The sequence below is a fragment of the Monodelphis domestica genome, chromosome 4 (assembly GCF_027887165.1).
Source record: "Monodelphis domestica isolate mMonDom1 chromosome 4, mMonDom1.pri, whole genome shotgun sequence".
Lineage (NCBI taxonomy): Eukaryota > Metazoa > Chordata > Mammalia > Didelphimorphia > Didelphidae > Monodelphis > Monodelphis domestica.
The window spans coordinates 449,997,702-450,141,186 of NC_077230.1; the positions used below are offsets into that span (position 1 = coordinate 449,997,702).

The 143,485-nt window shown below is 41.3% G+C and overlaps 4 protein-coding genes across 12 annotated transcripts in view; 1 reads left to right on the forward strand and 3 right to left on the reverse strand.

The window, feature by feature from the left end:
• Nucleotides 1-10,836: 10,836 nt before the first annotated feature.
• Nucleotides 10,837-35,117, reverse strand: LOC100618010 (zinc finger protein ZFP2-like). Of its 5 annotated transcripts, XM_056796900.1 has the most exons (8): nt 31,925-32,203; nt 30,558-30,854; nt 29,038-29,235; nt 25,401-28,172; nt 23,615-23,706; nt 21,528-21,654; nt 19,792-19,887; nt 10,837-14,894 (listed from the first exon to the last, which is right to left on the reverse strand). In XM_056796900.1, the coding sequence occupies exons 5-8, from the start codon at nt 23,645-23,647 to the stop codon at nt 12,409-12,411; spliced, it is 2,742 nt and encodes a 913-aa protein (XP_056652878.1). In that variant the 5' UTR covers nt 23,648-23,706; nt 25,401-28,172; nt 29,038-29,235; nt 30,558-30,854; nt 31,925-32,203; the 3' UTR covers nt 10,837-12,408. The 5 variants fall into 5 exon arrangements, with proteins under 5 accessions (XP_056652878.1, XP_056652877.1, XP_056652875.1 ...); XM_056796899.1 differs by lacking the exon at nt 25,401-28,172; XM_056796897.1 differs by lacking the exons at nt 25,401-28,172; nt 29,038-29,235; nt 31,925-32,203 and adding an exon at nt 32,845-35,117.
• A 4,025-nt stretch (nt 35,118-39,142) lies between these two features.
• LOC100617966 (zinc finger protein 345-like) lies at nt 39,143-67,523 on the reverse strand. The gene is made up of 5 exons (XM_007492229.3): nt 63,187-67,523; nt 62,695-62,771; nt 62,240-62,348; nt 61,841-61,936; nt 39,143-44,858 (listed from the first exon to the last, which is right to left on the reverse strand). Exons 3-5 carry the CDS (start codon nt 62,317-62,319, stop codon nt 43,010-43,012), a joined length of 2,025 nt encoding a protein of 674 aa, XP_007492291.2. The 5' UTR covers nt 62,320-62,348; nt 62,695-62,771; nt 63,187-67,523; the 3' UTR covers nt 39,143-43,009.
• A 1,120-nt stretch (nt 67,524-68,643) lies between these two features.
• On the reverse strand, nt 68,644-92,952 carry LOC130454048 (zinc finger protein OZF-like). Of its 3 annotated transcripts, XM_056796920.1 has the most exons (5): nt 92,809-92,952; nt 92,268-92,342; nt 78,306-78,432; nt 77,926-78,021; nt 68,644-72,327 (listed from the first exon to the last, which is right to left on the reverse strand). In XM_056796920.1, exons 2-5 carry the CDS (start codon nt 92,298-92,300, stop codon nt 71,030-71,032), a joined length of 1,554 nt encoding a protein of 517 aa, XP_056652898.1. In that variant the 5' UTR covers nt 92,301-92,342; nt 92,809-92,952; the 3' UTR covers nt 68,644-71,029. The 3 variants fall into 3 exon arrangements, 1 of the variants encoding a protein (XP_056652898.1); XR_008911720.1 differs by lacking the exons at nt 68,644-72,327; nt 77,926-78,021; nt 78,306-78,432 and adding exons at nt 80,542-85,668; nt 87,915-88,045 and having other exon boundaries at nt 92,809-92,890; XR_008911719.1 differs by lacking the exons at nt 68,644-72,327; nt 77,926-78,021; nt 78,306-78,432 and adding an exon at nt 80,542-88,045 and having other exon boundaries at nt 92,809-92,914.
• A 23,888-nt stretch (nt 92,953-116,840) lies between these two features.
• Nucleotides 116,841-143,485, forward strand: part of LOC103103461 (zinc finger protein 345-like) — a 26,885-nt gene continuing 240 nt past the window's right edge. Inside the window, exons 1-4 of one of the 3 annotated variants that reach the window (XM_016422331.2) lie at nt 116,841-116,957; nt 130,293-130,419; nt 131,265-131,360; nt 139,919-143,485. The exon at nt 139,919-143,485 is cut by the window's right edge and continues 240 nt beyond it. In XM_016422331.2, the coding sequence (XP_016277817.1) occupies nt 130,386-130,419; nt 131,265-131,360; nt 139,919-142,227 (2,439 nt within the window). In that variant the 5' untranslated portion in view covers nt 116,841-116,957; nt 130,293-130,385 and the 3' untranslated portion in view covers nt 142,228-143,485. Of the gene's footprint in view, nt 116,958-125,903; nt 126,200-126,241; nt 126,955-130,292; nt 130,420-131,264; nt 131,361-139,918 lie in introns of those variants that run through there. The other 2 variants (XM_007492217.3, XM_056796910.1) reach the window with 2 other exon arrangements.

Genomic DNA, 143,485 nt, shown 5'->3' on the forward strand with positions numbered 1-143,485 from the left:
TTATTATCTCTTTGGGGTACAAGCCCAGTAGTGCTATGGCTGGATCAAAGGGAAGACAGTCTTTTATCGCCCTTTGGGCATAGTTCCAACTTGCCCTCCAGAATTGTTGAACCAATTCACAACTCCACCAGCTATGCATTAGTGTCCCAACTTTGCCACATCTCCTCCAGCATTCATTACTTTCCATTGCTGTCATGTTATCTAATCTGCTATGTGTGAAGTGATACCTCAGAGTTGTTTTGATTTGCATTTCTCTGATTATAAGAGATTTAGAGCACTTTTTCCTGTGCTTATTAATAGTTTTGATTTCTTTAACTGAAAATTACCTATTCATGTCCCTTGTCCATTTATCGATTGGAGAATGGCTTGTTTTTTTGTACAATTGGTACAGCTCTTAGACACTATTCTTTTAAGAGTTCACACCCTCAGAAACTGTTCAATCAGGAAACTGTGAACCTTTTTGATGAGAAATTGATCTTCAGAAGGTGAGAAGTAGATCCCACAGACATTGCCCCCTGGGCAATGCTAGACAATTTAGAAACTGATTGGCCCCTGTGAAGAAGTGAAGAGATAAGAAAAGCAAGCCCAAACTTCCTCAGAGCAGATGGTCTTTGAGAAGATAGTCTGAAGAGATTGTCTTCTGGAGACAGTCTTCTGACTGGGGAGAGTCTTTGAGGGAGCTTCCCTGGAGACTGCAGTTTGGATCTTGGGCTTGGAACTCAGCTTCAACTTAAGACTCTGACTCCTGGACTTCTTCATTGGTTGAGCGAAAGGCTGATTCCTTTCCTAGTTTCCTAAGAGAATAGCTTCCATCTTGGAGGAGGCCACGTGTTACCTCCAACCTTCCTGGTTGAGATAGGATAGATAACTTCTCTATCCCCCTCACATTTCTCTTCTTTATTGTTTCCTCTCTATTTATAAATACTTGTAAATAATTTCTGACTCGAGATATAATAAATATTGGCTACCACATAAGTTCATAAAATTATTATCCAACCACTAATTGTTACCTTTATATTTATTTATTATTTCTTTGGGATACAGACCCAGTAGTGGTATTGCTGGGTCAAAAGATATGCAGTTTTTGATCCCAGATTCAAATATAAAATCTTTCTTCTTTAACTTTTAAAGTCCTTCAAAATCTGGCCTCTTCCTATTTCCAGTCTTCTTACACATTACTTCTCTACTTATTTGGGGATCCTGTGACATTGACCTCCCTGCTGTTCCTTGCAAATAACACTCCACCTCTTTGCTCCAGGCATTTTTGCTGGTTTTGCCAAACCTAGAATTGTCTTTTTTCAATACTCCCAACTCCCCATTCTAACTTTTTTTCAATTTTGTCCAGTCTCAGCTCAAGTTTCACTTTCTTCAAGATAACTTTAGAGGAGTAGGAGATGGCTCAGAGGATTGAGAGCCAGGCCTAGAAATGGAGGTCCTGGGTTCAAATCTGGACTTAGACACTTCCTAGTTGTGTGACCCTGGGCAAGTCACTTAACTCCCATTGCCTAGCCCTTCTTGCTCTTTCAATATACTCTCAGTTTATCCTGTACATATGTCATTTGTACATAGTTGTTTGCATGTTGCCTCCCCAATTAGACTGTGAGCTACTTGAGATTACAGATCACTTTAAAAAAAAATCCTTACCTTCCATTTTAGCATAAATACTGGTGTATTGGTCCCAAGGCAGAAGAGTGATAAGGGTTTGGCAGTGGGAGTCAAGTGATTTGCCCAGGGTCACACAGCTAGACAGTGTCTGAGGCCAGATTTGAACTTGGGACCCTGGTCTCTGGCCTGGATCTGAGCCACCTGGCTGCCCAGAAGAGGCTGGTTTTTGCCTTTCTATAATTAGTGCTTAGCCCCAGGAATAACTCATATATAATAGGTGCTTAATAAATGCGAATTAATATACTGACTAAACTAACCAGAAGATGTTCATGCTCATGTAGAAGAGAAACTGGGAAAAGGGAAGGGTTTGGGGGGAAATGGAATGAATTTTCTTCTTATACTATTATTATTTCTTTTAAAACAAAATATACTCCAGTAAGTATTTAGCAGGTTTCAAATTTCTATTTTTATCACATTCTTTTAAAAGCTTAATTTACAATCTACTGGTATCTAAATTTTTAAAAAATTCTCTTTTTAACAGCATTTCTTTTTTTTTTAAACCCTTTACCTTCTATCTTAGACTCAATACTGTGTGTTGGTTCTAAGGCAGAAGAGTAGTAAGGGCTAGACAATGGGAGTTAAGTGACTTGCCCAGGGTCACACAGCTTAGAAGTATCTAAGTCCAGATTTGAACCCAGGACCTCCCCTCTCTAGGGAATCTCAAGCCACCGAGCCACCCAGTTGCCCCTTTTAACAGCATTTTGGACACAATGGTTTCTCAGAGCAATTCACAATAGAAGAAAATTGAGAAGCACAATAATAACCTATACAATGTCATATGTTCAAAACATGAAACAAAACTTATTACCAGTCAGATGTCATCAACTCAGCCCAATGCATTTCCAAATTATCCTACATAGAAATCACTCATCTTATAATCTTTAAGTAATTTTATACCAACCACCTCAAAAATCCAGTATAAATTGATCAAGTATAGAGTAATTATATTCAATTAAAGAAACAAGAATAACAGCTATAACAGTTAAAATTTAGGGGAGACGGGGAGACTGAGGCAGGTAGGAATTAGTTTCTCTCTGCAAGGAGTATTATATTTTTAGAGGTTTATTGAAGATTAAGGATTAAAGAAAATACAGGATAAGAAACACGTGTTCAGGCCATAGAGAGGCCTAGACACAACCTCACCTACATTATGCCTGCCCCAAAGCGGAAGTCCAAGAGCCCCAAAAGCCTTTGAATCAGCTTAAATACCTTCTCGATCTCGGCCCACCTCAGAATTCCCGTGAGATTACAAAGCATTTTGGGGAAGTGGAGCAAAGGCTTGTGGGGATTGTAGTCCTGTATTCGAGTCTATTATTTACACATCGGAGAGCATTTCTCTAGTTTACTATATGCCAATCACTTCCCAATTACTGTATCATTTGATCCTCACACCAGCCCTTGGAGGTGGGTATCATTATTCTTTTCTTCTTTAAAGGTCAGAAAACAGGCAAACCAAGATAAGATGACTTGCTTAAGATCACACATCTAATAGGCTTTTGAGTCTAGACTGTAATTCAAGTTTCCCTATATTTTCCCAGGACTTTTCCCCTCCAACACCTTTATTTGGGAACCTGATCTAAGATGAGAGGGGTTTACAGGGTCAGAGAGAGAGGAGTTTTGAAGTGGGGGAGTGGGGAGGATCACCGGGGGTCTCTGATTTAAAACAAGCTTTTTTTCCCTTCTCACAGTCAAGGAAGAATTAAGTACCAGGTACATTTAAAGGGCTAACTGCATCCCTCCCTCCCCCCACCACTCTGTATACCTATTTTTTTTCCATTGTGGGATTACTTCCAAGCTTTCCTTCTTTACACTAAAACAACGAAGAGGTTATGATTAAAATTCTCTGTATAAATGCAGATGAAAATATATGATTTATGTATAATTGAAAATCTGTTACCCTAAAAAAGAACTACATTTCCTGGGAGCCCACTGACTTCCTGTCATTATGTACTTCCTGTAGATGGGGGATAAATATCGAGTGGGCGGTTCTGCCTCCTCCTCCCCTTCTTGGGCTTGCAGCCAGCATGGTGGTGGTGGTAAGCTAAGTGTGGGGATTTTAAATGGGCTAATCAGCCATGGGCACGTGGTCTTTATTTTGTGTCTTCTTTATTCCTTGATTTCTAATGATCCTTTAATAAACCTCCTAAAATATAATATTTTATTATTGAGATTTAATTTTAATTTTTACATTTATCACTTGTTTATTTGGGTATATGATTTAGGGTTTGGGTTTTATAAGATTGTTTACTTACAAAAATGAATAATATGGAAATATGTTGTGAGTGATAATACACGTACAACCCAACTTGAATTGCCTGTCAATTCTGGGAGTTGGGAAGGGAAGAAGGGAGGGAGACAATATGAATTATATCAATTTGGAAAATTTATGTGGAAATTTATTATTAAGATAAAAGCTAAAAAATAATTTTTGCTGATAGCATATTAATTAATATTTATTAAAATTACAATGAATATATAATAAAATTATAAACATAACTGATTATAATTATTTATTAAATGATTTAATTTTGAAATTAAAATTTTTATTTAAGTAAATAATATTTAATAAATAAATAAAATTTAAATTATTTATTAAATTGTGAAAGTGGGTTAGAGAGAGAAAAGGCACATAATCAAACTACTGGTCACCTAGCTAAACTGAGCTTTACCACATGGAGCTCACCACATGGCCCCATTCTCTTCTGCTGCTTCCTAGCAAAGAAGTGACAAACTTCCCTGGTCCATAAATTATAGCCCCAGTGATGTCACTTTTTCTTTTTTAATTTTTAAATATTTTTTCATGTTTTCATGATTCATTTTCTTTCCCTCCCTCCCCCCCTCTCAGAGACAACAAGCAATTCCACTGGGTTTGAGGTCACTTTTTCTGAGTCTCCCTGGTGGACAGACTTGACCTTGGGAAGGGTCAGAGGTCAGCCTTTTGGATGCCAGAAGTCTAGACTAGAGACAAATGTCCTTCTTATACAGATAAGCCTCAGGCCTTGTCCTTAACCCATTCAGAAGAGGAAGGGTGTGGGGTGAAACCAAATTGGATGTAAAAACTTTCCTTTTAGAAAAGAGAGGTGCAGATTTATTTTAAATTCACACAGGCAATTAATGATAGTGGCTGAGTGCTTTTTGCCTCTCATTTACAGAATTCAGTCTTCCAAACCTCAGTGATTAATCTCCAAACCTCCAAAATCTCCTATCAGTAGATAATCAGAAAAATATTTATTAAATATAGTCCAACATCCTCTATTTATAGAGAAGTAATTTAGAGATGTAACGACGCAGGGTTATACAAGGTTGTACCCACAGTATTTGGAAAATGTTAGCAAGCCCATCTTAAACTCTTCTCGTGATTTGTGGAAACCTTCCCTTTGGGTACGCTAATAGGGCGGATTCTGAGTTTTAGCTTCTTTTCACCAGGATCCAGGAGGAATGGTTTCCTATGAAGTCCCGGTGAAGAAAAGCCACGTTTGAAGGATCAGCTCCCTTCTCTTTTCTAAGATTATTGCACTATTTCTGTAATAAAACTCTTTGGCTGCTGCGGTTTAGCAGTATTTTTGGCTGGCTACGTTTTCCCTTTTAGGAATCTCTCAAGGTAACAAAATCTACCAAAAACATGAAACATGAAACAAGACAAAGAGATTTCCTATGTTTTATACTTGACAAAGAAGCAAAACAGATCAAACGATAAGATATACTTAACTCTTTTCCATTTTCAATAATGAAAAAGAAAACTAAATTAGAACCAAAATAAATGATCAGTTAAATCTCTTGCAGATTTATATTAGATATCAGAATTACAATTATAAGCATCCCACAGAGGCAGCGTGGTGGCTCAGTGGATGGAGAGCCAGGCCCAGAGATGGAAGGTCCTGGGTTCAAATTTGGTATCAGATGCTTCCTAGTGTGTGACCCTGGGCAAGTCACTTAACCCCCATTGCCTAGCCCTTACAGCTCTTCTGCCTCAGAACCAACACCCAGTATGGATTCAAAGCAGAAGGTAAGGGGTTTGTTTGTTTTTTTAATCTGGTATATACACATTTAGAAAGGGAAGTAGTGATTATGAAAAGCAAGCGAGGCTTCCTCAAAGATCATTTCATCTTTTTTGATGGGATTTCTCAACCAGTAGATGAAAGGGTTGCTGTGGAGCTAGTTTTCCTTAAAGTATCTTAAACTATTCTTGTGAAGGAGACAGAGATATAGATGGATTTCACAAGAATACACCATACTGGTTCAATAATACAGTATTACATAAAAATACAATTCAACAATGAGATGGATTTATAACTGGTTGTGTGGCTAGATTCTCCAGTGGAGTATTCGGAACACATTATCAGTGTCTTGGATAAAGGCATAGATGGTATGCTCAGCAGTTGCTGATGACTCCACGCTTTGAACTTTACATTACTCCACCCTACTTAGTCTAACAAAATCAGGAATGTCTAACCCCTACTTAAGGATTAAGTATTTAGGAGGATGGCCTATGACAGACATGTGCTAGCAAATGACAAATCAGAAACAGCTGGCAGACCCCTGGGCTGTCCTAAGTCAAGCTTAAGCTACCATTGGTACATGTGAGATACAGGAAAGTGATGTAAAAACCACCTATATATTTCACGTCACTTCCTCTCTCTGGCCTCTTTCTGTGGAGAGGTGGCTCTGGCGGCAGCTTGCTGAGCTTATTGAGTTTTGGTATCTTGGCATGGTGGAAGGTATTGTCCAGGTTTGGTGGTGAGTTTTCCTTGATACTATACTGGGAGAAGCTCATTAGTCTAGTTTAGGTGAGGCATTTTCACTGAGCTCTCTCAGAGTTTAGGCTGATTCTTTTCTCCTTTACCTTCCAAACACTATCCTCTTAGAAAAACCTCTAATCTTCTTCAAAGACCTCATGGTGGAAGTCTTTGAACTCCCCCTGGCACAGTCCAGGCAGGAGAAATCCTAGTCCCACTTCCTCTCTCTTCTCCTTAATTCCTTCCCTCTATGTTAATTAAAATCACCATAAATTTCCAAACTGATTTGGGTATTTTATTTGGGGTTTTCTCTGGTGACCAAATTAATTTAGATTAGGTCACAACCCTAAATTATCCTTACAATGCTGGGAGCCATAGTTAATATGCTGAATAGCAGTCAAAATTTAGAAGGATCATGGCAGGCTAGCAAATTGAGCTGAATCTAGTAAGATGAAATTCAATAGGGAGAAATATAAACTCTTGCACTCGGGTTCCAATAAATCAGCTTCATATGATGGAAGCCTAGTTAGGCAGCAGTGGTCCCTTAAAAGATCCATGGGCTTTAGTGGATTGCAAGTCTAAGCGGTGTGATGTGGTACCCAAAATAGCAAATGTAAATCTTGGGCTGCATTGGGAGGGGTGCACCCTCTAGGAATATGGAGACTGGCCCACTGTACCTTGTTGGCATCAGGTCTCTATGGGAGTACTGTATTCATTTTGGGGTACCACAATTTACAGAGGAAGTTGGAGATAAACTAAAGGAGGGTAAATCAGTACTGTGGAAGGGCTTGAGTTCAGGTCACATTAGAAATGGCTGAAGTTACTGGGAATGTTTAGCCTGGAGAAGATTCAGGGAGGACATGATAACTGTCAAGTGTCTAAAGGGCTGTCATAGGGGGAAGCAATTCAATTTAGCACCAGAAGGCAGAACCAAGAGAAACAAGTAGAGGGTTCAAAAAAGCAGATTTAGGTTTGACATCATGAACATTTCAATAAGTTTTTCTAAAGTGGAATAAGCACCCTACAAAGGTGGTTAGTTCTCATTTTGACTTCTTCAAGCAAAGGCTGAATTACTTCTTTTCTAGTTATGTTGTGTGGGGGCTCCCTCCGGCACCACGTAGGTGGTAGCTCATCTTTTCCATGCCTCCCTCTCACTGATCTAACACCAGGCACCCCCAGCAAAACGTTTGGAGACCTTCCTCTAGATGTGGACACTGTTGAGGTACCAAAGGTGAATGTGGGCCATCCATGGAATGTCCCTTCCTCTACGTGATCAGTCATGTTACTTTGGATTATAGAATTCTTGGACATTCTTTATGTATTTATTCCTGCACAATTCCTGGTTTTGTAAAGATTAAAATTTAGGGGAGACGGGGAGACTGAGGCATCTGAGGCAGGTAGAAATTAAGTTTCTCTCTGCAAGGAGTATTATATTTTTTAGAGGTTTATTAAAGGTTAAAGATTAAAGAATATACAAGTAAGAAACATGTGCCTAGGCCAGAGGCCTAGACAAAATAACCTCACATCATGCAAGAGACCGCCTGCTCCAAAACGGAATTCCAAAAAGAGCCAAGAGAGCGAGCCCCTCAAAAGCCTTTGAATCAGCTTAAATACCTTCTCGATCACGGCCCAGGTGAGATTACAAGGCATTCTGGGGAAGTGGAGCAAAGGCTTGTGGGGATTGTAGTCCTGTATTTGAGTCTATTTTTTACAGTTTGCACTGGTGAGCCTATTACCTTGCAACTTTAATTCTTTGGAGGAGATGGTATTCCATGACTTAAAGCCCTAAGCATTATCCCCTGAAGGATCTTGGTGTTGAAGAGATGGATCTTCATTTCAATTATTTATTTAATTTAGACTATTTTCCCATGGGTCCATGATTCATGTTCTTTCCCTGCCCCTTCCCATAGCCAACAAGCAATTCCACTGGGTTTTATATGGATCATTGATCAGGGTCTTCATTTGAGAGAAAAGCTTAAGAGTCATTAAAAGAATTATGCAACTTTACACAAGTAATCCAGCCCATTTCCCCCTACTATTCATTTTTATTGGTGCGGGGAGTAAATATTGCATGTAATCTTTTTTTTTTTAAGCTAGTGTGTATTGGGTCTGTAGCCCAAAGAGGTTAAAAAAAAAAAAGGTATACCTGTATAAAAGTATTTATAGCAGTCTGTAGCGGCAAAGAATCGGCAATTGAAGGGATGTCCGTCCACTGGGGAATGACTGAACAAATTGTGGTACGTGTTGGTGATGGAATACTGTCGTACTTTAAGAGAAAAAGCTGGAAAGATCTACGGGAACGGATGCAGAGCGAACTGAGCAGAACTGGCTGAACACTGTATACAATACTCGAGACACATATAGCCATCCACTTGCTGTTGGAGTGTATACAATAACAGCAATACTGGATGATGGTTATCCGTGAAGCTTGACTACCCTCAGCAAGGAGCACTACTCGGTCCTGAAAGATTTGAGGAGGAATGTGATCCTGCCTCCAGAGAAAGACCTGATGGAATCACCTTTCCCATCAGTGTATTTTTGGTTTTGTATGAGGGCGCTCTTACAACAGTGACTAATATGGAATGTGTTTTGCATGACAATAAATAAAAGTTGGTGTGGGGGCAGCGAGGTGGCTCAATGGATAGAGAGCCAGGCGTGGAGATGGGAGGTTCTGGGTTCAAATCTCTATTCAGATACTTTACAGCTGTGTGAACCTGAACAAGTTACCGGATCGCAGTTGCCTAATCCTTACTGCTCTTCTGCCTTGGAACTGATACTTGGTATGGACTCCAAGTCAGAAGATAAGGGTTTTGTTTGTTTGTTTTTAAATACATGGTGTGTGGACTAAAGACAGGGAGTAGTCAACAGCCAGTAGTAAAACTGACAAAACAAACAAATGTAATTGCAAAGAAATGTATTATGAATAAACGTGAAAAGAAAAGGAAGGAAATGAAGAGGGTAATGAGATAAGCCATTGGGATGGAGATGAAAATGCACAGGGAGGGATGAGGCTATGGGTACCCAGGCAGAAGGAAGAAATGAAATGAGCTATATTGAAGGCAAAGGGAAGTTACAAGAAGAATGAGGAAGAAGAAAATATAGTATGAGAAGGGATAGTGTTAATAGCAGATTATTAAAATGGATCGTTAATTCTATTTTGTTCTAATTCACCATTTGCTCTGCAGGGCCCCAGAACAGACTGACTTCTCTTGGTTTACAACAGCCGACTTCCCACTTATTTTCTTACTGCTTTGTAATTGCTTTAAGGAGTTTCAAGTAATATCCACTATATCATGTCCTCCTTATGGATAGCTATATATCTATATCTATACTATATTTATATCCTTATCTCAAGTAAAAAAAATTATATTTCAACACATATTCTTTTTTTTAATTTTTCTAATGGGTGATATAGATTTACTTTAGCAAGTGCACCTTTCATATAACCAGCTGCTTTGAAGCATGGACCCATGTCTGCGGTAAAGAATGATTGCTATATAGCTGACTTGTGAGAGACACATATACCCATCCACTTGCTGTTGGAGTGTCTCACTCTGAATTAAGCTGCAATAATGCCCCTTTCTCTGGAGGGTTCCTGGTCATTTGGGAGTGGCTCATGAACAAATTCAGCAGAAGAAAACTTGTGTAATAATAGTGAGATTTCAACACAAAAGGCCAAAAAAAAAGTAAATGTATAAGAAGAACCAGGCAGGGACAACCTACTAAAGGCAAAATTGAATTCCAAATAGAAGAAAAGTTTGGGCTGAGGAAGAAAAATGATGCTGAGGATAGAAAGATGAAATTAAAGTTCATGGCTATAAAGAGCTTCCATTCTTCTGGAACATGTGGGTTCCTGGGCAGTGCAAAGGGCTAAAGAATGCCATAAAGGAATATGGTGGCATCCCGCTTTAATGCGTAGGTATAGGACTGCTAAAAAACCTGTTGGAAGAAAGACCCTCCTCTCCCCATGCCTTTCCATCTTTGAATATGGCCTAACAGCTAATACATTATAGGCAGAAAATCTTAAAAGATAAACTATCTACTTCCCATAAAGCTCCCTTCCAGGTCAGTTAAAGACTATAATCAACAGCATGGTCCATTAGCTTAATAAAAGCACTTGGCACCCATCATGTCCATATCACATAGAAGAGGACTGTAGAGATGGTTACCTCTATTCATTCTTATTAGCTGTATGCTGGACTCCATAGGTCTCTTGTTATGGATTCAGACTAATTTAACAAATATTCCAATAATTATGCCAGATGTGGATAGTGAAAATAGGCATACAACAAAACCTTCCAATCAAATTCACATGGAGAGATAAGATCTCAATTTGGGCCAATAATATCGATCACTTCAAGGGGAAGGAAGACATCTATTGCTTGTGATTAGGCAGAAATTTTGGATCATAATGTATCATAATAAAAGACAAAACTAGACCAAAAGGTTTATTTGTGTATCTGGAGTGTATATAAGTAGAGCAAACGATTATGATTTATCACAATAATTCACATATCTTATTTGGCGAAGCATTTTACATACATAACCTCATTTAAGCCCCACAACCCCAGGAACTGGGAGTGTAGATATTCTCCCACTTTAAAGATAAGCAAAAAACAGGGTTTGAAAGGTTGAATGACATGCCCATGATCAAATAGCTAGGAAGTGTTGAGCTCAGGTATTTCTTGCTCCAAGTCTAGCACACTGTTGACTACACAACGTAGAGGAAAGGTGGCTTTAGAGAGGGAGTAATTTTCAGGGAGTACAGTAGGAAAAAGCACAAGATTTGAAGTCATAACATTTGGGTCTGAACCTTACTTCTGCCACTTACAAATTGTATTATCTTTGGCAAGTCATTTCCCCTTTCTAGACCTAAGCTTTCATAACTCTAAAGTGAGAGGTTTGGAAAATAAGGTGTTTTTCCCAACTATAATTAATATTTAATTTTAACTTATAGAGAAGTAAGAAGGGTACCTAAGGGCTAGTAAAGGCTTCGCTTCAACATCTGGAATTGTATCTTCCATTACCTTGATATCTCTAGGTTGATGTGTTGACAACCTAAAATCTCTATGGACCAATGAAGACTCAAACTTGGTAGTCCTTTTATGCCACAATCTAGTAAGGCTAGTCACAACCACATGGAAAGGCAGTCACACAATCTTAAGACATTGCCCTTCCCATCCGTATTATGCCAAGTCAGCTCTCTCCAAGGGGTCTTTGCTGCCCCCACCCCCAGTTTGAATTGTTCTAGAATTTCTCATGTACCCTTGCAAGAAGAAACTAAACTTTACAAAATGGAATTTTGTCTTTATTCTCCTTTCCCTGACCTATATTATTCCCTTCCACAAAGTAGCTAAGTAGGATTGAATTATTTTGGAAGGCCTTTGAGCCTTCCAACATTCTATAATTCTACCCAAGACCAAAATACAAAATAGCTATAAATTGGACCCATTTACATCCAAGGTAAATTAATATAAATCTTAGAGAAACTTCCAGATTGAGATATTTCAAATGTCATTTTCATATCTCAGGCAAAAAGTTATCTTAGACAATTTTTACATTTTCTTTCAATCCTTTATTCTAAAGGTATTCAAATTAAAGTTTTTTCCCCCCTAAATAACACCTTAGTGCTCACCTTAAAGAGATCCTTTTGGAAATCTTATAGTTTAAGCCTTAGTTTGGAACCAGCAAAGTTGCTGTATTGACTAACACTATGTTACTGCTCCCTGATGACAGTTAACATGTAATACTGGATGCACAAAAGAAAACAAAGTTATATCGATCTCTCAAAGCACCAAACAACTTTGTACCTAGTGACAAACTGTCATGTTGACTCTCCAGCACTTAGCAATGAGAAGTCTTTGACAAATTTTCCCTTAATCATTACATCCTTAATGTCCAGCATAAAATGTCTGATAAATTCTGAAGCACTTGCCAGCATTATCTCTTCATCAGCCTAATTATAGGTATTTCTCTTTCAATTTTCAAATAAATGATGACTAATGCTTTAAAGTTTAGAAAGATGCTTACAAAGATGTTTCCTCAGAGTCGAGCTGGTGCTAAAGGCTTTCCCACATTCCTTACATTCAAAGGGTTTCTTTCCAGTATGGATTCTTCTGTGTTCAGCAAGGTGTCCCCTCTGACGGAAAGCTTTTCCACATTCATTACACTCAAAGGGCTTTTCTCCAGTATGTATTCTTTCATGATCCCTGAGGACTGAATTACTTCTGAAGGTTTTTCCACATTCGTTGCATTCATAGGGTTTCTCTCCAGTATGAATTCTGTGATGATTAATGAAAGATGTTTTATGGCTGAAGTGTTTCCCACATTCATTACACTCAAAGGGTTTCTCCCCAGTATGAATTTTTTGATGTTCAGTAAGGTGTCCCCTCTGACTGAAGGCTTTCCCACACTCGTTGCATTCAAAGGGTTTCTCTCCAGTATGAATTCTATGATGATTCCAAAGACTTGAGTTATTGCTGAAAGCTTTTCCACATTCATTGCATTCATAGGGTTTCTCTCCAGAATGAATCTTCTGATGATTGATAAAGGAAGTCCTATGACTAAAGCTCTTCCTACACACACTGCATTCAAAGAGCTTCTCTCCAGTATGGATTCTCTTGTGTTCAGTAAGATGACCCTTCTGGCTGAAATCTTTCCCACATATATTACACTGAAAGGTTTTCTGTCCTGTATGAATTCTCTGATGTTCAATCAAGTGGAAACTTTTGCTGAAATTTTTACCACACTCATTACACTCAAAGAGTTTCTCTGCAGTATGGCTCTTCTGATGTTCAATAAGGTGACCCCTCTGGAATAATACTTTCCCAGATTCATTATGTTCAAAAGGTTTCTCCCCAGTATCAATTATTGGATGGAGAGTAATGTTTGAATTCTGGTTAACAATGTTCCCACATTCATTAAATTCAAAGGGTTTCTCACCAGCATGAATTCTTTGCAGAGCAAGTCTGGCCTTTTGGCTTAGAGGCTTCCCTCTTTCTAAACGTTTTAAAAATTTTTCTCCAGTATGAACTCTCTGATGGTCAGTAAGGTGCCTCTTCTGTTTGAATGCTTTCTCACAATGATTACAGTTATAGGGTTTTTCTCCAGTATGAATCCTCTGATGATTCTTAAGGATTGAATTATTGCTGAAGGCTTTTCCACATTCATTACAGATGTAGGGTTTCTCTCCAGTATGAACTCTCTGGTGCTCGGTATGATGTCCCCTCTGGCTAAAGGTTTTTCCACATTCATTACACTTATAGGGTTTCTCTCCAGTATGAGTTCTCTGATGTAAGGTAAGGTATACCCTATGACTGAAAGCTTTTCCACACTCAGTACATGCAAAAGGTTTCTCACCAGTATGAATTCTCTGATGCTGAATAAGGTGTCTTGTCTGGTTAAAGGTTTTTCCACATTCATCACATTTATAAGGTCTCTCACCAGAATGAATTCTTTGATGATTCCGAAGAATTGAGTTGTTGCTGAAGGCTTTCCCACATTCATTACAGATGTAGGGCTTCTCTCCAGTATGAATTCTCTGATGTTCAGTAAGATGACCCCTCTGGCTGAAGGCCTTCCCACATTCATTACATTTATATGGTTTTTCTCCAGTATGAATTCTCTGATGTAGAGTAAGATATACTCTATGACTGAAAGCTTTCCCACATTCAGCACATTCAAAAGGTTTTTCTCCCGTATGAATTCTCTGATGTTCATTAAGGTGGCCCCTCTGGTTGAATGTTTTCCCACATTCGTTACATTTGTAGGGTTTCTCTCCAGTATGAATTCTCTGATGACTCCTAAGTATTGAATTGTTACTGAAGGCTTTCCCACATTCACTACAGATGTAAGGTTTCTCTCCAGTATGAATTCTCTGATGTTCAGTAAGGTGACCTCTCTGGTTGAAGGCTTTACCACATTCATTACAATTATAAGGTTTCTCTCCCGTGTGAATTCTCTGATGGTTTCTAAGGATTGAATTGTTGGTGAAGGATTTTCCACATTCGTTACATTCATATGGTCTCTCTACAGTATGTATTCTATGATACTGAATAAGGTCCGAGTGGTAAGTGAAGGGCTTCCTGCATTTACCATACTTACAAACAGAATAGGGAATTCTATTATTTTTATTAAGTTCTGAAAACTGTTTGAAGTTCTTATTAAGTATATCATATTTATGGAGAACTTTTCCTATTGGAATTCTCTGTGATGGAACAATAATTGATGCCAGACTAAACCTCCTTCCAAATGTATTATATTCATTAATATTTAACTCATCATCAGTTTTTCTATGAAATATTGTTACTTCCTTGGATGGTCTATTCCAGTTGTCCCTCTGTTTCTCTAGTCTGACATATTCCCATGCTTCTCCAAAGCTGGAAGCCCAGAGATCATTCTTTCTGATTATTTCTTTTGATGACTCTCCCAGAGAAATGTTGTGCTTTGGAATCCAATCCAAGTTTTCACACCTTCTCTTATCAATAATGGAGTCTGAAAGAAACAAAAATAGCATCAAAACCCATTGTTCGTTATATTGTAAGAAAGGAAATTGTTTATATTAAGCTCTTGATTATAACTCCTGAATAAGCAAAAATGATTACCAATTTTAAAGGAGAATAAATAATATTACAGAGAACTGAAGCCCAAGATATATGAGGAACTAGAAAAAGAGCTTCCAGGGGCTAAATGATTTAAATTAAAGAGTAATGAAAGAGAAATTCAAAAGTAATGAAAGATGCATTCAGAGAACAACCATTAGTAATAAGGGGAGAAATGCTTACATGTTCAAAAAAGAGAAACAAAATGATCATGGAAATTCCAAACTGTTAAGCCTGATGCCAATCTCTGCAAAATTCAGGAAACTATTAAATAATACTTGGAGAGATCTTTAAAAATAAAACTACTAAGGGATCAGTATGGGCATATTACTCGGGATAGTAATTTGACCGAAATTTGGCTTGTGATTTCATTCTTACAGGGAATTGCTATTAATGCAAGTCAGACAAATTAGGAAGGCCAAAGATTAGCTGACTTACCCAGGGTCACTTAACCAATGTGTGAAAGGCACAATGAGAGACCAGATTTATTTATTCACAAGGTTTCTAGACTAGATGAGTAGTAAACATATAACAGCATTTGTACTTCTATAGGGTATACCAATCTTAAGCTTTAATAGCTCAAAGTATGCAAAGGGCTTTATTTACATTCTCTCGTTTTGAGCTTTGCAACCATAATATTAGGTAAGACTATAGGTATTATTACCCTATCTTAGGGTGGGTAAACTGAGGTTCAGAGATGTGAAGTGATTTGGTGGTACCAAAAGATTTCAGAAAAGCCAAAGGAAGCATGTGACTTCAGATTTTCCTGACTTCCAGGCCAATATTTTAAGCACTATGTCTTGCTGTCTCTCTAGGGAGTGTGATGATGGGATTAACTCTTCCCTGCCCATTTTTAGATTTAACCACAAGAAGTGTATACACCCCACTTATCCTTAAGTATGGGGAGGTCTGTGACTCACGTGTTTGAGAGTGGGTCAGAATCAACTGACTGCCCCCTAGGCAGTCCAAAGCAAAGTTAAAAGCTGTAATTGGTCCATGTAAAGTGGAAGGAAGGCACAGGAAGTGATGAAAGGAAAGGTCTTTAAAAGTGGCAAGAACTTCCTGTGAGGAGGTCTTTCACCTTGGCACTTGAAGAGGTCTTTTACCCTGGAACTTGAGGAAGTCTTTTGCCTTGGAACTTGAAAGGCCTCCTCAGAAGTGTATACACTTCTGGTGATTAAATCTATAAATGGGTAGAGAAGAGTTAATCCTATCTTCATAGGAGGTCTCTCTAGGACAGCAGATATCTTAATAAGAAAAAAGAATTTGATCATCTCTCAAATAATCACTAAGGACATGATAAATGCACGTGATTTGGATGTCAGTTTTCTATGAAATGAATTCATAGATGCATTAATGACCTTAACCAGAAAGTATTTTGGTTAACAGATATCAATGGGTAGGAAAATCCTTCATTATTCCATATAATTTCACCCTATCCTATTTACCTTCTTATTCAACACTTATGAGAACATAGAAAACAGAGGCACTCTTATCAGTGTTGCTGATGACACACAGGTGAGGGCAACAGTTAATACTGTAAAAAATTAATATTGAATGACAATAATTTTCATAAAAAACTTTTCTTAAACCTTGGGTTTAAAAGGTCACCCAGTTTCCAAGTTAAATCAATTTACTTTCAGACTGTAGGCATCTTACTGGTTAGCTTTTGTTGGAGGCAAAGTACAGACCTATTCCTTGGTTATCTGTAAAAAAGAACTCTCTTGAGTGATCAAATCAACAAGTTTTAGCCCCTGTGTACTAGTGTGAATTTCAAAACTATTCCACCCTAATCAGACCATTCTTTAGAAGATCTGATCTAGCTATTTCCTGATCAATAATAGATATACTTGGAATAACAGAATCAGGTCTTGGAAACTACATTTCTCCTCCCTTCTTAGTTTAGCAAGATTAGGAACGTCTGCATTAAACTCAAGATTTAATTATCTGAGAAAATGGCCTTCAACAGACATGTGCAAAAAAAGGACAGACCTCTGGGCTGTTCTAAGTCAAGCTTGAGCCACCATTGGCACACGTGAGATGCAGGAAGTGAGGTAGAGAACAGCCTCTAGAGTTCTCGTGACTTCCTGTGGAGAGGGCTAGAGTTCAGTTCGATCCTAAAGCTTGAGCTTGGAGGAGCCCCGCAGACAACTTTCCTTCAGACCAGTCACGTGAGTGATAAGGACTAACCCCTTTCTCTGCCTTGGCTCTCCAAGGCCTTAATGCCTGCTTTGGCTCAGCCTGAGCCAGAGTGGTTCTGAGTTAAACTCCTTTCCTTCTCTCCCTCTTTCCTTCTCTCCCTCCCTCTCATATTTTCTTCCTTCTGTTGTAATTAAATCACCATAAAATTTGGCAGCTGACTTGGGTATTTTATTATTTGGGATTCATCCTTTACACTAGGCACCTACGTTTTGGACTGCAGTGACCCAGTTATGTGGCAGAATGTGTTGGCATCCTTAGGCCACCTGCCTCTTCCTTTGATGAAGAAATGGGGAGGTGGGGTTTGAGGTCTTCTAGTACTATTTGTTGTGTGACTATTTTCCAATGAAAGATGTCCTCGGGAGGATCACAAGGGATATAAAAGGCATGTACCAAAGGAAGTTGCTCTGTTTTGTCCTTCTCTTCTAGCCACCCTGGTTCTCTAGTCCAACTCTCCTTGCCTAACTGCTCAAATTCTCTGGCACCTGTTTGGACTATGGAAGGAGTCCACTGGCTAGATTTTCTTGAGCAGATGATTAATAAATTCAATATAAGCAACCATCAGAGAATTTCATCATTACAATATACTAGAGGCTGAAACAAGAGTTGAACAAATTGTTCTAAATGCCAACTTTTGGGGGCAGCTGGGTGGCTCAGTGGATTGAGAGCCAGGCCTAGAGATGGGAGGTCCTAGGTTCAAATCTGGCCTCAGATACTTCCCAGCTGTGTGTCCCTGGGCAAGTCACTTAACCCCCATCGCCTAGGACTGTAAGGATAATTTTAGGATTGTTACCTAAACTAAATTAATTTTGGTCGCCAGGGGATATCCCAAATAAAATACCCATGCCAGCTGGAAATTTATGGTGATTTTAATTAATATAGAGGAAAGAAATTAAGGAGAAGGGAGAGGGAAAAGGTATAGGATTTCTTCCACCTGGCCCCTGCCAGGGGGAATTCAAATTAGTGGCTTTTTAAGAGGTTAGTGTTAGAAGGTAAAGGAGAAAGGAATCAGTTTAAACTCCAAGAGAGCTCAGCTAAGATGCCTCACCAGAACTGGCTACTCAGCTTCTCCCAGTATAGTATCAAGGAAAACTCACTGCCAAACCTGGACAATAGCTTCCACCACACCAAGATACCAAAACGCTCAGCAAGCTGCCGCCAGAGCCACCTCTCCACAGAAAGAGGCCAGAGAGAGGAAGTGACGTGAAATATATAGGTGTTTTTTATATCATTTTCCTGCATCTCACATGTACCAATGGTAGCTTAAGCTTGACTTAGGACAGCCCAGGGATCTGCCAGCTGTTTCTGATTTGTCATTTGCTAGCACATGTCTGTCATAGGCCATCCTCCTAAATACTTAATCCTTAAGTATGGGTGTAGACATTCCTGATTTTGTTAGACTAAGTAGGGTGGAGTAATTTAAAGTTCACAGCCCTTACCATTCTTCTACCTTAGAACCAATACACAGTATTAATTCCAAGACAGAAGGTAAGGTAAGGGTTATGAACAACAACAACAAAAAAAAAAGCCAACTGTACCAGTAGAAGATTGGGGAAAGTTGGCTAGAGAGCAGGACTTGTTCAAAAGATGTGAAAGTTTTAGTTGACTACAAAATTGATGCAAACCAACAGTTACAATGTGGTCACTGAAAAATCTGTCACCATTTTGAGCTCCATTTCTAGATGGAAAGTGACCAGACCAAAGAAAATAATGTTCTCCCTATACCACACATCATTCAGAACACATTTTGAGTCTAACATTCAGTTCTGGGCACATTTTGAGGGGAGCAGTATAAAGAGTAGTGCAATCACAGGAATGCCACTGGAACAGGAGTCTAGAAATAATATCCTATGAGTAATGGGTGCAAAAAAACCTGGGAGGTTAACAAAAGGAACAAAAAGATTCAAAAGATTTCTCCCTAACATGCTCCAAAATTAGAGATGCCAACATTAATCTGGGAAGCATCCAAAGTCCTTTATGATCACACCCCATGCTACCTATGTTGCTATATCTTCTGCTCAACTAGAAGTACCATCAGCTCTAGAAAAGCTAGTCTGCTTAGCCTCTTCCTTACCCTCAAATACACATAACTGTTCATTCTCATATCTCTATTCTTTGTCATTTTGTGTCTCTTGCTAAGAATGCTTTACTCATCTATCCCCAACATTTTGAGCAGTAGACTTATTGTGTATTGCTAAATAATTGTTATATGGGCTCCAGGCCTTATTTTCAGAAGGAGAATGTGAAAATGTCTCAAATTTAAGTCTTATTCTCAGGGTGTGGTCTAGTGCAAAACTCCCGCAAGGCAGTAAAATAATGGCAACTAACCAATAAACAAAAAATAAACATTTAAAGTAGCAGCTATATGCCAAGCAGGATTTGAGGCACTAAATGATTTTGGGTGAATTAATTATGACTTTCCAAAACAAGGGCATATAGAAGAAGAATCTTCTTTATTAGGTAGTCTCAGTTCCTTTTTCTCCCCCAAAATAGGGGCTTTTGAGAAGAAATCTAGACCATTTCAAAGGTGCTCTACTGAGCAGCTCAGCTGTTTGGAATGTCTAATATATGTTTGGTCTTCACTTACATACCTGGACAAATGACTTGTGGAACTTCTGTTTCTGATGTCCATGGTCCTTCCCCTCGCTCCAGCTGGGATATCACATCTGGTTTAAAAACTGGAAACCCTGATCGTATAAAAAGACATGGAAATCATTACAAACACAGACCCTGTTTAGAATTCTGATCAGAATCACACTTTCAAGAGTTGGAAAGGGGGCAGCTGGGTAGCTCAGTGGATTGAGAGCCAGGCCTAGACTGGAGGTCCTGGGTTCAAATCTGGCCTCAGACACTTCCCAGAGGTGTGACCCTGGGCAAGTCACTTGACCCCCATTGCCTAGCCCTTACCACTCTTCTGCCTTGGAGCCAATACATAGTATTAACTCCAAGGCGGAAGGTAAGGGTTTTAATAAAAAAAAAAAAAAGAGTTGAAAAGGACCACAGAGACCATCTAATCTAAATCATATCAAATCGCACCTACATCATACCAATAAGTGGTCACTGAATGTTGTGTGAATTTCTAGGAAGCTTTCGTTGTTAGAGGACATTTTCCTTTATCTTTAGCCCAACTCTAACTCTACAGCTCCCCTCACCCCTACCTCCCCGCAACGATTCTAGTTTTCCCCTGTGCAGTAAGTGGGAAAATTCTAACCTTTCTCCATAGGAAATCCATTCAAATATTAGAAGGTGGCCATCACAACATCCCACCCTCCCATTTCCCGACTCCTCTTTTCTCACTATACATACCCAGGGACATCAACCAACTTGGGTGACATGAATCTCTTTACTATCCAGGATGCTTTCCTCTGGATGCTTAATCTTAGATTTATTTCTTAAAACAAGAGCAACTTAAAACAATATTCTAGACAAAGTATGACCAGAGCAGAGTAGCACAGGGCTATCACTTCCTAGATTCCAACCTAAGTTTCTCTTGAAGAAGCCAAAGACAGATTTTGCCATGTCACATTATTGACTTTTATAAAGCTCTTTTTCAAATAAACAGCTCTCCAATGTGTCTTTCTCCACCTTGATCTTGGGTGGCGGACATTTTTGAAACCAGGCATAAGATTTACTTTTATCTGTTACATATCTATTAGCTTTGCCCAACATTCTGGGCTGTTAAGATCTTTCTGAATGTGTACTCTTGTCATTCACCAGGTTAGTTACCTATGTACCTCTTCTAACCTGACTGGGTTTGTGTTATTAGAAAGTCTGACATTTAAGCCTTTACCTAAATCATCAAAAAAATGTTGACATCAAAGGTGCCTGGGGCATTCCATTATGGACCTTCTGCTAAGATGACAACAATTAATGATGGGCGATATATCGTTTGGGTCCAGCTATTCAGAATATACTTGGTTATCTACTACACATCTCTGCATCTTGTCCCTGAGGATAGCAAGCAAAATTTCTGTCAAAACCAAGAGCCTAGGCAAACCATGTTTTCAGTCTCACCCTTGCCAAAAGAAGAAAGTGCAGTTCCTCAAGAAGCTCTATTCTTGATGAAGTCATGCTAATTCTTTGTGACCACTACTGTTTTTTTAGATGCATACCACGCATTTTTTAAAGACTGTATTCTGAAATCTTTCTAGGAATTGATATCAGGCTCACTGATGGACAACTTGGACTTTCCCCCTTCCAAGTTTTTTGAAAATCTGGACAACAGAAATAACTTACGCACTCCAGAAACACCATGATTCTTAACAAAAGACAATACACAGATACCCCAGTAAGCATATTCTGAATTAGAGAAGAATAGTGTCCTTACCCAAGGAGACGAAGTTCTTATAATTCTCTAGCATCACATCTCTATATAGGTCTCTCTGTGCTGGGTCCAATTGTTGCCATTCTTCTTGAGTAAAGTCCACAGCCACATCCTTAAAGGTTACTGATTCCTGAAACATTACAACAGATCTCTGTTCCTCCTTCTTTCATATGGACCAAGTGGAGAGATGGGAAGGTGGTGGAATATAAAAGAATTGGCTCTCAATATTGACGGGTCAGTGCGTTCTATCAAAGATCTGTGGAGAAGCTATTTACTCTGCCAGACTTTGTATTAGATGTGTACAGTTTTACAGTATTATTCAAGTTCACCCATGGTAGGCTTTTCTTAACCTCTGGTGTCAGAGATCCCCTTTGGGCAGTCTATAGAAACTGATGGACTCCTTCTCAAAATCATATCTTTAAATAAGTGAAGGAAATGCTTAAATTCTAAATTTAGTTAGAAACGAAGATGTGGATTTTTTTTCTCATCCAAGTGCCAAGACCTCTCGAGATTTATTCATGGACTCTTTAAGGAGTGGTGGTCCCCAATTTAAGAACTTATTATGCTTACAAAACTACCTACCCAGAGAGAGCCCAATCTAGCAGAGAGAGAGAATTCAAGGCAGAGTCGAAGTACCAGACACACTCATTCCAGAAAGATACAGAGATCTGTGCTTTACAAACCATAAAGCACTAGATAAATATCAGCTATCATCATCATCATCATCATCATCATCATCATTATTTTTACAGAGAAGTCACTCTAAAGACTCATCAAAGAGGGGGAACTTTGGCAGCTAAAAGGAGACCTAGTGAGAGAATAAGAAGAGCCAATCCTGGTCAAAGAGTTGAGCTCCAAAGAGCAACGTCTCTGGGAACCCAGCTGAACAACCTCCCCCAGGAAGGAAGCTGTCTGAGGAGCACGGCGAAGACGTCGCTGGGGGAGAAAGGTGCCTGAAGTTCTTCGCTGCCGGAGTTATCAGCTGCTTGGGTCACACGGGGTCTCTACATGTGACTCGCCAGCTCTGCACTCATATTTAAACTGACCCTTCTCACAGATGTGGTGTGTACTGGTGGAAGACTTGTACGGTGGCTACTTTTCCCAAGATGCCATTGTGGGAAATGCCTGGTGACTAATTGTCTCTGACTGACTGCTCATCCATGGGAAACCCACCAGTGAAGGCTCTAGCATCCAAAGAAGGTGCCAGTTCCTCTCTGGTGAGGGATCCCAGAGTGGGTGTTAATGAGAGCGCATTTCAAATTTAATAGTCCAACTCTTCTGCTTGTCAGTCACTTTCTGTTCTCTTCTGAGTAGATTTTTCTTCATTTTCTTTATTTCTGAGGGGTAAATTCATAACTCTCCAGCCCCCCCCCCCCCAAAGCTCTCCTCCTTAACCACTGCAATGAAAAAGCAAAATCAGTCCTCCCACTGGCCATGTCTAAAAATGAGTGTTTCATTCTGATTCTCTATTCTGGCACCCATCTACCAAGAGGAATTCATGACTGGTCTTTGTGCTTATCACAGCCCTTAAGGATTTCAGAGTTATTTTCCTTGGTAGTGTTTTTTTTAAACCCTTACCTTCATCAATACTGTGCATTGGTTCCAAGGCAGAAGAGTGGTAAGGACTAGGCAATGGGGGTCAAGTGACTTGCCCAGGGTCATACAGCTAGGAAGTGGCTGAGGTCAGATTGGAACCCAGGACCTCCTGTCTCTAGGCCTGGTTCTCAATCCACTGAGCTACCCAGCCGCCCCCTAGAAAGTATTTCTTGAGCACTTCCTCTGTACGAGGCCTCGTGGTGAACACGGGGGAATGTAAATAAAAGCAGAAACCAAGAGGCCCCCCGCTCGAGGAGAGCCAGGCGTGCTGGGAGTGTGTGACCCTGGGCAAGTCACTTGACCCCCCTTGCCTAGCCCTGGAGCCAATGCACAGTATGGATGCTAAGAGGGAAGGTGAGGGTTAAAAAAAATGAGGAGGCCAGTGAAGATTTGTAAGCGTCCATCAATGCCAAGCACAGTCTGCAGAGCCAGAAAACCAACACATGCACTCCTAACAGCGTACACAGCGCCGACCAGCACAGAAACGCACTCACCTGGGCTCTCTCTGACAGGACGGCAAAGGCCATTCCTTCTTCCTGCTCGGGGCTCCTTTCCTGGGGAAGGGCCGGCTCTTGGCGAGGCAGAGCTGAGGACAAAAAAGGCGCCAGGAGGACGATCAAGCTTGAGGAGCAACGTTCAGCATTCCCAGAGAACCGCTGGGGGCCACCACCGTGATCCCTACACAAGGAGAGTCGAAGGGGCCCCGGAGCCACCCCGGCCCTGGCGGGAACGGCGGCCGAGCGGACCGTGAGGCCTGAGGCCCGCGGCTCGGAGGGCAGCACGAAGGCCTGAACTGGGGCGACCCCCAGCGCTGCCCCTGGATGTGACGGAGCGTGGCCTTCCCCATATAAACATCCTCCAAATCTCTCATTAGCACTTGCAGAGAGCAGAGCTCAAACATCAGCTCGCCGCATGGCCGCCGCCACCCTGCAGACAGGCACAATGCGACCGCCCCGCTACAGCCCAGGAAACGGAGGCGATCATGACTTTCCCGGCGTTAACCGGCCCCCAAAGCCAGATCTTCGCGGTGCCCCCAACTTACCGGGACTCAAACATCCCGGTGCTCCCCGCGGCTCGGGGGGGGGGGCAGCAGAATCCATTTCGGAGTTCTCAGACAAAGCCTGTGCATTCTGGGAGGCCCTGGGTCTAAATTCGGCTCTGGCCTAAGCTTCTCACTTGGTTTCTAGGATCTCAATGGGGAGAAAAACGACCCCTGACCTTACGCCCCATCGTAGATTCATATAGGAACAAAATGACCTACTTGCAGGGGGCCCTTTACAAGTAGCACCACCTGCCAGACTTCTGCAAGCACAGCAAAGCCTTCTGAAGGGAAGCGCTCAGGAGGGCTTTGGTGACCGTCACCCCCGTCCCGTCCCAGGCAAGCAGCAGAACATCAGCTTCCTGCCACGATTTCTCAGGGCGTGTTTCCTGTCTGGCAGAAGGGACAACAAAAAGGAGGCCGAGAAGGGCCGTGGCAGGGGCTCCCTGCAGCGCTTAAGGTCAGGCAGGCCATCCTCTATTACAGGGTTTTTCATCGGGGGTTTACTGAACCCCACGGCGTCCACCAATAGATTTCAGGGGATCCAGGAACTCATGTCTTTATCTTCATGAACCTCCAACTGAAATTTAGCATTTCCTTCCTTAAAAAACACTGTACTGTAAGAAGGGGTGGCAGAGAGCCTGTGACACAAAAAGGGGTCCTATGGGCTGGGGCCTCACAAAGCGGGAGAAGGCCCTGAGCTCTTTGGGGTGGCACAGACCTGTGGCAATTTGGCAAAAAGTCTTCTCAGCGTGATCTTTATAAGAGCATGAAACAGAATACCCAGAATTACACAACAGGCCATTATACCGAAATAGTTACCAAGAGAAGTTCTAGAAGGAGCAGAGAGTATGGCTGTGATTGGCGTGTCAAAAGTCAATCAACAAGCCAAAACTTGAGCTGCTTACGTATCGGGATATTAGGGAAAAGGTGAGCACGTGTTTGTGGGGCATGTGATGGCGGTGCTGAGCACCCAGGCCCCCCTGGCCTACTGACAGTCGACAAATTCATCCAACAGTCATCGCGACCCTGAATGGACTCTCGGATCTTCTCCGTTTTCCACATCCAAGAATTCCCAGCGCACACGTGGCAAGTCACCACTTTGGAGACTCTCAGAGGGAGCGAGCTTGGAGCCAAAGTTACAGGCCGGCGCCTTGAGCTCTAGACTGAGAGATCTTGAAGATAGGTCAGGGCTTTGTGCAGTCCTACTCTGTACCCAAGTGCCTGTCATTTGTACTTACTAGAGTCTTTGGACCACTCTTCCTGGCCAACTTCATCAATCTCACATAGATCTCAGGCCATCTCAGAGAGGTCAGCGGTCAGTATTTATCATCTTGGTCCGCCTCTAAGTGGTCAGTGGTCACATGGGATCTAATTGGAGAAAAACTCTAGAAATGCTGATCTAAATGTCTTGATATTTGTCAACCTAAATGGCCAACCTATATCATTTCTACTGAAAGGGCTGCCTATGATATGGTTTCTTTGATCACGAAACTTTACAAAATTGAAACGGTCAAATAAAGGATCACTTCTCAAAAGATACTGGTTTATCTGAACAGACCCTGAAGTTTACAACTTTTGTCAAATGGTTAAAAATAATTAAAAAAATATATAATGAAAGAAAAACCCCACCTTTACCCTTGTTTTACTGGCAACCCTGCAGAAAAAGACTAGAAACACTTCTGCTGAAATTCCAAAGCTTTCAAAAAACACAGTCTCATCTCTGTGTTCCTATTTCCAGTCAGGTTGGGAATGCAGAGAGAAACAAACAAGAGGAAAGAAATCCTTTCCTCATGTGCAGAATTTATAACATTATAGGGGGCAGCTGGATGGCTTAGTGGATGGAGAGCCAGGCCTAGAGACCGGAGGTCCTAGGTTCAAATCTGGTCTCAGCCACTTCCTAGCTATGTGACCCTAGGCAAGTCACTTAACTCCCATTGCCTAGTCCTTACTATTCTTCTGCCTTGGAACCAATAGGCAGTATTGATTCTAAGATGGAAGGTAAGGGTTTAAAAAAAGAATTTATGCCATTACAAACAAATTAGCCTAAATCTGTCAACCTGAAATGAAACTTTACTTTGAATTTCCAAATTATGATAAAAATGTGGTTTTTAAATAAAGAAAACATTTTTTAAAGTTTGGTTTGATTTTTTTACAAATGATGAAATATCCTAGTGGGTCTCTTTGGGGCTGCAGCTTCCTGGGACTTTTAAAAATTGAAATTTTGAAAAGTGAAAAATAATCCTCAGAACCTTCTACCACTACTCTGCTTTCCCTAGAGAGTGACAGATTTACTCTTTTCGTGTGGGGTCCAAGGTGATTTCATGAACTAGAGAATGTTCATTCCTAAACAGAACTAAAGGAAGTTTAAAATTTTTATCTCTAATAATTTCAAAAGCCAAAAAAAAAAAAACTCAAGCAGTTTTGCAGTCTAAAGTTTTACACTGTGTGAGCAACTATTCATAGTAAATAGTTTGTTTAAGCCAGAAAACAATTCATTCAAAATAGGTATAATTTAATTTTAGGAGGATGTTTTATTTGACCACTTTTTCTATCAATAGTCACTATCAATAGTCATGAATAGTAGAACCTGATTGCCTAGGTAAATTAGATTTAAAATCATCTAAAATAAATTAAAACAGACTACACATTTGTAGGTTCTTAAACAATCAAATTGGAAACAGCTTACACAGAGAAAAACGAGAAAATATAAACGCTGACATTTTCATTAGGGAAAAGCTTAAGTTTTGAAACCAATTAAGAAAATGTGATCATTTGCAGGGAGGAGATCCAATGGAGTGAAGGAAGCTAGTTCTGTAGCCTGGGAGATGAACAGGAAATAGACATGAGGGATTAAGAAAGCAGAGAAAGAAAGTGAATGACTGGAGGGTAAGAAGAGAAGCACAGTTTTGAGGTTTGCATGGCTTTAACCAATGTCCACAAGAAGAAAGGGAAGGAAAGCTAAGGGAAATTTTGAATCTCATTGACATAGGAGAACAGGAAGACTTCTGTCTCCAAAACCGTGGCCTTTACTTGGAGAAATAATTACTTCTACCTAAAAAAAAGAATAACATGGAAATGGGTTTTGAATGATAACACATGTATAACCCAGAGGAACTGCCTGTCAACTGCAGGAGGGAGGAGGGAAGAGGAGAGAGAGACAACATGAATCATGTAACCATGGGAAAAATTTTTAAATAAAAATACCTAAAAAAAGAAAACTGGGTACCAACCACTTCATTGACGCTGCGTGAATATAAAGTTCAATTAATAGGCAGTATGGGAGCAGGTAGGTAGAAAATGACTAGAGTACTAGGCATGGATTCAGGAGGTTCTGGGTTCAGATTTGTCCAGGGATACTTCCTAGCCGGGTAATCCTGGGCAAGTCACTTACTCCTGTTTGCCTAGCCCTTGCCACCCTTCTGTCTTAGAGCTGACACTAAGTCAGAAGGTGGGGTTTTTTTAAAGTATGAATTTGGATGTCTTGGAGAGCTGGTGATTCTTTTTAATGCCCAAATTGATGGATGATTGATGCTCCCCCTTTTTTCCCTTTTTGCTTTCTGACTTTGGGAAACCATCATACAAAAAATACCGCTCACCTGAGAAAAGATACCCTGAGTGAGATATATTTGCATCACTTGGGGACCATCTAAATGCTGTGAGGTTAGGCTTGGAAGGACCACTGATCAGGTATCGCTTTTATCCGTATGCTGAAGAAACTGTCAAGTATTTGCCCGGGTACCTTGTTGTTCGTTCATCTCAGTTACGTCGGTGACCCGTTAGGGGTTTTCTAGGCAGAGCCTGGAGTGGTTTGCCATCTCCTTCTGCAGCTCATTTTACAGAGGAGGAAACTGAGGCAAAGCGTTACGTGGCCTGCCCAGCATCCCACACCCCCAAGTGTCTGAGGGCACATCTGCACGCAGGCTGCACTCGGCCTGTCTGCCAGGCCTGCCATTTTACCGCACCGCTGCTTCCCGTGCTTCAAAATGAAGAATTACAATGACACGCAGTGTCTAGAAAAAGTACAGAAGACCTTGTAAAGTCTCGTTATCTGTGATTTTCTTTGGGGACGGGCCAAGCCCTCAGGCTCTCCGGCCTTGGCAAGGCCACCCAATTTTATCAGCTCTGTGAAAGGAGGACTTGCAGGACCGGAGCTGACTAAGGAGAGCCTTTTCGATTCTAAGACAATCCGTGGGGCCCCGCCTGATGCCCTCTCGTCGTCTAACACTCACGACCCAAAGGGAGGTTGGCCTACGCGTCTGCTTACAATACAGAAGCGATTTAGACATGGATTATCTGAGTGCTGCTGATGAGAATCATGAAAAACCAAACCGGATAAAATTGCAATGTAGGCAGCAAAGTGGCACAGTGAATAGAGTGCCAGGGCTGGAGTTAGGAAAACCTGAGACCAAATCCAGCCTCAGACAATAACGAGCTGAGAGACCCTGGACAAGGGGCCTGGCACATAGGAAGCACCTTGCAAATGTGGCTGTTATGATGATCATTACTATTATCATTACTTGGAATAGTCTCATTTAGAGCGACATCTTTGAACCAAATGATTTGTTTTCAAGATTTCATTTTGGCCTCAGATGGAGATATCCAGACACTCAGGCTAACAGAAGCCAGTGTCATTCTGAAATTTCAGTAAATGATCATAATTTGTTTTGTGTAAAATCCAAGAATCTGGTTCTTTCATTAATCTTTCATAATTAATTTTTCCATCAAGATCGCTGAACATGTTGTATGTATATACATATGTATATATCATTTTTGTGACTGTATTTGTATGCGTGTGTGAATGAAAGAAAAAAAGTTGTTTGTTTTCTCAGGACTTTGTATTTAATGAGGTTTTTTGTTTGTTTTTTTAACCCTTACCTTCTGTCTCAGAATTGACACTGAGTATTGGTTCCCAGGCTGAACAGTAGGGGCAACCGAGATTAAATGACTTGCCCAGAGTCACACAGCTAGGAACTATCTGATCCAGATTTGAATCCAGGACCTCCCATCTCCAGGCCTGGCACACTATCCACTGAGCCACTTAGTTGCCCCTCGATGAGGTTCTTAAATTGAGATCTGAAAACCAAAAGAGTGTCTATGGGTAGATTTCAGGGACTTTATTTTTTATTAACTTCTAAGTAAAATTTAATGTTTCCTGCAATGGTGATTTTTTAAAAAATTGTTCCGGTAAGGGATCCACAGGCTTCACCAGACTGCCAAAGAGTCTGTGACCCAAAACAGGATGAGAAGCCCGGCTCCAATGCATAGTCTGTGTGAGTGTAATAAGGACAGCGGGATCCTGTGGGTCGGGAGATGGGAGGAGAAGCTGGGGCCTGACCAGTGACAGAAGCAGGACTCCTAGAGTAGGAGGTCTTGAGTTCTGGGGGGTGACAGAGCCCCCCCCCAATCTGGCAGAAACTCTTTTCAGAATCCTGTTTTTAAATGTATAAAACAGAATGCCCCGGATCACAAATAGAAACCATTCTATTGTTAGCTACAGAAATATTCCAGGAATGAAGTTCCTGGAGCCCAGAATAGGACCCTCTGAACCAGAAGGCCGAGGCTATAACTGGTGTGTCAATGATGCACGTGAGAATCTGGAGGACACCAGGCTGCCCACTTCTATCGGGCCCGGATGACGTGTCCTATGGGTAAATGCCTTTGGTAGACAGACACACGCCTGTCATTATAGCTAACATTTATGCAGTGCTTTCACGTTTGCAAAATGCTCCACGTGTATTATTTAATTTGATCCTCACAACCCCCATGGGAAAGTAGGTGCTATTATGAGGACAGTTTTACAGATGAGGAAACTGAGGCAGAAGTGAAGTGACTTTTCCACAGTCATATAGCTGGGCTGTGTTCAGGGCTGGATCAAACACCAGGTCCATCCGCCTATCTGTCGGCTGCCTCTTTATATATCTATGGATGTATAGATGGTTGGGGCAGGGGGAGTAAGCCATACAGATAAAGACAGATTACTATAGAAACAGACGGGCTGCGTTCTTAGATCTAGAGCAACTCTCTATCCCTTCGATGGACATAAAGCCATCTTTCTGCCCCTCGAGCCAGGCTGGGCTCTTCAGGATGAACAGAGCAGATGAAATACCACATGGAAAGTGCTCTGCAAACCTTCGGGAGAGCTGCAGCGCTGCAGCACCCGCCCCGGACTCCGGGCACCCGAGAAGTGGCTAAAACCTGGTGCATGGGCACAGCTGACCTTGAGGGCGCACCGAGACGTCTCGATGGAACCTCACCACAAACCCGGGTGAGCTGGGAGAAGAGGGACGTTTCTCCTGGAGTCCGGACATGAGCAAACTTTAGCTCAGCCGGGGGAGGAGCCCTGGCCAGGGCCACAAGAGGAACCCAGGCCACCTGCCCACTGCTGTAATCCTCACCTCTCTCACACACTCGGGCGAAGGTCTCCATGATCACCTCCGCTGCTGTTCCTGGATGCTTGGACTCTACTCCAGCAGGAGTCACCCCGGGATCTGCCCGTCTCGGGGCAGCTGGCTCCTCCTGTTAGGGGCTCCTAAGGCCCAAGGAGACTGCCTTTCCTTGGTCACTGTCAGGCTCCTTCCCCTTCCTAGAGAAGAGGAGCCCAGCAACCCAGGCCGCATCACCACATGAGTGTGTCTCCCCAGCGCGAGTCAGTCCTCGACCTCATTCCAGGCTCCAGAAGACGGTCCCATGCCCTGGGGACACAAAGGAATACATGATGAGCTTCATCAGCCATGAGAGTCAAGTACCTCTGGTAGAAGCAACAGGGCCGGGCTTGAGCCTGGAAGCCTTGGGCCTCCGCTCTCCACGAGCTGGGTGAGCACCAGCAAGCCATTTGCCTTTTTTCCAATCCAAATAAGACTAAGAATTTCGTATACGTGGCTAATCTGTTTTGGTGGAGGGACTTGCCAAGGGCTGGAGTCTCAGCACCCCGAATAAAAACACGGTCATCGTAAATAAGGGCTTGTGCACAACGGTGAAAGGGGGAAAGTCGACTCCTTTAGGGCAGGGACCCTCAGGAAGGGAATCACAATACTGCGGGCTATCTCCCCACCCCATTTCTGCCTTTATTTCAGTTCTCTGATTAGCAATGGACCTGGCATATAAACACAGCTTCAAACTGCTTGCTGACTTGGTCTAGTCCCTGCTTTATGCTGGTAGCCTCCTAAATGCTCCCTGAAATGGAACAGGCCGATGACCAAGAGCAGAGACTGAGCTCATGGTTATCTCTGTGGCCTTGGGCAAATCCTGTCCGGGGTCAGGGCCCCTGCAGGGCCTCACCGCTCTGCCTGTTGGGAGATTCCCGTGAAATCAGGGCTCCAAAGCCCAGCAAACCTTAATGCTTAGAATCTAGTTCAGGAGCCCTTTACGTGAACGTTATTGGCTTTCTGGGCCAAAACAAATCAATCAGTCAGCCCATAAAGTCCTTGAGATGAACTTCAGGAATCCAAAGGAGTCGCTATGATTGGTCCACTGAAGTGGCGGGCCCTGATGAGGCTGGAGCTCACAAAGGATGGAGAAAAGGAGGAAGAGGCGATGGAGGGGCTTTTAGGGAACGAGAGGAAAACAACAGGGCACTGGAATAAACCCAGTTCCCAGGGATGGGGAGGCGATGTCCGAGGGCGGTGAGGACTCCCCGCTGGGTCCTATCCCGGGGCTCCCCCCTTCTTCCCTTCCTTCACAATCCTCTCACCAGATCTTTGCCCTTCTCATGCCCACCCTGGCGCTCGGGAGTTCCCTAGTTCCTCTCCTGCCCAGTTCTCACCTCGTCTCTTCCTCCAGTTGATGGCTAAGATCTAGACCCGCCAGCGTTCCGGACACCCCGCACTTGACCTCCACCTCCTCTTCTACCTCGTCTCCTAACCTCTCAGAGGGATCATTGGTTCCCCCCCAAGTCAATACCAAGGTAGAGGAGGGGCGGGGCCACCCAGCCCCTCCCCTATCCGTGTCAATACCCAGCCAGAGAGGGGGCGGGGCCACCCAGTTCCTCCCCAACCCTGTGACAACGCCAGGCTGGAGGAGGGGCAGGGGTCACCACAGCCCCTCCCCCTTTAGCACCCCACTTTTGTATAACTAAACGCAGTTGTTTTTCCTAAACGGTGGGAAGACATGTGACTCTTCTAAGAGGCATGTTCTACTGTGACAAAAGAGGAATCGCTCCCCCATCCCCCACGGCCACCATCAGGGAGGTTCAGGGTCCTGGAGGGGCGCCCTGAACTCGTGGGAGCGGTGGATTCGGACAGACACCCCACGGAGTGACCCCCAGGAGACACAGCGAGGCTGGGCCTAGCTTCAAGTCCGGAAGGCCCCTGCAGTGTGGCTGTCCACAAAGGGCTCAGGCGTGGGCAAGCTCTCCCCGTGACCCGCCCCTCCTCCCCCAGGTCCTCTCTCGGTCTTCAACGACGGGAAGGATTGGAGGGGCGTTCAGCCGTGCAGGAGAGAGGGAACACGGAGCTCAGGCCTCCTCGCACTCAGATCCCGACCCCCGCCCTGCCCCAACATCTCGGCGGCCAGGCGGCCCCCCCACAGGCCTTCCCCCGCTCCCCACGCCACACTCGGTGGCACTCAGGCACGTACACACACCCCGTTTACACTCTCACACTGCCACAACCCCCGACCCCCACGCAAGGTCACACTCAAACAAACTGGCACACAGCCGCCCCCTCCCCCCAAGGGAGTACTTACACACTCACTGACAACGGCACACAGCTAAGAACTCGAGGAAGCAGGATGACTACACCGCGTACCGTCCCAGGCCCGGCCCCCCAGGCCTTGCGCACGCGCACGCTTACTCGTAGACCGGCCGACTGACGCTCAGACTACTTGCTCTACAACCGCCTCTCCCCTCCCTTTTTTTCCTCCCCGGCTCGGCAGAGCGGACCCGCGAACAAAGGCCCGAAGGAAGTCCGGGCCCCTCGGAGGATTGCGGCTGCGCGTCTCAAGCCCCGAAACTAAAACTCCCAGAATTCCACTGGATCTAGCGTATTGTGGGCCTGCAAACACCGGGGCTGTCTGCGATCCCGTCGTCTTCTGGGAAATGGAGTCTTCATTGCCGTCGTGTCCGAGGAAGAGCTGGGGTCGCCGGCTCCCCGGACACCTTTTCCCAAGGGGTGAAGTGGCGCTTGTGTGACCTTAGTCCTGGGTGGGGGATGGATGGGGGACGCTCCGGCACGGTTACTGGTAGCCGGTGGGGTACGACACTGAGAATGACAGTGTGTGACAGGCAGAAACGGAAGGGCAGGAGGAGGGGGGACAGAGACCGAAAGAGACACCGTGACCCTCACCCCCTGGAAGACTGGGACATCTCCCCCCTCCCGCGTTCCCGGGATAGCAGCTGGTGAAGCCCGGGACCGTGGTTTTTCCAAACCGCCCAGGGTCCAGGCCGGACTTCACGGGTCTTTCCCACCCGCGCCAGCCTGGTCCTGCGCATCCCGCCCATCGTGGCCAGGCTCCCCTCCTCCGACATCCTCGCCCCCCAAAGCGTCTCCCGCTGTCCTGCTGGTGCAGGCCGGGAGCGCAATCATTCGCCTTGAAGGGGCTGCCAGCGTTGGACTGACTGTTGTTTTCTAACAGCAGCCCTGGGTAAGGTGGTGAGGAAGAAAGGAAGAGAATACTGCAAAGCGCTGGCAAACACCTTGAAGCGCTTCTTGAATGCTGACTTCTGCTGTCTTGGGTTTCGTGCCACTGAGATCCCCACAGCCCCCTTTGGTTTGGTTGGTTTGTTACACATTATTCTCCTCGTCCTCTATAGCCCAGCCATCTTTTTTTTTTAACCCTCACCTTCTATCTTGGAATCAATACTGTGTATTGGTTCTAAGACGGAAGGGTGGTAAGGGCTAGGCAATGGGGGTTAAGTGACTTGCCCAGGGTCACACAGCTGGGAAGTGTCTGAGGCCAGATTTGAACCCAGGACCTCCCTTCTCTAGGCCTGGCTCTCAGGACACGGAGCCACCCAGCTGCCCCCTAGCCCAGCCATCTTGCTATCCCTCACCCATGACATTCCAACTTCAGCCTCTTTGCCTTTGCTCAGGTTGCCCCCCCCCTTCCCCCCACACTCTGGCCTTCCTCCTCATCTCTGCCTTTTCGAATCCTCTGGCCTCCTTCCAAGCTGGGGTCAAAATCTATCTTCTGCGGGGGGAGGGGAGTCTTTCCTGATGGCCTCAATTCCAGCCTCCCTTCCTGCCACCCATTCATTTGAGTTTCCCTTATACATCTTGAGTATCTCCTCGTGCATGTGTTTAAGAGGCGCCTGCCATGTGTGTACTGTTTTTGCCCATATAGGCTATATATAGCCCATGTGAGTCTGTAGATGCTGAAGGCAGGGAATGTACGACAACCCCCTTCCCATCAAATGCCAGTTTCACAATGAAAACTAGCAAAGAGCCCCATTTATCGAAGTTGATAGCCCCAACATCTGTAAAGCTGGACATTTGTTCAGTCCGCAATAAAAGAACTGAGGCAGAGCCCCAAACAATAACTATTTATTCCAGGGACCTAGTTCCCTCCAACAATTGGGATCCCAGACCTTTCTCTCAGTCTGAGTCCCTCGCCTTCTTCAGAGTACAGCTTTTATTCCCTTCAGCACCCATCGCTGCCCTTCAGTCAGTCCAGGCATCAATGAGTGATGAATGAAACCCTTGGTATGGCCCCTGGTTACACTGCTCAAAACAATAGATGGGCTTATTGTATTTAGCTCATCCACCCCATCTTGGGGCCACCCACTTTGCCATCAGGCCTGTTTAATCAACACAGACCCACTTTAGAGTCTTGCCCGGGTAGCCGGGATTGCTTAATAAGGGTCACAGGGAGGCTTTTTTCCATTTTAAATATATCAAGGGATTTCCACTGAGGCTTGTGACATCTGGGGGAGGCTCCCCTTCTAGTCATGTCGATTAAGTTAAAGTCTAAACTCTTCAGGAAAAGACTCTTGTTTCTAATAGTTATTAAACCATGAACTAGAACTACGACTGGAACTTCTGATGACTTTGTTAATACCTATCCCTATGAAATCACATTAAACTAGATATACTGATTAGAACTAATCATAGGGGTGAAATTGCTTTAAGATGGGTTTACCAAAATGGGTAGGGATCAAATTATTTCTCACACATCTCTACCCCCCACCATTCTCCAAGGGACACTTTGGTTCCTGCCAGGAGAGGACAGAGGAGGTTGGGGTTAAAGACCTGTAATGATTAAAATTCTCTAGAAACTTATATTCATTTATCATTATTTATTACTAAAAGTTAGAGAGAAAGCAAAGACTGCATGATCACCAAAGACTGCTCCATGCTTCCCCAGCTCAAGCTCCTCCAAGTGGCTGCTGGCTGGTCTGAGATAAGACAGTGTCTGCCAAGTGTTAAACACTCCAAAGAAGGGGGAGAGAGCCAGTGCTTCCCCTCTCCATTCACTTATACAGTCCATTTCTGCCACTCCCCCTGGAACTCTCTGATCAGACAGGCTAAAACCTCAGTCGGGTCCAGAGTCCTGACTTCTGAACCTGTGACAAGGGGACTTCCACCAGTCCCACACCAGGAAGCCATACCACATAGCCACATGTGTGTGGCCAGTCAAAGGGTGGAGCTGGTATCAATCAGTTTTCAGGGGGCAGCTGGGTAGCTCAGTGGAGGGAGAGCCAGGCCTAGAGAGGAGAGATACTCGGTTCAAATTTGGCCTCAGGCACTTCCTAGCTGTGTGACCCTGGGCAAGTCATTTAACCCCCATTACCTAGCCCTTATCACTCTTCTGCCTTGGAACCAATACTATACACAGTATTGATTCTAAGATGGAAAGTAAAGGTTTTATTTTAAAAAAGAAAAAATTGGTTTTCAAACAGAGTAAGTGGGTACAATTTATATTAAATTCACACAGGCCAGCCTCTCTGATCTCAAAGAAAGGGGATCCTGTGCTAGAATTGTATCTGTCGTCTTCCTTAAATACTGTTAGTCATTGGGAAGTAATTTTTAGGTTCAAGCTAAGCTAAACTCCTGTTCTTTATTTCTTAATGAGGAAGGAGGACTCCAAGTTTATTATTTGAGACAACTCCCTTCCCACCAAAGGCAGCTTACCAATAAAAAATAGTAAAGAACAGCATTGGATTGGATATGAGGTGTGAGAGAGAATATGTAATTGAAGTTAACACCTACTTTGTGTGAGAAGGGAATTTGTATTTTTGATTTGATCAATCAGAGATTTAGACTTTCTTTCCATTTGTTTTGAATTTAGGTCAATCAGCAACTAGGGAATTGATTCCACAGGCACTGTCCCCCTGGGTGGTGCCAGGCTAATTGAGGAATTGTGATTGGTTCCTGGGGAGTGATGTAAGAGATGTAAGAGAACTAGTGGGGTGTATGGGGTGCTCAGGGAGGGGTAGTATCTCTGGTATGGAGGGCTTGTTGTGCCCTCTTAAGGCAGCTCTCCAGCCTCTGACACCCAGCTCTCACTTGTGGCTCCCAGTAGCTGCTAGCATGCAGCAGCGGCCACACCCCGGGCAACGGCTTTGACAGGCCGGCTAAACCTTGTGAGGGTAGCCATCCGGTCATAGACCCCTGGTAAACCAAGGCTTTGCTCATCCAGCATGTGAAGACTGCTTCGACTGAACAGACGGAAGAAACCAACAACAAGGTTCAACGGCTGAGAGGGCGACGCAGCAAGGCACTGTGGAGTGCTTAGGGCATGTTGGAGCACAAAGGACAACATGGCCATCCAATGCAGCTGAGGAAGTCTCCAGGTGTAACGATTTTTTGTGCCACTGGACCCAGGCTTCCAACGCCGAGAGAGTGGGACTGTCTCTGTGCAACGACGCACAAAGATAATCGTCATCCATTTTCATCTATGGAGGATAGATGAGTGTGCACAAAGACACTTGTACGTGAAGGAGACTTAAGTGGAAAAGTCGTTGCATTTTCTTGTCCTTAGGAATTTCAAGGAATGACTTTCTTTTTAACTGAATTTTGTTAATAAATGAAAGAGACAAGGGTTCTTTTCCTGTAAACTCATTTATCCTGATGTCTGTATGGGGAGGGTTGGATAATTTGATAGATCACCTCTTAATTAGCTATCCACAAATTAAGAATGTCTTGGGATGTTTAAGGGAGGGGCTGAATAATGAGTCCCTAAAACTATTAAGCTACCTGGCCCAATTTCTGTGTCAGTGGTCATTCAAGAGGGCCATAGACCTCTATGTTACTTTGTTATGATGCTGTCCTAACCAATAAACAGATATATATTCAATCAACTGATATTTCTTACTCCTAATCAGTCTCTTGAGATAATTTTAACCAACAGACTATTAATTGGTAATATAGGGCTGAAGTTCAGGAGAAAATCTTGGGTTGGATATAGAGATTTGTGAATTATTATCTGCATAGGGGTGATAATAAACCTAAAGGAATGAATGAGATTACCAAGAGAAGGAACATAGAGGGAGAAGACCCCAGACAGAATCTTGCGGAACACCTACATTTAGTTGGTAACCTCATCCATTCCTGTTGGGGGGGCACTAAATATAGCAAGTAGTAAAAGGTGAATTTAATAACGTCAACTACTCCTGGCTCTTTTTTCCTAAATTTCTGTTGATAGGAAGAAAATCCCAACTCTATGGTCCATTCCATTACTTAGCTAACTGAGATGAGAAGTATGCTCTTTAGCCACTGGATAGTGCTCCAATGACCCATGAATAAGCTTCTCCCTCATCCCAAGTCAACATGTAATAGCAATCCACTGAGCCACCTAGCTGCCCCTGACCTAAAAGAATTTTTACATTTACCTTAATTGCTATGGGCTGGGCCAAGTGATCTCCCTACCAATTAATCTCTTTTGTTGTTGTTCAGTCATTTTTCAATCCTCTCCAACTCTTTATAATCCCAATTGGGGTTTTCTTGGCAGAGATACTGGAGCAGTTTGCCATTTATTTTTAAACCCTTACCTTCCATTTTAGAAAAAATGCTGTGTATTGGTTGCAAGACAGAAGAGCGGTAAGGGCTAGGCAATGGGGGTCAAGTGACTTGCCCAGGGTCATACAGCTAGGAAGTGTCTGAGGCCAGATTTGAACCTAGGCCCTCCCACCTCTAGGATTGGCTCTCAATCCACTGAGTCATCCAGCTGCCTCCTGACCATTTTTTGACTGGTGAATGCTTTGTATTCTTATAAATTCTATATTTTTGAGAAATGAGGCTTTTGTCAGAGACACTGGCTATAAATTTTTTCCCCCAAATTTGTTGTTTCTCTTCTAGTCTTGGTTGAACTGGCTTTTATGCAAAATCTTTTAAGTTTAAGGTAATACAATTATTTATTTCATTTTTTCATCATGTCTTCTGTGTTTTATTTGGTTATAAATTCTTCCTTTATCTAGAAGCCTGGCAGGTAAACTTTTCCATGTTCCCCTAATTCATTTATGGTGCCACTCGTTATTTCTAGATCAAGTATCCATTTTGACTCTTTCCTGGTATATGGGATAAGATTTTGGTCCATGCCTAGTCTCTGTCATACTGCTTTCCAGTTTTTTAGCAGTTTTGTCAAATAGTGAGTTCTTTCCCCCAAAGCATGGATCTTTGGGTTTTCTTTGGGTTTATCAAACACTAAGTTGCTAACGGCATTAACTACCACGAGCACACACTATTTCTTACAGCACAGTAGCATTCCATTCCATTCGTGTACCACGGCTGGTTTAGCCATTCCCCAGTTGATAGACATGCCCTTTGTTCCAAATTCTTTGCTGTCACAAAGCATGTTGCTATAAATATTTTGGTGGATGTGAGAATTTTCTTCTTATCAGTGGCTTCCTTGGAGTCTCTAGAGGGTATGGAGGTACCTCAAAAGGTATGGAGGTTCTAGTCACTTTATTTGCATAATTCCAAATTGCTCTCCAAAATGGTTATGCCATTTCAAAGCTCCACCAAACATGTATTTGTGTGTTTGTTACATATTCTACCTACCTATTATGGCAGATGAATTTTAACAAAAAAGTAAACTGAGGCAATTCTCTGAGCAAGATAACATTTATTAACAGTAATGTGTACAGTTGTGAATAAACGAATCATTGGCTTGATTCCATTTATGCTGGAGACTCTAAGCAAAAGGACAGTCCCTTTTTATAGGTTCTGGGGAGTACAGAACAAAGAACAGATCAGGGTAGATGATATCTTTGGATTGAAGACAACACAGTTACAGAACTGAAGTTCAGGAACAAGCTGATTGCTTGGAAGTTTGGTAATAGCAACTAGGAACAACTCCCTCCCTTTCCCCATGCCTAAGAAGGGCTCATTGTTTGAGTCCAGAATCAAGATAACAAACCAGAAGATGGCTTGGTGTTGTAAAGATAGTGGAGCCAACTCCCTGGGGTTCACAGGAATCCCCCTGAGGTCAGCTGAATTCCTGGAAGCAGGAATAGATCACTGGTTGGCAGGAGAGCTGGACTTTTAAACTTAACCCATTACAAACCAGCTGAATTCCATACCAGCTTCAGACAGAGCCCCATGACGTACCATTATAGAACAAAAGCAGTTAATTGTTCATAGGATCAATAAGAAAATGATACAGAATTCATTCAATCCCATGTGTAATATACACATATCTGTGTGTCATTTCTATATCTTGGCTGCCAAAGCCTTGTCAGACAAATGTGATAGGTTTGGGGGTTTTTCCATTTCCCTTCTTATCCTGGGTGCATTTTGTCTATGCAGAAGCTTCTGAGTTTCCTGTTTAATCAGCTATCCATTTTTCCTGTCATTGCCTTTATCTCTCATTTAAGAATGTATCTCCTAGAAGGCTGTACACAGTAACAGCAACATTGTATGATGAACAATTGTGAATGACTTAGCTATTCTTAGCAATACACTGATCCAAGGCAATACCGTGAGGCTCATGATGAAAAATGCCATCTGTCTAGAGAAGGAACTGCTGGAGTCTGAATCCAGACCAAAGCACTTTTTTTGCTGTTTTTTGTTCATGTTTTCTTCCACAAAAAGACTGATATGGAAAAATGTTTTACATGGTTGCACATGTAGAATCTATTTCAGATTTTTTTTTTTTTACCTTCTCAGTGAGGAAAAAGAAAGGGAAAGAAGGAGAGAATTTGGGTCTCAACATTTTTAAAAACATGAATATTCCAGTCTTGGAAGCTTCCTAACTGTATGATCCTGGGCAAGTCACTTAACCCTCATTGTCTAGCCCTTATCACTATTCTGCCTTGGAATCAATATTTAGTTTTGATTCTAAGACAGAAGGTAAGGGTTTTTAAAAAAAGTGAATATTAAAAATTGTTTTTACATGTAATTGGAGAAAAATAAAATAATTTAAAAAAGAATACACCTACCTATAGCTGTGAGGGGTATATAATGTTTTCTTCTATTTTTAAAAATAGTCTGATACTTATTAATGATTTCCTTATTTTCATAATTTTCATATTTCCTTAGAATGTATTATAGAATATAGTATAAGGCATTGTGTGTGTGTATATATATACACATATATATGATATAGTATAAGGTATGGCATAATTTCTGTGTAGTTTAAAAAAAATCAAATAAGGAGTTTTTTCCTAGGAAATCTGATTTCCATTCTATCAAATCCTGGTTTGTGGAGTTCCACTGTTTCTGATTCTCCCTTGCCTAGTCTGTCTACTAGGCCCTCTCCTTTTGTCCAAAAATAAATGTAGACTCTTATTTTTAAATATGTGTGCATCGATTTGTTTTAAGTTTCTAATTCTTATAAACAATATATTGTTGGATTCTGGTTTCTAATCTGCTCTGTTACACTTTTCTCTTTTATAGGTGAAGTCATCTCATTCATATTCAATTATGATTGTTAACTGTGTATTGTCCATCTAATTCTCTTTTATGAACCCCCTGATATCCTGCTTCCTATTTGAGAATTTGTTTGGTTTATGACCATTTTATCCCATCCCCACTTCTTCTCCCCTCTTATTTCTTTGTTAAGTAAAATGTCTTTTCCTACCCAACTAGGAATGTATTCTTTTCTCCTTTGACCAGGTCAGAGGATGAGGTTCAAGTGTTTCCCACTCTCCCCATCACTACCTTCTTATTTGTAGAAACTTCTTTTTAAGCGATAGTTTCCCCCATCCTTCCTCTCCCCTTTCCTCTTCCTCTAACTTTCCATTCTTTTAATATATCAAGACATAATATCTCCTAAGCCCTCTATGGCCCCTGATGATAGATTTCTATATCTTCTTCCTATATTTTAATGTGATCATTTTATCCTTAAATTTATAGAGAGCAATTTCAGATGGGTAATGAAGCTAAAAGTCTGATAGAAAAGGGTTGAGAAGTGAATGGGGAAGAAATGGAGGTGTTGTATGGACAATTCCAGCCAGGAGTGTGACTGAGGACAGGAGGAGGTGTGGAATGGTAGCTTGACAGGATAGTAGGATATAGAAAGGTTACTTAAAAGGATGGAATAGACTAGGAAGTATTTGTAGCAGAGAATGAAAACCTGAAGATTAAGAAGGAATGATTGCAGGGGGGGCTCTCTGGAGAGCCGGGTCTGCAGTCAGGAGAACCTGGCTTCAAATCTGGCCTCAGACACTTCCTAGCTTTTAGACAAGTCACTTAAACCCAATGGCATAGACCTAACCACTTTTATGCCTTAGAATTGACATTTAGAATTGATAAATTTTTAAAAAGTATGACTTATGAGAGTGAAGTGAGCTTTCTCTGCAGTATAATTCTCTTACATCTACCAAGTTTTCCATGTCTAAAGTTGATTTTGCACTTTTAAATACATACAAAAATACAATATGAATTATCTAGAAGGGGATTTTAGAATAGTGGATAAAGAGCTGGACTTAAAGTCAAGAAGGCATGAGTTCAAGTGTTGCCCTAAAACACTTAGTGGTAACCTCAATAAACAAGTAATTTAACCTCTCTCCTCTAGGCCTTTATTCAGTATATATCTTGTCCATACCTTTTCTACAGGAGGCCTTTTTCATCTTCTCCTCACCCTTCCTCTAGTTAGTACCCTCCATCTGCAATTCTCTTCCATTTAGACTGTATGTATTTCATATGTATAACCTTTTTGCATATTATTTCCTCCCTTATCATATTTCCATGAACTCTTTATATCAGTAATTGCTATATGACAGTTATTCCCCAATCAATTTGTTTTCATTTTTTATTAGTAGTTTTTCTATAAATGTTTTTATAAAATAGAGCCTTTCTGCCTCTAAAATTTTTTATTATTTTATTTCTACATCACACACATTTCCTACTGTATTGCTCTCTTCCCTTTCCAAAAGGTCACATAAAATAAAGCATACCAAAAGATAAAAATGTCTGACATATGCAATGCTTTCCTTCTTTCTCATCTCCTAGTAATATTACCAAACCAAATGGTACTTACTTAAGTGATTTTTAAAAATAGAATTCTAAATGGTTTCCTCAGAATGGCTGGATCAATTCACAGCTCTGCTGACCATGTGTAATGTGCCTGTATTCCTAAAGCTCTTCAAAATCTATCATTTTGTCTTTTGTCATCTTTGCCAATCTTATCGATATGAGATGAAATCTCAGTTGTCTTCTTGTGGGTTTCTCTTATTCGTGATCTGAAACACTCTTTCACATGTCTGATGTTAGTTTGCAAATCTTTTGCAAACACTGTTAACATCTTTCAATCACTATAATAAAAAGGGAAAGAATTTGTTTTTTATCAATTCATTATCAATTTGCTACATCAGTTCATTATTATAAGACTTTTATATCAGATATTTATCAGAGATATTCATTTATAGGATTTCCTGCAATCATCACATACAAAAGGTTTCTATCCAGTATGGATTCTCTTATGTCTAGTAAGAGATACAATTCTTCTAAAGGTTTTCCCACATTCATTACATTCAAAGAGTTTCTCTCCAATGTTTTCTCTTATGTCCATCAAGGTCTTCGCGATGGTGAAAAGATTCCTTGTATTCACTACATTTAAGTGATTTCTCTGCTCTATGAAACCTCTTATGTTTGATAAGATCTCCACACTGATGAAAGGACTTTCCACAGTCACTACATTCAAAGGGCTTCTCTCCACTGTGAATTCTCCTATGGCTGCTAAGGTTTCCATACTGTTTAAAGGATTTCCCACACTCACTACATTTGAAAGGTTTCTCTCCGGTATGAATTCTCTTATGTGTAATAAGAGAGTCACTCCTTCTAAAGTATTTCCCACAGTCATCACATTTGAAAGGTTTCTCTCCAGTGTGAATTCGCTTATGTTTGGTAAGAGATTCACTTCTTCTAAAATATCTCCCACAGTCTTTACATTTAAAGGGTTTCTCTCCAGTATGAATTCTCTTGTGTTTTGTAAGATATTCATTCCTTCTAAAGGATTCTCCACATTCATTACATTTAAAGGGTTTTTCTCCAGTATGAATTTTCTTATGATTATTAAGGGATTCACTCCTCCTAAAGGATTCTCCACATTCATTACATTCAAAGGATTTCTCTCCAGTGTGAATTATCTTATGTCTATTCAAGTGTCCCTGCCCTCTAAAGGATTTCCCACATTCATTACATTTAAAGGGTTTCTCTCCTGTGTGAATTCTGTAATGATGAGTAAGCAGAGTCCTATAGCTAAAGGATTTCCCACATTCACTACATTCAAAGGATTTCTCTCCAGTATGAACTCTTCTATGTTTGTCAAGTTTTTTGCCATGATTAAAGTATTTCCCACACTCACGACATTCAAAGATTTTCTCTTTATGAATTTTCTTGTGTCTGTAAAGGCTTCTATAATGACTAAGGGATTTTCCAAATTCATTACATTCAAAGGATTTCGTTCCAGCATGAATTATTTTATGTCTGTTAAGGTTTCTACAATATTTTCCACACACAATACATTCCAAAGTTTTCTCTCTACTATGAATGCACTTATGTTTGTCAAGGTTTCTGAAATGACAGAAAGATTTTCCACATTCACTACATTCAAAACTTTTCTCTTCAATTTGAAATCTTTTAGATTTAATAAGGGATCTATTCCTTTTATAGGATTTCATACATTCATTACATTTGAAAAATTCCTCTCCAGAATGAATTCTTTGAAATAAAATAAGACTAGATTTACTGCTAAAGGCTCTCCCACATTCATTACACTTAAAAAATTTCTCTGTAGTATGAATTGTAAGGGATAACCTATTGCTGAAGATTTTCCCACACTCATAAGATTCAGATGCTTTTTCTTCATTATATTTTCTATAACACTGCATAAGTTGTGAATGGTAATGGAATGGTTTGCTGAATTTATTATAGTTGCTGAGTTTCTTCTTAGAAAAGAGTCTTTCATGCTTACTTTCATCTGAATGATGTGTAAAGTTCTTTCCATGTGTATCATGTTTGTGTAGACTTTTCTTTCTATAAATTCTTTGTTTTGGAAATGAATCTGACCCCACATGGAATTCTTTCTCAACTACATTACATTTGTTGGCAATAAACTTAGTAGATGTTTTCCTGCAGATGATTATCACTTGCTGGCATTGTTTTTCATTGTTGCTCTGCTGTTGCTCTAATCTAACAGCACATTGCTGGGTTTCTACTAACTTGAAGTCCTTGGGATTCTCCTTGAATCTTTCATTGGATGACTCTCCCACAGAAATGTTCAGTTTTGGAATTTCCTCTGTTGTTTCACAGCTAATCTCTGTATTAAGGTACTCTAAATGAAGGGGGGGGGGGGAGTTTAAATGTTCATCATTCTCTGTGCTAGAAGAAAAAAAAAAGCTGAGACATATTCCAGTCAAAATTCTGTTTTATCTGTCTTGAATAGTTGAAAAGGAGAAGAAGAAGGACTGGTAGGGGAAAAAAGTGGGAGAGGGAAAGAATTAATAGTTAGACAAAAGCAAGAGAGGAATAAAGGAACTAATAAACAAAACTCCAAAGGGGAAAATATTCAAAATAAGAATCAGAGGTGAAGGGAAGAGAGTCAGTGGGTACAGGGCTACCTTGAAAAAAAACTAGATAAAGTAATGGAGGGGGCATAATATGTTCATAGCAAAGAGAGAAAAAATCAGAATGTGAAAGAATGTTCAGCTGTAAAAAGGGGTAGAATGAACAAAATAGCATTATATATTTAGAAGACAGTCTCATGAGAGAAAGCCCAAGGGAAAGTTACTCAAGAAAATTTGGGTTGAGATCAATAGACAGAAAAAACATAAGGAACTAAGAGACAAGGAATTTAATCCCCTGTCCCATTTGAATATTTTGTGCATTTCCTCTTTCTTTGATCTCTTTGGAATACAGGCTTACAAGTGATATTATTGAGCCAAAGAATATGTGAAATTTAGTAACTTTTTGGATATAGTTCTGAATTACTTTTCAGAATGGTTAGAGCAATTTGGAGCCCCATCAACAGTACACCATTGTGCCTATCTTCCTACAGTCCTTCCAACAATTGTCATTTTCCTTTTTGTCATCTTTTCTGATGTAATGAATATGAAGTAGAACCACAGTTATATCAATTTGCATTTCTCAATTAGTGATTTGGAGTGTTTTCCTCATGTTTGTTAATAGCATAGATTTCTTTTTTTTTTAGAACTATCTTTCAAATCCTTTGACCATTTATTTACTGGGGCATGGCAGTCACTCTTATGTTTGAATCAATTCCCTTATATATCTTGGATATCAGATTTTTATCAGAGAAACTTGCTATACAGATTTTTCTCCCCAAGTTAACTCTCTTCTAATTTTAAATGCATTTGATTCTTTTGGGCAAAACCTTTTCAGTTTTGTGTAACCAAAAAATTTTTGGTCCTAAATTCTTCTCCTATCCATACTGGTAAGAGGGATTTTCTTTCTTATTTCCTTGGGGCAGTTAGGTGATATAGTAGATAGAGCATCAGATCTGGAATCAGGAAGACCTGAGTTTAAATCTGACCTTAGACACTTATTAGCTGTGACTCTGGGCAAGCCTCTGCCTCAGTATCTTCATCGGTTAAATGGGTTTAACAGTAACAACTACCTCCCACAGTTGTATAACAAATGAGATAAGGTAATTTGTAAAGCACTTAGCAAGGTTCCTGGCACATAGTAAATGTATATGACAACAACAAAAAGAAAAACTTTTTTATGTTATTTTTTTTTAATCTAGGTTATTTATCCATTTGCAACTTTTTATGATCTATAGTATGAAAATTTGGTAATTTCTAACAGATTGTTTTTCCATTTTCCTAGCACTTTATTTTAAAAACCTTACTTTCCATCTTGGAATTAATACTGTATAAGGGTTCTAAGGCAAAAGAGTGGTAAGGGCTAGGAAATGGGATTAAGTGTTTGAGGTCAGATTTCAAACCAGGACCTCCCATTTCTAGGCCTGGCTCGAAGTCCACTGAGCTACCTAGCTGCCCCCTTCCCAGCACTTTTTGATGAATTTGGGGTACTCATCCTACTATTTTGGATCTTTGGGTTATTGAACCCTATTATTATGTTCTTTTGCTTCTTCTGTATGCTGTTTATCTAACTTGCTCCACTGGTCAATTGTTGATTCTTTTAACTGATACTAAAGAATTTTGAGGAATACTACTCTATGGAATTGTTTAAGATATGTCCTTGCTAAGTGTCCCACTTTTTTCCTGTTATTTCCTTTGAGGATTTTGACCTTTTGCTCTTTCAGATCAATACAGTACTGTCTAAGAAATAGAGTGGTTGATTGGTGGAATAGATGAGGTACACAAATAACCAGTAGTAAATGACTGAAGTAATGAAGTGTTTGATAAACCCAAAGATCCCCGCTTTTGGAACAAGAACTCATTATCTGACAAAAATTGCTGGGAAACTGGAAAATAGCAGGGCGGAAACTAGGCACAGACCAACATTTCATACTATATAACCAAAATAAGGCCAACATGAGTACATGATTTAGACATAAAGGATGATACGATAAGCAAATCAGGAGAACATGGAACAGTTTATCTGTCAGATCTATAGGAAAGGGAAGGATTTATGACCAAATAAGAGATAGCAAGCATTATGGGATATAAAATGGATAATTTTGATTACATTAAATTAAAAAAGGGTTGCACAAGGAAAACCAATGCAACCAAGGTTAAAAGAGATGCAGAAAGCTAAGGCAAAAAATGATAGTAAGTGTTTCTGATAAAGGCCTCATTTCCCAAATACAAAGAGAATCTAGTCAAATTGTTAAGAAGTCATTCCCTCAGCTGATAAATGATCAAAGGATATGAACAGTTTTCAGAAAAAGAAATCAAATCTATCTATAGACATATAAAAATGCTCTAAGGTGGGCAGCTGGGTGGTTGGTTCAGTGAATTGAGAACCAGGCCTAGAGATGGAAGGTCCTGGGTTCCAATCTGACCTCAGACTCTTCCTAGCTGTGTGACCCTGGGCAAGTCACTTGACTCCCATTGCCTAGCCACTCTTCTGCTTTGGAACCAATACACAGTATTGATTCCAAGATGGAAGGTAAGAGCTTAAAAAAAAATGCTCTAAGTAACGACTGATTAGAGAAATAAATATCAAAACAACTCTAAGGAACCATCTCATACCTATCAGATTGGCTAATATGACAAGAAAGGAAAATGATAAATGTTGAAGGGGATGTGGCAAAATTAGGATGCTAATGTATTGTTGGTGAAATTATGAGCTGATTTAACCATTTTGGAAGTCAATTTGGAACAATGCCCAAAGAGCTATAAAACTACACTCTGATCTGATTTTTTTTAAAGAGATAAAAGGGTCTCTTTATACCAAAAATATTTATAGTAGCTCTTTTTGTGGTGGCAAAGAATTGGAAAAGGAGGGGATGTCCATAAATTGGGGAATGGCTGAACAAGTTGTAGTATATGATTGTGAGGGAATACCAGTATTCCCTCAGGGATGATGAGCACAGGATGATTTCAGAAAAACACAGAAAGACCTACATGAACTGATTCAGAGTGAAGTGAGCAGAATCTGGAAAACATTATACACAAAACAACAATAATGCACAATAAACAACTGCGATTTGCTTAGCTATTCTCAGCAATACAATAATACAAGACAATTCTGAGGGACTCATGATGAAAAAATACCAGAGAAAGAATTGCTGGAGTCTGAATGCATATCCAAGGGTACTATTTTTTACTTTATTTTCTTTATGCTTTTTTATCTTTGTCTTCTTCCACAACATGACCAATATGAAAATATGTTTTCACACGTACGATCTATATCAAATTACTTACCATCTTGGGGAGGAGAAAAGAGAAGAAGGGAGAGAGAATTTGGAATTCAAAATTTTAGAGAAATAAAGTTAAAAATTGTTTTTACATGGAATTGAGAAAAAATAAAACATTAAAAGAGTGGAAAAGATCAGGAAAGTATTCAATCATCAGTCTAGGAGCTAGATTTCACTGTGGAATCTGTCCAAAGCCAAACAGTGAGAAATGCCAAGCAACCTGTTTGATAAGCTCAGTAATAGCAGAAATAGCAACTCTTCCATCCATTGGCCATGCTGCTTTTGGAAGAGAATTTGGGTGAATGCTATGAGGAAACTTCATTAAGTCTGAATCCATCTTCCCTAGTGACCAAGAGGGAAAGAGTATCCCCAGGTGTTGAAGGAAATTTTTCCCTTTTACAAAATGGAAATTTCAAAACACTTTCCAAAAGTATTTACATTCTTACTGTATTTTCAAAACAAAAATCCCTTTCTAACAGGTGATTGATGTTAATTGATGTTGGTTCATTAGACCAGGGGCACTAATTATTTGCAGCTAACCATGGAACACACATGTTCCCCACAGCAAAAAAGGATCTTCAGCCTCATCATCATCAAAGAAAGACACCACCAACCCCATAGGGATATCTCTAGATCCAATGTAGTTAGTCTCACTTTTAAAGAGAAAAGTCAGAGTTTTGCTACCTGGGGGCTCTGTTTGGGATAAAATTGGGCCCTTGTAATTTGCAGGGACCATCAGGAGAGATTCAACCAAGGGACTAAAACCTTACTTACTGGATACCTTTGTTTTCAGGATCTACTAGAGGGAAACTGGCCATTTCCCCTCTCTTCATTGTACGATACAATGATTAAATATCATTATCTTTTTTCTTACATTGTCTGATTGCAAAGAGGTAAATTTAGGTTCCCTATAAGGAACATCTAAACTAATGATTAGAGCTCTCTAGAAAGGAATACCTGACTTAGGAGACAATGGATTCTTACCTCCACAAGATTTTAAGAAAAGGTTGGGTGGCCACCTGTCAAGTATGTGATAGTAGAGATTCCTTTTCAGGTAAAGATTATACTAGAAAGAAAGTTAGCTCCTTGAGAGCAGGGACTTCTTCATTTTTGTCTTTGTATCCTTGATACCTACCATAAGGCTACATACATAGTAGGCATTTCATAAATATTTTCTCACTCACTTATAACCATTAAGGTTCATGTTATTGCTGGAATTTTGTTATTTAATGTAATTATATAATGTAATAATAGATTTTGAAATGATATATGAAAAATTTAGAGAAATATGGAAAACATTTTATGAAATGAGACATGGTGAAATGTGAAAATGGGATGAACTCTCCCCTGCCCATTTTTAATCACCAGAAGTATATACACCCCATTTATCTGATTCATCACCCACTATTGCACACCACATGTGGGTCACAGATGTCCCCCACTCAAGTGTAAGTGGGGTGTATACGCTTGTTACAAGGGAATCACTTTAAAAGACTGATATATATTAATTTAAGGTCGCCAAGGAATCAGCTATGTAATTCCTAAATGAAAAACTCAAGTCAGCCGTCAGCCTTTTTTGGAGTTTAATTACAATAGGAGCAAGAAAGGAATTAGAGATATATATATAGAGAGAGAAAGGAATAGGGCTTAAATACCCCTTCTGTTTAGGCTGGGCCAAAAGGCCCAAGCCCTTAGATAGCTGGGGCAAAGAAAACAGATCAGTCCCTATTACTCACGTGTCCAAAATGGAGAAACAGTCTCAGAGGCCCCCACCTTCAGCTTCCTTCAGAGCAAGCTTCCTCAGAGCCCAGGAACCACACCGACCAAAAACTCAATCCTCCCCCTAGTCTCCAGACCCTCCTATCTTTAAGGACCCCATCTAAGTTGCCTCCCCTCAGTCCTCACATCTACCAATCACTCTTCATCAATTTCCCTGTCAATGGAGGCTCTCGCTTAACCCAGGACCGCCCAGAGGTTTCTGGCTTTTGCACATGTCTGTTGAAGGTCATATTTTCAAATGATTAAATCTATACTCCTTTGCTACAGCCCTTTCTAAATCCTGTTAACTTGAGTATGGTAGAGATTGGAATAATTAAATTTTGATCTAGGCTGCAGCCCTTACTCAATCCTATTAGGACTGAATAGGGTGGAGTATCTCCATTGTATCAATTCTAAAATCAAATCAAGACTCAAAGAAATTCCTGTTCTATGCTTAAGCATAGGTCAAAGTCCTTTCCATTGTTCAGCAAAGGGTTTCTGTCCTAAAGTAATCTTAAGAAGGGAAGAGAAGGAACCTCCCATGCCAATGGAGTTCCCATTCCAATAGACTATCAGTAAGAAATTTTCCAAGTATGAAATATCCCAATGGTGAAATTTCCAACATTTATAAGTCTAAGGAAATTTGAGGTTTACAATCCCCCCTGATGATCATTGGGAGACTAGTCTCCCCATTGATCATTTAACATAATCATTTTGTAGTTCTAAATTCACTTCTAACTAAAGATATACACAATATTCAATTTCTAAGAGAAATTAGAATAGTGAGAGGAAATAGAAAAGAAAAGAAAGCAAAACCAATGTTTGCTAGGCGCATTGACAGAAAACCAAATTAGGGGCAGTCCCTTTTGGCATAAATGTTACAATAAATGTTCAATCAAAAGTTCAGTCCAATCAATCACATCCAAAGTTCATTCTTGATCTTCTTGATGAAGTGTAGGTTTTTGGCATCTTTCTGCAACAGTTCATTCTCTGGATATAAAAGTTTCAAGCTTCTTTCTTGAAGATCTTTTCTCGAACAAAATCAAAATCTTTGAAAATTTTTTATAACAGTAAAATCTTAAACAAAAGTCTTGGATTTTTATAAAAATAAAATCTCAAACAAAAAAATTCAAAAATTCTTAGATTTTAAATTAAAATACAATCCCCCCTGAAGTAAGTATTTTAAAAAAAATATATATCAAGTTTAGCTCAGAATGCAATGTTCAGTTATGGGGGTGTATGTGTCAATTATCAAAAGAATAGAAAAATAATCAAAAACATAAGAAAATTTCAAAATAGACCTTGTATAGGTCCAGTTTAAAGTAATTTCTATCCCACAAGTATGTAGGACAGAATGCAGTAATATTTCACTTAGCCATTTGTAGCCAAGACTACAGGAAGTTGCCATAATATAAGAAGAAAAGAATTAGAATTCTATTTTGATGGGGAAATGTCATTCCCTTGTCTGATTTTTTTTCCTTCAGAGATATAGGGAGCCAGCATGATAGTCAAGCTTTGTACTTGTTTGAGTACTTCAAAAGGAGTGTAGATACAAGGAAGTCCTACGACTTAAACATAAGTTAAGCGTCGCAACCTTGAGTCTCACTTTAATATTTCATGTGTGCTCTATTGGCACTATTCAGGTTTAGTCTGTGCTCCTTGTTTTTATCCCTTTTCCTGGAATCAGACACAAACATTAATCACAGTCCTATAATATTTTATCAATAAATGGCAGGTTCCGATAGTTTAAAGCTTTTAGGCATATATTGATATTATAGCAAGAGTATATATATTAACTTGTATTACTGCAGGGAAAAAATATTAATATTAATTATGTGTACCTTCAGTACAAAAAATGAGAAAAAAATCAAATATTCTGATAAAAAATAAAAGAAAAGAAATAAGAAAAAATAAGAAAAAAAATCAGTAATTCAATATATTCTTGAAAGAAAAAAAACCAGCATCCATTTGTCTATGGATTATTATCTCCAATTCTTATGATAAGATAGAGTCACAATTCATATGATAAGATAGAGTTAATCAGTCTCAGCAGAAGATGCTTTCTTCACATGTGAACAGTGAATCCAAGAGTCTCTTTCTCCAATCTTTATAGATGTTGGAGTAGTTAATAATATTTGGAATGGTCCTTCCCATGAAGGTTCAGTTGCTCCAGTTCGCTTGAAATTCTTGATATAAACTTTATCTCCTGGGTTCAGGTCATGCAGAGAAAAGTCTAATGGTCCAGCTTGTACTGCAGCTCCAGATTCATGAAGTTCACGTAATTTGTGCTGTAACTCCTGTATATAGGAAGCAATAGTAATATCTCCCCCTAATAGCGATGTATAAGCCGGGGAGAAAGGCTTAGCCTGTATATATGGATGTCCAAAAAGCATCTCAAATGGTGAAATATGTAAGTCTCCTCTAGGCCTGCTTCTAAGATAAAATAGGGCCAGAGGGAGAATTTCAGGCCATTTTAAATGGGTCTCAGTGCATAATTTGCCAATCATAGTCTTAAGTTCTTTATTCATCCTCTCCACTTGGCCTGAGCTCTGGGGGTGATATGGAACATGGAATTTTGGAGTTATCCCCAAGCAAGAATATATTTGATTTAAGACAGAATCGGTAAAATGACTCCCTCTATCGGAGTCAATACGTGCTGGTAGGCCAAAACGAGGAATAATTTCTTTTAAAAGTATCTTTGCAACAAAATCTGCTGTGGCTCGGGTCGTAGGAAATGCTTCCGGCCATCTGGTTAGTTGATCTACAATTACTAGACAAAATTTATAACGTCCAGCCTTTGGCATTGTTATGAAATCTATCTGTAGGTGTTCAAAAGGTGTGTAAGCCAGAGGACGTCCCCCAAAGGCTTTTCCACGATATGCATGTTGGTTATATGCCTGGCAAATAGGGCAGGCTGAACATACTTTAGAGGCTACAGTAGTTATACCAGGGGCTATCCATACTCTCTTGACAGAGTCCACGATGCCCTGGGTGCCAAAATGACCATTTTTATGAATAGATTGGCAAATTTGGTTATAGAAACTTCTAGGGAGCAGGGGTTTTCCTTCAGGTGACACCCATACTCCATTAATTTGTTTTGCTTTAAATTTTTGTTTCCATTTTTCCACTTCCTTTTCATTATAGGAGAGTGATAAATTTAAATTATCAGTGGTTGTTAATGTTAAAATTAATCCAGGTCCTTCTATGGCTGCTAGTTTTGCAGCGGCATCTGCTCGGTCATTTCCTCTAGAGACAGGGTCAGAGCCACCTGTATGGGCAGAGCAATGAACTACAGCTAGGGCTTTAGGCAGTTTGAGAGCAGAAAGAACTTCATTAATAATTTCTGCATTAGCTATGGATTTTCCAGCTGAGGTTAAAAATCCTCTTTGGAGCCATAGCATCCCGACTGAGTGACAAATGCCGAAAGCATATCTAGAATCTGTATAAATTGTTGCCTTTTTATCCTTGGCAATTATACAAGCTTGTTTTAGAGCTATGAGTTCTGCTCCTTGAGCGCTAATGTTAGAAGGTAGTGAAGCTGACCATTCAGTGGCAAATTCTGAGACTACGGCAGCTCCAGTGTAACGTATGCCATCCCTCATAAAAGAGGAACCATCGGTAAATAAAATCAGATCTGCATTGTCTAAGGGAGTGTCCAAGAGATTATCTCGAGGCTTTTCTGCCATGGACACTAATGTTTCACAGTTATGTAGTGGTTCTCCTGAAGTAGGTAAATCTGGAAGCAAGGTGGCAGGGTTAAGAGTTGAACAGCGTTTCAAGGTAATATTTTCACTATTTAATAAGGTTATTTCATACCTTGTAATTCTCTGATCCGAGAATGCCTGTGTTCTATGTTTTACCAATAATGCTTCAATCTCATGTGGGCACATTATTGTTAATGGACATCCCAATACTAAATCAACGGTTTTTGTTACTAGTAAGGCTGTAGCAGCTACTCCTCTAAGGCATGGTGGTGCTCCTGCTGCTACTGGGTCTAGTTGGGCAGAATAATAAGCAATTGGGCGCTGAGAAGGTCCCAAAGTCTGAGTTAACACACCAGAGGCTACTCCTCTTCGCTCATGCACATATAAAGTAAATGGCTTGTTGTAATCTGGGATGCCTAGAGCAGGGGCAGACATGATAGCCTTTTTCAGATCTGTTAGAGCTGACAAGTGTTCAGGCTCTAATTTGAGGGGTTCAGGAACTGAATCCTTTGTTAATGCTATAAGGGGTTTAGTGATTTCCCCATAGCAAGGAATCCATTGTCTACAAAACCCTGTTGCTCCTAAAATTGCTCTCAGCTGTTTCTTAGTGGTAGGAGCACTCAATTTTTGAATGTTCTCAATTCGTTTTGGAGAAATATAACGAGCACCCGCAGTCAAGATGAATCCCAAATATTCTACTTTTTGGAGACACCATTGAATTTTATCCTTAGAGATTTTATGTCCTCTTTTGTGCAATTCCAAAAGAAGGTGTTTGCTATCTTCTTGACATGTTTCTGCATCTGTTGAAGCCAAGAGTAGATCATCTACATATTTGATTAATTTGCTATTTTTAAATGTTATATTGTCTGTGTCTTGGCTCAAAATTTGCTCAAATAAGCTCGGACTTTCGACATAACCCTGTGGCAGCCGACACCAGGTATATTGTGAGCCCTTCCAGGTGAAAGCAAAAATATGCCTGGAGTTTTCATGTATTGGTATGGAAAAGAAAGCTGAACACAAGTCTACTACTGTAAAGTATGTAGCTGTGCTAGTAATAGATGAAATAATAGTATGTATGTTAGAAACTACGGAGTGTCTCTTTATAACGTGATTATTCACTGCCCTTAGATCCTGTACGAATCTATAGATGTGCTTGCCATCGGGCCCTTTTTTTGGTTTTTTAATTGGCAGGATGGGCGTGTTGTATTCAGATTTGCAAGGGATTATTATTCCCTGTTCTATTAATGAGTTAATAACTGGTGTAATACCCTCAATTGCCTCCTTTGAGAGGGGATACTGAGGGATAGAAGGAGGTGGGCTAGATTTAGTTTTTATCTGCACAGGAACAGCAGATTTAAGTAAGCCTACATCAGAAGAAGATGTGGCCCAAAGAGACTCCGGTATATCTTTAGGTATTTCAAAAATGGAAGGTTCTTTTGCCTCCTGGTTTTCAGAGAGAAGTACAGGGAGTAAATTTAAAGATTCCTCTGGTACTTCTAATGATAATGAGCCATCTGGGGAGCAGGTTATTGTGGCTCTGAGTTTGCATAGAAGGTCCCTCCCCAGCAAATTTAAAGGGGAGTCAGGCATCAAAAGGAAAGAGTGTTGTACCTCTAGGGGTCCTACAGACACCATTCTAGGAGGAAGTCTTTTAACTCTTTGGGTTATTCCTGATACTCCCATTACATTCTCTGAGCCAATAGAATAACATTGTAAATCAGGTTTTCTCTTTAATACAGACCAGGAAGCTCCGGTGTCTAATAGACAATCATAATAGGTGTTACCCACCTTTAAGGTAACATGGGGTTCATTAGTATGGGGAGGGCAGTGGATAGGGACAACGGGTAGTAGGACATCAGGGTCTGGGAAATCAAAGGTTGTATCCTCTGATTCCTGTGCCCCAGCCCCCCCTGGGCACCATCATTGTGTTTGGGATATTCCTTGGGCACCCCCCTGAAGGGCACCTCTCTGAGGGTCATTAGTACCTCGAGTAATTTTTGGACGAGCGCCATTTCTCATATATTGTTGAGTATTATCATTAAAATTTTCTTCAATTTGAGCATTGTCATTAAATTCCCAATTCCTATTTCTATAATTCTGGTTTCTAAAGCTCTTATTTCTATATTCATTATAGTTATTTCCATAGTCATTATTATAATTTCTAGAATTTTGGTTTCTATAACCATTATCATAATTTCTATAGTTATTATTTCTAAAACCATTATTAAACTGTGTATTCCTTCCAAACATCTTAAGAAAGGTTCTACATTCCATCATTTTGTGGCCCTTCTTCTCACAGAAGTGGCAAGTAATGGATTGATAATTGGATTTCTGGAGAGGGGCAATTGTCGTTGGTTCATTATCATGCCCACTTTCTAATTTAGTTATCCTATCTATTACACATCTCATTTTTTTCTTCATTTCCTCCATGTCATCATTATTCTCTTTCTCCTTTTCTTCGTTTCCCTTAAAAACATATATAGCTGTTTTTCGCAATTCTTCAAGGTCCATATCTGACCATCTTGGGCATTGTGTTTTAAAATAATTTTTAATTACTTTGCAAGAATTATTTACAAAGATTCTTCTAACTTGTCTTAAACTATTCTCTTTATTTAAGTCCCAATCTAAGTATCTGTCCCCAAACTCGATAATTCTGTCCATAAATCTGGAGGGTGTTTCGTTTTCCTTTTGCTTAATTTTTTCCAGTTCCATCCACTTATCTGTACTGTCCGCACATTCCTTCATGGCTGTGAGGATGGCCTCTCTACAACGGTATAGTTGTAGATAGTCCTCAGGATTATTATAGTCCCATTCGGGATCCTGAGATGGCCAATGTGCTGCATTACGCCCCCGGGTTTTGTTGACATGAGCAATTATTTTATTTTTTTCACGTTCACTTAAAAAAGCCTGTAGTAAGCTCTCAACGTCCTTGTAAGACGGATTATATTGAAAAAATATGTCTCCCATCTTTTTTGTTACTAGAAAAGGATCTTGTTCATATGTGGGGATATTTCGTGTAAATTCATTTATTTCTTGGGGAGTAAACGGTATCCTATGTCTTAAAGTCACCACATCCCCATTTCGTCCTATTTCAGGTACTTCTCTTAGAGGAAACAGGCCTCTAGTTGAATTTTGCACCTGTGGGTCAGTTTGACAAGGACAGGTTTCTCTAGGAGGACAAGATCTCCCTTGCATTGGAATTTGGTTTTCTGTAGGAGAAGGAACATGAGAAGCTGGGATTGCAGGGGAAGGGTTTTGGGGATTAAATTCAGACAAGATTTGCACTACACGAGAGAAGCAGTCTGTTAACTGGGCTATAGGGAAGGTGTTTTCCATCTCTATTTCAGGGAAGGAAATTTCCTCATTCAAAGGTTCAGAAACAGGTCTGTTTCTGGTAGAGTGGTTTTTTGCCAATTGATCCTGTAAGAAACTTTTTAGATCTTCTAATTGGGCTTGCATTTTATCCTCAATTTTTCCTATTTTATCTTCCATATTTCCCATTTTATCCTCAATATTTCCTATTTTATTCTCAATATTTCCTATTTTATCCTCAAGTTTTTCTATTTTATTCTCAATATTTCCTATTTTATCCTCAATTTTTTCTATTGTATCCTCAATTTTTTCTATTGTATCCTCAATTTTTTCTATTTTATCCTCAATTTTTTCTATTTTATCCTCAATATTTTCTATTTTATCCTCAACATTTTCTATTTTATCCTCAATATTTTCTATTTTATCCTCATTTTGTTTTATTTTATCCTCATTTTGTTTTATTTTATCCTCATTTTGTTTTATTTTATCCTCATTTTGTTTTATTTTATCCTCAATATTTTTTATTTTTTCATCTCTAAATATAGTATTGAGGAGTACAAAAATGACAGTACCTATTAATATAAAAATTTGGAGGTATCCTTCATTCCTCAATGCCCCTACTTCTTCAGCTGCCATATAATTGTCAAAGAATGTAGTACTCATTTTTATATGTATATTTTGTAATTTCACAAAACACGTGGGGAGCAGGGCAAAGCAACAAACTTTCCACAGGGTTTTTTTTTTTTTTAATCCAGGAAGTTGTTCCTTAAGGGAAAGGATATTTAGAAACAGTTCTTCCAGCCAGGACTTTAGAGTCCTGTTGCTGAGATTTAAAAACAGCTGTTTTCTGTCTATCAGAGTCACACAGCTGGGAAGTATCTGAGGTCCAATTTGAACCCAGGACCTTCTGCCTCTAGGGCTGGCTCTCAATCCGCTGAGCTACCCAGCTGTCCCTTAAGATTAAAGGGAAGAAAAAGAAAAAACTGCTGATTCCAATTTAACTTAAGGAGAAAAGAGAAAAAGTTTTTTATACTCACGTGTTCTAGCAGCTGTGTCTTTAAGCCAAGTTTTTTTGTTAAAAAAAAAGAACTAAGTGGTGAAACAGTATAGTAAAAAGGCAAGGAAAAAGTTTTATTGAGAGGATTCTTTAGACTCCCGTGTGGTCAGCCACAATGTTACAAGGGAATCACTTTAAAAGACTGATATATATTAATTTAAGGTCGCCAAGGAATCAGCTATGTAATTCCTAAATGAAAAACTCAAGTCAGCCGTCAGCCTTTTTTGGAGTTTAATTACAATAGGAGCAAGAAAGGAATTAGAGATATATATATATAGAGAGAAAGGAATAGGGCTTAAATACCCCTTCTGTTTAGGCTGGGCCAAAAGGCCCAAGCCCTTAGATAGCTGGGGCAAAGAAAACAGATCAGTCCCTATTACTCACGTGTCCAAAATGGAGAAACAGTCTCAGAGGCCCCCACCTTCAGCTTCCTTCAGAGCAAGCTTCCTCAGAGCCCAGGAACCACACCGACCAAAAACTCAATCCTCCCCCTAGTCTCCAGACCCTCCTATCTTTAAGGACCCCATCTAAGTTGCCTCCCCTCAGTCCTCACATCTACCAATCACTCTTCATCAATTTCCCTGTCAATGGAGGCTCTCGCTTAACCCAGGACCGCCCAGAGGTTTCTGGCTTTTGCACATGTCTGTTGAAGGTCATATTTTCAAATGATTAAATCTATACTCCTTTGCTACAGCCCTTTCTAAATCCTGTTAACTTGAGTATGGTAGAGATTGGAATAATTAAATTTTGATCTAGGCTGCAGCCCTTACTCAATCCTATTAGGACTGAATAGGGTGGAGTATCTCCATTGTATCAATTCTAAAATCAAATCAAGACTCAAAGAAATTCCTGTTCTATGCTTAAGCATAGGTCAAAGTCCTTTCCATTGTTCAGCAAAGGGTTTCTGTCCTAAAGTAATCTTAAGAAGGGAAGAGAAGGAACCTCCCATGCCAATGGAGTTCCCATTCCAATAGACTATCAGTAAGAAATTTTCCAAGTATGAAATATCCCAATGGTGAAATTTCCAACATTTATAAGTCTAAGGAAATTTGAGGTTTACACGCTTCTGGTGATTAAATCTAAAAATGGGCAGAGCAGAGTTCATCCCATCTTCACAGAAGAGAGGAGAACTAAAAAACAATATACACTGATGCAAAAGAAGAAGGGAGTCCATTCCTGCTATTGCTACCAGTCTGGGCTAGGGAAGAGCAAGTGGCCAAACTTAGCAGACACCAAGACATAAACGGTGTCCAGAGGCCAATCTTTGATTGTGGCCAATAGACTTCACTGCCTTTTACTTTCAGCTCTTCCCCTTCCCAGCTGACCCAATAAAAAATTGAAGGGTTATTTTTGAAAACATTCTTTCAAACTTTAATTGTTTTCTCTCCCTTCTCACCTCTGACTCCTGAAGTTGATGTATTCAAGGCTCAGCTCAAATATCACTGCAAAATATATACACAAAGTCTTTTCCTAGCTCCCATCATTCTACATCTCTGTGCCAGGTGATGGAGATCTTTCCTTCCTCAAATGATCATCTCTGCATAAATTTTGTCTCATAGAGAAGAGCTGAAGTTTCTATGTATCCTAAGAGCTTAGCCTGTGAGGCATGCTTAGTAGAAGTTTATTCACATGAGTTGTGAACAAATAAATTAAGTACTTATTATGAGCTAAACCTGGGGAGACAAATAGAAAAATCAAGATAGTCCAGGCTCTCACACAGGCTTATACTCTAAACAGAAAATGCAAGGCATATGCAAAGGGCCAGGATTCAGGAGGTGGGGGGGTTACAAGGTCTGAGGGTCCCTATGTTACAGCAGTAGGTCAGACAATAGTGCCCATGAACTGCAGGGCAGGCCTGGATTACCTAAGGAGTCAGCAACAGAGTAAATGATGAGGCCTCAGAGGGTTGTCCACATCATCATAAAGAATAGAGTTGCTGACACCCATGCCATCCAACCCATGTGGGAGTCAAGCAGGGGAGGGGAAGGGGATCCGGGGCCCAGGAAGGACACTCTTTTTTTAACTTATTTTAATTAACATAATTAACTAATTAATAACATAGTACACTGATCCAGAGACACATTTTAGTCACAAGTATAATTTTTCTCAGGAAGGGCACTCCTGATGCTGGTATAATCTGTTAATCCTGGGTGGGTTCTGGGATGACCCTGGAAAGGAGAGAAGTCCTGGCAATGATAGATAGAGGAAGATTAAGCATGTTTCTCTGAAAATGGAGGGAAGGACAAGCAGAAATGACAAACTGTGACTGCAGCAGGAAGAGCACAAGATTTCTGAGAGAGAGAAGTCCAAGAGATAAAATGTGAGGAAGGATGCTGATAAACCAAATGGGGTTAAAAGAATGATAATGTGGGATGGAAATTTTCCTCCCTTTGTTTGACATCATCCATCAGTGAGCTGGAGGTCATTTTCCATTGAGATGTGCAGGTATCAACCAACTCTTAGAGAAAGGAAGTTGAAACCAATGAGACAGGAAACTGATCCCACAGGCACTGCTCCCACCCTGGGTAGTGCCGGGGAAATTAAGGAACTATGATTGGTTCCTGAGATGTGACAGGGGAGAGCATGTGGGTGGATAAAATTGTTTATAAGGCGACCAAGGCACTGGATGCTCTCTCTTGCACTCTTGTGGCTGGAGATTAGAATCTGAAGGAACCCCTGTCAGTGGTGAGCTTCGATCCATCAAATGGCACATAAAGTATTTAGCTAAACTACTTTCTATCTCTTTCCTACATTTCCCTCTCTTTCCTATCACTACTTTGATGTAATGAAGTTACTAATTCTGCTAGCAGACTCATAATTTAATTTTAACTATTACAATGACCACTGGGGGTAATGATGTTTGATTGCATATGAGAACTGGCTCAAGGGAGAAGAGGAGCTGTGTGGGGATATCAAAGCTGTCTTGTAGTACTTTTAAAACCCTTACCTTCTGCCTTACAATCAATACTAAGCATTGGTTCAAAGGCAGAAGAGCAGTAAGGCAATTGGGGGTTAAATGACTTGCCCAGGTTCCCACAGCTGGGCCAAATTTGAACTCAGGACCTCCCTCCTCTAGACCTAGCTCTCCATCCACTGAGCCTCCAAGCTGCCCCTGTCTTATAATATTAAAAGAGCTGTCATGTAGAAGAGGGACTTGAACCATGCTGTTTGGGTCCCCAGGGCAGAGCTACAAGCAGAAGGAACAAAGATGGTAAACACACCCCTACCATGGGAGCTATCGAAGGCTGCCTTGTAGGTGCTGGCTTCTGCCTCACTGAAGGTATGAAAGAAAGGGCTGGACACTTGGCAGGTTCAACATAGAACAGATTCTGCATCTCTTGGTTCTTTTCTAAAAGTATAGGTTGGCCTACATAGCCTGAGAAGTCCCTTCTGATCCTGACATTGTCACTCTTTCTCACTTCAGGGCTCAGGAGCCTCACCTAGAAAAGCAGATGGTAGAGATGATACGTACGTGAGGTCCTTCCTAGATCTAATATTCAGTATCCTGTGGAAATTGGCTGCCTGAAGTAAAGGGGAACATACACAAGATCAACCTGGACAGGCATCGTCTCCCTAAACCTGGGAAAGGCTGAGGAGTGGGCCACAATGATGCTGCCCTGAAGGACCAGGAGGCTGCAGCTGTTCTTTGGAGGGATGCTCACCTGCCTGGTTTTCCCTCACCCACCTGGAAAGGTGCCTTCTGGGACTGCTCTCTCTGGAATCCATGGGGCTCCTCCTTTCTCCAGATGGAAGATAATGCATGGCTTGTGAACAGCAAGTCCTGCTCAGGGGAAAGAAAGGGGAAAGTACTTTGAACAGAGTCTCTGTTCCAATGTACTCATCTGAAAAATATGGGGTTTGGACTAGATGATCTCTAAGGATGAGCCTTCCAACTCTAAATTTGGAATGCTGTGAGCCGATGTTACATTTCTTGTAGGATATCCCCCCACCCCATCCCCCAGCAAACTAGCTGTGGCTACCAAAGACAGGAAAACACTCAAGATGCCACGTGGCTTCCAGTGAATGAGAATGTGAAGATCATCCAATGAGCACATTCTGAACCAGAGAGGGAAACCATCTTTACCCAGAGAGACAAGGTTGCTGTAGTTCTCCAGCATCACATCCTTGAACAAGTTCCTCTGTGCAGGGTCCAGCTGCCTCCATTCCTCCTGGGTGAACTCCACAGCTACATCCTGGAATGTAAATGACTTCTGAAACATCAACACATTCTTGCTCACTTGGGGATCCTCTCTCAGATGGACCCTGGGGGTGACCATTGTGAATTTTTGTTAGAAATCTTGGGGGCAGCTCAGTGGATTGAGAGCCAGGCTTAGAGATGGGAGGTCCTGGGTTCAAATCTGGCCTCAGACACTTCCAGCTGTGTGACCCTGGACAAGTCACTTAACCCCCATTACCTGGCCCTTACCACTCTTCTGCCTTAGAACCAATACACAGTATTGATTCCAAGACAGAAGGTCAGGGTTTAAAAAAAAAAATCTAGCTTTTAATCATTTTGGTCCCAGAAAAACTCCAACTCACCTGAAAGCTGACTGGAGGGCCAAACGGGACCATTCCCTTCTCCTTGTAGAAAACAACAGAGTTCCCAGGAGGCAGATCTGGGAAGGAGAGAGCAAGCATGAACAAGACCAGCATTTTCTTTAGCGCCCAGCCCCAGGAAGTATTCCTGAGACCACGGATTTTAAGTTGGAAGGCACCTTAGCAACCAGATGAGCCTCTTCCACACCCATTTTATAAACGCCAAGAGTGAGGCTCAGAGGAATGACATGATTTGCCCAGGGTGAGCCAGGCGGACAGGACATGGGAAGTCCCTCTCCTTCAGCTTCCAGGACAAAGGAGACGGAGAAGGACCCACCCAGGCCCTGGGCAGCCAGCGCCCCATCCCCTTTTCTTTCTCCTCCTCCCAGGCTGAGGCTTAGGGGCTTCTGACCAGATGGAGTCCCCCGCAGGTTGCCTGCGTTCCTCGGAGCTGGCAGAGGTGGGATATTTGCAGTGCTGACGGGAGCTACTCACCAGGGAATGGCAGGTCGCTAAGTGCCTAAAGGAGACTGGATGAAAAGAAATGGCAATCTCCCGCGTACTCTTCCTTCTGGTAGCTCTCCAAGGTACCAGTGGTAGTTGTTGCTATGTCTCCACAGCCCCAGGCCTAGGCCGACAGACCTAGCGCTTCGCTTGGGCTTGTGGGAAATGTGGTCCTGAAGCCAGGGGAAGCTTCTGCGCATGTCCCGCACGGTGCGGCTTGGGAAGACCAGCGCGTCTCTCCCCCTTTCTCCACCGTCCCGGTCCCTTGCCACCCCACCAATACCCCCGGACACTCCCAGCAGGGCCCTGGGCTCCAAAGCACTTCGGCGTCGTTTTTCATTTTCCCTGTCTGTACCCAGAAGCCGTCCCTTGCCTCTTCCACTGAACTCTCCCCGCCGGCTAGAGAGCAAAACCAATCAGCACAAAGCACTCTGTTTGACAGCCCGGCTCCAGCCAATAAGCAGCCGGTCCGAGGCATCGGTGGGACGAGCGATCCTTTATCTCCTTCGATTCCTCAGGATCCCCCGGGGTCTCTTAGCAGCCTATGAGGGACATTTGGGGGCTCACGTAGATGAATAGTCTCGTTACACAGTGACTGGATCTTTAGATCAAGGCACAGTGTTAAAAAATAAAAGCCAGGGGAGTGAAACCCCACCTCCTCCTCCAGGAAGAGCGAGGGAAAGGGCAGCAAAAGCCTACGGAGCCGGGCTGCAGCGACCGAGGACCCGGGAGTCTCTTTACCTTCAGCTGGATAACACTCGCTGCAGGAAATCGTTCAAGGCAAAAATGATTTAGCTAGCGACTCCAAAAGGAAGAGGCGGGGCTAAAATAGACCATGGGCGGAGGGAAAGGGAACAAGCCCTTCAGGAGCACCCGGGCGAGGTACTTTACCAGCACTATCTCATTTGATCCTCACGACAAGCCTGCAAGATCGGGACAGCTATCGCTCCCCATTTTACAGCTGAACAAAACAGATGAAATGACTTGCCCAGGTGCACCTAGTTTCTAAGTGTCCGGGGCACACTCTGAAATCCATTTCAGCCCTCAAAGCCCGATGACTCCAGGCTCCTATCTCTATTCACTGTACCATTTACTACATAACCGCAAATGGGAAAAATCAGGACGTGGACAGAGGGGGTTTGACCAAGCGCTCCGGCCTCATTCTCTCCTGGACGAGGCTGGTTAGCTCTTCCTCTACTAGTACTCTCGAGGGGTTAAAGGATCCCATTCCATTCCCCCATCCGGGATGACTGCCCTGGTACCGGGTGGTTTAATGGATAGAGCATCAGGCCTGGAGTCAGGAAGACCCAAGTGCAAACCGGATCTTAGACCTCGGCTGGCTTGTGTGACCCTGGGCGAGTGACTACCTCAGTTCCTCCTCTGTAAAATGGGGATACATTGAAGAAAATGGCAAACCAGTATCTTTACCAAGATCTGACCAACAAAGCTTTTACGAAAGAGTATTTAATAGTGCAGCAATTACAGAAGCACAACACCTCCCCCGTCCCCACATACTCTCCTTTAGACCCTGGGGAAAGGGCATTGTCTTGCCCAATTTCAATGAGGTTGGACCCACCAACTTCACTTCGGGAATGGGGATGAGGGGCATTGCTACTGGATGAGCCCTTGTCCTCTTCAGGGCCCCAACTCTACTTTCAAAACTCAAAAGGCCAGAGAATCCAATCTTACTCATCTCTAAGGAAAGCACAAAGGAAGAGCAGAGCCCCAAGGCCCCTGTCAGCCTCCCATAGGTTCGGTGAGGCAGCACTGGGTAGGAAGGTGTCATGAGAACAGCCAGCCTGAAGACAACGCATGCCTTCTGAATGCTCTCTCCACCCCCGCTTCCAGTTAGGAAACCAGAGCGGTTCCTATTCACACGTGGTCGCGGGACCAGACCCAGTCACGGAACGTTTTAGTGTTCAGTTGTCTGACTTTTCATGCCACCAGTTGGGGTCTTTCCCCTGCTCCAAAGCCCTTACAAAGCACAGGGAGACAGAACCTATACATGCTGTGATGCCTTGGCTTTGGAGAATATGAAGACAAAGCAACAGGTATGTTCTGGTCTGTCAGGTTGGTCATTTCTTTCTCCAGGGTGTCCCCATTTTATAGAGGAGGAACTGAGGTCAACAGTGACTTGCCCAGGGTCACCCAAGCTAGCAAGTGTCAAAGGTCAGATTTACCCCTTGGTCTTCCTGTAATCTGACCATCTGGCTCTTAGAAATGGGGAGGCCACTGCAGATGAATGATGATTCCTGTGGTGAAGGCAGTAATGGAGGAGTCTTTTTTGAATGGCTAACTGGTATGGGGGAAAGGCTATTGCCACCGTTGTGTAGCAAACAGACCAGGGAAGCAGTCATCTTCCTGCACTCAAGGGACTGATGAAACTGTGGATATAGAAATGGAGGGCATCTCTATGAATCTCTTAGGTGTTGAACCTCATCACACAGCTGGAGCACAAAACGTGCGTGGGGAACATAATGGTTTGCTGTTGTTTTTCAGTCATATCTGATTCTGACTCCATTTGGAGTTTTCTTGGCAATGATACAGGAGGGGTTTGCCATTCTCTTCTCCAGTTCATTTTACAGATGGGCAAACTGAGGCCAACAAGGTTAAGTGACTTAGCCTGGGTCACAGAGTGTTTGAGGCCAGATTTGAATTCAGGTCTTCCTGTCTCTAGGACTGGAGCTCTATTACCCATTATGCCGTATGAATATTTTTGGATGACCATGTTGCAAACCTGCCCATAAGGTTGCACAACCAAGTCAGTGCATTAGACTCCAAACTCAAGAAGAGGGTCAATAAAGATGTACTCATAAGACATTACTGCCGGGATAGGGGGCAGCGGGGTAGCTCAGTGGATGGAGAGCCAGGTCTAGAGATAGGAGGTCCTGGGTTCAAATCTGGCCTCAGACACTTCCTAGCTAAGTGACCCTGGACAAGTCACTTGACCCCCATGGCCTAGCCCTTACCACTCTTCTGACTTGGAGCCAATACACAGTATGGATTCTAAGCTGGAAGGCAAGGGCTTAAAAAAAAGGCACCATGGAACTACCCTAATCACCATGAGACCCGTGTCTGGTGCTTTACTAGCATTTACTCTCTCCATCTCCCTAAGTCTTACTTTCCCCTATCATTCTATTAGGGACATTAGTGTGTCCAGAGCAAAGGGAAGCTCCTCTCCTCTGGGGGTGTGGTGAGGCAGGTGCCTGGCTGAAGAGGGGACAATACTTTGACCTTCCACAAACCCACCAAGGCCAGCTTTCCAAGGAGCACAGCCAGAGTTCCAGACTCCTCTACAAAGAAGACCTGTTAGACACAAACCAGGCTTCAGCGCTCTAATGTTTGACCTGGGTAGCTGCCATAGAAACTCCAGACAGACCACAAAGAAGCTTCCTATTTCCGGGCTGAAGCAGGCATTTCCTGGAGGAAGGCAAATGGGCTTGAAGTAGGGATGGTGGAAGGGAGCCACTTCCTAATCGCTGGGCTGAGGAAGGGGGGGGGGGCAATGGAGCCATAGACCAGGACGTACCAGTAAATATCCAGCTTCTTTTCACTCGTGGACTTGGTGGTTGTACCTAATCTTATTCTCCCCTTTTGTTTTATACATACAAATCCCCTTGCAACTCTACGAAACCTCTGAGGAAAACCAGTCAATGCTAACACTGGCTTTGAGAGAGAGCAGGAACAAATCCACATCCTGAAGACAAAGTCCCCACTTCTCTGTGTGACAAGGGAAGTGTCATGATCTTTGGATGCTGGGACCCTCAACTGCCTGTTTTTTCCATTTTTATCTCAGTGTTTCTTTTCTTAATCAACACAGGAGGGTTTTCGACCAAGATGGCAAAGTAGTAAGGGAGGCCAAGCAGCATCGCCTGCCAACCTCCCTCCCCAAAGACGACCGGCAGGATACTTGTCTTCCTTCCACCAAAAAGAACAAGGGAAAAGGGAGAGAAACCTAAAGGAGCTAAGTTAGTGAATGGCCTAGAGAAGAGGCAAGGCCAGTGGCTCAGCTAGTGGCCTTGGAACTTAAAGCCAACACAGAAGGCTTGATGCATTTTCCCTCAGCCCTTTCCTGGTTCAGCAGGTCAGGGTACAACTTTTCCCTTCCTCACCTCCTCTCTGCTTCTTCTCCCACTTCGGCTCAAGCATCTCAGCTTCTCGGCATTAATACTTGGATGATCGGCCTGGCCAGTGAAGCACCATGAATCTGGGCTTCCTGACCCATCAGAGGGCCAGAGCCTTAAGACTAGGGCCATCTATCTATGGAGGCTTCTAATGCCCAGAGAATTCTCTGCAGCCCTTGAACCTGATAATTTTTTTTTTTAACCCTTACCTTCTGTCCTGGAGTCAATACTGTGCATTGGCTCCAAGGCAGAAGAGTGGTAAGGGCTAGGCAATGGGAGTCAAGTGACTTGCCCAGGGTCACAAAGCTGGGAAATGTCTGAGGCCAGATTTGAACCTAGGACCTCCCATCTCTAGGCCTGGCTCTCAATCCACTGAGCTACCCAGTTGCCCCCGGTACCTGCTAATTTATCAGGATGTTGAATCCCTCAGGTTCCAAATTAAAAAACCCAACACATTGTGGCTGAATACTCTGATCTGGGGACATGCAGAACTTCCCCACAGAACAAGGAAACCTGGGGGTGAGGATGAACCTGCAGCTCACACATTCCAGAAAGCTATAAGGGAACGCTGAGAAACAAAGACTGCCTGTTCCATTGTCCCCAAATGGCGGAAGACCTGACTGATCCATCTCATCCACTCCCTAGAAATAACAACCACTTGTCTCAAGCTTTTGGATAGCAGAAAGCTAAGGAGATGGTGAAACTTCTGTCCAACAATCCCCACAGGTTTCATTTTGTAACGCTTTAAGTATCATCTTCTCAAGAGAGTAAAATAAGAGCTAGTAAGTAACTGTGTCAAGTTTAAGCCACTGGATCAAGGTGAGCTTGAGTCTAATGGGTATTTTGTTTCTTTTGCATTTCTTTTGGGTGGAAGAAAATAAATAACTGTCCTATACCTGGCAGGAGGGGGAAGCATTTTCTCTGCTTCAGAGAAGCTGAATGGGGATGATTAAGTCCTTTATCCACCTAACGAAGGGATCATAGGGAGTAGGTGACTGCTCGCCAATTCTCAACAGCCTCGCAGTAGATGGCACAACACCAGCAAACCTACCTTGGGACATATAATATTCCTGAGCAAGAATCAAAAACTAATATGGCCAGGGAAAAACTCCAACTTTACCAAGAGCTAGAATATGCTCTAGAAATTCAAGGTAAAGCATCTTTGCACAGAGATTTTTGCATCAGAAAAATTTAACTGGGTAGTAAATTAGTGAGTTAAAAATTTCAAATACAAGACAATATAGTTAGTTTAAAGTTAAAAGGCTGGTCTAAAATAAATCATGCAACTGCATGTGGATAAAAAAAAGCACAGATACCAGTCATATTATTTGATAAAGTGGAATTAAAATTGGAAAACATGCCAAGAGACAACTAGAGCACAACATCAGGGGGAAAGAAAGCTAAATAACAAATGTACAGCAACTCCCAATTTACATACATCAAATAATTCATTTAAATTCAGAACAGAGAAATAGAAATACAAGAGACAAAAAGAGAATAACCCGATATCTTAAAATTCTAGTAGCAAAATGTGAGTTAATCATATTTTAAGTTAGTCAAATTCTAGACTTGCAGTGCTTATGAAATAAGTTGAAACGAAAAGATGGAGAAAAACATGAAAAACAAAGAATACCCAATTTAAATATGCTTGTAGCATTCACACTATATATTATAAAGCAGTATACAAAATATTATTTATCAGTAGGCATATAGAAAAGTTCATCAATGGAAGATTGGGGAATCAAGAACTGGGAATAATCAAACATAACAGTAGCATTTAGTATTCAGTAAGTCCAAGGATGACAAAGATGATGGGACAAATATTCCCTGTTCAAAACAAAGTTCTGGGAAAACTGGAGAGTCACGACAGAAATCAGGCTTAGTACAACAGCGGATACCAAATACCAAAATAAGTTTCAAATAGATACTTGGGGTGCTTATAAAAGGTCACATTATAAACAAATTGGAATATGGATGGAAATACCTTTCACAACTAGAAACAGAGATAAGACAAAAGATCAATCAATTGGACTGGGAAAAAGCCATAGCTGCTAGTATAACACTTCAAGGGAACAGACAAGACAAAGCTGAAAGAGATTGCCATACCAGTGGATAAGAGTCCAAAAAGAATCGTAACAGGCTCATAGAATAAGATCAAATTCAATAAGGAAACAATTTACAATCCTACACTTGGATAAAAAGAAACTCTAACCTCACTAGTGTGTGGTAGAAGATTGAATAGAAAAGTTATGAAAAATAATCAAGGGTCTTATTGGGACTGCAAGCTTTGTGTGATGTGGCATTAAAGAGGGGCATCATTTCCAGTAAAAGGGAGATGATTCTAGTGTACTCTGCCTTTGTCAGACCTCATCTGGGATATTGTTTTCAGCTTTTAGCACGAGGATTTAGGAATACTGATGAAGTGGATCTATCCAGAGGTGGGCAATGAGGCAATAGGGAAGGGAATAAACATTTATTAAATACTCACTATGTGTCAGGCACTGTACTAAATGCTTTACAAATATTACCTCATTTGATTCTCAAACAACCTTGAGACATAAGTGCTACTATTATTTGTATTTTATAGTTGAAGAAACTGTTAAGTGACTTGCCCAGCGTCACACATAGCTAAGAAGCATCTCAGGCTGAATTTGAACTCAAGTCTTCTTGACTCCAGACCCAGAGTTCTATCTACTGTTCCACCAAGTTGCACCAACTAGTAGAGCTATGGGTCACATTAAGCTCATTTTGTAAAAATCAGGTGAAAGAAATGGGCATAGGAAGAGAAGACTAAGGGAGAGCAGGAGAGTTGTTTTCAAGTATTTGAAGGATTCCTCATGAGGAGGAGGAAAAAAATGACTTATATTTGGTCCCAGAGGGAAGAAACAGAGGCAACAAATTGAAGCCTAAAGTCAGGAAAAGGCTTCCAACAATGAGAGCTCCACAAAAGTGAAATGGCCTCAAGAGGTGGTGGGCTCCCTCTACTTGGAAAGGGTAAGCTGGAGCGGGAATTCATTCTATTTATGGATTTGGTCTACATGGCAATGGGGGTCACTTCTAATTCTCAGATTCTGACTTTTTAAAGATAATCAATTCTAAAGGAGAAAAATTATTTTGATTACATAAAATGGAAAAATTTTTGCATAAGCAAAATCAATCCAGGTATAAATAGAAAGTTAATAGAGGGTAGGGAAGGGAACTGAAGCAAGCTTGAAGAGAACTGAGACCCAGTGAGAGGAAGGGACTTGTCCAAGTTCACAGAGGTTGAGTTATAGTTGAAATGTGAACCAAGGTTTTCTGATTACAAAGCTATTTCTCTCCAGTATGAATGCTTTCATGTTTAATAAGGTCTCCAGACAACCTGAAAGATTTCTACATATTTATCACAAATGGATTCTCTCTAGAATGAATTCCCTTTTGTGCAAAAAGAAGATCATGCTGAAGAAAAGGTATCCCACACTAGTGGCATATGGATATTATCTCCAATAGAAAATCTCATGTTTAGAAAGATATTCATGCTCTTGCAGGATCATGCACATTCCTTACATTCACAAAGTTTCTTTCCAATATGAGCTCTCTTATGGACAATAAGAGTTCCATGCCCTTTCAAAGCTTTACTGGGATAATTAGATCTAAAGAATTTCTCTTTAGCATGAACTCTCTCAAGCTCAGCAAGGTATCCATACCATCTAAAGAATTTCCCACATACATCATAAAGGTTTCTCTCCACTATGACTTCTTTTATGGGTGGCAAGGTCTCCACTCCACCTAAAAGCTTTCCCACATTCACGACATTCAAAGGGTTTCTCTCCTGTATGAATTCTTTTATGTGCAGTAAGCTTTATACTCCTCCTAAAGCATTTCCCACATTCATTACATTCAAAAGGTTTCTCTCCAGTATGAATCCTCTTATGCACAGTGAGATTACCACTCTGTTGAAAGAATTTCCCACATTCCTTACATTCAAAAGGTTTTTCACCCGTATGAATTCTCTTATGTTTAGTAAGGTATCCAGAACACCTAAAGGATTTCCCACATTCATTACATTCAAAAGGTTTCTCACTGATGTGAATAATCTTATGTTTTGTAAGATAAACAGAACACCTGAAGGATTTCCCACATTCGTTACATTCAAAAGGTTTCTCTTCAGTATGAAGTCTCTTATGTCCAGTAAGGTGTCCAGGCTGTTTAAATGATTTCCCACATTCATTACATTCAAAAGGTTTCTCTCCAGTGTGAATTCTCAAATGTTTAGTAAGGTCACCACGCCATCCAAAAGATTTGCCACATTCATTACATTCAAAGGGTTTCTCACTTGTTGGACATCTCTGATGTTTAGTTAGGTCTTCACACCACCTAATAGACTTCCCATATTCACTGTATTCACAAGGTTTTGTTCCAGTGAGATTTTTCTTATGTTCTCTTAGGTCTTCAGACCAGTTAAAGGATTTCCCACATTCATTATACTGAAAGGGTTTCTGTGCAGCATGAATTACTGGATCATTCACAAAAGATGAGTTCCTGCTAAACACTTTTCCACATCCTAACAATTTTTCTTTAGGTTTTTTCTTTGAATATTGAATAAGGTCTGAATGGCAATGGAATGGCTTTCTGCACTTATGATACTCATAAAACTTTTCCTCAGCTGAGATTCCATTCAGTTTACTTTTATCTGAGCACTGTTTAAAGTTCTTTCCATTCGTATTGCATTTCTGCAGACTTCTCCCAACATGAATTTTGTGTTGGCGAGCCAGGATTGACTCTGGCCCAAAGCCTTTCCCAAAGGTTTTACTTATAGCATTAAAATTAGAAGCTTTTCTGTGGGGGGCTTTCACTTGCTGGGGCTGTGAATTTTCATGTTCGCCAGTCTGTTGCTCTAAGTTACTATTATACTCCCACACTTCTGCAAACTTGGCATCCCCAGGGTTCTGGAATGTCTCTCCCACAGAAATAGGGAACTCTGCAGTTGTCTCTGTTGTTGCACACCTAGTCCCTGGACTAAGGTGCTCTGAAAGAAAGAGTGAAAGTGTGAATATGTGCAGTATTTTCTGTGAGCAATCAGGAAAATGCTTTACAATCACCTTTAAATTCTGAGTCTTCTATAAAAAAAAAAAACCCAATAATCTAAAAAGAATAAGCTATTTATTATTTAAACAGCAAACTTAAGGCTAAGATGTGAAGGATTAACATTTAAACCCAGATGGTCTAAATCATTTTGGTTATCCTAGACCAACTGAATTATATTTCAGAATGCAGAAAAATTAACTGTACATTGCAATAGAGAACCACTGCTGATAATCTTTAGAAAAATGCCTAAAAACAAATAAGCCAATTATGGAAACTATATCTATTAAGCCAAATATCAATCTTGATCAAAACTGTATAAGACAAAAAAATATGTGCTTTGGGTAGTTAGAAAAGAAAATGTTGACCACTAAAATCCATTATGAGTATATTCTGAACTTATTAAAAAAAAGATCCTTTGTCTTAAATTAATACAGTATCTTGGCTGGTGAAGTCACTATTTACACAAATTTCAGCAAAGTATTTGACAAAATCTCCCAAGCTAATTATTTAAAAAGGATAGGGAAATGTGTGACAGACAAAAGTACCAGTAAGTAGTCACTGTTGAAGATAACTTACCCCACACAAGTCTTGGGAGGAACAGTTGGGAATCATGATGGGGGTCTCCAGTGTAATGCTTTAGGACTCTACCATTCCACACATTTATCAGATACCTTCCAAGGTTTTCAAGTGGCTCAAAGCAAACTCAATCTCAGAGCAAAGATATCTTGGATTCAAGTCCTACTTCTGATCCATACGAGCTACATGATTCAAGAACTCTGGGGCCAATCATGTAACCTTAAGTGCTCCAAGTAATTGTCAACCTGAAGGGGTAGGTGGCATTTACTCATTCTAGACTTCCCAGAATGAATAAAATCACAGGTCCTGTGCCTATTCCTACACAAGAACATATGGAAGGCAAGTTTATCAAGATGATATGATGCTGGAGGAGGGGGGAAGAGGACGGGATAGCTAACAATAATAGTTAGCATTTATATAGTGCCTACTGTGTGCCAGGTCCTGTGCTAAGTGCTTTACAAACAGTCTCATTTGATCCTCACAAAATCCCGCAAGGTTTTGATTATCTCATTTCACAAGTTAGGAAACAAGAGGTTAAATGCCTTACCCAGGCTAACACAATTGGTAAGAATCGGAGGTCGGCTTTGAGCTGTGCTGTGTATTCACTGAGCCGCTTCGAGGCAAAATGCAATAGAAGCCTGAAAGTTTCCACTACTAGAAAAATAGGCTGCTCCAAAAAACCAAGCAAAATCTAAGACTGAGCCAGAATCAACACTGCCGTCCGGTTTAGAACCTCATCTGAATTAGTGCAGATGGTGGACCCGACATAAGTTTAATGCGAATGAAATTTCTGTCATATCATGCCGTGGCAATTGAAAGGATGCACACACGCACATCACACACACGCACACGGAGAGAGTCGGGCAGAGAGAGGAGACGAAGATGAAAGAGAGACGTCTTTCTGTGTGCGTATTCCAGAAAGTCCTGATTAAACCACATTTAGAGTTTAGTGTTCAGTTTGAGGAACCATATTTTAAGAGGACCGAAACGGCTTATGACGTGTCCAGGGAGACAGTTGGAAGATAGTGATTCCGTGTCTGGGACCAAAGCAAGCATGCTTAGGGTATGGAAAGCTTGGCAAGAGTCAGGAAGGCCACATGGTCACACGGAAGAGAATGCACTAACTCTGGAGCAGCAGAGGGCAGTATCAGGCTTTGGTTCCCATAAAGGTACTGACACAGCAGAGCCAAGAAGGCCCCTGGCTACGGGAAAGAACACACGCCCAGGAACAGGCGACTGAAGCAGGGTGGGAAGCACAAAGGCAAAGCTCCCAGAAAAGGGCAGACCGGATGCTTCCGAGGGCTGCTCCATGCCTCTGTGGTGTGTCTACCACTCCATCGCTCTGACACAACAGATCACAAAAAACTTTAGTCAGAAGGGACATGGCCCTCTAGTCCGATGAAGACCCCCCCAAGAGAATCCTCACTGTGGCCCCCGATCTTCGGCCAGAGGAAACCACTCCCTCCTGACGCTGCTCATTCCAAATCTTGGGTAGTTCTGTAAGCTTTTGGCTTTTTACTTCTGACAGGAAGCTGACATCTGTCTTTTGCAACCTCCACTCTGTGCTACCGGTTCTGTTCTGAGGCCGAAGAACAGCCGTCCGTCTTTCCTGTGAGAGCCTTTCAAGTACTAGAAGACAGCTCGGATGTGCACCTGAGCCGCCTCTTCTCTAGGCTGCACAGCCTCACTTGCTCTAACTAATACTCGTAGGGCATGAGCTCAAGGTTCCTTGCCCTGCTGGCTGCCCTCTGCAGCTTTCCACGTCATTAGCACAGTGGTCTGGGGAGGGAAGTGCAGAGCAAGACTTTCAACATCTCGCTCTTGAAGCTAAGCCCCTCACTGCTGCTTGAGCCCACATGGGGAAATCAGGTGGCACAGGATAAGAGTGCAGTCAGGAAGACCTGACTGCCTATCCCACCTCAGACACTTATTAGCCCGGTAACCCTGGGCAAGTCAAACTGTTTGCCTCAGTTTCCTCAACTCCAAAATGGGAATGATAATAGCACCTAAACACAATTTTTGAAGGCTCAAGAACTCTGATTAATACAATGACCAATTAGGATTCCAGAAGACTGATGGAGAGTGCTACCAGGGGCAACTGGGTAGCTCAGGGGACAGAGCACCAGGTCTGAAGTTGGGAGGACCTGGGTTCAAATTTTGCCTCAGATACTTCCTCACTGTGACCTCGGGTAACTCTGGTTGTCTAGCCCTTACCACATATATACCTTCAAATCAATGAATATTAATTTTAAGACAAAAAGGTAAAGGTTAAGAAAAAAGAGTGCTACCAACCTCCCAACAGAGGTGATAGACTCAAGATGCAGAAGATAGATATATGCTTACATAGTCAATGTTGCAATTTGTTTTGCTTGACTGTGCAAATTTCTTTCAAGGGTTCTCTCTCTCTCTGTGTCTCTCTTCCAGCGCGGTAGTGGGTGAGGTAGGAAGGAAAAAAATGATTTGAAAAAATGAAAATTTATAAGGAAGACACTTTAACAAGAAAAAAGAAATTATGATAGGAAAAGGAGAAAAAAGTGGGCAATAGGTTTGACATATACCTTGATTTGGGAATAGCAAAATATAAAAGGGTCAAACAAAATAATAGTTAAGAGATCAGACTTCCCTTTGATATGAAAGTAAGCCAAGGAAGGATGAGAAAATGTCAAAGGTTAAGATTCTGAAGATATAAAGAAGGATAGTTTCAACAGAGAGGACAAAAGGAGCTATTTAAAAGGGCTGATCAGAATGAATAAAAATAACCAAATTTTACTACCTACATCACAAGGCTATGAAGCTTTGAGCCTAAAGGGGAAAATGTATATAATGTATTTTATAAACTTTTAAGTGCTTTATAAATATCAAGTACTATTATTGTCACTTCAATGGACAATAACAAATATTGACTGATTTTCAAAAGAAATGAGAATGTAGTCTAAAATCTATAAGCCAATGAATTTGATATTTATTCCTAGAGAATTCTAAAGCATTATAAAGGGATGACTAGTGAAAATCTAGAAAAGGAAGCAGTGATCACAAAAGGCAAGCCAAAATTCCATCATCAAGAACAGCTTGGACTAATTTATTTCTTTTTTCATCATTAAATTGGCAAATCAAGTGAATATCAGTTTCTCATTTCTATTCTTGTGGAAAAGATGAGATGTTGGTTAGGTGGTAGATAACTCAAGTAGGTATACTTGGAACTAGCTGAACAGTCTGTGGAGACTGAGAAATTCCCCAGTGAAGAGCTCAAAGATCCACAAATGGTGATGTGCTATCTACTACTTTTACCAATTAGGCATACGTGCAAGACAGACAAGTTGGCCAATGAAGGAAAGCCAGCTGAACAATAAGTGCCCTGGACGCATATCTGGACTGAAAAGCAACTTGGGATAGCTAGAATTATACACCATGTTGAATGATATTAAATTTTGGGGAATATATGTATGATTTCCTTTCTTGGCAAGGACATTCCTTCAAATAGCATAGTTGGGGGCCCACTTACATTCTCAGAGAACAGCCTGAAGACCTGTGTGGTAAAATGACTTGCTCAAGGTGACCTATGCACCATGGAAAAAAAGAGCCCAGGTTTTCCTCTCAAGACCAACTTTTTACCTAGTGTTCTGTAGTCTATGTGAGACTTCTTAGGGATAAATAGAGCCTTGGTTTTGGTTTTAAAAAGTAAACTTTACATGTATAAACGTTAAATAGCAGGTTCATCAAAAAACAATATGGAAGTATCAATGGGATCAGAGGGAAAAGATCCAAGTAAAAGAATTTGGAAAAGATCCAAGTGTACAAAAATATTTTAGCAGTCCTTTTTGTTATAACCAAATTACAGGAAACAAAGGCGGTGCTCATCAATTATGGCATGAATTATGATATATAAATGTTCTAAGTGGACCCTCCTAGTTAAAAATGTGAAGGGTTGTTTTAGAAAAGGTTCTTTTGAACTTTCATTGTTTTATCTCCTTTATAACCTCCATCTTTTGGAATCCAGGAGTTCCTCCTTCAAGATTCAGCTGAAGAACCAATTTGGTATAGGTGCAAAATCTTTCCTTATCTCTAATTTTCCTTCTCTACAGGCCAGTTAATAGAGTTCTCATATTCAGTTATTTGCATAAATTATGTATCCTACAGAACAATATAAGCTCCTCTGTATGCCCAGAGCCTAGCGTGTAATATGTACTTAATAAGGGCTTCTTGACATGAGTTGAAAACAACTTTGTCTGAGACTGGATAAAATGATGAGCAAAAATGTTCGGAAATATGAAGCAGTGGAAAAAGCACAGGGTTGAGATTTGTACAGGGTTCTGGGCTAGCAGGAAGATCAATGATAAATCAGATAATTTCCAGAGGCAGGCATCCAGGATGGGGCGGGAGCCCTTCAATTTCTGCTAAACAAAGATTCAAGGAAAGGGACAGGTTTGACCTGGAAGAGAAAAGCCTCATGTGGGGATATTCCAATGATCTCCTGGAATGGCAAGTGACACAAAGAACAGAGACTAGACCTATATGCTTGGCTCCTTGGGGCAAAGCTATGAGTGGGAGATGTAAAATAACAAATTTATACTTGATGACAGGAAAAACATTCTAAGACAGCTTTCTAGAAATAGGGCCAATGGGGTGCCATGGGAAGTGAAGGGCTCTATTTCCCTGAAGGTATTTATGCAAAGACCAAACACTTGGCAGCTGGGCTGTAGACTGGATTTTCTTTAAATGGTAACTCCCGAGATCATATTCTATGATCCAGAGGAAACTAGTGTGTTGGTATGCAAACATGTGTATACTAATACTAAATTACTAAATCAAAGACTAAAACTGATCCGTGGTAAGCTTCCTCCTTGGGCCTGGGAAATTTTGAGGAGAGAACTTGGTCAAATATGAACATTTGCCCCTGAATGGCCAGAAGGCAGTCGCTATTCCTTGCAGTGACTCTCATCGGTCTGGTGTTTCTATCACCCACCTGGAAAGGTGCCTCCTAGGACTGATCTCTTGAGAATCCATGATGGTCCTCCTCTCTCCAAATGGAAGATAATACCTGGCTTGTTAACAGCAAGCCCTGCTCAGGGGAAAGAAATGGGAAAGTGCTTTGAATAGTCTCTCTGGGTCCCAGTCTCCTCATCTATAAAATAAGAATTTTGTACTAGATGATCCCTAGGGTTACCTCTACCAAGTCTAAATTTGGGATCTTATGGGCCCCATAACAGAACGTCTAGAATATCCCTGCTCACCAAGCCGGCTGAGCCCACCAAAGCCAGCTGAGCACTGGAGACACACAGTCTCTAGTAAATGAGACCGTGGGGGCACCCTAAGCAAATTTGGAGTCAAAAAAGCTGTCTTTACCCAGAGAGACAAGGTTCCTATAGTTCTCCAGCATCACATCCCTGAACAAGTTCCTTTGAGCAGAGTCCAGTTGTTTCCACTCCTCTGGAGTGAATTCCACAGCCACATCCTTGAAGGTCACTGATTCCTGAAACATCAACACATTTTTCCTTACCCAGGATTTCTCATACATATGGACTTTGGGGGAAGCCAGAAGTTAGCTCCGCGTGTGTGTTTTATATATGTGTGTGTGTATATCTATATCTACATTTATATATATGTATATATATATAAATATATGGAGAGAGAAAAAGACAGAGACAGAGACAGGGAGGAGAGGGAGAGAGACGGAGAGAGACAGAGACAGAGGGAGGAGAAAGAGAGACAGAGGAGAGGGAGAGAGACAAAGAGACGGAGAGACAGAGAGATGGAGACAGAGATGGAGACAGAATGACAGAGACAGAGAGATGGAGACAGAGGGAGGAGAGAAAGACAGAGACAGAGAGAGGAGAGGGAGAGAGGAGAGGGAGAGAGACGGAGACAGAGACAGAGACACAGAGGAAGAGGGAGGAGAGGGAGAGACAGAGAGATGGAGAGAGACAGAGGGAGAGAGGGAGAGGGAGAGAGATAGAGAGAGGGAGATGGAGATAGGGAGTATCTTACTCGACAGTTTGGGGTCTGGAGTATACATCACCTATGCTTTAAAAATTCCCTAGCTTCTTTCAAGACTCGGTCCAAGAATACCTTTAGTAAGACAACTATTCTGAACCAGTATCCCATCCCACTCCCAGGGAAATGAGTTTTTCTTTACCTTGTATATATTTGCCATTTGCTGTGCTCATAAGAGCCGAGCCACATTTGACCAATCAACAGGCATTTATTAGCAACTATGTATCCAGGCAGTAGGAATACAAAGACAGAAGGAAAGAGTTACTTCTCTCACTAGTACAGGAATTTTCAGTGGTATCCCTGGAGGTGGAGACAGTCTATTTTGGGGAGAATTACCTAGATACACCTAAGTATATACAAAATAAATACAGAGGCATTAGTAGTTACACATGATTAGGGGATGGAAATACTTGAGCTTAGTTCTAAAGGAGGTGAGGAATTTTATGAGAGGGGAAGAGAAAGAAAACAATTCTCAAATAAATGGTCAATGAAATAATTTATTGAGGATTAACCATGTGTTTGACTTTCTATTTATCACAGAGCAGGGTTCCATTCATCACAAAATTCACTTAGTTTGGAACCTTAAAAACTTCGAGGGAACATGGCTGTACAATTTGATTTGTTTATGCCTTACCCTTTGAGAAAAATTAAACTGTTAAACTGATGCTACATTTCCAAAACCAAAGGCACTAATAAAGAGAACTCCAGATGCTGTCATAACAGAAATTATAGAAAACAGATATACCAAGACTACAGGAAGAATAAAAACCGCAAGAAAGTAGGCTTTAGAAGCCTGTCTGAAAAGATTGCATGGTAACAGTCCAATGATGGTATTTTTTTTTAATCCTTACTTTTCTAAGTAACAACTTTAAGATAGAAGGGCAAGCAAGGACTAAACAAATGGAGTAAAGTGATTTGCTCAGGGTGACACAGGAAGTAGCTAACGCCAGATCTAAACCCAGGTCTTCCCAACTCCAGGCCTGGTACTCCAACCAATGTGCTACCCAGCTATCCCTTAATGATAAACTGTTGAAGTCCCTGTGTTCCTCAATAAGGGCTTGGAAAACCCCAAGGAACCTAACCTCTCATCTTTTTTTTTTTTAAACCCTTACCTTCCGTCTTAGGGTCAATACTGTGTATTGGCTCCAAGGCAGAAGAGTGGTAAGGGCTAGGCAATGGGGGTCAAGTGACTTGCCCAGGGTCACACAGCTGGGAAGTGTCTGAGGCCAGATTTGAACCTAGGACCTCCCCTCTCTAGGCCTGACTCTCAATCCACTGAGCCACCCAGTTGCCCCCTCTTAATTCTTAAAAAAACTGTTCTTCTTTTCAAATATATTACTATCCATTTCCCAACTCAACAACTCATCCATGGAATAATGAATAAACAGAAAAAATACAGCTCAGCAAGATCAATTCATAATCAAATTCCCAAATATTTGATACCCATTGTTCAAGGGAAAGGAGACCCAAATTTGACCAGAGGTCAAAAGAAATCTTTCCGATTCAGAAGCTTCCTGGGTCCATATAAAGTCTTCTTTGCCTCTGTTGTGACAAAAATCTGCAATAAAGAGAAGCTGAGGCAATAATGTTCAAAGCATATTCAATTTATTAGCAAAGTTAGCAATTGCCAATAAATGGGATCCAAGGTCCTCAGTTGCTAAGGTTACATCTGACAGTCAAGGTAGCTCTTTTAGAGTCAGTGGAAGAACTGATCAGCTCAGTCAACACAATCTTGGGCAACACAGGTGTATCTCACTTCTGAATGATTCCCAACCAGAAATGACATCAGATAGTTACCAGATGGCCTAACCTCTGTAAAGTCCCATGGTTGGCACTTTCTGATTTTGGATTGAATTAGAATTTTTGTGAGTAGAAAATACCCAGGAAAGGGGAAATAATACTCGAGTTGTTTGTACTTGTGGGTATTAAAGTGTGCATGAAGAAACAATAAAAGGATGACTTAGCCAGCAATGTATAACATGATTACTTTGTTGATGGAGGGTGACAGGTTACAATTAGAAGCTTGCAGCCGTAAGCTTAAGTTCAGAGAGAATTCAAGTTCACATACTAAAAAGGAATGACTGATACATAACAATGTGACCATTAACACATAGTAAATTAAATAAACCAATAAAATAATACAAAATAAAGAAGTATCAATTTACAATTCCACAACATCCCCCTTTGATTCAAGGAAGACGTTTCCCATGAATGGCTTTCCACAAACTACATCAATATAATTAGACATGATCGGCATCCCTTAGCACTGGGGGGACTGTGTAGGTATATGAAGTCAAGTTGAGAGGGGAGATTCACATAAACATCATGAAATACAGAAGGCAATCATTACAGCAACAACAACCAAAAAAAACCTTGTGTTAACTGTCTCTGCAGTCATCCTAAGAGAACACACAAGTAGAACATGTAATGTATTTTACAGAAGGCCAGAAGGAAACGTATGCCCTCACCTCCTAGTCAGGAACACATCTTAGAAACCCAAGAATAGGGATCATTCCACAAGGAATTAGCAGCAAGTGAGGGGATCCTATCCCTAAAAATTGCAAAGCTGGACAGGAACAGGTACCCATTATTTGGGGGTGCTTTGGTAGAGCTGGTGACAGACCCAACATCCATAGGTCCAAGGAGCAGATGTCATACCTGACTATAGAAAGTCCAACACCAGATTAATCATTATCCAGTTTTCATGAGAGGCATATGGGCAACAGTGTTAGAACTAATGGCAGTGCCAGAATTTAAAGTCAGGGGGATGTTCTATAGGCTAAAGCCTTACCATGGAGGGCTGGCGCATTGACAGAAATGTTCAGGGGGCATTCCCCTTTGGTACAGAGGCAATGGCGCATGGGGGGGGGGGGGGAGAATGAGGGCGTTGATGAAGTAGTTCCACTGGGTCACTGGAAATTCTTGATGTAGATGAAAAAGTCCAAAGGTAAAGTTGTGGTGCAGTCCTAAGTTGTATAGTGCTTTGGATATGAGGCCACAGATGTTGGTTGTCTTTCCAGATCTGCTTCTCAGATGCCAAGAGCATGCAGGAAGGCTTAATACAAACTCAACACAATTTCTAGTTCATATGGTGAAAAACCTGCCCAAGTCTTATGGTTCTGATTTTATTAACAATGGAGCTACAAGAACATCAAATTAAGAACCCACAATGCACCTGAAACTTCAGAGATTTCAGTTGTTACATACCACTCTGTTTTCTATCTTTACTTAAACCCTTTATATGTTCTTACAAAGACTCTGCAAGGGCCTGAATTGGAAAATGAGTTGTTCTTTCTTTTAATACTTTAAGATAAATACTTCAATTACAAAAATAAATACACCCACTTTACAATTATGGATACAATTTATCAATGCAAGATCACATGTTGAAGTCCTTAATGCAATTTTGAAAACTATCTTTGTCACATTTCCCTCTTACTTCCTCCTTATGAGGATATAATTCTTATAGTCTATACATGAATATAACTACAAGCCAGATGCGAATCATCTTTCTATAATTCAGATGTTTTGCTAATAACTAATTACCTGCCATAAATCTCTAGAATGTGGTTCCATTTTATAAGCTGAAGTGTTTCACTCCCAGCACTTGTTACAGAAATTTGCTATGAAAGGAAAAGGAGGGACATGGATATGATAGTGGGAAGTTATAACAAGGGGAAAAGACAGTTTTATTTTGATTCCAGGCCAGAGCAATAGTTAATAGCCAATCATGCCAGAGGTCCACATTATTCAAAGGCTACCAAAAGCCAGGCTCAAATAGGTGGGAATATTTCCTCTTCAGAAAGGAAGTAGTTTAATGGGAAACCAAGTCAAGAGGATCCTACCTTCAACGTTGCAAGGTCGTCCCCTTGACTTTCTCCCAAAGGCAAACATCCACCTGTAGCAGTCCTCACACTGCAGAATATGGCAGCCCTTAGAATGGTGGATTAATAGGTTTGTGATCTTAACAGCACACCTGAAATCAAAACTCAGAACTCTATCAAATTAAAGTCCCAAAGATTTTACCTTAAATAGCAAAACTCTGTGAAGCATATATTAGGGTAAGATATAATTATTCTGTTTTATGTGCCAATAACGATCAACAGCATTGGTTTCAAATCATATAATATCCATTAATAGATAAAGTTTCCTATATTCAATATAGTGGCTAAAGGAAAAATTTCATCACAATAAGTGATATATTTTAATATTTAGTATATAACTCTCTATTTAGATAAAGATAAGGGAATAGGGTTGATAAAATCTTAGGACTTCACTATTCAAACAGCAAGTTACCATGATTATCTTGTACAAAGGCAATGTAACCCACTGAATATGTAGGAATTTTAATAATTTTGCTATTTTTTAGAAGTCCAATTTATGAGATACAAAACTAATTTAGTCAAATGACATTAATTCAGGCAATTAAAAGTAAACATTGTTAGACATGTGCAACATGAAGACCTCTCACGGGGTCTACAAGAGACACTAACTTTACTCAAACACAGTTACAAATTCAGATCATGGCTCTGGCTTGAAGGCTCTCAGACTTCTCATTCAATTATAATAATTTTATACTTCAGGAGTAAAAAGTACCTCTAATACAATTTTCAAACACTGTTACCACATTCATCTCAACAGCTTAATAGAGAAGGGGCTTCTCTGTGCCCACGTCACAATACATTAGAAAATTTCATATAACGGCATATATTTAAAAGCAGAGTTGACTCATTAAAAGAGAAATTCCCCTTTTAATTATATTTCTGATACAAGTTTCCCAGATTTCACAATATACAAAAAACAGAAGCCTAAACAACACAATGAGTTTTTATCTCAAGTCAAATTACAGCATGTCATGACACAATAGCAACAGCCAACACAGACAATGCACATTATGTCAAGTACTTTACAATCATTTTATTTTTCCAACTACCATGGGGTGCTGGTGGTGTTACTATTTATTCATAAAGAGAAAATTGAGGTAATGTAGGCAATTCACCTAAATAAAGTCACATAACTAATAAACTCCTGAAGCTGGATTTTAATTCATATTTATTTGAATCATGCATTTGTATGGAATATTGAATTCAGTAAGTTTATTTGCTAAGAAATTCACTGATTTACCACAACTACAATTTAGTTTCAGTACAAAATTCCAGCCAGAACAAACCTAGATTTATAATCTCCAATAATAATATTTAACTCTCAATTTTCCTGAGAGCCCATTGATTTCAGGAAGCTTATGCTTTCATTCTACAAAACTAACTGCTTTAGACATAACCACACAAACTAAAAAGTGATAGTGTGACAACAATTGCTGAGAATCGAGCAAAACAATTAAATGGAAATTAAACAATATTATCTTTTAATGATGTATATTAGTACATTTATGCAAATTCTCTCATGTTAAAAAAAACACACATCAATTTCACTAGCTCCTTGATAGGGAAGCAGATTGTAATTTTCTCTGAGCCAATTAAATCTGCCTCATTATCAAATGCTCAACAGTGATTAGTATTAGAACAATTCTTTGATTATGAAGTATCTGCACTCACAATTTTGGCTTCAAGAATCAATCTGTGAGGCACGTAAATGGCTCAGTGGAGAGAGAGCCAGACCTGGAGATGGGAGGTACTGGGTTCAAATTTGGCCTCAGCCACCTCCCACCGATATGGCCCATGACAAGTCACACTTTACCCCAATCCCTTACCCTTACAAATCTTCTGCCTTGGAATCAAACAGTTAGTGCAATTGGTACTGATTCTAAAACAGAAGGGAAGGGTTAAAAAAATTAATCTCTGTCTGATGGAAACCATAATTTTCCCAAGGCTTCCAAGTGTAACCCCTTTTCTCTATTTTCTTCCAAATGGCTAAAAAAGTCATATTGATTTTTTAAATCTAATCTATCTTTTCCTTTATGGAGTACCAGGATTTGTGTTTTGAATTTCAAAATTCTTTGTACGTTGTAAATTAATCTCCAAATGATGAAAATTTGTTTTAAATTGTGAGCTTCCTAATTTTATCTCATAAAATGTGTTTCAAAACGGAGGAGAATTAGGCAAGAATGACCTGAAATAATTTGCAAATTTTGTTCTGCTTTCTCAAAACTTCAAATTTTGCTATGCCTTTTAATTTGGTCTTTTGTAATTTGAGTACTCTATTAACTCCTTTGTTTAATTCTACCCTGAGTAACCCTAGAATATTATTTCAGTATTTATTATAGATTCACAGCATGTCTAACTAACCTAATAGATTTCTGTTGTATCACTCAGGGAAGAACATTAAATTTTACTTACTTTTCAGTTGCTTCCTCATTTTAAAACAAGTTTTCTTCTCTCCATGGTCAAACTGCAAACTGCAAACACTTTGGAATTCACTAGTTGCAGTTTTCTTTTCTCTAATCAGTAAATTGGTCACTCTCCAGAGAAAAAGTGATATAAGCAAATTTTATAGAAATAAAAAATTTTAACCGCAGTTTGGAAAATTATAATAAAGAAAATTAATTTTGGTCTCTAATTAGGATATAATGCCACAAATTCCTGCAGATTGGGGGGGAAAAAAAAGATTCCTCCCTTCTTATCTGTGTCTCTTGTCTACCTCCCTGAGGCTGGAGGGAGCCAGAAAGGCAGAGAGAGGAACTTTCCTTTTTGAGGGCTTTTCAAGGTTCTGTAGAAAGTGTTTATTCTCTATACCATTCTCCTTTTGGATGATCAGACTGTAAAGAAAGAGTTAGTTTAATTATCAAGACAAAAACACAGAAAAACAAATAGATGTACTTGCCAGCAATGTTATTTCCCTCTTTTAGTTTAACCAAAAAGCCAGTGAGCATGGTTTTACTGACTGTAATCACAAAGTCTTTAGTAACTGAAAGTCTCTTCTTTGGACCGGATCAGGAACATATCAAGATTTTAATATGTTTTAAGACCAATCATTACATAATTTAAGACCTCTATTTTAAATAATTCCCTTTTGAATTCTAACTGTAGAACCAATAATTAAACTGATAGGGATGAAGTTCTCCCATTCACAGATTTAATTTGCCAGGATACAAAAACACAGATGACAAAGACAGATGGGCTATCTCGTGACAGCTCTCTGGTATAAAGGAGTCCCTCCTGAGAGGACATAGGTTACCCAATTGACTCCTGCTTCCTGTAGAAGTGGAGGAGAGTGTCATACTCCCCCACTACGGGTGTAGCTGGGCATAGTCTATTACTGACAGCTACCTAATAAGGCTAATAATTAACCAATAATTCATTTGATAGGAGTGAGATCTTTCAGCAGTCTCAAGTTTTGTAATATGCAATAATCTAAGATGCCAGTTCTAGGTCAAAATAGCTTCTAAACTGAATTTCTAGCAGTCTTGGACTGGGTTCACATAATTTAACAGCAGGTGTCTTCACCATTCCTGGCTGTACCAGTAACCTACTTGGAGCCCAGGATTTAAGGGTTCCCTGGGGAACACTAATACTGTCCCTATTGTTCCCCATGAAGGGGTATTAAATGGGAATCCTGGCTGCTACAGCCATGAATGACCCGAAGTGGGGTGCCTCTTGCCTGAAGAAGACAAGTAGACTTCTATGGGGTGTTTTCTACTCGCCCCAGTCAAGACAAGGAATGCAAGGATTCTTTGAACAGACATTTGTCTCAAGCTACTGCACTCTTCCCCTTTGGCCAGGCTATTTGGAGATTTTATCATTTCGTAGCTCTTCGTGAATTTTTGCAGTCCAGTTTCAAATTAAGAAGACTTGTGTAATTACATAGATATAGTTCTTAGGATCTCCCTTCAGAAAGAGAGGAAAACCTCCAGCAAGGAGTTTATTCCCAAGGAGTCCCTGTCCAAGGCAGTTGTGTCCCTTGCTCTCTTCTATGGCTCAGTTCCCCTGGCTAAGCAGCTGCAGCTTGCCTTCAGGGTCTTAATCAGTGACCTTGTCCTTGGCTCATGGATCTAACTGGGAGTCCCTTTTGGCAGTCCACGGCATTCTAACTGGTAGCCCTTGCTCTCAAGACAGTTATCACAGCACCATGTTCAAGTGAGTTTCAGGATGGCCGCTACCATTTGTAGTGCCAAGAGAGGTAGCCAGCTTAAGCCCGGGGTCCAACAGTATAAGGGGGACCCAGGGACTGACTTTATTTGCAGCAACTAAATACAGGCAGTTCTTGCTTTGTGTACATTTTCATTATGCAAATTTGACCTTATGGGAAGAATCATCACCAGTGATAAAGGTTTGGTGGGGCAGGTAGGGAAGGAGTAGCATACTTCTATATCTTATTAGATAGTAATTATAACTTTATCTTTCAATTCATAATAGTTTGTTTTCATAGATAGTGTTTACCGCGCCTTAGTAGGCTTTATTAGGTGCATAAAGGAATCATTCTGCATATGCCTTTAGGCTAAGTGAAATGGGTGGTTGGAATAAACTCTCACCTCATTCCCATCATATAAAATTACTTTGGGTAAAGATCTGTGGAAAGGTGGTCCACTTCAGTAAAGCCAGAACTGTCTGCATGATGAATTGAAACTGAAAGAATTTTATCAGCTGAAAAACTATTTTACTTTGGCCAAATGGAACCAAAAAAGGAAGTCGCCAGTGCTACAAATTTTGTTTCTAACTTCACTTCTTTTCCTGAGAGATTTGTTTCAAATTTGCGACCTTTCTGCAAAGTTAGTATACACAATTTTCTGGAAGGAAATCATTTCAAGGTCTGCCTTATTGCCGATTTAACTCTACCTGTATAATAACTGTCTAAGTGTTCCAAAGACTTGCCTAGGTGCAGGAGAAACTTCTCTATCTGTAAGAGAGATTCCTTTGCTTTCTGAAGAAGTAATTCTTCTTCCCCTTCACGCAGGAGAGACTGCTCTATCTGCAACAGGGATTGTTCTACTTGCACCAAAGACTGCTCTACATAAGACAAAAAATTTCCATTTTGTTGATAAGGATCTCCCATTTAGGAGCTTACCTTGCCTCGGAAGAATTTGGGTTAGGCCCGAGGGGGAGTCCGTCCTCCGGGGCAGTCTTTTGAGAAGAGTTCTTCTGAGAGGCAGTCCCGGGGGCTGGAGGCCCTTACTCGGGTTCCATCTGGATCACCAACTGTCGCGATAAAGAGAAACTGAGGCAATAAAGTTCCAAGCACATTCAATTTATTAGCAAAGCTAGCAATTGCCAATAAATAGGATTCAAGGCTCCTCAGTAACCAAGGATGCATCTGACATCCAAGGTAGCTCTCTTAGAGTCAGTAAAGAGGAACTCATCAGCCTATACAATCCTGGGACACAGAGGCGTATCTCATTTCTGATTGGTTGGTGCTAAGGTTACTAACTACAATTACATCAGATAATTACCAGGTGACCTAACACCTAGATCAACATCCTCTGGGAAAATCCCATGGCTGGCATTTTCTAAGGAAGGACATGGATTTTGAAGTTTGGTTGACACCTTCTGAGAAACCATGAACTAAAACTCAGGGTGTTTTCTTGGATGCCAGGAAGACTGTAGAAGAGGGTCAAGGTGTTTGTCCTTGTGGTTACTAAAATATAGAAGAGGCATGTTAAAAGAGTTTTTTTATTCTCTCCCTCTGTCTCTTAAAGAGGCAGGAGCAGAAAGATCTCTCGAGAAGAGCCACCTACGCGGTAAGAGCAGGCGCCAGTTGTAGGCTGTCAGTTGATAACAGTTAGGAGTGAGTGGCTGACAGTTGGCAGTGAGTTGTGGGCAGTTGGAAAGGGCTTTGGTCTCTGGGTTCCCTGGAGAGGAGCAGTCTTAGTCTCTGAGACTGGCAGTTTTTTGAGTAATTGACAGTTGGAGATAGAGAAAACGGATTTAAGGCCTTAACAGGTAATATGAGGATGGCTTAGATAGCAATACAAAATATGATCGGTGGATGATGGCTTGGGTTACAAATAGGGAGCTTGCAGCTCTAGGCTTAAATTCAGAGAGAATTCAAGTTTACATACTAAGAAAGAGTAACTGATATTTAGCAACTGGATCATTAATATATAGTAACTTGATTAAATCTTAATAAGATACTACAAAATAAAGTGGAGTAACAATTTTCAATTCCACACCTCCCTCAGGAACAAAGTCCATTGTAATCCACCAAGCTCCCTGTACAATCCATACTCTTCTTGTGAAGGGATAGAGACGAATAGGCCTAAACCACCTACATACACCAGACTATCTATCTGGGGGTAAAAATCCTCTGAAGAAATTCTCTACCAAAACAACTTGTCATTTAAATAAGTCCAAGGTAACAGGAGCCAATGACAAGCCACAGATAGTATCTTTCTCTTGATGGAGTCAATAATCTGGAAAACTGTCAGCCTTAATCCCAACTCTGAGTCATGTGTATAAGAAAGGACACTGATTGGGTTAACATGCATTCTTGGGTATTTTGTGATCCCCCAGTGTAAACATAAAATAAAGACCAATAAAGAAGCAATGGGGATGGGGGGGAGAGACATAGGGAGCCAGAAACAAGTTTGGGCCTGACACTCAGATGAATCCTATCCAGGCCCCAGGCTTTGGGGAAAAATCTGGGCGTACTGATTTCAAGAAGCCAAATCAGAGTCCTTAGAGCAAAATATCCTCCCCACTGACTTTTTGCCAGGAAAGAGGGGACAGTAGAACCTTTATAGACAGCATCACATGATTAAAAAGGTCCCCAAATGGACATTATTGCTGGGGGAGAAACTGACCCTAAACTATGGGGATTGACCTCTGGAAAATAAAGAGAGTGCTATAGTCACTCTGTGCCTCCTCATTCTAGGGCACTCTGGCTCCCTTGTTATATCTACTATTCATTCTCTCTTTACCTTCTTCTCTCATTGGTACGATGTGTTTCAGGCTATGCCTCCCCCTCTCTGTCTTTCTTACTTTCTAGCTCCCCTGGTTACAGTTGTGTCTTCAGTTGTGTTATTGGAATTCTCATTCATACACAGAAGAAGTATAATGTCAGACAAAACAGGGATGCCTGATGTTCTATATCATAGCTGATGGATGGAGCTCTAAGACTTACTACAGAACTGATGGCAAAGCTTTGCTTCTTCCCTCTATTCATACTACTAAGGAATTACCAACTTCTCATACCTTGTTACCATATTTAAAATCCCTTTAGTTTGATACCCTGCAACTGTGAGATTTGTAGTAAGAATACTGTCCCAGGCAAGAGTGTGTATGTAGCCAAGTTAAGAATTTAGACCCAAGATAGTAGTGAGTAATAATTTTAAGGGTGTATATTACTTACTATAAGGATGTGACTGATTACACATTATACTATTCTTTATAACAAATTCATTTGTGTAGAAATGCAGCAAGCCCTGAGAGAAACTGGGAGTTCCTCAGAAATGGGGACTGGAAAGTACTAGGTCAAGAATAACTTGTAAAGAGGTAGATCAAAGCATCCTGACCTGTCCATGACCCCTTTAAGTTTTACTCCGTACTCTGTCAGTTCCTCTTTTTGTCTTTAAAAATCTGTCAGTGTTGATGATTAGGGACTTCAGCTTCATCTGGGAAATCTGCAGATCTCTGGCTTGTTTGCTTTGTCCACCAAATAGTCAGAATGCTCAGAGAGTACTTTGCCTGGTCTTTTTTTTTCCAGTCTTCATCCTTGCCACCAATATACCAATATACCCATTCTCAAGAATCACTCTTGCCTGTCTAGGTAACTTTAGCACCTTAGTCTTATTTTTTATCCTGCCATCCATCCTTAATGAAATCAACATCTATAATTTGTAGCACTAAAAAAACAAAAATGCATCATGAACATCTCTCTCATTTACCCCACTAATCCATAACCAATCATCAGTCAGACAAAAGATCTTAAACTGTGAGGCGTCATTTCCCACCCTAACACCTTTATTGATTAGATATTTCATTCTCATTGTTCTGCCTCCTTACTGATACCTTGATTCTCTTGCCAGCACCCACAATTCACAAAAAAGCCCCCAAACCATCAATTGCTTCCTAATTGTGCCTTATTTCCTCTAGAGCTTGATCTCCTTTGATAGTACTTAAAAGATGTTGCCCAAATCCTCAGTATACTTGAATTTCCACAATGCCAGGCTCATCATTCTGCAACTCGATCTTTCCTTCTGACTGTTTTAATAATTATTAAAATTAATGTTTATATAGGACTTACTAGGTGGCAGGCACTGTGCTAAGAACTTTACAATTATTATTTTATTTGATCCTTACAACAACTCTGGGTTATCCCCATTTTACAGTTGAGGAAACTGAGGCAGATCAGTCCTACAACCAGTAAACATCTGGGGTCGGATTTTAATTCAGGTCTTCCTGATTCTAGGACTGGTACTCTATCCATTACCCATCAAGATGTTTTAATTCATTCCTGGTTCTAGAGAGAAAAAAACAAAAAGGAAAAGGAGGAAGACAGACCAAAAAGACCTCATCAGACTAAGAATTCAAGCTAATGCCTTCCTCTTTTGGTGCCTACATTATGGTAACTTGCTTCTAGGCTTTCATTTAAATCTTAGCAGGGTTCTGTCTTCCTCAAAGGCCCCAACCCAGACATTCTTCTGATGACTAACATATATCATCTCAGTATTTTTCTTCTCTATACATTCCTTTCTTAGTCTACTGAAATTTACTTTCTGTCCATAACCCTTCAAAGAAACTTGCCTTTTTTCAACTTAGACTAAAAATTTCCCCCTAAAACTTTTTTTTCTAGATTAGGAATTTCTGCTTCCAATGACAAAACACAGTCTGTTCTTTACAGAGATACAAATTCAATGACTTCGGTTTTCTTTAAGGTTTATCACCTGAGCCCACTCGAATTCCTGTCCTCTTACTTCCTAATGGGAACTGACTACCATCATCTGCCCACACAAGTTCCCATAGTTGACATTTTAACACCTGCCTCTCCAATTAGCCTAACCCTATCTCTCCCTGAGACCCAGGCAAAGAAACCTTCCAGAATCTTCTTGTTCCTTTGAGCCTTCCACCAGTTTTCTCCTTTAAACTGATACAGTATGATTGCCTCTATCTGCTCCTTTTAGCACTCCAGAAACAACAGGAGGAAATGCACAAGTATTGCTCATTCTTGGTCTAGTTTACAAAATGTGATTTGAAATGTAAAGGAAAGAACTGTCTTCCCTCAGTGCAGCTGGTTCACTACTGAGCACCTGGCAGACATCTTGGTTAATGAGTTTGCTGGGGAGTAGAGCAAAAGGAAGCTGGCATATAGAGAGCATATACTCTGTGGAATGCATCCCTATCCGAATGACCCAGTTTCCAAAATATGGGAAAGAAGTGGATCTGCGCTCTTAAAATCTAGGTTTGTGGAGAAACTCCAACTCACCTGAAAATTGGCTAGATGGATGACAGGGACCATTCCCTTCCCCTTTTGGAAAACCAGACTTCTCTGTTGGCAGATCTGGGAGGGAGAGATCAAGCATGAACAAGACCAGCATTTCCTGGTACCTCCCAGCACCAGGAAGAATTCATCGGACCGTGGAGCTGGAGGGCACCAGAGAACAGAACATCACCCAGCTCAAACACTGACATTTGGCCAAAGGAGGAATTACGAGATTGGCCCAGGGTCAGAGAGGCGGGCAGGACGAACGAAAGCCCGGGGCCTCCGGTCCTGGGACTAGGAAGGCTGAGAGAGGTCGAGCTCGGCCCGGTGACCCCCTCCTTTCTCCCTCTTCCTTCCCCGAGGTAGGGGCAAGCCCCGGGGATGAAGGCGGGGCAAGGGGCGACACCCGAGAAGGAAAAGAAGCGCGCGGCGGGGGGAATAGAATAGGTAGAAGAGGGTGTGGCCTAGAAGGAGGTCTCCGCGAACCAGACTCGGACCACGGAAAGCGCAGGGAGAAGGAGGGGACCCTTTGAGGATTACTCACCCCGCCGAATTAAGTGGCCAGAGGCTACGCACCGGAGCAAACCGACAAGTACGGCAGCGTATGGCTTTACCAGAACGCTTCCGGTTCCGGGGCGTCTCTGGGCTACCAGCCAGTCACGTCGAGAGAACAGGCCTATGGCTTCGCTTGGACTTCTGGGAAATGTGGTTCTGAATCCCCGGAGCGGGAGCTGGTGGATGGTGAATGCGCAGGTGTAGGACTGGGAGTAGAGAGAGAATTCCTGCAAAAGGGGCGGCTGTGCCACAGTGGGGAGCGAGTGGGCTGCTCTGGCTTCTGGCCGAGTTCGACCTCTGTAGATGTTACATATATTTATGTATATTTTAAATATACTTTTTAAATTGAAATTTATTTAATTATATAAATTTGTTATATATAATACATTATGTATTTATATAAATTTTTATAAATAAATTTATTTTATTTAAATTTACATTTATTTATTTTCATTTTATTTTAATATTGTTTTGCCCAGCGGTCATTTCTTCTTAACATCCCCTCTTCCCCAGAAGAACAAGGAGGTGAATTAAAGGGTCTTGGGTGTGAAATCTAGCACTTGCTCCTTTCTTTGGCACCCCAAGAAACACTTTGGGTTTTAAAGCAGAGAAAGGCTTAATGTTAATATTGGAGTGCAACTGCTTCTTACCCCATCCTCTTGTAAGGTTTCAATTTATGTTTTATACTAAATATGAGAGTTATAAAGTAATATTGTGATCCCGGATTTTAAAATCTTATAGCTTCAGTCAGAATAACTTTGAGCAGCTTTATTTACAAAGAGGTGGAAAGAGAGAAAGTGGACACTTGTAGATAGAGACTGATTCTACAAGCCTACCAATGTCTCCACATGGATTTCTGGGTAATCCTCAGCCAGAGTTCCACCAATGCAGGAATCTCAGCCACCCACTCCAATTGCCAGGAAGGAAAGACCCCCTAGACCATGCTGGTCTCTTCTTCTATACTCCTCTTTTCCACATCACTTCCTGTCACTCCCACTTCTTCACAGAAACCAATGGTAGTCTTTCAATTTGCCTAGCACTGCCCAAGGGATGGGGCAGTGGTCTTTGGAGGTGTGTAGCCTCACTGTGCCCAAGGAACTGATATCACATTACCCATGATTCAGTTTATTTCCCCAGTAGGGTGGGAACTGCAATGCAAATGGATGATAATGATATATTGACCACCCTAGGGCAACTCTGTCAAATTTTGCTGGTTTGTCAGAGATCCAAGCTGGGAAAGTCCCTGGTTTACTATGTCTATGCTGGTTGGCAGTTACAGAGCTCCTACATCTTTACAATAATCCTTCAACATCTGTACATAAACCTATGTCTTTGGTAACCCACCTCTTTCCCCCTCCAAATACCACAGAGCCAAGAACCTGGATGCAGAAGAAGAGTCTGTCTTCTGGAACGACTTCCTGCTGAATGGGGATGCAGGATCAGGGATGGACACAGGGTCCTGCATAATTGGAGAGTGGGGTTATCACAGAGTTTTGGGGAATGGAAGGTAGCACCAACAGCATCCAAGGGTTAGAGGTGTCCTTGTTGCTCATGAACTACCATCTGCAATTGGAACTGGGAAAGTCAAGCAGCCACAAATTTAACAAAGCATTGAACAGTCTGGGACCAAATAGCAAAAGGAGCCACAGGAAGAGCAAAGAGGATGTGAGGGGAAAGTACCAGGTGTCTGAGAGGAGGAAGTACTTAAGAGAGTCCCAAAAGGACGCTGGGTTACATATCATGGAGCCATCGAGTTTATTGATAAATCTTGTCAAGGCTGTCTTCAACCTCTGCAGTCGTGTTGATCCAAAGTGTAGCTATACACAATCAAAAGAACTTGTAAACAATAATTAGTTGATTAGAATGCGCCACTTTTCAGATAAGGCTTAGATTCACAATTATGAGAACTCCCCACCTCAATCTTTAGATATAGCCTAGGTCCTTAGTTAGGGTCACTGGACAACAAGTATGGATAGTTCAGTTCCTCAGTCATACAGGACTAGGTTCAAACAGAACTGAAGCAATTTTTAAGGCCACTATTAATTCACAAAATGAGAATATGAAACATTGGCCATTACAGGACCCACAATGGGACCCCAATAATCCTGAAGACCATGTGAAGTTATATGAGGCCAGGGAGGCATTGTTGAAAAGAACAAAGGACTGTTCTACTCCTCCAGAAAATTAGCAGAAATTTGAATATGTTAACCAGGAAGAAGATGAACACCCAAACCAGCTTTATGATAGCATTTGTGGGGTCACAAAGAGGTATACAGGATTGGATCCAATTAAGTGTGACAGAGGCTGGCACTAAAGAAAAAGTGCTAGGCTTAAGAGTGGGTGAAACTGATCACCTCAATGGGGGAGGGACCCAGGAGTTGGGAATCTTGAAGAGGAGAAGACCCTGGCTGGTTGTAGCAGTCCGCAGTTGTGTTTACTCAAGACAGATAATTAAGCCATAAAGTTAGGTCTTAGGAGAGCGCATTCTCTGTCCTGCCCATGGCCAGTAAGGCACTGAACTTTGATCCCAACTAGTTTAGGAGGGAACTCAGATTTCTTTGTTCTCCCCAGGCTGAAAAAGGCTATGCCCTTATCTTATGACAATTTACCTTTCTACCAATGATAATCCACTATGTCTCCTATTAATATGTATTATGAACATTTGCATATGAATATTAATAAAAGACGAGCCTCACAGCGGCCAGCCCACTCTCACTCTCTCTCACTCTCTTTCTCTCTCACCTTTCCTTTCTTCCTGCCCTACGTTCACTCCTTTCACTCTGTTGTCTCTCTGAGGCACATTTCCTGCTCTACTCCCTAACCATGAGCCGTAAAAGTCTGTGCATCAAGCGAGGATTGATGGGACTGGGCTCTGCTCTTTACTGATCTCTGAACACAGTTCTGATTCCCATGGGGTCACAGCCACCTCAGGGTTTCCTGTCCTTGGGATTGTGACAAGGAAATCACTTTAAAAGACTGATATATAATAATTTAAGGTTGCCAAGGAATTCAGCTATGTAATTCCTAAATGAAAACTCAAGTCAGCAGTCAACCTTTTATAGAGTTTAATTACAAACAGGAGGAAGAAAGGTATTAGAGATAGAGAGAGAGAGGGAGAGAGAAAGGGGAGAGAAGGGAATAGGGCTTAAATACCCCTTCTATTTAGGCTGGGCCAAAAGGCCCAAGCCCTTAGATAGCTGAGGCAAAGAAAAGAGATCAGTCCCTATCACTCACGTGACCAAAATGGAGAAACAGTCTCAGGGGCCTCCACCTCCAGCTTCCTTCAGAGCAAACTTCTCAGAGCACCTCTCCAACCACTCAGAGCCAAAACTCTCCAACCACCTCTCAGTCCTCAGACCCCTCTCTCTTTAAGGAAACCATCCAAGTTCCCTCCCCTCAGTTCTCACATCTACCAATCACTGTCCATGTCTTCCCTGTGCCAATGGTAGCTCTAGCTTAACCCAGGACCGCCCAGAGGTCTGTGGCTTTGCACATGTCTGTTGAGGGTCATATTCTCAAATAATTAAATCTTTATCCTTTGCTACAGCCCTTCCTAAATCCTGTTACCCTGAGTAGGGTAGAGATTGGAATAATTAAATTTTGATCTATGCTGCAGCCCTTCCTAAATCCTGTTAGGACTGAGTAGGGTGGAGATTGCAGTTTCCAAGACCTGGTTCTGTCATTCCAAGTATCTCTATTGTATCAATTCTAGAATCAATCATGACTCAAAGAAATTCCTGTTCTATGCTTAAGCATAGGTCAAAGCCCTTTCCATTGTTCAGCAAAAGGTTTCTGTCCTAAAGTAATCTTAAGAAGGGAGGAGGAGGAACCTCCCATGCCAATGGGGTTCACATTCCAATAGACTATCACTAAGAAATTTTCCAAGTATGAAATTTCCCAATGGTGAAATTTCCAACATTTATAAGTCTAAGAAATTTTAAGGTTTACAGGATTGAGGGACTGGCTGAGCTTATCTGTGGGCTCGATTGTCATATATGATTCGTGGTTGATTCTTTCTTCCATCCCTCCCAACTTCAGATTCTTCCCCCAAACGGTAAAACTCCTATCTTTCCTTTCTTGAGGGAACTGCTGGCAGTCTCCCTTACACAAGTAAAGGAGTTCGCCTCTCTTAGTCTTGAGAAGCCAAAGGGAGAGGGTAAAAAAAAAAAGAAAACACTTTCTCCTGAGGGTTACCTACTTTTCCTGCTGGTGACTAGAAATCCTTCCCCCCAACATTTCCCAATTGAAGGAACATTCTGAAGAGAAATATGAGCAGACTATCTCAAATCCTGTTGCCCAGGGGTGAGTCAACCTGACTTTCTCTCAGGGGGCTCAGGCTGCCAAGGTCTGAGTTCCCCCCAAACTCAAGGAGGGAGGGGAAAGGGTTTAGAGACAAGGACCCCTTTCTCCACTTTCCTTTTCCTATTCTTTCCTGCCTGTCATTCCTTTTGTATTACCTGATTGAGTTGACATTAAAAGTTATCTATTCCCCAAGCTGAGTATGAGTGAACAGATCAAGGGGAGACCCTTTGGTCTCAAATAGTGGAGGAGGGACAAGAGGGACAAGAGTGAATTGAGGAGAGCAGCTTTAGCTAAGGAGTGATAGCAGAAGGGGGAAAATATTCAAACCCCCTCTCTTCTCTCAGAGCCAACCCTAAACATCCCGCTTTGAGGGGGGGAAGGGTCTCCACTCTTTCCCCCTCTCCGTACTGAAAGTCTTAATCCTTTTATAATAGAGATGGGACTTGAACTCACAATTCCTGGCTTAGGTATGCAGGATTGGATCCAATTAAGCCCACTGATACCCACATCATATGGTACCATTGTGTGAACCATTCCTTCCCCAAAAAGAAATACTTTCAAAATCTTTGTCCGGTTAGGGCTAGTATGAACATAGAACAGTTGAAGAGAATAGCCATAAATGTTTTTGAAGGGTGTGAGAGAGAGAAAAAGGAAAAAAAGCCAAGAAAGTTTTAAAATTTGGACAGGATTAGACGGGACAGAGAAAGGGAGACAGCTATCTTGGCTCCCATTTTAACCATTACAGTTGAGGAAATCATAGCCCCTTGAAAGAAGTTAAAAAGACTTAACAGTTCAATAGAGTGTTATTTTTCTTTGGCAGGCCAGGTCATGTAGTGATAAACTATAGGAGTAAAAATCAGGAATTTAGAAACAAAAACTGAAAAAATAATACTTAACAGGGCTCATAATTCTCATGATGCAAACCATGGCACCCTTCAAGGGAACTGTGGTCAGTGTGGGAGATACTAGAGAAATAACCAGAGGAATAATGATTTGGAATGGTGCAAGAGAGGGGAAGTGATATTGGAATCTGGGGGGTGAGGTCTACTCCTTTCCAGATCCCATGTATTTTTATGCCAATAATTCCAATCTGTTCCTCTCCTCCCTAGTAAAGTGCCTCATGTAACCCTTAAAGTTGGGAACACTTATGATTGTCTCCTAGATAATGGAGCTTCCAGATCAGTCTTAGTGAGCAAACCTGGTTCTGAATGTAATTCACTGGTTCTTTAAATGTGGTAGAAGTGTAAGAGAAGTCTCAAAATATTAGTAAGCTTTCTCCCTGAATCGTGTCCAGGGGCCCTTTATCAGCAGAACATTCATTCGTCTTAATGCCTGATTTACCTACAAATCTATTAGGAAGAGATCTCTTATATAAACTGTTAAGATTAAAATTTAGGGGAGACTGAGGCAGGTAGAAATTAGTTTCTCTCTGCAAGGAGTATTATATTTTTTAGAGGTTTATTAAGGATTAAGGATTAAAGAAAATACACGATAAGGAAAACGTGCCTAGGCCAGAGGCCTAGACAAGACCTCACCTACATTATGGAAAGAGCCACGTCTGCTCCAAAATGGAAGTCCAAAAAGAGCGCCAAAAACCTTTGCCACCAGCTTAAATCCTTCCTCAATCTCAGCCCACCTCAGAATTCTGTGAGATTACAAAGCATTTTGGGGAAGTGGAGCAAAGGCTTGTGGGGATTGTAGTCCTGTATTCGAGTCTATTTTTTACAATCCCCCATTTGATCCTCTGGGAAGAAGTCCTTCTCCAAAGGATCATAAAAACATAATCAATTTAAAGATTACAATAATTTGAGGATAAGAGAAAAAAAGAACAAAACCAATAATTGCTGAACGCATTGACAAAAAGCCAGTTAGGGGGCAGTCCCCTTTGGCATGAAAGTATACATACAAATAAATGTTCAATCAACTACACCCAAAGTTCATTTTTGTGTAGCTTGTGGTCTGGAGGCATCTTCATGGTGGCTTCTCCAACACTTCAGTTTTGGATTCAGAGAGGTAGCATCTTCTTTACCTAAAATTCTTCTCAAAAGGAATTTAAGCTTTGTAATTTAAAATAATAACATTTTTTCTTACATTCCCCTGTTAAGAGGGTGGTTAAAAAAAAAACAAAACAGGATCACTTAGGGATGCATGGCTGAGGTATGAGGTATATGAATCAATTGGCAAGAGAAATTAAAAAGATATCAGAAAAATCAAAAAGAAAAGAAAAAATTTCTGGATGAAAATATAGACTATCAAAGTCTTATGTGTAAAAATTCCAAGTAAAAGAAAAATAAATCTATAACAGGTCCTTCAATCAGGGCCCAATCAAAAGGATCTAGCAATGATGCATTTACCCAATCAATAGCCAGGACTACAGAAAGGTACCACACTATGAAAGGCAGAAAAGGGGACCAGATTATAGGAGCCAAGTTTTCGGGGATACTCATCTGTGAGTATTTTCAGAGGGAGTGTGGACACAAGGAAAGCCTATATCATAACAAATGTTAAACACAGTAACCTCGAGTCTTCACACTAGGTTCAAGACCTTTGTATTGGCCTAGAAGTGCATCAATCCATCCTGGATTGGCCTTTCTTTGGCTCTGTGCAATGGCTATGTTGTGTATATCTTGTCCTGGAATCAGACAGAATCATTAAGCAGCGTCCCATAATTTATTTAAATAATAAGTGGCATCGTTTTTATAGTCTCTAGCTTTTTGGGTGTGTATTAACAATAATAGCAAGTATATATATTTAAACTAATATTATTGTAGAATAAAAATTAATATTGATTGTATGTACCTTAAGTACATAGAAATGAGAAAAAGGGGAAAAAATAAAATATTGTAAAAAAGAATAATAATAAAATAAGGAAAAGAGAAAAAAGGAAAAAAGAAAAAAATTAAATTTAGGAATTCAATGTGTCAAAAGCAGAATAAAACAGTTCCACTTGTCAATGGGTAGTTATCTATAATGCATGTATAGGATACAGTCAATCAGTCTCAACAGAAGATGCTCTCTTTACATGTGAGCAGTGAATCCAAGAGTCCTTTTCTCCAACCTTTATAGATGTTGGAGTAGTTAACAATATTTGGAATGGTCCTTCCCAGAAAGGCTGGGTTGCTCCCGTACGCTGGAAGTTCTTTATATACATGTTGTCTCCTGGGTTCAGGTTGTGAAGTGAAAAGTCTAGTGGTCCAGCTTGTACTGCAGCTCCGGATTCATGTAGCTCACGCAGTTTGTGCTGTAATTCCTGTATATAGGAAGCAATAGTAATATCTCCCCCTAATAGCGATGTATAAGCCGGGGAGAAAGGCTTAGCCTGTATAGGCGGATGTCCAAAAAGCATCTCAAATGATGAGATGTGTAGGTCTTCTCTAGGCCTGCTTCTAAGATAAAATAGGGCCAGAGGGAGAATTTCAGGCCATTTTAAATGGGTCTCAGTGCATAATTTGCCAATCATAGTTTTAAGTTCTTTGTTCATCCTCTCCACTTGGCCTGAGCTCTGGGGGTGATATGGAACATGGAATTTTGGAGTTATCCCCAAGCAATATATCTGGTTTAGAACAGAATCAGTAAAATGACTCCCCCTATCAGAATCAATACGTGCTGGCAGGCCAAAGCGAGGAATAATTTCTTTTAAAAGCACCTTAGCAACAAAAGCTGCTGTGGCTCGGGCTGTAGGAAATGCTTCTGGCCATCTGGTCAGTTGGTCTACTATGACCAGACAAAATTTATAACGTCCAGCCTTTGGCATCGTTATGAAATCTATCTGCAGGTGCTCAAAAGGTGTGTAAGCCAGAGGACGTCCCCCAAAGGCTTTGCCACGAAAGGCATGTTGGTTATATGCCTGGCAGGTAGGGCAGGCTGAACACACTTTAGAGGCTATAGTAGTTATACCAGGGGCTATCCATACTCTCTTGACAGAGTCCACGATGCCCTGGGTACCAAAGTGGCCATTTTTATGAACAGATTGGCAAATTTGGTGTTAAGTCATCAGTAGTTGTTAATGTTAAAAGTAATTCAGGCCCTTCTGTGGCTGCTAGCTTTGCAGTGGCATCTGCTCGGTCATTTCCCCTAGAGACAGGGTCAGAGCCACCTGTATGGGCTGAACAATGAACTACAGCGAGGGCTTCAGGCAGCTGGAGAGCAGAAAGTACTTCATTAATAATTTCAGCATTAGCTATGGATTTTCCAGCTGAGGTTAAAAATCCTCTCTGGAGCCATAGCATCCCGACTGAGTGACAAATGCCAAAAGCATATCTAGAATCCGTATAAATTGTTGCCTTTTTACCCTTGGCAATTATACAAGCTTGTGTTAGAGCTATGAGTTCTGCTCCTTGAGCGCTAATGTTAGAGGGCAGCGAAGCTGACCATTCAGTGGCAAATTCAGTGGCAAATATAGCAGCTCCAGTGTAACGTATGCCATCCCTCATGAAAGAAGAACCATCAGTAAATAAGATCAGGTCTGAGTTCTTTAAGGGAGTGTCCAGGAGATCATCCCGAGGCTTTTCTGCCATGGACACTAGTGTTTCACAACTGTGTAATGGTTCTCCTGAAGTTGGTAAGTCTGGAAGCAAGGTGGCAGGATTAAGAGTAGTACAACGTTTTAAAGTAATGTTTTCACTATTTAGCAAGGTTATTTCATACCTTGTAATTCGCTGATCAGAAAATGCCTGTGTTCTCTGTCTTAGCAACAATGCTTCTACCTCGTGTGGACACATAATTGTTAGTGGGCATCCCAATACTAGATCAATGGTTTTTGTCACTAGTAAAGCATTAGCAGCCATGCCTCTAAGGCATGGTGGTGCTCCTGAAGTTATTGGGTCCAGTTGGGCTGAATAATAAGCAAGTGGACGCTGAGAAGGCCCCAGAGTCTGAGTTAAAACGCCTGAGGCTACTCCTCTTCGCTCATGTACATACAAAGTAAATGGCTTGTTGTAATCTGGGATGCCTAGAGCAGGGGCAAAGAGGAGTAGCCTCAGTTGGCTACCATCCTGGCTCCCACCATCCCTGAGAACGAAGGTAAAATCAGAAGAGGGAATGACACTTCCCTACATAAATAAAAAAATCTGTTCCTTTTTTTTTTCTCTCCTATAGTATGGCAACTTCCTGTAGCCTTGGCTGCAAATGGGTAAGTAAAATTTGCTGCATTCTGTCCTACAGACTTGTGGGATTAGAAATTACTTAATTGGACCCTAATACAGGGGCCTGTGAAAAAAATTTTTTTTATTCTTGCTTTCTAAAAAAATTTTGTATACATAGATTTTTTTGATATTTTGATACTGATTTTGAATTCTTCTTTAATATAAATATACGTATATATAAAGGGTCTATATTTTTTCCCTTGATTTTTTCCCTTTTTCTTCTTTTGTTTTTTATTTTATTTTCATTTTGTTTTGTTTTCCTTTTGGATTAACTCACACCCCCCCCACAACTAAAACTTGCATCCTCAGCTGGACTCAGTGTTTTTTCAACCCTTTCTTCAGGGGGATTGTATTTCATAAAATTCAAGATTTAAATTTTGTTCAAGATAGATCTTCAGAGAAGAAGCTTGCTAACTAACTGAATCCAGAGAATGAACTGTTTGCAGAAAGATATCTAAACCTTTTCACTGCAGGAAGATCCAGAATGAACCTTGGGGTGTGGTTGATTGAACATTTTTTTTAATGTACACTCTTATGCCAAAGGGGACTGCCCCCTAATTGGCTTTTGTCAATGTGCCCAGCAAAACATTGGTTTGCTGTCTTTCTCTCTCCTCTATTTCCCCATATCTACAACTATTATAGTTTTCCTCTTAGTGGGTAAAAATTTTGTATACACTTACAGTTAGAATTTTTTTGGGGTGCAGTATACTTATGTTTAGTGATCAATTGGGGAGACTAGTCCCCCAATCATCATCAGGGGGGATTGTGAATTTTAAAATCTCCATCTTGGTCTAGCACCCAAAATTGTGCACACCCACACTAAACGGGAATGTGCTAGTCAATGACAAATCAGAAATAACTAACTGCCCACCTGGGCTGTCCTAAGCCAAGCTTGAGCCACCATTGGCACTTGTGAGGCACAGGAAGTGACGGAGAGAGCAGACTCAGGAATTCGCTCACTTCCTGTGGACAGGGCTAGAAGCCAGTTCGTGTGAGGAGCTTGGACAGGGAGGAGGCCCGCAGACAGCTTCCCTTCAGATGGGTCATGTGAGTCAAGGACTGATTATTTCCACCTTGGCTCTTTGGGCCTAAACTCCCTCTGCCTTGGTCAGAGGTTGAGTAGCCCCTTTCCCTTTTCTCTTCTCTCCTTCTCTCCCTCTCCTTTTCCCTACTCCCATTGTGATTAAACCTCCATAAACTCCATTCTGACTTGAGTGTTTCATTTTAGGAATTTCATAAGTAAATTCCTTGGCGGCCATTGTTCAATATTATAACAATCTTAAAAGGTGAAATTTTCACTACAACAAAACTAAGGGTCATAGTATCATGCATTCCAGATAGCTCCTTGTCTCTACAATTGCCTGAGGATTTTCTAATTTTGTTCCCCATCCTTCTTCCTGATAGTCAGGAGATAATAGCCCCTTCCTAAATCCAGCAGATATCCCTGAATCTCTCTGGGCTTCATCCTCTTCCAAGACAGATCTGCTTAAAAGTCAGTTGTTTCTGTGCAGATTAAGAGAAAAGGTGCCTCCCCTCTTCTATTCTTCCGTACCCTTTAACCAAGGAAACTAATGAAGAGACATCCCCAATAATGGATTCACTAATTGAGCAAGGGATAATAATTTCTCCCCATATGGAGGAACCAAAAATCTCTAGGCTAAATTAGTGGATTGACATTGCAACTAAGCTCGTTGCCTTAAAAGGATCTGAATTAATTTAACTCTAACATCTAATAATTTGCCAAAACTTTTTCTCTTTTATAGTGACCTAGAAGTAGAGAAGTGGAAGCACAGGTTTAATGCAAAGCAGATTAATTGGGTTTGGGTATCATCAGAAGGAAAACTCCTACTTCCAAGAAGCACCTATCAGGAAATAGGCTTATCTGTTCACAGGTGTGGCCATTTAAGCATCAAGGGACCATGGACTCCATTAAAAGAGTTTGATGGCCTCAGGTGTTACCAATATAGCCTCCTGGTGGGGGGGGGGGGGTCTAGCCCTACATGCTAGGCATTTAATCAACATACTAAGGTTTTGAGTGGGTGTCCACTGACTTACACACCTTTTGACCATTTGTGAATTGATTTCATAAATGCCTAAAGCTGGACATTATAAAGTTTGTTTTGTTATAGTGAACCAACTCAATAGAAAGATGGCAACCATTGCTAGTACTGGGCCACAGCAACTTTTGTTGCTAAAGGGTTTTTGAAGGAGATTATTCCCCAATTTGGCACACCTGAATGCATCGATTCAGATAGGGAAATTCATTTGACTGAATCTGTTTTATTGAGATCAGTTCCTGTTGGCTAGTAAATCATTCACCAGAGCCCTGGGGAAAGATCCCTTCTAAACAAGAGGAGCAAAAATCTAGTCATCTTCTTGAAGAGAATAAAATAATCTGGACTGAGTCAAACAAGAGATCATTAGGAATGTGAGAACAGTAAACTGAGCGACGAAAGCTACAGGTTGAGGCAAATCAGGCCAGAGTATAATCATACACATTAGAGAGGCCAGTTGTAGGCTTTGGCAAAATTAAACCTTGTCTGCTTCCATGTCCCTGCCTGAGACTAACCTTTTATGGTGGCTTTGAAGAGTTATACGTGTGGTATAGTAGATGGAATGCTAGCCTGCAGGCCAAGAAGACCTGGGTTCATATCCTGCTTCAGGTACTTTGTGTTACCCTGAGCAAGTCAATTAACCTTTCTGAGCCTGTTTCCTAATCAGCTGGACTTGACCTCTGATGTTTTTTAACTTAGATCCCATGATCCCTCCTCGTATTGTTGCATATTCCCAGCTCTGTCTGAACGACTTTGGCAATAAACTCAATGGTCTTAGTTTTGCCCTTAAAAACCATAGATAATAATTCTCATCTCCCATGTGACAGACTTTGAAACTGTCCCCAGACACCTCACTATTCTCATGCCATTGATTCATGTCTTTAAAAATCGCATTTCCAGATCTGAACAAAAAACTCCAAATGTGGTCTTGCTGGAAAAAAGACATTCTTTGGAGCAGCAGACAATTCTAGACCCCAATATAGAGGTCAATTCTTCCATTCAGTAGAAATTCCTCCTGGGAAGATTAGCAAAGTCCGACTATTTTCTGGGCATTTATTTTCCTCACTCCCACCAAGTTATGGAATCTCACAGATATTTTTTGCATTCCTCCAATTTGTGCTTTCTTATTGTATAATGGTCCATTATCTCCTTTTGCCACATTTTCTTGAGAAATGCAGGCTCGATTGCTTTCAGGAAATTTCAAAATACTTTTACTAAACCTAAATTTCCCATAACAGCAAAGGCTTATCTTTTCAGTAGTAACAACATTTTGTTAGGGTCCGAGAATAGATCACCCAAAGGAGCACACGAAGACAATGTAAGTCAGGCAAAGGGAAGTTTATTCCTAGCGCGTTAGGGGTAACTCAGCCAGGTGAGATCCCCCGAAGCAGAGCCTGAATAGTGTTTATATAGAGTATGATCATGGTTGAGTTACATGAGAGAGCATTCTGTTAATAAAGTTAATCAAGTTAGCCTAACAGGTGAATGATGTCAGGCAGACAGGCAGACACAAAGGTAGTCATATCATGTAGTCTTTTGGATAGACATGAAGGGTAAGTGACTACGTGACCACTCATTCTGTTCATGAATATTCTGTCGACCCAGACAGAGTAAGGAACAGAGTGAGGGTCAGTTAATTTTTACTACATAACATTCCCCACTTCGGAAAGGGAAGTAAGAGACTTTTCCAGGACTTCTAATGATTTCTTGACCCTTCTAAGATCAGTATTAATGGCCTGATGTAATGCTGTCATCTTGTTTTGGCGAAGAACCAGGGATGCAATGCCTGTACCCGCTCCCGTCAAGCCAAGTATGGCCGCAAGGGTTAAGGCCATCCCCAGCTCTCGTTGAGTCCGAGTAAATTCTGACCCTGAATATTGTAGGGCTAAAAATTGTTTTTCAGAATAATAGGTTACCCAGGGGAGGATTGTAAAAGCAAGCAGACCTCTTGTGGGTGGGTCATCAAAGTGGATTGTGCAACTATTGAGGAACTATTGAGTAAAAGAGGCTTGAAGTAACGACCATAAGGGGCCTCCAAGGGGATCCTTAAAAGGAGCCAGGGGGGTCGGAATGATAGCTTCCGGAAGGATTTGTGGGAATTTGGGGTTTAAAACAATATTGGGGCCCATTGGTTGGAGTGGAGTGGTAGCCAATTCCTTTTTAATGAAAAACAGCCCTCCCGGGTCAGTTCTGGCTCGATATTGCCGTATACCCCATGTCCTCTCTAGTGTCCAGGAATTATGGGCATGCTGTAACGGTGTTAGGATTATGTAAGAACAAAGGATCCCTTCATGATCATCTACTGAACACCGATGTCTGCACTCTGGGGGGCCCCAACTCACAGTCAGCCATGAGTCACCATTGACCGGGGTCCATCGAGAACACCCCGTAATCCCACTTCCTCCAGTGACAAGTGTCTCACAGCCCCAATGGCCACAAAAATAAGAATTATGAGAATTACGAGAAGGTAAGCCAGGATGAGAAGCGGGGCAAAAATAAAAAATCCCGACATTCATACAAAGGGAGCCAATAGGCCAATAGGGCCTAGGGCCATCTATCAATTCACAAGCATGAACAATCAAAAAAGGGGCAGTTGCCGTGACATTAGTATAAAGATCAAATGGAGCACTGAATCGAGACAACATCCATTTTCAAGGTATGTTAGGGTTGGTAGAAAATACACCTTGGAACCAATATCCCATAATCAGGGTCTGCAATAGCTGTAAGTGAAGCAAAAATCTAGGATGCAGCCGAAGCATTGCAGGTCAGGCGAATCTTCAAAGGATTATCAGACAGGTTGCAAATGGTCCAGGTGCTGCCACTAGGATCAGGAGGCTCCGCGGGTCGGATGTGGGAATGATGGATCCAAGGGCCGATCCCGTCAACCTTTAAAGCTGAAGGAGTTACAAAAAGAACAACAAATGGCCCTTTCCAGTGGGGTTGAAGTGCCCGCTTCTGATGTCTTTTGACCCAGACCCAAACCCCAGGTTTAAAGGGATGTAGAGTATGAGGAGAAGGTTGCAATCGTTCACATAAGTGGGGCCAAAGATCCAGCTGCAGCTGAGAAAGAGAAAGAACAAAATCACGTAATTGAGGAGCTTGATTATCATCAGGTGAGGGTAAGGAGGATAAAATAGGAGGCAAAGACCCATATAATATCTCATATGGGGATAAGGATAGGGGGCCTGGTGTATTCCGGGCTTTAAACAGGGCAAGGGGAAGGAGCGTCACCCAATCACCACCAGACTCAATGACCATCTTAGTTAAAATTTCTTTTAGAGTCCAATTCATACTTTCTACCTGACCGGAACTCTGGGGGTTATACTCACAGTGGAACTTTCCACTTGATCCCCAGACTCTTGGTCAAAGATTGAATAACCTTGGACACAAAGGCAGGTCCATTATCAGATCCAAAGGAGATAGGCACTCCGAATCTGGGAATAATTTCCTCAAGGAGTTTCTTTGAGACTGTCAGAGCTGTCTCAGCTTTGGTGTAAAAAGCTTCTGGCCATCCTGAAAAAGTATCTACAAACAGCAATAAGTATCGGTATCCATACTTTCCTGGCTTGATTTCTGTGAAGTCAACCTCCCAATGTTCACAGGGGCTAGTACCACGAAGCCTGGTGCTGATATGGGTATTGGCCTTTGAAGCACGGGTCAGCTGACAGGTTTGACATTTCTGAACCAATTCATCCAAAAAACTACTAGAATTTTGAACCTGAACCTGCCCTTTCTGAAGGAGGGTTTGAAATTTTGTGGCTCCCATGTGGGTAAGATGGTGCGGGTGGGTAGAAAGAAGTTGGCCCATAGCCTGTGGGAGAAGAAGATTTCCATCCGGATCTTTATACAAAACAACAAACTGTTGACCTGACTTTGCCTGGACCCATTCTAAATCAGTGGGAGAATATTGAGGTGGGTCTGATGGAGGGGCAGGGATACTGGTATCAGGAATGCAGGGTTTTGACAAGGTTTTAGTCAATGCAAGCTCGTACAATGGGGCTCGTAAAGCTGCCTCCTTGGCAGCTTCATCAGCTAGCCGATTTCCTGTTGCCTCTAGGGATGTGCCTGACTGATGTCCTAGGGTGTGTACCACGGCAAAAGCTTTGGGTTCCCAAATAGCTGCCAGGAGTTCCTGGATGTCCTGAAGATGGGACACTGGCTTACCTGCCGAGGTTATATATCCCCGCTCCCGATAGATTGGGGCATGGATATGCAGAGTGGCAAAGGCATATCAGCTAAGGGTATAGACTGTCAGCCGCTTCCCTTTAGCCAACCAATTCGGCCCATTGAGCAGAGGTTCCATTTGGAAGAGAGGCACACCACAGAGTCTTTCCGGCATTATTCACAACTGCCACACCAGCCCTTTGACCATCCGGGGCCATAAAACTGCTGCCATCAGTAAAAAGAATAAGGTCTGAATTCTGCAAAGGGGTATCTTTCAAATCGGGCTGGGCAGAAGTGGATTCTACTAGTACATCCTGACAAGAATGCACTGGTTTGTTCCCCGAATCAGTGGGGAGAAGGGTGGCAGGGTTCAGGGCCGCTACAACTCGAAAAGAAAGTCGACTTTCATCCAAAAGAAGGGATTGATAATGTGTAAGATGAGCATGGGAAATCCAATGGGCCGGAGCTTGGCGAAGGATACTTTCTACAGCATGTGAAGTAGCAATGACCAGAGGTTGGCCATGGGTGAGTTTATCAGCATCTTTAACTAAAAGAGCCACCCCTGCTATAATTTGGAGGCAGATTGGCCAGCCAGTAGCCACAGGGTCTAAGAGCTTAGATAAATATGCCACTGGTCGATCCCGAGGTCCCAATTTTTGGGTAAGGATACCCTTTGCAATCCCCCCTGCTTCTGCTACAAACAGTTGGAATGATTTGTCTGGGTCAGGAAGAGCCAGAGCAGGGGCTTCAAGCATAGCTGTGCCGAGATGCTGAAAAGAACTGTCCATATCAGCCTTTAGGTATTTCCTGATCAATAACAATAGAGATACTTGGAATAACAGAATCAGGTTTTGGAAACTACATTCTCCACCCTACTCAGTGTAACAAGATTAGGAAGGGTTGCAGCAAACTCAAGATTTAATTATTTGAGAATATGGCCTTCAACAGACATGTGCAAAAAAAGGACAGACCTCTGGGTGGCCTTAGGTCAAGCTAGAGCCGCCATTGGCACATGTGAGACACAGGAAGTAAGGTAGAGAACAGCCTCTGGAGTTCTTGGGACTTCCTGGGAGGAGGGATAGAGTTGAGTTCAAGGTTGGAGCTTGAGGTTGGAGGAGCCCCGAAGACTGCTTTCCTTCAGATTGGTCACATGAGTGATAAGGACTGATCCTTTTCCCTGACTTGGCTATCCAAAGCCTTAATGCCCGCTTTGGCTCAGCCTGAGTCAGAGTGAGTCTGAGTTAAACTTCTTTCCTTCTCTCCCTTTTTCCTTCTCTCTCTCCCTCTCCCTCTAATATTTTCTTCCTCCCATTGTAATTAAAACACCATAAAAATTTGGCAGCTGACTTGGGTATTTTATTATTTGGGATTTCCCTTGGCGACCATTTAAATTTAGATTTTTCTCAGTCTCAACCATAATATTTACCCTTTACAGGTGCTAAAGATGACATATGCAGAGCACTCTCTAAGGGCATGGGGGCCACCCTTCCCTCCAAGCCTCCCCCCAGAGTTTGTTACTAGAAAGGCAGAAGGACTCAAGTGGAGCTGATCCCCTCCCCAACCCCTCTGCCCAGTGTGATATTGAAATCACTTTAACATTTATATATATAGTAATTATTTTTCTAATGGTCTTTGCAAAACACATGGGGAGCAGGACAAAGCCAAAACTTTCTACAGGTATTTTCCACCCCTAATCTAGGCAGTTGTTCACTAAGGGAAAGGAGATTTAGAAACCACTCTCCCAGCCAGGACCTTAGGGCTCTGTTGCTAAGATTTAAAACAGCTTTGTTCTATCTAATTTAAGGAGAGAGGCCCAAAAGCAGGAAAATGGGCTTTGTACTCTGGTGGTCTAGCTGTTTTTGTTGGGAGAGATGGAAGCAAGGGCTATGTTTTCCAGAGTTTCCTTGCTGCTAATCAACAAGGGTCAGCTATCTATCTAGCTATCAGAGTCACACAGCTGGGAAGTATCTGAGGTCAGATTTGAACCTAGGACTTTCTGTCTCTAGGCCTGGCTCTCAATCCACTGAGCCACCCAGCTGCCCCTTAAGATTAAAAGGAAAAAAACCCTGCTGATTCTAATTTAACTTAAGGAGAAAAGAGAAGAGAGAAGAAGTGTTTTATTTACCTGTTCTAGTAGCTGTGTCTTTAAGCTGAGTTAACTGTTAAAAAGGACTGACTGAGTGAGGAGAAAGTAGAGTAAAAGACAAGAAAATTCAGGAAATTTATTGAGGGGACTCATTAAACTTTTGTGGTCAGCCAAACTGTGATATTGAAATCACTTTAAAAGACTGATATATATTAATTTAAGGTCACCAAGGAATTCACTTATGTAATTCCTAAATGAAACATTCAAGTCAACTGCCAAATTTTTGTGGTGTTTTAATTACAACAGGAGGAAGAAAGTTAGAGAGAGAGAGAGAGAGAGAGAGAGAGAGAGAGAGAGAGAGAGAGAGAGAAGGAAAAGGGAGAGAAGGAAAAGGGAGAGAAGGAAAAGAAGTTTAACTCAGACTCACTCTGGCTCAGGCTGAGCCAAAGCGGGCATTAAGGCTAAGGCTTTGGATAGCCAAGACAGGGAAAGGGATCAGTCCTTATCACTCATGTGACCAATCTGAAGGAAAGCAGTCTTCGGGGCTCCTCCAACCTCAAGCTCCAACCTTGAACTCAACTCTATCCCTCCTCCCAGGAAGTCCCAAGAACTCCAGAGGCTGTTCTCTACCTTACTTCCTGTGTCTCACATGTGCCAATGGCGGCTCTAGCTTGACCTAAGGCCACCCAGAGGTCTGTCCTTTTTTTGCACATGTCTGTTGAAGGCCATATTCTCAAATAATTAAATCTTGAGTTTGCTGCAACCCTTCCTAATCTTGTTACACTGAGTAGGGTGGAGAATGTAGTTTCCAAAACCTGATTCTGTTATTCCAAGTATCTCTATTGTTATTGATCAGGAAATAGTTAAATCCGATCTTCTAAAGAATGGTCTGAATAGGGTGGAGTAGTTTTGAAATTCACACCAGCAACCCAATGGGAGCACACAGGGGTAAGGTGGGTGGCTCACAATTGGCAGAGCTGGAGGGGAGTAGAGTCCTCAGGCCGCTCTCCTCCCCCTTTCCACATGTGCCTCTCATCACCACTTCTCTGCCCAGTAGCCCAATGAGAGTGCTTCATCCCTCCCCTGTCTGGGGCAAGGGTTGTGGGGTGTGACACTCAGTAGGGGAGGGGCAGGGCACTCAGTCTAGGGGGTGGGGCTAGGCACTCCATCTCTAAGATTTTCTATTTGTCCAGGATTTCACTCCAGTCCTCATACATCCTCTGACTTCCACCAGTCAGGAATCTTGCCTGTCATGCCGGCAAATTTAAAACATGTGACTATGGCATTTTATCAGATGAGTCTTGCCAGGATTGGGGTCCCTTAAATATTTTAATTCACACAAAAGACAACAAGGTGGTATAGTGAATTGAGCACTGGACAGGGAGTTGGAGCAACCTGAGTTCAAATCTTCTCTCAGGCACTAGCTGTTTAACCCATGGCAAATCACATAAGTTCTCTTAGTTTCTTCATCTGTAAAATGAGTATAATAATAACGACCAGCTTCTAGAGTTCTTATGAAGATCAAATGACATAACAGATGTAAAGTAATTGATAAATCTTAAAGTGTCACATAAATGCTTATTTATTATTATAAGCATCATCCTGAGGGAAATGGAAAGGATTTGGTTTTACAGGTTTTATATAAAACCCAAAGGCAACAGGAAACATCATTACATGGGGCATTTGGTTATTCCTCATTGTATTATACTGATCATGCTAAATATTTGCAAAAGACCATCATAAAAGTAATTGAAACCTATCCATTGATTGCAGGAGATGAAGGGTAAGAAAAATTCTAGAAAGAATTCAGTAAGACATCTCCTTCTCGAAATTAAATTAACATACACTTTGACACTAACTTCAGAGCAAGACTATGAATAAGTTGGAATAGTGAGAAGTCTATTGGAGAGTACAGGTTAAGAATGAGAAAAGCCAAATTTTTCAGATATTAGAAAAGTCAAAGGCTTGTAGAGTCATGCCTCTGCACAATGACTACTTTTTCAAGAAAAGAATCTCTAGATAGACACGGTAAGTCATGAAAAGTGAGATCAATAATATTTGGAGAGTTAGGAAAAAAGCTTGTTATTTTGAGGAAATAATTAGCTATCTTTAAATGCTCAGACTATTGGCTTGCACAAAGATCATAATTAGTATGATGCTAGAAGAATGGTGAAAAAGAAAAGGCTATGCCACGCAACTGAAAATCTCAATCCAGAATTATTGATCATGGAAAAATGAATAATAAAAATGAGAAAGACCAGAAAGGACGTCAAAACCAATTAAGTCAGAAGTTTAACTGGCATAAATTAACTGTTATAACAAGGAGACCAAAGGAGTCAGAAAAACAACCTTCATTGGCAAAGCAAAGTTATGGAAGCCAAAGACAAAACCAATTTAAAGGATAAAAATTTTTGTAAAAATTTAAAAAGGATGAAAGATGCATAGAACAGCAGGCTGATAAGAGATTCAATAAAGCCAAGTCATCCAGAAGGCACTGAGAAGATTTAACACTAGTCTGAACCCATTTTCTTTCTTGGTACCCTAAGATCAGCCTTGGATTTTGAGGCAGTCTCTGCGAATGCCTCAAGGAGAGAGAGAGAAAGAAAGGATAGTAGATTGGATTCTGCGGGGGGCATGATAGAGCCAGGTAGGAGATGGCAGAAATGAGTCAGAAACCAAGCCGTATTAATTACAATGGAGCCACAGCAGAACTCCGATCTCTGGACCACACAAAGGCATAATCCATCTAGTGATCCAAAATTAACCACCACTCAGGTCGGAGACATGATAGAGAACTTAGCTGAGAGAATTACCCTAGGTTCTTTAAGCCAGTTGCCAAACACGAACGTTATGGCTGAGAGAATAGGGTGCAGGTAATGGAATGAATTAGAACGAGCTAGGTATTAGCATTGGAAAAGAAAGGTGCCTGGCCGAAGGCCAGGTTCCAGGTGAGAGAGATAGAGAAGGAAAGGAATCTCCAGCAAAGACAGACATAGGTGAGAGGTAACATCTAAGAGAGGGAGGTGACTGCTGTGGCTGCTTTTAATGTCCTTGACATGCAAATGTACCCAATACATATTAATGAATTACATAGTGTGTTGCCATTGGGTAATTGTAAATTACAACAAGGTATAGGTGTGGTTTATCTTAGCCAGGTGAACACAAAGAAACCTGATTTTGTGCCTAACCTGGGGGAAGCTGGGATCAAGGGTCAGAGGCTTTACTAGCCATGCGCAAAACTGAGCATGCTCACTTCTAAGCCACTCTGTACATTCTAACTGTTTCCCTTGTCCATAGCTAGGTGTGGACTGCTACAGATTTTAAAGGGGGAAAGTTTCATATTGAGTTTGAAATAACCCACTCTCTGATTGAATTGAGTTGCAACAAGCCCCACCATTGGACTGAATTAAAAACAAAAACTGATGCTTATCTGCTTAAGTTAAGGGGGACCCAGGGACACTCTGGGAGGATGTCAGAGGCTCTCTGGAGCCCGGAAGATGTTTGCCTCTTGTCCCATGTGACTCTTAGCACTTGGAAGAACAGCCTCAGATCTGGTTGGAGTCCACCAGATCAGAGGGACTCCGAATAGTGATATCACAAAAAGTATAAGGTTGGGTCTGGAAAGGAAGTAGGTCTCATGGGCCTTGGAATCACCGTGAGAGGAGTGAACACTGGCATCCTCATAGTGGGACCACACATAGTGGGCTGGGGAAGGCAGTTAGAAGAGTATGAGCTTGGGGGGCAGCTGGGTGGCTCAGTGGATTGAGAGTCAGGCCTAGAGACAGGAGGTCCTGGGTTCAAATCTGGCCTCAGACACTTCCCAGCTGTGTGACCCTGGGCAAGTCACTTAACCCCCATTGCCCAGTCCTGACCACTCTTCTGCCTTGGAGACAATACACAGTATTGGCTCCAAGACAGAAAGTAAGGGTTTTAAAAAAAAAAGTATCAACTGGGACAAGCACTTCTAGAGGAGGAAGCTTGGGAAAGGAACAGCGAGCCACATGTGGCTGGTACTTATTCTTTCTCCAACCTACTCTTTTGATCTATTTTGTAAATTATTACAAATTATGATACTGTCTCCAGAGAATTCCAATCTTAACAACACTTGAGGATGAAAATCATCCAGAAGGCATTTAAGGATGAACATGGAAATAGAGCGACAAAGAGAAGAATGGTGAACATCTGCAAATGTTTTTATAACAAACTTTTTGTAATTAAGGGCAGCAAAGTGAAATAATTAAAATAAGAAAAACTCTTTTATCTTATTAACTTTAACAAAGTAAGAAAAACAGGAGTCCCCCCCCCCCAAATTACCTAACTCCCTAAACCTTGAATCTAGTTAGATTCGAAGTTCAGTCCTAGGCACGGGATTGGTCCTTATATAGACCAATCATGTGCCCAGAAGTGGGGGGGGGGGGGCGTGGGCCTTCCTAGCATGGGATTGGTCCAATTCAAGACCAATCCCACACCAGGGAAGTAGGGGGCGTGGTCCCCCCCCCATTCAAGACCATTCTATTTGACCTCTAAAATCAGTTTTTGATGTGCTTACAAGGAGGCAGAAAGCAGCATGACAGGGAACAAAGATGGAGGAAACATCCAGATTGAACCAGATGACCTACAAGGTCTCCCATCCACATATCAACACTATTCAGGAATCTTTTATTTTTAATTTTTAAAATTAATTAATTCAATTTTTAAATTATTTAATAATTTAATTCATCTTTTGATTATTTAATTTTAATTTTTTAAACCCTTACCTCTTGTCTTAGAAACAATACTATGAATTGATTCCAAGGCAGAAGAGCGGTAAGGGCTAGGCAATGGGGTTAAGTAACTTGCCTAGGGTTACACAGCTGGGAAGTGTCTGAGGCCAAATTTGAACCCAGGACCTTCCATCTCTAGGCCAGACTCTCAATTCCCTGAGCCACCCAGCTGCCTCCTAGACACTATATTTTCAAGAAATCATGAATGAAAACTGGCCAAATCTATAAGAGCAAGAAGGTGTTAGGGTCCGAGTGGAAGACCACCCCAAGGAACACACGGAGACAATGCAATTGAGGCAAGGGGAAGTCTTTATTGCTAGCATGCTAGGGGATACTCAGTAAGTGAGTTCCGAAGAAGCACAGTCAGAGTGGAGCTTATATAGGTTAAAGCAGTCATAGTTGAGTTTCTTGATGGGGGACAACAATATTCTTGGAGCATTCTGTTAATCAATGATCTTGGCTAGGCTAACATAACAGGTGGGTGATGTAAGATAGACTTGAAAGGTGGGTGGTGATTGTTATCATACTCAGGGGCCCTGTAGTTCCTGGGACGTTGCATGGAACATTCTGTTGCCCCATACAAAGTGAGGGTCTGTTGATTATTTACTGCATAACAAAGGCAAAGTAGAAACAGAAATAAGAAACCCCATGGCAGGGGGGCAGCAGAGGATGGAGAGCTGGGCCTAAAGATGGGAGGTCCTGGGTTCAAATTTGGGCTCAGACATTCACGTCCACCTCTCTTTTTCTACACTTACACCCTAGATGTGTGTCAGGTCCTTGTTACTTCTTATCTGAACTCTTTCAATAGTCTCCTACATGGTCTCCATGCCTTCCAGTCTCATTAGCATACAACCTATCTTCCCTGCAGGATACCATGTATTTATCTGATATATAGCTACTTTTTAAACATTTACATGTGCACATATTGTTTCCTCCCAGGGAATGTTTCATTTTGTCTTTGAGACTCCGGTGCCCAATGCCAGTGCAGATCCTGGCACAAGGGGAAATAGCAGGTGGTTAATAAATACTTGTTCATTGGTTCTCCCCTCCTCAAAACCCTTTCCTAGTTTCCTAGTGCCTCTAGCGTAAGATAGAGGCCCCTCAATCTGGCATTTAAAGCCTTCCATAGTCCGTCTCCTTTCTTATTAGGCAGCCCCCTTCACACACTCCACATTCCTGCCAATTATCTGACCACTGCACTTGGCATTCCAGCTCCCTTGTACAGCCTTCTACCCCAGGCAAGTTCCTTTCTTCATTCCCCCAAGTTGATAACGATCACCAACTTCTCTGATCACCTTATATTTACCTGATGCACGCGTGCGCTGTATCGCCAAATAAAAGGCTGCAGGCACCTAGAGACAGAAACTATTTTTGTTTTGTGGTTCAAGGACCCAACACAGTAGGTGTTGCAAATTCTGTTGCAAAAGATAAAGGATTGTAGCAGAAGGGAAGGAGGAGGCAGGAAAGACTCCCATCCAGAGGTCAGGAGGAACAGTTGGTGTCTGAGAGAAAGAACAATTTTCTCAGAGACCAGCTGTGAAGAGGAGTAGAGATATGTCTAGACCTTGGAGAGCAGCTAGAAGGAATGGGAGGAATATGTCAGCATGATTCATGAGACTTGACAAGTAAGTGGATATGGTGAAATGTAGGGAGGGGAAGAAGCTAGGATGACTCTGGGGGGAGTGGAATAAAGGAGAAACCTTTATCCTGATCCCGCTGGTCTCCATCTGGTCAGAAGATCTGGGTTCAAGTTAAGGTCTAAGAAGTGGGTGGCCTTAGGCAAGTTCTGAGCTCTAAGAAGGACATGGAGAAAGCAGAGAATGGACAAGGCAGATGGGGAAACCATGGCAGTAAAGGAGTTTCAGGGCATGGCTTAAGTCAACTGCAGAGGAAACTGATGGGGAGACATGATAGTTTTTAAGTATCTGAAGGAGGAGTAGAATTATTCTATTTGGCCCCAGAAAGGAAGAAGTTAAGGGAAGAGGAGCAGCTAGAGAGGATAACGGATAGAGAGCCAGGCCTAGAGTTGGAAAGATCTGAGTTCAAATCTAGTCTCAGATACTTCCTATGTCTATGACCTTGAGCAAATCACTGAACCCCAATTGCCTAGCCCTTGCCATTCTTCTGTCTTAGAACTGATACTTAGTAATAATGATTCTAAGACAGAAGGTAGGAGTTAAAAAACCAAAGTAGTTGTTGGGGCAAGGGGGGCAGAAGCAAAAAAGAAGTGAATTTACATGTGATATTGAAAAAAACTTTGAAATAGAGCAAACCAAAAGTAGAAGTGATCACCCTAAGAGGTAGTGAGTTACACCCTACTGGAGGTCTTCCACCCAAAGATTGAGTGCTCACTGTCAAGTGGGATGTAAAAGAGAGTCTTATTTAAATTTGGGTTGGAAGACATGACCTTTCAGGCCCTGTCCAACAGTATGGTCCTTAGATTCTTTCTGACTTTATCTCCATGAGCCTCAGTTTCCTCTCCTATAAAACCGAAGGTTGGAGATGGCCGAGAGGTTCCTTTTGATATTTAATATTTTGTGATCCTACAGAAATTAGTGAAAATGAAAATGAGTTTTTCTTTTTTTTTTAACCCTTACCTTCCGTCTTGGAGTCAATACTGTGTATTGGCTCCAAGGCAGAAGAGTGGTAAGGGCTAGGCAATGGGGGTCAAGTGACTTGCCCAGGGTCACACAACTGGGAAGTGTCTGAGGTCAGAAAATGAGTTTTTCTAATGAGTATATATAAGAAAGTTTGATTAGACCTTCCCCTTGACCCTAGGAAACTTTGAAGAAGGCTGATGATCCAAAGTTTGAGCTTTCCTCAGGAATGACTCCCATTTGTCTGGATCCCACTTACCTGGACAGGCATTTTTTCAGAACTTCCTCCTCCATTATCCATGGTGTATCTCCTTTCTCCAAATGGAAGAGAATATCTGGTTTATTAACTGGAAGTCCTCAGGGGAAAATGGGAAAGTATTTTGAATGGAACCATTTAAGAATGCAATTTCAACTTCTTCCTCTTTGGGGAAAAGAAGGCATGCTAGGAAAAATTGGTGGCAGAGGAGCACAAAGGAACTCTAAAGGCCACTCAGTATTATGTTTCCAGGAATTGAGAACTGGCCACAGAGTAAATTTGGGCTAAAAAGAAAATTAGTTCATTGGCTTTATTCTAGAATGGGACATCCTTCCTAATTTCATATCCCTGCTCTGCTATTTTAATGCAGTGGAACAAAGAATGGGTAAGGGATAGATTCAAAGCCAAGACCACAAAGCTGTGGATTTCCTGCTGTACAAAGAAAAGACCTTACACCTGGGAGCAGGGTTCTGAATTGTGCTCATTCTTGGTTCAAAAGGAGTTAAGGATCTCCTCATACTCCATCTGTTCTCAAATATCTCTGTGTCCCAAAAGTTAGAAATGAGTGAATACTGCAGACACTCCTTAGCTCCTGGCAAGCAAGAGTGCAGAGACATTGAGTCAGCAGATTCCAAGTCACAAAGAAAGGCTGTCTTTACCCCAAAACAGGGGGCAGCTGGGTAGCTCAGGGGATTGAGAGCCAGGCCTAGAGATGGGAGGTCCTAGGTTCAAATCTGGCCTCAGACACTTCCCAGCTGTGTGACCCTGGGCAAGTCACTTGATCCCCATTGCCTAGCCCTTACCACTCTTCTGCCTTGGAGCCAACACACAGTACCGACTCCAAGACAGAAGATAGGGGTTTATAGTTCTATACTTCTAGGTTCAAGGTTCAAGTATGGTTCAAGTATAGTTCAGGGTTCTATAGTTCTCCAGCATCACAGTCCTGAAAAAGTTCCTCTGAACAAGGTCCAGTTGATTTCATTCCTCCTGGGTGAATTTCACAGACACATCCTTGAATGTCACTGATTTCTAAAATATTTAACACATTCCTTATCCAGGGATCTTCTCTCAACATGTACTGAGACCTGAAGTTAACCAGGAGAGGGGGCATCTTTCACAATGTTCTGAGTACTGGGGCCTGGAGTATATGCTATGTACTAAATTCTCTATTAAGGGGCAGCAAGGTGGTTCAGTGGATGGAGATCCAGGACTGGAGACAGCAGATCCTGGGTTCAAATCTGCCCTTGATACTTCCTAGCTGTGTGACCCTGGGCAAGTCATTTAATCCCCACTGCCTAGCCCTTCCCTCTCTTCTGCCTTGGAACAAACACACAGTATTGATTCCAAGATAGGGGGTAGGGCTAAAAAAAATTTGTTAGACTCTTAACTTATTGATACTCCTGCTCTGTTACTCACCATCATCCATATATTGTCTGCAAAGTAAGTTCCCAACAAATGGTACTTTGTTTAGAACCAGATAAGTACCACACAAAAGCCATTAGGTTCTATGCAATTTTGCTAAGTATATTTTCCTGTTTTAAAGGTTAAACTTGGGAAGGGCTACATTTCCAAAGCCCAAGAATGCTTTCATGGCAGCAAAAATCAGAGCCAGGGTAGGCATCCAGAAATAGTAACTTGAAAAGACAGGGTAGTGAAATTCTAGCTTGCTCAGATAAGGTAACTTAGTTGATAAAAAGACTCTAAAAGCCCATCTAGAAAGACCTCAGAATGACAATCCTGCCACCTACCTTTTCAAATGACTATAGCCTTTGAATAGCTAGGAGACTCCCAAATCCCTTCTGATGGCCTTTCCTTTCACAAGAAAATCTTGAAGGAATCCCAGATCTATGTCCTGAACCCAAAGTCTCAGGAATATTCAAGAGTCAGAAAGATGATTGTAATAATTTACTATAAAAGTCTTTTGGGGATGTGAATTCTCTTGAAGGGAAAAGTAGACAGGGAATAAACTTCCCCAAAACTCTCTCAAGGATTACGAGTTACCTTATCCAACTTGTGGACCTTTAAAGGTAATGTTGTAATTCATCAACCTAGTATCAGGGGCTATTCTGGGGCATGTCAGAACCCCTGTTCCAACCTGTGTGGACAAGGAGACCTGAATCTTATGAGAGGTCAGGGCTGTTGTGTACAAGGGAATGACCAGAAGCAAAGAAGATGAGCAGATAGAACCCCAAAAGACCTGGGGGGGGGGGATGGGATGGAATTCCAGTCAGACTCTGGAGCTGGGAGGAAGAACTACTTGGCTGGGAATATACACAAAATCTCTCAATCCTTTACCTGAGTAGAAAGAAGATCTCATTTCTCAACTGGTGGCAATCTTCAGGATAAAGACTCTCTTTTTCCCTTAGGGGAACCCAGAGCTTATTTTTGAAGAAGATTCCCTAAGTCAACCTCTCAAGAGCTTATAGGGAAGATACCTTAGGGATTTTCCTCTTCCCCCTGTCCTTTCATTTCCCTTTCAACCCTTTAGATCTAAATAAATTAAACATCTTGATTTATAATAGAACTTGAATCAGATTCCATGTGTTAGGAGGGGAACTTCAAAAAACCCATCATTTCAAGAAGGAGGCTGAGGGAAAAACAGACTTAGCCGTTAGTCTAGACTGACTGACTCCATCGGTAACAGCTCAACTTGAGGAAAGTGGAGGAAAGAAGGAAGTATCATCGTATATTGATTCCTCCAATTATCTGAACTTTGAGTTCCTCCATTTCAAAGTCCCCCTTGCTAATACAATTTTGGCATCCCAGATGGGACTTTCACATACCAGAAGTTACACCCCATTTTTTGGATAATATCTCCTTCAAGTGCAATCACTCATTTAATGATATTCTGATATGGGTTGTCAAGTAGAATCTAGAAGTCCCCAGTTTTATTTAGTTTCGAGATAGAAACCCCAGGTTTTGACCTTGTCACAAGAGAGTTTTCTCCCTGAGGGAAGGTCCTATTTCACTGGTCTCATGCTAACAATAGGCATCCTGGTAGTTTGGGTGGAAATAGCTAATGTTAAGTATCTCTTTTGTCCCAATGGTTTCTCCCCCTAGGCTAAAGTCCTTTACCAAGTGGCCCAGCCCTGGGCTGGGATTTCCCCCTTTTTGTCCCTTGTAAAGCATCAGCCCTGCTAGCTCACTTGGTAGGGTGTGAGAAATCTTAGTCTCAGGGTCCTGGGTTGTGAGTTTGAGCCCCAGGTTGTGTGGGATTGTCATTCTCATACATTTGGCATTCCCAGGGGTCAGTGACCAGAGTGGTCAGAGTTCAGGAACTCTTGGACTCTGTGCAGTTGTGTGTGGCACATGGTGCTGTGTAGGCCTAGTAGTGCTGAACCCCTTTTGCCCTTGATTAAAGAGTGATTTTGACTATTTAATAGTTCTGTGTTTTTTCTCAGTTAACAGGGTTTTTAGGAGACCAGCCCCAAAGCATTACTGTCAAAGCTATGTCCATGGTGATCCCCTTCCACCCAGATATGGCCAGGAAGTGTCACTGTATATTGATTCCCCCAATTATCTGAACTTTGAGTTCCTCCTTTTCAAAGTTCCCCTCACTAATATACCGTCTTCTAAGCTATGAACACTAAAAGTCCTTAGGCCAAAAAAAGTGTTTTATTTCTTCCCAAATGAGCTCTTAAATCTAAAGAGGTCCCAAACACTTCTGCTTAGGAGGTACAAACAAACATGGAGCCTTCTTTTGCCTTTGCATTGATAATGGCAGTGAGAAAAATCCTTTAGGAGATAACCTGCCAAAGTAGTCTTTGGAAACATTCTGGGTGTCAATGACAGCCCCAAGAAGATTGATGAGAAGATAGAAATGTCATGGTTTGCTTGATGGTGTGAATATTATGGAAAACTATCAGCCTTAACCACAACCATGATTATATAGCAAAGGAAAACTATATTTGCTAGTATATTCTTCATTAGGATGGGAAGAAATTTTAGCTATTCTATGATTTCATAACTCTAACCAGATTTTTCTCAATAGAGAGAAAATAGGTGTAGGAAGATTGGGATGAGTTGGAACTTTGCTGGTGTAAAGGGTGAAATTATGGCTGAGATTGAATGTATAATTAATTTAGGTCACCAAGAATTTTATTTATTAAAAAATCCTAATGAAAAACCCAAATAATAAAACACCCAAGTCCGCTGCCAAATTTTATGGTGATTTAATTGACATAGTAGAGAAGATTAAGAAGAAGGGAGAAGGAAAGGGTGAAGGAGGAAGTAATCAACCTGAACTCCAAAAGGGGCTCAGCTGAGATGCCTGAACTTCAATCAGGTCAAGGACAAAACTCACTGCCAAAACCCAGACAAATAACTGCCACCACTCCTAAGATGTCAGAACTCCTAGCATGCTGCCAGCCAGAGTCGCCTCTCCAGGGAAAGAGAGAAAAAGCAGGAACTGACATGCCTTATATGGACGTTTTTACATCACTTTTCTGTGTCTCATGTGTACCAATGAGGACTTAGCTTGACTTAGGACAGCTCAGAGGTCTGTCCTTTTTTTGCATATGTCTGTTGAAGGCCATTTCCTTAGATAATTAAATCTTGAGTTTGATGTAGACCTTCAAAATCTTGTTAAACTGAGTAGGGTGGAGAATATAGTTTCCAAGACCTGATTCTGTTATTCCAAGTATCTCCATTGTTACTGATCAGGAAATAGTCAAATCACATCCTCCAAAGAATGGTCTGATCAGGGTGGAATAGTTTTAAAATTCACACTGGTGTTGTGTGGTTGTTTTAATCATGCCTGACTCTTCATGATATCATTTGAGGTTTTCCAGGCAAAAATATGGGAGTGGTTTGCCCTTCCTTCCCAAAGTTGGAATTTTATTCTCATACAAATTATATTCCAAGGTCTCTTGTTTCAGGCAGTGCTTAGGCCCTTTGGGTTAAGTGGAACTAAATGAGAATAATCAAAATGCAATTCACTAAAGGGAGAATTGAGCAAAATCCCTTGCCTTGAATTTCTGCTAGGGAGAGAGTGAAAGCAGAATCTACAGGAACAGCATTATGGCATGATAAATAGGTGCCCACCTGCAGAGAAATAGATGCTGCAGGATGATACAAAGTTCTCAGGAGACAAAAAGGCGGCTCATTGCCTTGTTGACATTCATTATTCTGTGCCTCCTTCTCTTAAGCTTTTGTTTCCCTATTACCTCTTCAATTAGACAATCAACAAACTTTTATTAAGCACCTTCTATGTACTAGGCACTGTGCTAAGTAAGCCCTGAGGATTCTAAGTCAGTTAGATAAAAGGGATGTCCATCCATTGGGGAATGACTGAACAAATGGTGCTGGAATACTATTGTACTCTAAGGAATGATGAACAGGATGATTTCAGAAAAAAGCTTGAAAGACCCTCATGAACTGATGCAGAGTGAAATGAGCAGAACCAGGGGAACATTGTACACAGTAACAGCATTATTATGGAATGATTGAATGTAATAGATTTTGCTACTAACAACAATATAATGATAAAACAATTCTGAGGGATTTATGACAAAAAATACAATCCACATTCAGAGAAAGAATGGTGAGAGTCAGTTGCAGATCAAATCATGCAATTTTTCATTTGTTTATTTGGTTACATATTTTGGGGTTTGGGTTTTATTTGTATAATTAGAATTTTGTACCCTTGAACTACAATTCCCAGCATACCACTTTTGTCCTCCCATTATATCCTTGAGTTTTGGAGATAAAGTTTCTGTAACACAGCCCTTTCTGCTCTCTTCTCTAGCTTTCAAGGTCCAGTAAAACTGTTCTTTCCTCAGGCTATACTTTTCCTCTACTTCAAGTGATTATTAATAAATCTTATAAAATATGGAGTTATTGGATATTAATTTTAATATTACACATATGACTTATATTCTCTTACAAAAATGAACAATATGGAAATATGTTTTGCAACATGTATAAATCCAGAAAAAAATTTTTTTAATTTTAAATTCTGTCAGTTAAAGACAGGCCACAATGGAAAGCACTGCAGATACAAAAAAGAGGCAAAAGATAGTACTTGTCCTCAAGGGGCTCACAATTTAATGACACAATCTCATAACCATTCTATTTTTGATATAGCACTAAATTGTTTCAATTAATGTGGCTTTGAAGTACACATTTTTTTAAAACCACCTTACGGTCTGTGTAAGGATAATTTTACGGTTGTGACCTAATTGAAATTAATTTTGGTCACCAGGGAATATCCCAAATAAAATACCCAAGTCAGTTTGGAGATTTATGGTGGTTTAATTAATATAGAGGGAAGGAATTAAGGAGAAGAGAGAGGGGAAAAAGTATAAGATTTCTCCCGCCTGGCCTGTGCTGGGGGAGTTTAAAGTCCTCCAACACAAGGTCTCTGAAGAAGATTAGTGGCTTTCTAAGAGGATAGTGTTTGGAAGGTAAAGGAGAAAGAATCAGCCTAAACTCTGAGAGAGCTCAGTAAAGATGCCTCACCTTAACTAGGCTACTCAGCTTCCTCCAGAATGGTATCAAGGAAAACTCACCGACAACCCTAGACAATAGCTGCTGCCAGGCCAAGATACCGAAACACTCAGCTTGCAGCCACCAGCCACCTCTCCACTGCCAAAGAGGCTGAAGAGAGGAAGTAACGAAATATATAGATGGTTTTTATATCACTTTCCTGTGTCTCACATGTACTAATGGTAGCTTAAGCTTGACTTAGGACAGCCCAGAGGTCTGTCAGTTGTTTCTGATTTGTCATTTGCTAGCATATGTCTGTCATAGGCCATCCTCTAAAATACTTAATCCTTAAGTATGGGTGTAGACATTCCTGATTTTGTTAGACTAAGTAGGGTGGAGTAATCTAAAGTTCTCATCTGTCTTAGTATCAATTCTAAGACAGAAAAGTGGCAAAGGCTGGGCAATTGGGATTCAGTGACTTACCCAGGGTCACACTGCTGGGAAGTATTTGAGGCCAGATTTGGACCCAGGCCCTCCTGCCTCCGGGTCTGGTGCTCTATCCACTGTGCTACCTAGTTGTCCTCTGTAGAACATATTTTGAGTTCTGATTCATCCTGCCTGTGGGCCACCCCATACAACCTCTGACTACTGTCACTCACTGATGGCGCACCTGACCAGATTTACCCAGGACCCCTGGGAAGGGAATAAAAGCTGCACTTCGGAGAAGGTCCGGGTCTCAGACCGAGCAAGGTCTGGGATCCTATTTGTTGGAGGGGACCAGGTCCCTCTCTGAGACCGGGTCGGAGCTCTGCCTCAGTTGTGGATTGGGCGAATTTCTGGGGTTACCCAGGAGTGGCTTTGTTCTAACCTGTACTTTTGGAATGCCAGAATGTGCAGAAGTTAAATTGGAGAAAGGAGAGACTTGAGAAAGGAGACTAGTTAGGCGTCGACTACAACCGTCCAAAGGCTGACTCCATTAAGGCTGTCTAAGACCTCTCTCCGGCTTCGGCGTCACGTGCTCTCTTCCAGGAAGACTCCGGGTTTGGCTAGGGAAATGTGGGAGTGTGTGTGGAGGGAAGAGAAAGTAATAAAGTAGGGGAAAGTAAGGGGAGAAGAAGGTGAAGGCTCTTCCCGCCGAAACCCCGCACAAGTCCGATGTGAGATGCACGCTCTCACGCAGCTCGCTGGAGAGCAGGCTTTTCGGAGCATGCGCATAACTCTCTCCGGCCTCTAAACTACGGCTCCAAGAATTCATTGCTCCTTTTCCTCCCGGGTTTGAGACAAGCTGTTGTCATGGAAACGGTTGCCTCAAGTCCGGAAACACCTGAAGGGGGCACTTCCGCTTCCTGGTGGTCTTTGTTCCCACGTAGGGGTCTCCTGGACCCCAGAGCCAAGCTGAGGGCTGTGGGGCGGTCCTTCAGGCTCTATCAATCTCCCCCGGCCCGCTGGGCCTTGGGGCAACCAAGGCCCCTCCTCTCCCCGGTGCCGGGCCCGCCCCCCGCGCTTCGTTCGGGCCTCGCTCCGCCTCCCCCAGGGGAGCGCCCAGGAGCCGGGCATGGGCCCTGGGATCCTTGCGGCCGGCTTCCAGGTGGGTCACTCGCGTTCCCAGGCTGAGTAAACCCCCTACATGCCCCATGTACCCCGCTGTCCCTCGTCCCCGTCTCCATCACGCGTATCCGTATCCCCTTGCCAACATCAGCCCTGTGCCGGGAGGGAGAGAAGTGGGCTCCAGCGAGGCTTGCTTAAAGCGCCTACTGTGTGCCCAGTGCGGTGGATGCCAAGAACCGTGGAAACCAGCCCCTGCCCTCTAGAAGCGCACAGCCCGAGGGGCAAGACGGCGTGAAAACAAAAAATAAGTTAATACTATGTAACAGCTTCTGTCGCTTCCTACTATTATCACCTCAGTTTATCCTCCCAACGGCACTACTAGGCAGGCCTTTTTACAAAGAAGTAAACCGAGGCAGACAAGCGTCCTGTGCAAGGTCACTTGAAGTGAGGGAATGTCCGAGGCAGGGTTTGATCTCAGTTCTTCCTGACTCCACTGTTCCACCGAGCTGCCTCGGACAGCGGAGGACAGACGAGATAGAAACAGCTTATCCCTGGAGACTCCGAGGGAAAGCGCTTAAGGAACCTCTTTGTATTGCGTAACTGATGCGAGCTCTTGAGTTTCCTGACGTTATTCAAGTATTACCGCAGTCTAGGAGAGAAACACTGATTGGGGCTCACGGGAGTCGGAACGGATTCTTGAAAGATTCTTTGTGATTCTCGTGGGGCTAGGCAGTATTTTGTTAGTGCAGGAGAAGGGAATGGCCAGTTATCTTTGGGAACTAGCGGACATTCACGGTGAGGAGGAGATTACTCGGTTAGGCTCTCGAGTCTGGGATCTGATAACTATAGTCAAGCTACAAGGCAGGTATCCTTTCCCCTCTCATTGGAAACGAGTACCTTACTGAAAGAGAAGGGTGCCAAGTCAAATGATAGGAAACAACTCAAGACGAGAGGGGGGGGAGGGGGAGAGAGAGAGAGAGAGAGTAGAAGAAAGGGGGAGGGAAGGAGGGAGGGAGGAGAGAGAAAGAGGTAGGGAGGAAGGAGAGAGAGAGAGAGACATCGACTGATCCATCAATCATTGATTTCTATAATACTATGCAGAAAATATCTTTTTTTGTGGTTTAGGAAGGGGATGTGTTCAAGAAAAAGGTAGACATGGCTGGGATCATAGTGAGTTTGGGCATTTGAGAGAAGAGAACAGTTAAAAAGGTGTCTGTAGTGTCTGTAGCATAGGCAAGTGAAAATAAGAATTCTGCATGGATTTGTAGTTTGAAAAATGTTTCTTTTTTTCTAACTGTGTGACCCTGGGTAAGTCACTTAATCCTAATTGCCTAACCTTTGCTGCTCTGTCTCAGAAGTAATACTAAGACAGAAGGTAAAGGTTTAAAAAAAGTGTTTCTTCTACATCTTTCCTTTCCCTCCCCCTTTACTTTGAAGTTGGCATGAATAAAGCAGGCAATGGGAGAGCCATATGATGTACACTCAAAAGTGTAAACTCAGGTAGACTAGGATTATTGAGGCCTTTTAAAGAACAAAAACCTTTAAAAGTATTTTTGATACCTTTTGTCATCTCATCACAGATATTTGCAGTCATTCCATCCTTTGAGGCAGTAATACAAAACACAGAAATCTAGTCTGACTGCATAATGTATTCTGATCTTTTAATTCTTTACTTCCCTGACATGGGAGGAGAAAGTGTATTTTATCATCTGATTTCTTTCGTTTTTCAGTTATTCAGAGTTCAGTTTCCTATAAGGAAACCACTATTAAAAAACCACTTAAAGGAATTAAGATACATTTGAGGGCCACAGCTAGTTGGTAACAAAAGTAGATTTAGAACTCATGTCATCTGACTTGCTGTCCAGCACTTTGTCACCACATTACCTCCTCCTCAGAAGGCAGAATGACTTAAGCAACATATTCCTGCTCTGATCAATAAAGTTCCTTGAAATTCTTTGCCTTAAAAAAAAATCACTTATAAATGGGCTTTTCTTTGTCATCACTGTTGTCACTATTGCTTTCTTGGTTTTCTTTATGTCACTTTGTGTGATTTTATACAAATCTTCCCATACAAATCTTCATATTTCCCTGAATTCCTCATGTTCATAATTTCTTATTATATGATATTATATTACATTTGTATACTCTGTTTTTGTTTGTTTTTAAATCCTTACCTTCCATCTTAAAACCAATACTGTGTATTATTTCCAAGGCAGAAGAATGTTAAAGACTAGGCAGTGGGAGTTAATTGACTTATTCAGGGTCACCCAACTAGGAAATATCTGAGGTCAGATTTGAACCCAGGACTTCCCATCTCTTGTTTCAATTCACTGAACCACCTAGCTGCCCCTGCCCATTGACCCCCAAGAGTGATTTTAAAATCCAGTCCTATAAATCCAATCCTAGAGATAGTCAAATGTAGTTTGGGAGTGTGTTGACGTTTTCTGTGAATTGGGTTGGGGAGAGGACTGAGTGAATGAAGTTATCAGTGAGCATGCAGAATAGGTATACCAGATGTGAGGGAGCAGAGGGATGAACAGGAAGGAAATTCAGGTAGGAAATGAGAACTTTCCGTTTAAGATCTCTAGAGGTGACACTGCTTATGGATGTAATGTTTAGGGACAAAAGCCCCAGAGTACAAGCTTTGTCAGAACTGGTCAGCTGAAACAAGCAGGGTTCTGGGTGCCAATAACATCCTGAAGACTTAATGTCAAACCTCAAATAGCATTAGTTGGTTATGAGAAATTAGCAGCCTTAACAATAACCCACAGTTATCTGACATGGGAAAATAATGTGTATGAGGATATACATTGCATTTACTGCATTTTTAACTATTCTGTGATACCATAAACTATTCACATTTTTCCAAAATTAAAAAAAAGACCAAGGGCATTTAGGGAAATTATGCCAACATAAGTCTTGATAAACTGAGTATATATTACGTATTAGATTCTAAACTAAGTATCAGATTCGTTTTTAAACTAAGGTGGATATGTCTGACTCCTTTGGATTTCACTTGAAACATTGCCTATAGTGATGTGACAGCGAAAATATGGGTTCAAGACTTTGAATTGCCCAAACTGTAAAGATAATTTTTGGCGTCTTGATTTCATATAAAAAATAAGTGGTCGCCATAGGAAAAATTCCCAACTATGAAATACCCGTCAGCTGGGTTTTATGGAGATTTTAATTAATATAAATGAAAGAATTAAGGAAAGGGAAAGAGACAGAGTAAGAGGAAATAGTAGGAAAAGGCTAGGGCCTAGGCCAATGACCTAGGCCTTTCTCTTTAAGAGAGAACCTAAGTCAGTCTTTAATCACTCACCACAAGATCTTTCCAAGCAAAACTCTAGTGTTCAGAGATCCAGCAGCCTCCTCTGACTCCTGACCTCCAATTCAGCTACCAAAGCTGAATTAATCAAACTCCCTTGAATTGGTTCAGACAGCTCCTTTTAAGGAGAAATTTCTCTTGTGTCACCTCCCCTAAATTTTCACATTTACCAATCACAGTAGAGGCTTTCCCTAGGACAGCCCATTCTTAGTTTTTAGTTCTCACCTTCTCTGGGTAGATTATATCTTCTGAGTACTTCATACCTCTTTGCTAAGCTTGCCCCTTGCAAGTTGCCTGACCTTTTAGTGATTAATTTGACCTTCATAGGTACTTAGCACCCTTTTGTATTAGATCTAAAAATAGACCTAGCTTAAGGGCTTTTGTCTCACTATAAGTATGAATTAAGTACTTTTCATTGTTCAATAAGGAGTTTTATAACTTTATCTTCCCCTACAGTATGCCTAAGTATGGGTGGAGTAATGTTAGAGTTCCCAATACATTCCTGATCAAGCACCTCCATTATTTAAATGGGGAATAACCTTAACCATAACCTTAAGATAATGTTCCAAGGTAGAGTCTGAGAAGTTTTAAGATTCACAGCAACCTTGAGGGGAAGGGCAGAACATGCCTGTCACCATGCTAGAGAGTCCAGTAGAAACTTAGGCATAGCAGGTGTGCAATAAATATCTGATTTGGAGTCCATTGAGAAGGACACTTCTAAGCTTCTCACTAACTTCAAGTCTCCCCAAGGGCACTATGAGAGAGGATCCTGGGATGAGCAGGAATGTGTTGAATGTTTCAGGAACCAGTGACCTTCAAGGATGTGGCTGTGGAATTCACCTGGGAGGAATGGAGGCAACTGGACCCTACTCAGAGAGCCTTATTCAGGGATGTGATGCTGGAGAACTATAGGAACCTTGTTTCCTTGGGTAACAACATCTTTCTTATTAACGGGAAGAGCTTGGAATTTTCATTTGCTGGTCAGTGGCTGTGGGATGCCTGAAGGGCAGAAGCAGAAATAGCAGCGCATAGATCAAATAATAGGGCTCCAAAGGCAATAGAATCATCCACAGACTTAGGGGTATAATGGACCTAGAGGAATTCCAACCTAACTCTTTAGCCCATAAAATGAGGCAAACCAGGCTCAGATGGATGCAGTGTCCTCCCAGGCACAAGAGTAGTGAGGAGCAAAATACACACCCAATTTCCCTCACTGCAAATCCAGGGCCCTCAAGCCTTATTTTTCCTGCATTTGCAATCAGTAAGTGACCAGAGGGGCATATGTATATGCTGTCAGTAATAATCAGACTAGTGATCAGTTTAGTAAGAGAAGAGAGACAGACTAGTAGATATATGGGACAGAGAGCCAATGGGAGGCTCTACTGTTGGTTTTTAGTTCTGAGAAGTCCTGGAAAGGTGCCAATGGAGAAACAGGGTTTAAAATTCAGGAGATGATTCCTAGAATAAGCAGGGCAGCCTTGGTGCATGTTCTTTGTTTCGTTAGGTCTGAGATTCTGTATTACAATATCAGGACAGGTACTTGAAAATGTCCAGGATTCCCATCTTCTTATTGAATTAGGTTATATGTGCAAGTTTTTTTTTTTTGGTGTCTAACATCCCTCTGTGACCCACATGTCCATGCTTTCTAATATCACAGTGATAGAAGTCCTTATTTATACCTTCTTAGTGTGCTTTATTCCTGAAGTGCTGCTGGCTAGAATTGAATTCTGATGGCCCTATTCAAAGTCTTTTCCCAATTCCTTCCTCTGAGCAGGACTTGCCGTTACCAAACCAGATGTTATCTTCCAGTTGGAGAGCGGAGAAGTGCCATGGATGCTTGAGAGAGAAGTCCCAAGAAGCAGCCCTACAGGTGAGTGAGTAAAAGGTATGCAGGTGGGAGCCATGCCAAGGAAGAGCCGAGCTCTTCATTTGTGGGAGGTCCATGCTTCTGAGACTTCTGACCAAATGCTCTCCTCCCAGAAGAGGTCTGAGTTTGTCCAGGTTGAGCTTTATCCCATTCATTTGTCTTCTTTTTTAAAAAACTCTTAACCTTCTGTCTTAGAACTGACACTGTGTATTGATAATAGTTTCCATTTAGGCAATTATCTACCATGTGATGCCATTGCTGAAAGTTTTACTGCCCCTCTACTGCTAGCAGATACTCAGGGAAGATTTTGCTTAATGCCCCTTTAACCAACTAAATTCTGATTATCTTTACTTAGCTACCCTCAAACCAATAGGCTCAAGTACTCAAGGGGTCTTGTATAAGGCTCCCCCCACCCCAGAGAGCAGAACTTATGTTGGCACAATTTCCCTATATGCTCTTGTTTCCTTTTTTGCTGTGTATTGGTTCTGAGACAGAAGAGCAGTAAGGACTAGGCAATGGGGGTCAAGTGACTTGCCCAGGGTCACCCAGCTGGGAAGTGTCTGAAGCCAGATTTGAACCCAGAAAACTTCCCAATCCATCGATCCATCCAGCTACGTTCATTTATTTTCATGTCAACAACTGAGTTTCTACAGGATCACAAAATAATATCTTCCTACATATGAATTCTTTCTCAGAACAGCAGACATTTATTAAATACAGTAGTTTGCTGGGTGCTGCCAGTGCAAAGTCAAAAAGGAAAGCCTTTTCCTTGACTGAAGGGATTTATCCGCCCCTGTAGAGTCAGTATGTCTATAGGTCTCTTGAGGAAGTGAGCATTGTCAGCTAGAAGGTGGGGGTGGATAGGAAGAGCAGAAACTTCATGTAGGAGCTGATGGAGCCTTGATGGAAGCTAAGGATTCTAAGAGATGGAGGTGAGGTGGGTGTGTTTTCCAGACTTCTATAAAGATGCCTAGAAAGGCAGGAGGTAGAAAATTGAGAGAAAGCTCTTGAGGCAGTGTAGTGTTATGATTAAAAATTTAGTTTCTCTGCTAAAGGTATTATATTTTTATGAGGTTTATTAAAGATTAAGAAATAAAGAAAATACAAAATAAGAAAGCACGTGCCTAGGAGGACTGAAAGGCCCATTCAATTTCACTTACACTACATCTTGAGAGACACATGTGCTAGGAAGCGGAAGCAGGAAGAGAGAGCGAGTAGAAGGCAGAGTCAGTTTAAATAACCCTCTCTAATTGGGGCCCAGGTGAGGACCTCACCTGGGATTATGGGGAACTCTGGGAGCTACCAAGGACTCCTGGGAATTGAAGTCCGGGGTTCAAATCTCCATGTTTACAGTAGCTAAAGTATAGACTATATAAAGGGGAATAATATTAAGTCTAGAAAGGTAGTGGGTGCCCATTTGTCCAGGACTTGAAATTTCAGCCAGAGGATTGTCTGCTTTCTATTGGATTGAATATGAAGGCATGCAAGTTTGGATCATACCTGTGCCAGGAAGATCATTCTGGCAACAGTGGAAGGTGGAGTAGGGAGTGGTGAGAATCAGAGTCAGGCTCAGAGTCTGTTGCAATAGTCCAGATGAGATGTGAGGAGACCCTAAGCTAGGCTTGGGGGCATGTGATGTAGAAAAGGGCAAGGATGCAAGAGATGTGGTGGGGGAGAATGAACAAGACTTGACAAATGATTGTGTATGGGGAATAAGGCAGAGGATAACAGATCTAGAGCTGGGAGAGTCCTTAGAGATCATTTAATACAGTCCTATCATTTTATAGATGAGGAATCTGAAGTCCAGAGATGGGGAGGGGGCTGTTCCAAGTTCATAGAGATAAGTGGGAAAACTAGGTTTTGACCTCAGATTCTTTTGAGTCCAAATGTAGGGTCTTCCATTATTGTTCAGTTGTTCATTCACGCTTGATTCTTTGTGAGTCAGTTGATGGACTCTCCATGAGGTTTTCTTGTCAAAGATCCTGGTTTGCCAGTTCCTTCTCCAGTGTGTCCCCATTTTACAGCTGAGGAACTGAGGCAAATTAGGGTTAAGTGACTTGCCCAGAGTAAGTGTCTGAGTCTGGATTTTAAATCAGGTCTTCCCAATGCTAAGCCCAGTGTTCTATCCACTGTATCACCTAGCCCTGTCTTTCCATTGTGCTGTGATAAACCAGAATAGCTCTTTGTTTGCTAAGCTTGGTGATTAGAATGATGGAAGAGTCCTCAGTAGAAATATAGAGGTTTGTGAGTCACATGGGAATGAAATTTAGCCAAAGGGATGGCTCTCTACGTGGAGTTATACAGGCATTTAGAGCCTCAAACAGTCTAGCTCCCCACCTGCCAGGGCAGCACTGGGCAGTGGAAAGGGGCCTGGCTTAGAGGTCAGTGAGCTTGGGAATAGTTGTCTGATTCTGGGCAGGTCACTTCACCTCTCTAGAGGTCTCTCAGTTTCCTCATTTATAAAATGAGAGGGTTGAACTTGGTCTGGAGGTTCCGACTCGGTCCTTTTTCTGGATCATTTCATGCTGTTACCTGAGTTTGGCATTCTACCTTTGACCTCTCTACTTTTCTTGTCCTCCCTACCTAGAATGAACCAACTTCTCACCTAGGACTCCTAGAATAATCCCTTGCTTCCTTCAGGTAGCTTCTCTTCCCCTAAATTCTTCCTGATTTCTCAAGTTGTTGGCTCTTTCTTTTTCCTAAAATTACTTTGATTTTTCTTGTCTCCATATTCTCTTTCCTGAGCCTAATGAGTTTTTTCTTTGTTTATCCAGCACCTACGATAGTGCTTTGTCAGCCAGTAAACCCTTATTAAATGTTTATTTATTTGAATTCATTTGGGTATGAGATGGAGAGAGTGGAGAGAGAGATAGAGAAACTGAGGTTCACAGCCCCTGCCCCAGAACCATATCTAGCACTGATTGCCCTTCAGACCTCTTGCATCTCCTGCCTCCCAGAGCCTTCCTACCTCTTGACCAGGCTCTTGTTCTTCTGCCTGTTCCTCTTACTGAGATGTGGGCCTTCTTGGGTCTCAGAACACAGTATCTCCATCTGCCAGAAGGCTAATCTGCAAGGGAGCACTTCAGAACAGTTGAATCTTGTGTATATCCCTCAATGACTGAACTCTCAACCCCTGCTGCTCTGCCAGGACTCATTGCTCAATGGCTGGCATTCTCCATCCTCTTAGACTTAGCTTATTCCATCCTCTGACCTCCACTTACAGCTTCACAGCTATGGACCTCAATCCTCCCTTTCTCCAACAACATCCCGCCCTTAATCTGTGCTGCCTCTTCTGCTGTGCTCTCTGGATTTCCTGATGCAGAATGAGTGAACTTCCTTTCATATTAAACTACTTCCCTTATCACTTCTTTCATATCCTGCCCTTCACTGAGAACGAGTTCCCTCTGACAACACCACTTCCATTACCACCCTTTCCAATACTGGACATGCTGTCTCTCATATCCCTTCCCATTTGTTTTATTTTTCTTTTAAACCATTACCTTGCAGCGTAGAATCATTATATATTGGTTCTAAGGCAGAAGAGAGGTAAAGGCCAGGCAGTGAAGTTTAATTGATTTATTTACATGGATAGGAAGTGTCTGAGGCCAGATGTGAATCTAGGTCCTCCCAACTCCAGGCCTGGCTCTATCCACTGACCTACCTAGCTACCTTTTTATTGCTTCCCATTGCTACTTCCAAAATCTTCCCCCATCAGCTTCATCAAGCAACCCCTTCTCCTTTGATACACATGCACTCCAAATTTAACATTCACTCTAGTTATCCATAGACCTACAGGACACTCTTCTTCCTCAGTGAGCCCCAGCCTGGTTCACAGTCTTTCTCTCCTCCTCATCTTTCCTCCTAATAGGAGACTTCAGCATAGAAATACCCTAACTTTCTTTTTTTTTTTTAAACCCTTACCTTCTGTCTTGGAATCAATACTATATATTGGTTCCAAGGCAGAAGAGTGGTAAGGGCTAGGCAGTGGGGGTCAAGTGACTTGCCCAGGGTCACACAGCTGGGAAGTGTCTGAGGTTAGATTTGAACCTAGGACCTCCCATCTCTAGGCCTGGCTCTCAATCCACTGAGTTACCCAGCTGCCCCCAATACCCTAACTTTCTAGTTCTTCCATCGACTTAGTTTCTTTGTCCTGGTTCTCCAGGGCCCCTCAGCCATACATAGAGATGGTCACACCTATAACGTTGCTGTCACCCACAAGTATTGTATTTCCGTGTTTAGGAACTCTGAAATCCTTCTATCTGATGATCATATTTTATCATTCCATCTTTTCCTATGTCTCCAATCCCTGTGCTGCTCTTTTTCTCATTATACTTTAATTCCTTTTACTCCTCAGTTCTTACCTTGGATTGATCTTCTCCCTTCCCTGGCTCATCTCCTTGATAAACTGTATCTTGTCCTGAGTACCTCTTGACAGAAGCATTCTTGTGGGTGATTCGTGAATGAGTGTCATTAAGGTGCCCTGGTGAGCAGTATCAATTCTCCAAAAACCAAAAAAGGCCCCAAACCTCTGACCTAGTTTTACTTTGGGGAAGTGAGTGTCCATAGGTTATTTTGGACTGTCTATATTCCCAAAAGCTTGCCTGAGTGGGCTAGATCCAGGATTCTCATAAGTCTGATCTTCTACCCCTGTTTTTCATTTGGGCCACCATCCAATTTAGAGCCTTTGCTACTATTGCTTCATTAGGCCTAATCAACACATTTTCAACATAGAAGTCTCTCAGTAACCGAGCATGACGATTGTCTTTGTGTGTTTTCATCTATGGATAGATGAGTGTGCACAAAGACACTTGTGTGTGAAGGAGATTTAAGTGGAAGAGTCGATGTTTGGCTCTTAAAACCTCCAGGAAAGGGGACTTCTTTTAGGTCTTTGCCCACCAGACTGGCAGTCCAAGTGAGATTCAGACCGTCATAGTGAAGGATAGTGAAGGTATACTGGACTCCTTTCCAGGAGAAGATGAACTTATCAAGAGCACTAGTGAGCATCCTATGGCATTCGCTGATTTTAGTGTAATAACTTTAATCAGATTCCTGTAGTCTACTGTAAGGCTCTAGGTGCCATCTGTCTTCTTCATTCACCACCAGAATTATATCAGGTGAAGTAGTGTAGTGATGAACCTTGGTATTCATTATTTTCACTTCCCTTCATTAGGAAGGAAATAAAACTTAGTATTGTTTGATGCTAATTATACAGGATGGTTCTTGCAACTCCAAGAGTTTCCATTCGGCCTTAACCACAATAACTGGCATAGAAATTACTCAAATCCTCTTCTGGATTGGATTTAACTAAAGGGCTCTTTCTGTGCCAGTACTGGATGCTATGACTCAGTTTTACTTGCACTCTGTAGGTTGATATTGGATTATTTCCTTACCAATCCTATGTTTCAAGAGCTGTATACAAAGTTCATTTTGAAGAAGATGGCATTAGCCTTCACCTTCATAGTCTGAGGCAGACACAATTCCTCTCTCCATCATCCCTGGAGTGCATATTTTTATAGTCATATTTGCCCAGGAAACTATTGTGGCTCCCTCAATCTCACTACTGTGGTTATGCCTATGCCTGCAATGCAATGTGATGGGAGAGCCCAGAGCTAAAGCTTGATGCCTCTGAGATTGGGATACACCCTTTCAGAAAGCAGGATCTAATTGTTTGGGGCTGGTCATAGGGACTAAGGAGTAAGTCATGAGTGTAGGGAGATAGACCATTGGTACTGACCTCCTTGCTGTTTTTTAAACAAGACCTTTCATCTTTTGTCTCCAAACATTTTCACTGGCAGTTCCTCATGTCTGGAATGGTCTCTCTCAGCTCTTTTAGTTTGTCTGACTTCCTTCAAATTCTAGTTAAAATCTCACCTTCTACAAGAAACTTCCCAGTCCCCTTTAATTCTAGCACCTTCCATCTGTTGATTATTTCCAGTTTATACTCTGTTCTGTGAAGATTAGATTTAGCTATTTCCTGATTGTAACAATGAAGATACTTAGTTTAACAAAATCAGGAATGTCTTGGGAACTTTAAATTACTTCACCCTAGTTAGACCATACTGTAGGGGAAGATAAAGTTATAATCTCCTGATTGAACAATGAAGGTACTTAACTCTTACCTTATAGTGAAGCTAGAACTTTAAGCTGTCTATTTTAAGATCTTAATACAAAAAAGGTGTTAAGTAACTATAAATGTTAAATTAATCACAAAAAGGTTAAGTAACTCACAAAAGGTGAACTTAAAGAAGTGTTAAGTAACTCTAAAGATATAATCTAATCAAAAGAAGATGAGAACTAACAGTATGGGCAGTCCTGGAGAAAAGCCTTTGATGTGATTTGTAGATGTAAAAATTTAAAGGAGGAGACTCAAGGGTGAAAGATCTATATATTTGGGTCACTTCCTTTCTCCGGCACCTTTTGGCAGTGGAGAATTGGCTGATAGAAGCGTGCTGGGCCTTTTGGCATCTTACAAGCTATTATCTGGTTCAGTGGTGAGTTTCTGCCTGAGTCTTTCTCCTTTACTTTCCAACTTTATCCTCTTAGAGGCCTCTAATGTTCTCCAGAGACCTAGAGGCAGGGATTTAAAACTCCCCCTTGCACAGGACAGGCAGGAGAAATCCTATATCCTCTTCACTCCTCCTTAAATTCCTTCCCTCTATATTAATTAAATTACCATAAATTTCCAGACTGAGTTGGGTATTTTATTTGAGATTTCCCTTGGCAACCAATTAAATCTAGATTTAAGTCACAACCCTAAAATTATCTTTACAATCCACATCTATAGTTTTTTTCCCAGTACTCCAAGATGGAATTCACTTAGACATGGATGTTTAAATTCATTTATACAAACCAGTCCTTCCCTTACCATCTCCTTTCATATCTTACTTCAATTACTGTTAATAATGTTTGTTCTAAATGTTCTAAAAGATTAGTATATGAAGGATGCTGCCTACCCTCTTGGTGGAGAGTTGATGATTCAGTATGCAGAATAAGACATAAACTTTGGATGCAGCTAATGTGGGGATTTTTGTGGCTTGACTTTTTAAAAAAATTAATTTATTTAGAATATTTTTCCATGGTAATATGATTTATGATTTTCCCTCCCCTTTTCTCTTCCCCCCTCCCAGACTTGACAAGCAATTCCACTGGGTTATACATGTATCATTGTTCAAAACCTGTTTCCATGTTATTCATATCTGCAATAGAGTGATCTTTTAACATCAAAACCCTAATCATATCCTCATCAAAGACGTGATCAATCATGTTTTTCTTCTGCATTTCTGCTCCCACCGTTCTTTCTCTGGATGTGAATAGCATTCTTTTTTTTAAAAAATAATTAATTTAGAATTTTTTTCCGTGGTTACATGATTTATGATTTTTCCCTCCCCTCTTCCCTTCCCTCCTCCCAGACTGACAAGAAATTCCACTGGGTTTTACCTGTATCATTTATCAAAACCTATTTCCATATTATCAATATTTGCAATAGAGTAATAATTTAAAGTCAAAATCCCCCATCAAACCATGTGATAGATCATATGTTTTTCTTCTGCGTTTCTATTTCCACTGTTCTTTCTCTGGATATGGATAGTGTTCTTTCTCATAAGATCCTCTGGATTTTCCTAGGTCATTGCATTGCTGCTAGTAGAGAAGTCCACTATATTTGATTGTGCCACAGTATATCAGTCTCTGTGTACAACGTTCTCCTGGCTCTGCTCCTTTCATTCTGCATCAATTTCTTGAGGTCTTTCCAGTTCACATGGAATTCCTCTAGTTCATCAATCCTTTCAGCACAATAGTATTCCATCACCATCAGATAATCACAATTTGTTTGGCCATTACCTAATTGATGGACACCCATTTTTTCCCCAATTTTTTGTGTAGCTTGACTTTTTAACAAGGATTTTATTTTTGTTTTTTTTTCCAGTGGAGTAGTAAGGAAAGAGGAAAGCTAACAATAGAGTTGTAAAGAAAAGAAGACAAAGGTCTTTGAAACACTAAAAAAAAAATACAGGGGCAGCTGAGTGGCTCAGTGGATTGAGAGCCAGGCCTAGAGACAAGGTCCTAGGTTCAAATCTGGCCTCAAACACTTCCTAGCTATGTGACCCTGGGCAAGTCCCTTAACCTCCATTGCCTATCCCTTGCCGCTCTTTTGCCTTAGAACCAATATATAGTATTGATTCTAAGACAGAGGGTAAGGGTTTAATAAAATAGAGAAAAGAATAGAAGGAAAGCCAGAAGGAAAAACAGACAAGCAGGACAACTTTGACAGTTACATGCTGAATTTATTGTATACTTAAAAGAAAAAGAAAACTTCATAATAGAGTTTCAGTTTCAAGTATAATCCTTTTTCTATTTTACTTTCTATGTGGAAATGCTAATTTTACTTGGTGATTGGTAGGTCAAAATTAAAAAAAAAATTAAAATCCAGGCTTTTACAATCTCCTAATTTGCATATGGTTATTTATAGTAGATGAGTCAGAATCTAGGACTTACTATAAAAGCAAGTTTCCTTTCTCCTGGCATAGGAAGTATTGACTTTTCTCTTTCTTTCTTTCTTTCAGAGTGCCTTAATCTGGAGTCTAGATTGGAAACAACAGAGACAATTATAGTCCAAGGCATTTCTCTAGGGTTATCTAAAGAAAGAGTCAAGGATGGACTATGGGATTCTCTGTTAGGAGAAGCTTGGGAATGTGCTTTTAGATTGGAGCAACAGAAAGCCAGTTATGAAACGCAATCCCAGCAAGTGACAATCCCTCATAGAAAAACTTCTGATTTTTATGCCAATGAATGTAATATATTGGGGACAGACTTAAATCTGGGGTCAATTCTGATTCCTCAACATCAAGATCATAAGGGGAAAAATCTTCATGAATGTGATACACATGGAATAAACTTCAAACAATGTTCAGAAAAATGTAAGCATAGTAGTATTTTTTCTGAGATACTTTGCAAATACAAATGTAGAAAATCAGATAGTTATGATTCAGATTGTACTCAGAGTCACAGAAAATATATTGAAAAAAAATCATGTGAAGGTGGGAAAGTATTGAGTAGTAATGCATCCCTTACAAATCATCAGATAATTCCAGCTGCACAGAAACCTTTTCAATATAATTCATGTAGGAAAGACTCTAGCTGCAAATCTCTTCTTCTATATCAAGAACTTCATACTGAAGACGAACCCTTTGCATGTAAGGAATGGGAAAAATCCTTGAGCTGGCATGGACAGCTTACAGAACAAAAAAGAGTTCATACTGGAGAAAAGCCCTTTGAGTGTAATAAATGTGGGAAATCTTTTGCCTGGAGGGGACATCTTACTCTACACAAGAGAATTCATGCTGGAGAGAAAGTTTTTGTATGTAGCGAATGTGGAAAATCCTTTACTCAGCTTGGAAGGCTCAATGAACACAAGAGAATTCATACTGGAGAGAAACCCTTCCCGTGCAATGAATGTGGGAAATCCTTTAATCGACGTAAAGCACTTATTATCCATAAGAGAATTCATACTGGAGAGAAACCCTTTGGTTGTAGTGAATGTGGGAAATTCTTCAATCAGAGGGGACACCTTACTGGGCATAAGAAAATTCATACTGGAGAAAAACCCTTTGAATGTAAGGAATGTGGGAAATTCTTTAGGCGGAGGCGACACCTTACCAGACATATGGTAATTCATACAGGAGAGAAACCCTTTGAATGTAATGAATGTGGCAAAGCCTTTAATGAATGTGGCAAGCTTACTGAACACAAGAGAATTCATACAGGAGAGAAGCCCTTTGAGTGTATTGAATGTGGAAAATCTTTTAACTCAAGTGGACAACTTACTACTCATAGGAGAATTCATACTGGAGAAAAACCTTTTGAATGCAATGAATGTGGGAAATCTTTTAGGTGGTGTCGAGATCTTAATGAACACAAGAGAATTCATACTGGAGAGAAACCTTTTCAATGTAATGAATGTGGGAAGTCCTTTAATCGTCGCAAAGCACTTATTGTACATAGGAGGATTCATACTGGAGAAAAGCCCTTTGAATGTAGTGAATGTGGAAAATTGTTCAATCAGCGTGGAAACCTGACTGAACATAAGAGAATTCATACTGGAGAAAAACCTTTTGAATGTAATGAATGTGGGAAATCATTTAACTGGAGAGGACAGCTTACCATACATAAAAGAATTCATACTGGAGAGAAACCTTTTGTATGCAACGAATGTGGGAAATCCTTTAATCAGTGTGGAAAACTTACTGAACACAAGAGAATTCATACTGGAGAGAAACCATTTGAATGTAATGAATGTGGGAAATCCTTCAATTGGAGTGGACAACTTACTACACATAAGAGAGTTCATACTGGAGAGAAACCTTTTGAATGTAATGAATGTGGGAAATCTTTCAGCAGGAGTGCATCCCTTACTAAACATAAGAGAATCCATACTGGAGAAAAACCCTTTGAATGTACTGAGTGTGGGAAATTCTTCAATTGTCATGCACACCTTACTGAACATAAGAGAATTCATACTGGAGAAAAACCCTTTGAATGTAATGATTGTGGAGTCTCTTTTAGGTGGAGAGGACAGCTTACTAGACATAAAAGAATTCATACTGGAGAAAAACCCTTTGAATGCAATGAATGTGGGAAATTCTTTAATCAGCGTGGAAACCTTACTGAACACGAGAGAATTCACACCGGAGAGAAACCTTTTGAATGTAGTGAATGTGGAAAATCCTTTAAACAGCGTGGAAATCTTACAGATCATAAGAGAATACATACCGGAGAGAAACCTTTTGAATGTAATCAGTGTGGAAAATCCTTTAATCGTCGTGGAAAGCTTACTGAGCACAAAAGAATTCATACTGGAGAGAAACCTCTTTGACTGTGGTCAATGTTGGAATTTCTTTCCATGTATAGCAATATTTAATAACATAAGAGAATTCTTATTGCTAAGAAATGTTTGGAGTGTAAAGAACGTGGATAATCCTTTCACTGGAGAGGATTGCTTATTATAAGAAAATTCATTTAAGAAAGAAAGATACATTTTATAGTGGATGTTGGAAATCCTTTAACCAAAGTGAACAGGTTATTATACATAAAATTCATGCTCAGTTAAAACCACTTGGAATGTAATGAATTTAGACAGTCTTCACTAGTACCAAGATTTTACTAAGTGTGAGAGAATACATGTTGGGGAGGAAGTTTTGGTGGAGTAGAGCAGCTTCATTGGCTTATGAATTACCTTGATATGAACACATTAATAATGATTAATTTCAATATAAAAGACATACTACATGATGCCAATTTTTTCTTTTCTGCTTAACTTTGTTTCCAAGGAACTGGCTTCTCTCCACTTCCTTCTTTTCATATGAAAGACATGTACTACTTGCCCAGAGTTCCCAAATCCCTCCCAGTTGTATTTCTTGAAGGACCAGTCATGGAATTTTTTTTTTCCTGACACCATAATAAAGACCCATCTTCAGGTTCATTTATCCAGCAATATTTTTCTTCTCTCTTATGAGCTACTCTCAGTGGAAAAAAAAGAAAAACTTCTGTTGTTTTTTTTATTGAGCCCCTGAATGAATTCATTTGAGATACTGGGCTAAGTCACCCTGAGTACATTACTGGTTGATTTTAATGGTGGGTTTCTCTGAATTTCTAATGATTGGGAGTGCCTGGCTTGCTGTCAGGAGGACCTGAATTCAAATCTGTCTTCAGAAATTTACTAACTGTGTGACCCTAGGCAAGTCCTCATTGGTAAAATGAGCTGGAGAAGGAAATAGTAAATTACTTCAGTTTCTTTGCCTAGAAAATCCCAGATGAAGGTCATGAAGGACACGATTGAAAATGACTGAACAACAACAGTCACATAGCTGTTAGGTATCTAAGGCTTGCAAGTCTTCCTGACTATAGGTTCAGTGCTTTATCCACTGTGTGCTAGGTTTGATACAATCTCTTTCTGGTTTTCTGTCTCTTTTCTCTTTCCTTCACCCAGACCTCAATCACAGATTCATTTCTTTTTTCTCCTTTAAAAAAAATCCTTATCTTCTGTCTTAGGATTAATACTAAGTATCAGTTCCAAGGCAGAAGAGCAGTAAGAGTTAGACAACTGGGGTTAAGTGACTTGCCCTGGGTCACAG

What these genes read in the sequence shown, in the direction of transcription:
- LOC100618010 (XM_056796897.1), bottom strand. Translation starts at nt 30,588, where the DNA reads ATGGAGACCTTCGCCCGAGTGTGTGAGAGAG. An exon ending in TCCTGTCAGAGAGAGCCCAG is followed by an intron (nt 21,655 to 23,614) that starts GTGAGTGCGTTT and finishes GTAATGTTTCAG; the next exon opens with GAATCAGTAACCTTTAAGGA. An exon ending in TAAGAACTTCGTCTCCTTGG is followed by an intron (nt 19,888 to 21,527) that starts GTAAGGACACTA and finishes TTATACGATCAG; the next exon opens with GGTTTCCAGTTTTTAAACCA.
- LOC100617966 (XM_007492229.3), bottom strand. Translation starts at nt 62,319, where the DNA reads ATGGAGGCAGCTGGACCCTGCACAGAGGAACTTGTTCAAGGATGTGAT. An exon ending in CAGCAACCTTGTCTCTCTGG is followed by an intron (nt 61,937 to 62,239) that starts GTAAAGATGGTT and finishes TCCCCTGAGCAG; the next exon opens with GACTTGCTGTTCACAAGCCA. An exon ending in CCCAGAAGGCACCTTTCCAG is followed by an intron (nt 44,859 to 61,840) that starts GTGGGTGAGGGA and finishes TTTTTCTTCTAG; the next exon opens with CACAGAGAATGATGAACATT.
- LOC130454048 (XM_056796920.1), bottom strand. Translation starts at nt 92,300, where the DNA reads ATGGTCCCTGTCATCCATCTAGCCAATTTTCAG. An exon ending in TAGGAACCTTGTCTCTCTGG is followed by an intron (nt 78,022 to 78,305) that starts GTAAAGACAGCT and finishes TCCCCTGAGCAG; the next exon opens with GGCTTGCTGTTAACAAGCCA. An exon ending in CCTAGGAGGCACCTTTCCAG is followed by an intron (nt 72,328 to 77,925) that starts GTGGGTGATAGA and finishes TCTTTCTTTCAG; the next exon opens with AGCACCTTAGTCCAGGGACT.